At 41.1% G+C, this 144,179-nt stretch overlaps 3 protein-coding genes across 3 annotated transcripts; 1 reads left to right on the top strand and 2 right to left on the bottom strand.

Annotated features, from left to right (window-relative positions):
• Positions 1 to 8,584: 8,584 nt before the first annotated feature.
• Positions 8,585 to 42,311, top strand: LOC306948598 (uncharacterized protein C10orf67, mitochondrial; the record flags this gene model as incomplete). The annotated part of the gene is given in 15 exon segments (XM_079538242.1): positions 8,585 to 8,691; positions 9,549 to 9,669; positions 11,096 to 11,110; positions 11,114 to 11,239; positions 12,084 to 12,098; positions 12,102 to 12,158; positions 13,805 to 13,954; positions 20,885 to 21,029; positions 22,168 to 22,226; positions 25,636 to 25,701; positions 36,937 to 37,028; positions 37,121 to 37,180; positions 40,507 to 40,594; positions 41,469 to 41,549; positions 42,219 to 42,311. Coding segments are annotated over 15 exon segments (1,275 nt in total).
• Positions 42,312 to 56,625: 14,314 nt separating this feature from the next.
• On the bottom strand, positions 56,626 to 57,540 carry PTF1A (pancreas associated transcription factor 1a; the record flags this gene model as incomplete). Its single annotated transcript, XM_079538627.1, has 2 exons — positions 56,626 to 56,828; positions 56,916 to 57,540. The coding sequence occupies 2 exons, from the start codon at positions 57,538 to 57,540 to the stop codon at positions 56,626 to 56,628; spliced, it is 828 nt and encodes a 275-aa protein (XP_079394753.1).
• Positions 57,541 to 88,731: 31,191 nt separating this feature from the next.
• On the bottom strand, positions 88,732 to 137,880 carry ARMC3 (armadillo repeat containing 3; the record flags this gene model as incomplete). Its single annotated transcript, XM_079538675.1, has 17 exons — positions 88,732 to 88,941; positions 90,441 to 90,603; positions 93,503 to 93,697; positions 99,142 to 99,237; positions 100,267 to 100,367; positions 101,257 to 101,425; positions 105,332 to 105,468; positions 106,620 to 106,869; positions 119,477 to 119,582; positions 119,707 to 119,859; positions 124,977 to 125,160; positions 125,950 to 126,144; positions 127,415 to 127,590; positions 127,909 to 127,977; positions 129,041 to 129,166; positions 131,196 to 131,313; positions 137,833 to 137,880. 17 exons carry the CDS (start codon positions 137,878 to 137,880, stop codon positions 88,732 to 88,734), a joined length of 2,496 nt encoding a protein of 831 aa, XP_079394801.1.
• Positions 137,881 to 144,179: the final 6,299 nt, after the last annotated feature.

Below are 144,179 nucleotides of genomic sequence, written 5' to 3'. Positions count from 1 at the left end.
TTTGAATACTTAATGCCACAATTTTCTTTCTACTAGGATGTTACAGAAACTCCCAGTAATGACTGTTCTGTCCCTCCAAAACCACTGGTTATTTGGAACAGCAGTACAATAACGGATGGGCAGCTGTGTTATTCTGATTATTAGTATTATTAGTATTTGAGAAAAGAAAGAGATTCACTACGTATTCCCAGATTTCCATTGTGTTAGTACTTCAATGCTGTGCTTCAAGATATTTTGGAGGGGGAAAAAGGTTATTTATAGCTGAACAAAAATCCAAGGAGCATCCTGAAATGCACACTAACTACACTTGCAGCTTTTGGTACAGTTACCAGATCATTCTACAAACAGATATCAGTAACATCATTCCCATGTTTTCACTTAAAATATATGTAACCTTCTTAGTACTGTTAAAATACAATCAAAATCTGTTACTAGGTAACTGAGCAACATAACAAACAGTTCTACCATTGTATGAGAGTTAATTGCATATTGCTTTTAACATACTAATTACCTCCCATGTGAAGGAAATAGAAAGAAAAGTTCACCTCAGCGTATTTTACCTGTGCTATTAAATACTGACAATGTAACATGGCTAACATTTTCTGTGACTGAGCATCTAGAGTTAGTCACACACATTTGGCCTGGGTGGAATCCAATATTTCTAGAAATCAACAACAAAAATCCCATTGTACCTCTGCAGCACAAGCATTTCATGGCTAGTTTTCAGCTTTCATTGTAGGAGTTGCCAACAGTCAGCACTTACCTGAAAGGTCATTCGGTAAATGTCTGACATCTGTTTGCAATAATAGTAATATCTTAACCCACACTTTGATCCAAGATCACTAGGTGAAGAAAAGGGTGGAAATAGAAAGGAATGATCAAGTCCTATGAATAAATTCTTGTGAATATTAAATTTCAGAGAAGAATTTGAATTTCCTTAATACAAGACCATCTGTAGAAGGAAGGAGCATGTTATGCTTTTGGTGCCTTTTGCTGCCAGGAGGTGCTTATTTGCTCTGAGTTGCATGTAGAGCAGCCACTGGGGAAAAACTGAACTTTGCTTTACAGCATATAAAAACTGTCTAAAACACAATGCACAGATGGATTGCTTCCATAAATTCCTGTTTTGCCATTTCTGTCACTTCTGCCTGCATACTCTGTCACGTGGGTATTAGAAGGCCTCGCAGAGCAAGCAGAACATACTATGGAGATGCCTTTCACTGTCTTCTGTAATGTTCCCAGGCTTCTGGTTCATTCAGTGTAGGCAAATGTAAACATTTTGCTAATGCAGAATAGATCTTAAAGCAATCCCTGTGGTAACAAAGCATAAGCATCTCTTGAGGTTAAAATTTCTCCTGACATAATCATTACCACTGGTTACACTGCACATTCCAGGAATGGTTTAGATTGTTTACAAGGCAAACCACAAGCATAGAAACAGCTGTGGAAAAACAGTGGCATTCAGTGACGTAAAAACTGGATGCCTAAGAGTGGAACTACTTCTAACTTTAACGAACAAATTAATTACATCAGCAGGATCATTTATTAGTGAAGAAGGAGAGAGAAGGTAGCTGAATAGCTGAAGTGACATATTGAATGACACTGAATAAGCATTTCCACAGCTTTTTATTTATGCTGATGTATCTGTACTTCAGCCAAAGACATTTTCTGTCTGAAGTATTTCATGAATTGATAGCTCTTTGTACATAATTGGATGATGGAATTATTTATTTTATTTTTTAAAATAATTTGAAGTAGTATACCAAGGGAAAAAAATAGAAAAATCAAAATATCTGTGTGTGTATAATGGATACATACCAAGGATCTTTCAATGCTAGGATGGAACATCATAGAATGGCATGGGCTGGATGGGCCCAAGGCTCATCAAGTTCCACCCCCCTGCCACAGGCAGGGCCACCAACCTCCAGATCTGGCACTAGACCATGCTGCCCAGGGCCCCATCCAACCTGTTCTTGAACACCTCCAGGGATGGAGCATCCACAGCCTCTCTGGGCAGCCTGTTCCAGCACCTCACCACTGTAAAGAACTTCACCCTGGCATCCAAAGAAATATTAGCTGGGGAAAAAAAAAAAAAAAAAAAAAAAAAAAAAAAACCAAAAAACCAACAACAAAAAACAAAGGGAAACTTTCATAAAGTTACCAAGTTATAACCTGAATAATTTACCCTTAGTTAAATGAACCTGTGTAGATATAATGGGCCAACAGCACTGACAGATTCTGCTGCTTCCACTCCCGGTCTTTTTTCCTACTCCATATGCCAGTTTGGTTTGTTGTTGTTTTTCTTTCGGTAATGATTTTATATTTTGCTCAACCCTTACTGTATTACTAACATAAAATGGAAAGTAAGCATATCAGCAGCTACTTTTGAGGTAAACATACACTGCATAAAACAAGAGATGTGTCTCAGACAGTTTTGACTCACAGCTTGTTGTTTCATTTCTGCAATACTCTCAGGTTAAAGTCATATCACTGTATGGGTGCACTGGGCATTAGAGATGTAACATACAGTATGACATCACATGGCAAGACTGGAAAAAGTGTTGCTGATGATAAATATAGACTTCCACTCACACCTCAGGGTCTTGGATTCACATCCCATTTGATAAGTGAGCCTCTAAATGTGAGCTGTGACGCAGGTCAAGTCTCTCGTTTCTACTCAGTGTGTAGATGGTATTTGTGGTGGTCATTGTGAATAGGGCCCAAAGATGATATCAGAATACAAAAAGGAATCATAAAAGTTATTTCCTCAGAGAAAAAACAATTGTAATAATGCAATAAGCAAGCTCTGTAATGCACACAACATTTAAAATGAGCTATTTTAATAAACCGTAAAGGATATAAAAGTGCTTGCAATACCCATATTTTGTTATCAGTTATAGGAAGTAAAATAGTTGCCTTCCCTCCCTTTCACGTTGGTTAATGATGATTTTAGCGTTAAGGAAAGTAGTTATTCTAGCTCATACCAAGAGCAGAACAGGGTTCTGACAAGAACAGTCTGTGAAGGAAGTAGAGGAAGTAGGTAATACAGAAATAACAGAAGCCGGACATCATTAATAGGTTACTCCTGATTAAAAAAAGCAAAACAAAACAAATAAAAAAAAAAAAAAAAAAAAACCACAAACCTTTAAGTATGAAATAACATTAAAAGAAAACGGTGCAGTACTACAGGACTGGTTACTCCCGAAGTAGAAGCATAACTTCAGTGAGGTACCAAGCAGCCAGTATTTCCACAGGTGGCCTTACACCAGAAGGCTTTGAGATTGAGACTAGTTCTAAGAACAGTCTCATCTGCCCTGTCCTCCAAAACCTTGCAATAGTCAGCTTTCCCTACCATTGGTAAGCAGCAAAAAGAGGTATCACTACTTCACACATGGGTGAGCTTAGCAGAAAACCACATTGCATAGCTCATGTTTTCAGAGTCGAGGAATAGCATCTAATTAAATAAAATACCTTTGTTATTCCACTGCTTGATCCATCCTGTGGGAAAGGACTGTGGTTACATGCAGTGTAACCAGCTCAACAAGTACTGTTCTAGCTCCAGTGGAATTTAGGGGAAGAACCTACCTCATCACAATACCAACCTGTTCTGTTTCCACCTACACAGCACAGAATTAACTGTTAAGGCAAGGTCAGATTGCAGCTATTTAACTCCACTATCTAACGAGAAAAAAATAACACAGGTGGAACCATTACAGAGGAGGGGTGACATCAATTCATCCTTATTAATGTCCTACTCTGTAAATAATTAAACCTTTCCTAATCTAGTTTGTTATGGCTAAATATACAAACACTATTATTTTTCTGATTCAGTGTTGCTTCAACATTATGAGATAATTTTAAAAGTGAATTATAGTGAATATTAGTGAATTTGTACCAGTAACTCCCAGCAAAATGGTATCTAAACTCAATTCAGTCATACTGAAAAGCGGTCATGTTTCTGATGCTTTGAGTGAATATCTGTAGGAATTTTGAAATGTTTTAGCAATATGATTTTCTGTACTTATTCAAATTGTTTGAAACATTAAAAATTGTTACAAAGAAGCACTCGTTAAGAGTTACATCATCCATACATGAAAATATAAGCAATCTTCTCGTGATTTCTATGCAAGCACAATTTTATAAAAATTAAACATTAATTACTTAGTAATTCAGAGTGAGAATCCCAACTGAGATTAACTTATGTAACAGATCTGGGCCTTTCTGCTGAACAGAAGGGATTGTGAATGTCCCTCTGAATTTGATACAAAATTACTAGAGGAAATTTAGTATGTCTAATCTTGTTGGGCCTCAATAAAATTTCTAGTACTGCTCAGCGTGAGACATTACTAAACCAATGAAAATGGGGATTAGAACAAGAATTGAAAGGTGGCTGTGGGACTCATTAAAGGAGAGAAAACTGCAGATAATTTAAAGGAATCATTATGCTGAAAGACATTTGGCAGTGGAGTTCTTTAAAGATCAGTCTTGGGACTGACTTTAATATTTTCATTAATTACCCTGCCATATGGTGTGCAGTTGACTTTCACTAGTGGCAATAGAGCTGAGCAGCATTTTTACAATAAAAATTTTTGAAATACCATATAGGAAACAGTCGGAGACTAGAAATCGAGCTGCTTCCAAGGGTAGATGAAAATCAGTTGCAAATGGAAGACATCCACTCAGTGACAGGTGAGTATTTCTGCTATTAGCAGAATATCAGCTGTGGGAAATCATCAGGAGCAGGGACCCAGATTGTGGAATTGTTGTAGCTTCACCACTATCACCTCATCTGGATATCTTACCTATTTCTGATCAATACTGCTGAAGGATGTTACATTTTGACTGCATCATGAGCAGAAGGGAATTAAAACGATTGAAGCACCAATGACAAGAGACTAACTGTTCTTGAATTGCTTTATCTGGCACAGGTTGAAAAGGGCCCTCCATAAATACCTGACAGATGAAATACTAGGGAGTGAGAAGAGCTGATGAAGCTAAAGGACATCACTAGCCAAAATGAAATGGATACAACTTGGCAATGAATAAATTTAGTCTTGACTCATAGCCTTAGCTTTCAGATATGACATAATTGCAAATACTTTTATGAAAGGATACTGGTAACAAAATATTTGCAGCAGTATGGGGAAATCAGGAGGGCCTGTGAATGCAAGGACCATTTTGGCTTAATAACAGTGTAGCAATAGTAAAGACTTTGATCTTAACGTGCAGCAAAATATCAGCCTGCTTCTTTGTTCTATTTGTGTTTTGTTGTGTTTTTTTTTTTTTTTTTTTCCCAAGGGATTTACAATCTGTCATCCTCTCCACCTGCAAATACATCTCTCTTCTGAAAGTGCTACTACTACTTTATTTTCCCCTCCCCCCAATTTTCTGAGGGATTAACATCATTAGTTTCAACAAAGAGCAACTGTCTTTTATATTTTGTTTGAAGTTCACTGGCCTTTGAAAGGAGCTATGTGCCTGAAGATCAGTTCACTTTTTCCAACACAGACAGAATAAAATGGACTTACTGTATTTTTCTCAGGTCAACAGTGCCTGTTATATTCAGGAAAAAGCAGGAAATGCACATGTTGTTAGAATTGTCGTACTTGTATTGCAGCCATCTCTACTTGTTTTTGTGTAATAAGGGACTAAGATAAATTTTGGATTGTAAGAGAAAATGTCAAGAACTGTTAGCACATAAGCCTGGTTACCTTGGAGACTCCATTAGAAATTATCTATTGATGACTGTCAGTCAAATGAGGCAGAATATGTAAAATTATCACAATTAGAATCTGAAGCAAAATCTGAGGTAGATCAAAGGGGAGAGATTTATTGTCTATTGCCAATTCCATTGTGTCATTGAATCTGGATACTTCCAAGCTGTACAGACAGACAGGCATACCATGTACAGACACAAAAGCTTTGCTGTTCCATTCTGACATAACAGACTCCTACCCTGTTTTAGTTAAGTAATAAGCAAGTACCTTGTTTTAAAAAGATGCTATGTGCTACTGTAAACATCAGCTCCTTAGAGGTCACGTTCATCTAAGCTTGGTGAGGTGCAGTTGCAGATGTAAAAGCCCCGTCTCCCATTTGTGAATCCACAGAAGGCCGTGAAACAACAGCTATCCTGGAGAGAGAACCAACTGTGTTTTGCTAAGTTAAAGACAATATTTTATTATGACATGAATGATACTATTTAAGATTTGTCAACAGCACCATTTCAAATGCATTTTCAGCAGCTTGTAACTAGGTTAAAATATCATAACATCTTTCAGGGAATTGGATTAACAAAACAAAACAAAACAAAAAAAACAAATAACTTGATTATTATCTTAAAAGATTCAATAGTTAGTCTTGTTCAGATTATACAGCAAAGACATTTCTAAATAAACAAGGTTATCATGACTGCAGTAATTATAGTGTGAAGCATCAAGCTACTAACATAAACACAGTAGTTAGAATAGTATGACCAGGTTGCAATCAATAATAAGAAAACAACCAAGTCAGGATGAAATACATCACCAAAAAAATGCTGGATTTTCTATGTTCACAAATAAACATGATCACTTGATCAGTTCCCTGACACTGCTCTTGCATGCATCCAAGCAATATATGGGATTGTGAAAAACAGCTTTCTTGACCTTTAATCTGATTCCTATAGATCAGAAAAACACTGATGTAATTTTTTGATAGTTTCTGTACATACATGCTATAGCCTATATTAATAAACTTTTTGCCTGCTTCCAATGGCAAATTATACTCCTTCGCCAAAGAAAATGCGCTCTTCTATACGTTATTCATGTTGGAAGGTTTCCCAAAAGTAACTCAAGTTTACAAATGGGCTTTGAAAGTCCAGTAACAATTTCTGCTTTTCACTCAATTACCTTCACCATTTTTGCTAAACTGAAAGAAAAAGCCTGAGAATACCAAAGTCAGAAGCATTAGTTTAAAGTACTACTCTGCATGCGGCATAACAATGACATCTCCCTTTTTATATTAACTCAGGTAACATTTCTGAAAGTAGTAAGTGATGACTTATTTTTGGTAGTATAGCTAACTTAGATTTCTTACCAATTACATTTCTTTGATATAGAGATGGCTTTGGTCTCACCTTCACCTTGAGCTTGAGAAAGAGAACAATTCTAAAAAATTTAAATTTAACTTGTTAGTTTGTATCCCTTTCCATATTTCTTGTTGATAAAATGAAATGCTGCCCAGAGCTTAAAATAAATAAATAGATAGATAAATAGATAAATAAATAAATAAAAGAGAATTTTAATTAAAAATTTATTTTTTACTTTCTGTAGTTAAAGGCAATTTTTTTCTATAAGCCAATGAATCCCATATGCTGAGGTTAGGAAGGTTTCACCCACACTAATGACTCCAAATACTAGAAATGATTTATTATTTAAACAATGCCTACAATAATTTCTGGTCCATAAAGTTTATATATCGCTGAACTTACATATGGTGTTAATCCTAGCAAAAACTAAAAGGGCTCATCCTGTTTAAAAATCCTTGTGGTTTCTGTTTATGTAGGAGGTTATTTTGCTCCTACATCTAGAGAGCAGAGTGGTATTAATGTTTGCTCTTCAACTCGTGCTTTCTACACGCAGCTTGAGTTTGAGCAAAGTTGAAGTGATTTTTAGTGTAAATGCTAAAATTATTGAGACCAGAACACTACAGTTCATATAGCACACTCAAATATTAATAACTACATTGTTTTTGCAGATGGCCCATACTCTGATGGACTTCTGTCAAGGGAGAATTATGAGAAAATCACAGTTGCTGTTGATCGTCTCACTGTTGTCTCAACCATTTCAACACTAAAATGTCAACGCCTACATTTGTTACTACAATGAAAGCAGACAGACCACTAATAACGTATATGCTCACATTTGACATGATCTTCTATCCTGCAGTCTGAAACGGCATGAAATTGCATTTTGTTCTTCTACCTCTGTCACACAGGCCACTATCCCTTATTTCCTCCACCTTTGGTTCATAGTCTTACGTAGTTCAAAGAGCCCGTTTGGGCTCCTCACCTCCACATTCACACAGGCTGGAGCAAGGAGGGCTGGGTCAAGCCAAAGGCCATGGAGGTGCTGAGAGAATTGCTGCACTTGGGTGCAGTGGTACATCGTCCAATCTCCTCTGAAACACACTCTGATGCCCCTGAGGCAGATGTGTTCCCTGGCCTGGCAATAACTTAAACGTTCAGGTTGAACACTAGGAAAAGGTTTTTCACCAGAGGGCGGTGGGCATGGAGCAGACTGCCCGGGGCAGCGGGCGCGGCCCCACGGCGGCACAGTTCAAGGAGCTTTTGGACACCACTCTCAGACATAGGGCTTGGATGTCGGGAGTTGCAGTCGATGATCGCTGTGGGTCAGGATAACCTATGAATTCCGTACGGGTGAAATAAAAGGCAGGGCTCCGAGCCTGAACCTGCCGAGCAGCCGGCTACAGTGACGCAACGCACAAACCGCCACCACAGCACGGCCATGCGGAGCCCCGCCACTACCGCCCGTCCCACCCCGCTCCAAGCGGCGCGGCGGGCAGGCGGGGCGGAGCGCTGGTTGCCATGGCTTCGGTGAGGCGGGGCGGCCCGCTGCGCTGGGCCCGCCTGCTGTCCCCGGCCACGCTGGAGGTGCTGGCGCTGCCCTGCGGCCTGCAGGAGCGCGAGCACCGGTGAGGCCTTCACCAGGCTGTGCTGGTTTCCCTTTGGGCCTCAGCTAGCTGCCCGTCCGGCCCGCTCAGGGCTGTTCCGTGCCTCTTGCCACTGCTCCCCGGCCCAGCAGGGATACGTTGCATCTGACAGCATCACTGCACGGCTGGGGCTCTCTGCAGGTTTCCTGCACAGAACCTGGGGAGATGAAAACAGCCCTTCGTGGCCAGTAGTATTCAACTGTACTTGGAATATTTTGGAATGCTCCTAAAGCAGAATACCTCCGAGGGCAGTTAAGATGTTAAGCTGGCTTGGATCACCTACCCCTGGGCAGGAGTTGTCTGACACCATCTGCTTGTGACAGAGAGGAATTCTGACAGCGCCAGCATTGCTCTGTTTTTAACAATGCATTGTTGTAGGCTTTTATTAAAAATTAATGGTAGGTGTTTTTAGAGTAAATTAGTAATATCAAATAATCAAATTTATCAGTGAAATAGAAAAACAAGCTCCTAACTAAATGCACTGTCCAGGATTCTTGGACGGATTTCTCTATCGAACACTGAAAATTGTCTGTTTGCTGTCAGAATGCATTCTGTTCTTTGGCACTTTCTTTTAGGTTCTTTAGTACAACGATTGAGTTGCTTACATTTTAATTGTTATTCAGTATTTTATTGAAAACATTTGCTGTTATGAAACAAACACAAAGAAGCTGCTGGTGTGTTTGTTACACTCTTAAGTTCCTGTCTTTAAAAAATGCAAGTGAAATGATTAAAAAATACTTACTTTATTCCTGAATATCCATTACTAATAAAGACTGATTAATCTGGTTAATGCAACTGCTGTTCTATTTAAGTTATCTATTCAAATTGATTTTTTACAGGCCTTGCATTTCAGATGATTTAAAAATAGGATATCACAGCAGAGATCATGCAACACAAACAGATATCAAAGAAATACCAGAATTAAATGAATTAGCAGTTGCTACACGAGCTTTAATCAAGGAAGATATCTGAGTCTTTTTCATGCTATAGAACAGATACTTTTTTCACTGTCACCTGTTTTATGTAATATTTGGGCAATCTATTTAGACATTTATTCTGTATTCATATACTCTATATATGATTTTTTTGTTTTCGAAATATACCAACACACAAATATTGATAGGTGAATTAGAGATTGGGTTACTCAGCTAACTGAATCAGAGAAGATTTCATCAAGATTACCATTGTTTAATTTTGAAAATGATAAATTCTAAAGTCTCAAACCCATCTGATCATAGCTAATAGTGTAGCAATAAATGTGGGCCTCATGTCAGTTATGAGCATAGCTAACGTGCCCTGCTGCTTCTGCTTAAATGAAATAGTGTAGTAGAAAAGCTTCTGCTTTGTGCAAATCATATACAAAGTTAGAAAAAAGATTCAGATGGCATTATCTGCACTTGCTTAGATAGATGTGTAATGTAAGCAGAGCCTTACTGAAATTAAATGCTTAGATTTTGGAGCGAAGATGCAGTCCATAACAAGGAAAAATAAAGCTTTCTCAATGTAAATGCCTTAACAGTTTGTGAAGATAGATGCCTCCAGGGACCTGTAGAGGGAGAACTGTTACATCAAAATGATATGTTGCTATCTGTCCCTTCACTGTGTTAAGAAATTACAAAAGAAAATGCTTCAGGATATGAAGTAATTACGTGTGCAGAAAGTTTAATTTCCTTGGAAAAACAAACAAACACTTATCATTCCAGATTATGAGTAATGTATAAACATATAGAAGAGCAAAAATTCAGTGTTTTTGGTATTGCTTTTAGAAGCAATATATATTTCTACCTTGTCCATCATAAAGATTTCTGAGTGTTTTCCTCATCAAAGTCAATGGAAAGCCAAATGTATTTCCTTTAACACTTCTTCTGTTACTTCTTGCTAAAATACAGTTATCTTTACTCTTTTGCAGTAAAAAACTTCGCAGGCTACTGGTTTAAGTTTTATGAACATGCTCTGACTACTTTCTAGGATTCCATTGTGATATCTGTATTGATAGACCTGTCTGGATCTCTTCTGCAGTATCTAATTACCATCTGGCAGAGACTTGAGTATTCAAAAAATAATTATTCCTGAGGAAGTTAAATATCTTTACTGCACAAATATTCTCTTCGGAACTGAACGTTTCTGAGGGGCATTTTTAATTTGGCAGCAAACACTGTAGATGTGGAACAGGGAGCTCCTGCCATTGTAGAGACACGTGCTCTTCTGAACTGACTGTTGTAGACCAAAGGAGATACCACAAGGTATAGAACTGCATTAGATGCTTGTATTTAGGTGAATAATCAGCATCAACAGCGTATTGAACAGAGTAGTTGCACCTTTTTTGCATGTGTGTGTGTGTCTAGTTTACTTTGTATATAAGTAATAACAGGATCTTTATTTTTAGCTCACCAATTCCCTCTAGAAAGATTTGTTCATCTACAAAAGCGCCATTCAAGCACAATATGAAGAAAAAATTGAAGAGCAAGAGTCAAATCTCTATAAATATGTAAATGGTAGACTGACAGACATTGAGACTTTTCATAAACAGATAAAGAGAAAAGATCTTGTTCAATTAAATGTCAATCTTCACTCGATGCCAGTTCTCATTTGTACATCATTGTTCTGTAGATCGATGTTTTATTTAATAAAAATAATTCACAGAAGTATTGAACATAAGATAAAGCAAAATATTAATATAATTTTTTAAAATGACTAAGTTGTCTTTTGTAAATTTGCAATTAATAAAACACGGATTACATTGTACTCTTCATATTAACAGCCATAGCTGTGAAGATGTCTTACATCCTAGAGCAGTTATTTCTAAAATATATATGTACATACACATCACTTACAGTTCTTTTCCATGTATTTCTTCGAAAATATATATTCACTGATCTTTAGATAGTAAACCACAGCTCACACCAGTATTAGTATTCCTATGCAACTAGCGAGCACTCACCACAAGGGAGAAACAAGATTCAACTTTCAGCCTTCAAGATGTCCAAGCTCCTGATGTGAACATATGAAAAGTTTAAAAAAATAAAAATAAATCAATGCATTAATTCCCATCTTAAACATCTGAGACAACTCTTTAAAAAGTGCTTGTCTTTAAGCGGTTTGGAATCTTCAGTTTCTAGATAAAGAGATACAGTTTCAATAATTAGCCAAAAGCTAAAAAGAGACTGAAGAATGAAAAAAAAAAAAAGAAAGAAAAAGATAAAAAAGGAACACAAATACAGTTTTCTCTTTCACAGGAGTTTCAATGGTATTTAATTTCCTTAAATTGAAAGGAAGGCACGGAAGGCAAGTTTTTTGTCTGTTTGTTTTTGTTATTTGTTTGCTTGCTTATTTTAGTGATTGCCTGCTTCCTTTTTTTGTACATTAAATTCCAGAAAGAAGTCCAAATTTGACAAAGTTACCAACAGCAGTTATGTGATGCACTGGCTGTTCTCAGAGGAAATATTAAGGTAGGTTTTAACCATTCACAAGGTTAAGGACTGTTGATTGGAGTAGTGATAGGTCATAAGTCAGTTCTGACAATACCTGGAGAAGGATGTGTTTGTATAATCTATGAAGACTAAGCATATAAGCCACATCAAGTAGAATGAAAATAGCACAAAAATGGTGGGGGGTTTTTTTGGTGTTTTTTTTTTTTTTTTTTTTTTTTTACAAGTCCTGTTTTCCCCCTCCTCTCATGTTGAGCTGTGCAGTTTTGCATACTTGAAAGTTGTTTTATAAGACAGAGGCTATGACTGGCTCTCTTCAGAAGCAGAGACATAGTAATCACATAATGCTGCTTGATTCAATCAGAAATTAATGTCTCAATAGATTTGGAAATTGAATTCCCAGGCTACGAGAGGAGGATGACCAATCATGTACACTCTTAATGACTTTATACTGTGCTCTAGGAACTGTGCCTTAAATTTTCGGAGTTCCAGATTTCAGAGTGTAACACAAATACTAAGAGTGATCCAATTTAGAAAGTTTGGAACTTAAATTTTGTCTTTCTTTCACCGTAAAAATAAGGTTACTAGCTGAATTGCAGATGAGTACATATGATCAGATCACTGCCACACAAGCCACGTAGAAAAACGCGAATGTCACTGTGTTTGAAAAGTTCTCTTTCCCAGCTCCTGTTCATGAATCCTTCTGTAGTAAAAATAAAATGCATATGTATTCCAAGGAGCTTTCAGTAAAATGTTCTCAGTAGGGAACTGCAGGTTTAGGTTCCCTTTATTTGACTTTCCCTTTGTAAGATCTTTTTACTTTTGGATTCTTTTAGTCCAGCTTCAGTAAACAGGTAGAGATTCACCCCATGCCAGATGAGCATAATTCAGTAGGTGGGATGCTCTGAGAAGAAACTGTAACACTCACTAAAGAGTCAAACAAATATGAATGGATTGCACTAGAGACAAATATTGCTGCTATTTATATTTTAAAGAAGCTAAGCAATATTTAGTCACCTAACCTTGAAAAATGACTTAAGGTACTCGTGAAGGAAGAGCTCACGCATACTGTTGAGCATAGTGTTTCCTAATGGTTACTGCGGGCTTTGCATCACAGTGGGCAGGCATTTCAGTATAATATGGGGCTGCACATTCTGTTTTTCTCTGAAAGGCTGATTTTACTGCATTGAAGCAAATCAATCATTGTAGATGCTTTTTTAAAAACCTTTACTGCAATTTAAACACCTTACTGATACAATCAAGATGCAAAAAATAGATGTCAGTAATCCAGAAGTTAACATTTCAGTAGTTTATCTTGCTACACTGTACTTACACTGCACTTTCTTATTTTGTTTCTTGTAAGAGTTTTAGATATGTTCTTTAAAAGTTTTTAAACATATAGAATATGCTTTTCCTTTTTTTCCCTTTCTTTGCCATGTTTGAATTTTCTATTACTATAGATTATGTATTAGATATAACACATTTCTTGATTAAGTATCTGAAATATCAGGTACAATAACATTTTATTTTTGGTACCAGAAACTCTGGAATGTGTACTATGATGTGCTCAAATTAAAAAAAATTGTAGCATTAAAAAAAAAAAAAAAAAAAAAGAGGGCTATGTGATTTATGCAAGAATGTCATTAAGTAATCTCATCTCCTAATAGAAGTATTACAACATAGATAGAGAAGATATAGAATGTTCATCAGGAAAACTTTTGAGGTTTTTACGTGACAAACTGTGTGAGAAAGAGTCCATAATTGAAGATCTGAAAAGAAAAATGCAGGAATATCAAGAAAATGAAAGGACTAAAGTGGTATGTTTTTCCAAAAAGATTATAAACTTGTTACTAAAACCTGGAAACCTTTAAACACTGAAAAATGTGGATGGAGATGGATCACTCCATGTGTGTCAGTCAAATGTGGATGTGGATGGGCAGAGAGAAACTCCCAAGGACAAGTGCAGAATCCTACACTTGGGGAGGAATAACTGCAAGCATCAGAACAGATTAGAGGCTGACCTGCTGGAGAGGAGCTCTGCAGAGAAGGATCTGGGTGTCCTGGTGGGCAAGAGGTTGGCTGTGAGCAGCAGTGTGCTCCTGTGCCCAAGCAGGTCAGTAGTATCCTGGGGTGCATTAAAAATAGAGTAGCCAGCGGGTCAAGGGACGTGATGCTCCCTCTCTACTCTGCCCTGGTGAGGTCGTGTCTGGAGTGCTGTATCCAGTTCTGGGCTCCTCAGTTCAAGAAAGGCAGGAACTTCTAGAGGGTACAGCAGAGGTCCACAGAGATGAGTGAACTGGAGCATCTCCCATAGGATGAACAGCTTTTCCATCTAGAGAAGAGAAAACTGAAGCAGGATCTTATCAATGCTTATAAATAAAGGGCAGAAGTCAAGTACGTGGCATCAGGGTTTTTCAGCAGTGCCCTGTGACCAAACAAGGGATAATGTGCACAAACTGGAACACAGGAAATTTCTTGTGTCCATATGAACACAAGAAAGAACTTCATTGTGAGGGTTACAGGGCAGTGGAACAAGCTACTCAAAGATGTTGTGGAGTCTCCTTCTCTGGAGATACTGAAAACCTTCCAGGATGACTTCGTGTGCAACCTGCTGCAGGGAGCCTGCTTTAGCAGTTTTGGACTTTGAACTCCAGAGATCCTTCCAAACCCGTACAGTTCTGTGATCTCTGGTTTCATTATTTTCCCAGTAAAGATAAAGATAGGAAAATATTAGAACACTTCTTGGGATATCTCTTGCTAAAGATAGGTATTTTGACTGAAGGAGTCTGAAGTAATCTATTTCACTCAATTCAATGTGATAGTGTAATCAGTGATAGTTTGATTATAGATACAGTGGGTTGTTGTTTGCTTTTTTTTTTCTGTTTTTAAAAAAATAAAATATTTTAAGATATTTTTGTAAATCCTGAAGAAAAAAAAAGCTTGTTTAAAAATGTAATACTTGAATAAAATATTGCTCTCAGCACTATTTTATTCCATTTCAGTTACAGAAAATTTCATCTCTATACTTACATTACTTCTCTTGTTTCTCTTTGTTCCTCCTGTCTCCATGTAACTTCTGAAATAAAATATTTTCTTGTTCAGAATTGTGTCATTGGTCATTTAAGTCAGCATTTCAGGTATCCTAATGAAGATTAAAATCCTTCATGTTTGATTTCTCTTAACTCCTGCAACAGCTCTCAGAGTTCAAGAACCACTCGGATATAACCATCCACAGACATGAGAAGTCCCTTTGACTAATTTTCCCTGCACAAATACAGACAGAAATAGTTAGTTTTAATGGTTAAGAACTGTCTTAATTATTCATTCTGTAGCCTTCAAATGGGACACTTAATTCAGTCACATATTTCTGTACACCATTTCCTTTTCCTTTCAGTAATATAAACACATCCTTCCCAAGTTAACAACTCTTGTCAGCAGCTTGCTGAAATGTGAGAAGTTTAAAGAGGCATTGCAGACTTCTCATGTACTTTAGACTGATAAGAAGCAGTCTCGGTTTCTAAAGAGTTTTTGGCTAAGTCTGGTGGTAGATTGCTTTTTGATCTCAGCTCCCTGGGCATCATTAAGATGTACAGTAGTAAGGAAATCTGAAAATGCTATCTTCTACTAGCAGCCACTTAAGTTAGACAGTATTACTCAGGAGTAATGGAGAAAGATGGAGTCTCAGATGTATCCTCTGAGGAACCTACATATCTCTCTGTTTGGAATTGACAGCTATGCAGTCTATTCTAGAACAGGATATTTAAGCTGCGTCATTAGCTCTTGTTAACAGAAGGAAGTGATAGTAATTCATTTTTGTAACAGTCTGTTAGCTACAACAGTCACCAGGAGTACATTCTATTTCTTCGTTGCATCATTTGGGTATCTTCTATTGCTTATTGGGCACCTTCTATTATTGGAAGTTTTGCAAGGCTTTAAAATAGATAACGAAGCAAAAAGAGGACTATAAATGTGTATAATCAATGAACATACAGATGTTATAATTACAAAATAAACAAGAGAGTTTGGCTAAGCAGGCTATTATACCAAAAAGAGAATAAATAGAGTGCTTACCCTTGTCCTAGGCTCATTACAAAACTCCAGAGGAGGGATCTCCAGAAGAGATCCTCCCCACCAGCAGTCAGCTCTTAAATGGGCCTTAGGAGAGGTGCAGCCAGGCTCCACCCTTCCGGCAGCACAGGAGAATTGCCTTCACCTGTGCTCCTGTGGCTGACTCAGTGAGATCAATCAGAGGTTCAGGCCGTGATCCAGCTGTTTCCATACAAAATGGTAATATGAATGTCAATATTATGAACAAAAAAATTCGTAACATATTGGGAGGAAAAAAAGCGGCTGTAATTGTGTGAACATACAAGTAGGTAAAAGTTGTAGAGTGGTTAATAACGTGAAAAAAACTCTGGGAGCAATTTTAAAAAAGATATGTTCTGTATAGGAGGAGGCAGAATCATATGCTTTTATCACAGAGTAACAGTTACTTTCTGATTCATCAACCACTACAAAGGATTCTGAATGTCTGCAGAGAACACACATTTGTAGACTTGGAAGCCAAGAGAGCTTAGATTTAGAAGCCCCCCAGAAACAGCTGACCAGTTTGTGGTAGGTGTTTTACATAATGGAAAACTTAGTGTGACTTTTCTTAATCAGCATCACAGATTACATAAAACCTATTTTCCAACAAAGCTGATTTTGCTATTTTGGAAGAATATACATTCAGTTGAGTGGTACCTGTGAACACAAGATCTTTGCAAGTTGTTTGATTTAGTAGCACTGCTTAAAAGATAGCGTGCTGCAGTAAGATATGTCCTGCCTTAAAATTTAGTGATGTGACCTTCCACTAAGTTGTGGAAAAAACTGTAAGTCTCTAGTTTCAGACCTCACAAAGAGGAAGGTAGACATAGATGAGGCCCTTTGCCTACCAGGAAAACTAGGAGGCATATTGGTGAAGTTTTCTCTTATAAGAAGTTCATTCTATGTTAGTAACACGGACTGTGGAGCTTGTAGGGTAAATATCTACAGTTCTATTTGTCACTCTGATAAGATGGGGTGCTGTGCAGCTCCTGACCTTTGTGTAATCTGTGAAAGAGATAAAATATTCTTCAGGCAAAGCCCTCATTACCCAGTGGAAGAACTCAAAAAATACATGGAAATGAGGAATTAACTCTATCTGTTCTCTGAGAATTCTGCTTTTATGCAAAAGGGAACATTCTCTGTTTTCCCCTGTCAAGGAATTTGCACTGAAATGCCTATTCTCATTCCAAAGTTATGCTATCTGAACTTCTTTTCTGTCTCTGACATGCCTTAAAGAATGAAAGGAGTTATCTGGGCCAGTAGTAATTTGTTAGTCCTATCCTTTCTGATGCCTCCATTTTGTTACATTTAAAAGACCTGCATAGATGACATAATAAAATTCAGTGTCCAGAGGATGAAAATACACAGGAAAATTATTGCCAGTTGAAGTATGTTATCAGAGGAGTGGTAGAATCTTGATCCCCTGAATGATCCTGGAGGACTGGAAGCCCTTTTAGAGTATACCCATTAGCTGAATTGAAGATAAGAGTGTAATAGCAGAGTGACTGCCTGAAAAGTAATGGCTTTGTGCAAGCAGTGGCTGTACTAGAACCTTCCACTTTCAACCTTGACATTTTAAACATGAAAATGAAACAATTATTGTTATAAATGTACTCTTGTTACGGATGTATGATTTTCCAACAATAAATGTAAATAAACACTGGAATGATCATTTCCCCTGCAACTCAAAACTGGTGTATTGTGGATGTTTGTCATGACGACTTGTACCATTGCACCCTCTTGTGGTGTAAATAATAGACTTTAAATGCCTAAAAAATAGCTTTGGAAGGAAAAGGGAGATGATAACTTAAATGACAGATTTTCTACAGTTACTTTGTTACCAAGGCAAGTTCATAAAAAACTAACAGCAGTTAAAAGTTAAAACTTAAAAAAGTTAAAAACTGCAGTTTATAATTTTATCTGAAATTTTATTTGAAATTTATTTTATCTGAAACATGCTCAAGTGTTGTCTTTTTTGGTATCATATGATAGCATCAGTAATTTTCGTTGTATATTTTTGCATTAAAAGGGCAAAAATCCTACCTGTTTTTCAAGTGTCCCTTTAGTTATCTTGTGTGCATATTAAATACTTTGAGATGCCAAAGGGAAATGTGAATTTCACAACTACATAATAAATAGCTGTATTCTCTCACTTTTACCTCAAGGCCATTTGCCTTTAATATTGTCATTATAGGTGGATAAATCTAATTTAAGTTTTTTTACTGACCAAAATTATGAATGCATATTTATTTAATATAATTAGAAATGCCTAATGCATGCAGGTAACAACCTGCATTGTATCACGTTAATAAAAGTGTAATTGGATTTATTTAGGCTTAGCATATACTTCTTTTTTTTTTTTTTAATCTTAAAGTATTAAAACTGTTAGAATGGAGATAATGAAATAGATAAGGTGAGAAATGCTGAAGTCTCTTGGCTAAGCCGTGTCATAATTGCCTTCCAGCCTCCAGCCCTTTTTTCTTACATCTTGAAAGTTCCCCAGTTTAAGCAAGCCAAACGCTACCGCTGTGGGCAGATGGTAGAGAGAACATTGCTACAAAACCTGCCACTCAAAGTGTAACAGATGACTGTAGCTACAGAAAATTGTCCCTTTGTTCGTTTTGCTAATGAGTGTCCTCATTGCAGCAGGAGCCTGAATAGTTAATGACGTGCAGTTCTGGTCCCTGGCAGGCGGTGGGGCTACAGCTAAAGGCTGCCTCGGTAATGTGCAAAGTCCAGGCGGAGAAAGTGTTGTATCCTTTCATGAAAGCACTAAAGGACTGCGGATACGCTTGTAGTTGTGGCACCGTTTAAAACTTATTCACGGGTTTCATTCAATCGTTTGGGCTTACTTTACGATAAACTCAAGGTTCTTCTGCGAGCATCGGCTGTTGCTCGAATACTGCCTGAAGAAAGGAACAAATGGACATCAGCCTATGAAGAGCTGTAACAGCTTCTTAGAAGCTCGGAGATCCGGAGTTGGTTTTGCAGTGGGCTGAGCTGACTACAGCCTGAGCAGAGTTAGTTAGCACTCCGATATTGCACGTGCTGTTCTCCTAGCGCTGCTGTTTCCTGAGCTTGATACAGCTTCTCAAAACAAGCATGCCATCTAGCAACTTTTTTGCTGCACAAGGATTGTTTAAGGTGAAATACTGTTGAAACATTTTTCACAACTTTATGAAGACACCTTGCGTTCTTAGAAGTAACGTGTTTGCTAAGAAAACTTGCTCTTTAAGTAAAATTTCTTTAGTAAATGATGGAGAAGCACAAGCTTGCATGAATTACTTTTCAGAATGCTTTGCATTTTATTTACACGATTTCTTATAAAATCAATGGAAACATTGTGGCCAAAACTTTATATAATACAGTGATAATCTGTTCTGATTAGTTTGAGATCAAAAATGTTTTTCTGAGGCAAAACAGAAAGTTCTGGGCTAAATGTTACCCCTAAGTACCTTACAGTTCAAGTTTCTGTCATTTGAAAACCTCAGGGTTTTATTTTCAAGTAATTTTTTTTTAAACAGAGTTCATATTTTTACCGAGCAGAGCAAACAGCATCCTAAATTTTCCTTAGTAAGCAAAGTAGCTGCTGTCTGAATCTTCTCTTTTGTGTTAATATTTTAAAGAGATCCAGGAGTTAGTTAATATTCCAGTATTACTATAAAGATCCGTGCCAGCTCTGAAAGCTTTTCTATAATTTTAAAAGAAATATGTGGCAGTAAAATCTAGACAGCCATAAGACAATATATTCAAATGTTTTCAATAGCTTTGAGACCAACAAGAAAAAAAGAGTAGCTGTCCCAATAAGCTACAGTTGCATAAGAAGTCTTTTCCATAATGGACGTGGCAAGATTTAAACAAAGGACACGCATAATAAAAATGTAAATGAGTTTGCTTTACTAAAACTATAACTTTAAAGTCTTTTGTTGTATGTTATCCTGGAACCTTCTTACAAGGTAATCACTGTTTGCATAGAGATTTAAACCGTAGTCTTCAATAGCATTAAACCCCTGCACGGTCTATGTGTGACAGGCATGCAAAGCCATGTTAATGTTCAGAATATGAATTGCCTCTGGGTGGCTCCGACACCAAGTAGCAAACCAACTGTGTTGATATCAGAAGGCCTGATGGACTCCATGCGGCTCCCAGCCTGAAAACTTCACCGCTTTGACATGTGATGTGCTCCTCATGACACTGGCAGCACTGTCACTGAGAAATGGCACAAAGGCAACAAGCCCCCCTCCTTAGCCATGCACTTTGCAACCCCCTGGTGTTGCCTGTCCGCAGCCTCTCCTGCCTGCCTAGTTACGGACAGCACTTCAGAAACACGGGGGGAAGTGTGGGTGGATAGGCCCCAGCTGCCTTCCTGGACTCAGCCTCCATAATAAATTGACCTGAATGATGAGGGCACACAAACAGTATGATATGCATTATTCCTGTCAATAAAATGTCCCCATGTGTTATAGTCTTTGTATATAATGTACTGCAGCCTTTCTTCTTGCAGGAACCTATTTAGAGCCTCAACTTTTTTCTATTCATATTATGACTCTGTAATAGAATTCAGAAATTATATGATACTGTGTTGTATAATATTATAGCAGTGCAGCATATTGAAACCCCCGATTCCTCACTTATAAATTCAAGGCACTGCAATCTTTTAGGTTGTCTTTGAAGGCGATGACCGTGGAAACAAAAAGCTTGAAAAAGAGAATGAAGAGTTCAAAGAAGAGGTTTTCAAACTACGCAACGAGATTGCTCGTCTTGAGAATTGTCTGCAACACTCTGAAAAAGAAAAGCATGCATTAGGTAAAACTTTAAGCTGCCGTGGTTCAAGATGCTCAGCTGAAATGTTGCTGAAGTAGGAATTAATTGTTACTGCACTTCAGAAGTATTGTAACTTCTTTCCGGGCTGTTGTCTTTTTTTGGTATTGAATGCTAATTTTGTGTGTATTTGTACAGAAAATCATACGCATTTATTCTAATTTTAATGCATATATTTACATATTTTTATTTTATGACAAAGGAATATTTGCTGTGGCTTTTGAGACTTGTAATGTTGCCTAGCAATGCAGTTGAGTTTATATTTTTGGCGGATAAGTGCTGTAAAGTTACTGAAGTAGAACAGCATTATAAATCAGTATTTTTGCTTTTAAATGACGATCTGCTATTTTATCTTCATTACATGAAATTCTCTCGGGGGTAGATTTTGAGCTTCTGCAAAATATCCAAGCATACATTTTGTTATCTGATTATGTACTTCAGTGTTTCTGAGGAAGTTTTCTAACAGAAATTGTTTCTTTGAAATAATCTATGCTTCCGATATTTTTGCTTTATTACAGTTCTTAAAAGGAGATTTAAAAAAAAAAAAAAAAAAAAAAAAAACCTACAGTGTGCAATCTTTACCAACTTGCTTCTTGTATATTTCCTTTATAAAATATTTAATGGAGAACTGGAAACTGTAGCAATAGATTAGAATTTGGCTGTTTAATTTTGTTATATCCATGTGGTTTAGACCCAGTATTGTCTTTAATAGTAGCAAGATGAATTTGACGTAGAAAATATTCCTGATTCCTGCTTATCATCTGATTCAATGGTGCTTCTTATCTTTTGGAAGTTTTGCATGAACAATGAAGAACCACCTGCTAAAACACTTTGTACTGGCTGTGACTAACAGCAAGGATGTCCATAAATAGTATTAATGAAAAGCTATGGGTTCTCAGTCACACTTGGCTCTTGAACTTACTTCTCAATCTCAATCTGACCAGCCGGCCAAACAGCAGGAAGAAGGCTGTGAATGTCAAGGGCAGTGATGAAGGTCACCGTTCTGCCAGGACTGCTCCACTGTGCATTCCACCAGGTTTATAGACTGACCTGAAGCAAACATTTTGCATACATTAATGGAGGCGTATAATTCCATGCTTTCTCTTTCTCCTCTTGTTTTCAGATAGGCAAGTTCAAAGAATGCAATTAAAAATGGAAAGTGATGAGCAAACTATTCAACAGGTATGGTAATTTTTACATTTGTTAGCTACACTCCTGGAGGACCATTAACAGGCTTGGACTGTTAGCAGTGTATAGACCAAACAATGCTAGGAAGCTGAAAAATAGTCTCAGACTTGAATAATGTTACATTATGTTTTATGGTAGTATAACTCATTGTAGAGTAATAGTGAGCTGGTGTTCCTTTAATGAGTATGGTTGCTTCTTGACCCATCATATTGTATAATTTTGTTGAAATACAGTGAAAGTTCTGAACCTCAGTATACTACATTAAAATGATGGACTACTTTAGTATAGAAAAAAATGCACTCAGTAAGATTTTGAAGGCAGGATAAGAGCAAATAGCAAGTTACATCCAACAAAAGCCTTTTTAGTCACCTACAATTTGTAAAATATTCCATTACCCATGGATAGACCTATAATTATTTGTGATTTATTATTTATGTGTTATCTGAGCAACACAGTAGCTAGGCAAGGCATGAAATACAACTTTCTAAAAAACGTTTCCAACGCTAATATCCGTTTGGTAACAAATGATAAAACATGGACAGGTCTCAGAGTTTACTTGTTATAACTTCTATATATCCTCCCAGTGCCTTTCTGTCTTGTGACAGTTCTCAAATGACTTTTTCTGCAAGGCATATATTTCTTCCTGAGATCTATTCATTTTTAATAGAAAACTTTAGAACAGTCACAATATATGAGTCTCTATAGAGAACATTCCTTCTGTGAAAAATTCCCAAGAGATTCTGTAGAAAACTCACTTACCTGTGGTAAATCTTAAGGGAAATAATGACATTTCTTTGTGCTTATTAAGGATTACAAAATTCTCACAGAACTTAATGTTAAAAACACAAATTGATGGTGAGCTAAGGCATTGGAATTCTAAAGTCATTCCTTTCATTGGCTTTCCTTGTGACCGTAGATGAATCTGCCTTCTATGACCAAGTTTCCCACTCTAAAATACAGAAACCTACTTATCCCTAAAGGACTATTGAAAGGTTATATTCATTAAAGTTTAAAAAAAGGATACTATGCATGAAATCTAAAATTGGAAATGGAGAACTAGTTGGTCAGCCTACTACACTGCATTGTCAAGGAAGGGATGCTTCTGTTAGTGTTTTGGCTGTTAAGGTCTGACAGTGTTCAGAAATCCCCCTCAGGTTTGAAATCTCACTATGCTGAAAGTGCCAGTCATCAGAACAGAGTTTTTTCTCCTCTAGCTTACTTTTTATTTTCCTTTTCTTCACTTCAGCTCAGTGCAATAGAGGCTTTTGTCTCACATGCTGTATTTTCCTGCAGATTCTCCCTCAGCTGGGAGATTTGAGCAGCAGTGTAGGAACTCTTCTACCTATCTCTCATGTGATTTCAAAGCACTACATTTGTGTAAATATGGATCACATGCTTTAGTCCCAAACTTCCTCCAATTCCACTATCCACACAGGTAGCCCTTCATGACTGCTGTACTTTCTGCCAAGTAGATAAGACTGGAGTGCTGTCAGAAGCCTTTGGAGAAGCCCTTCTCATTATAATTCTGATAACTGTAATTCTGTTCCCAAAAGAAAAAAAATACAATTCTAAAACATAAACTACATTATTGACGTTTCTGATTTTTTTTTCCCTCTTCTGCATATCCCACTGGAAGCTATTCTCTCGATAACCAGAATATGGTTAAATTCTTCTTACATTAGAAAGCCTTTATTTTTAATACGAGGAGTTTGACCAGAAGGCACGCACTGCTGCAGTGCTCAGCAGCTGGACTTCTCACTCCAGAAGTGGAGTTCACAAAACTGGTACAGAAGCCAGCCAGTTTCTTATACACACTACACAAGGAAAAGTCAAGGCTTAAAGATGAAATTCAAAGCACACTCTGTGTTGAAACAGTAAATGATGGTGAAACAGGCTCAGAGCACTGTATTTTACTTGGACTAATAAGAAAATATTGTTACATGTCTTGTGGTTAGGAATTGGAGTCTGACAGGATTCCCTGTGCCCAGACAGCCCAGCTGTGCCCAGCTGTGCCCCAGCTCTCCAGTCTCCTCTCAAAGCATCATGAGAGATGGCAAGCACTGACTTTCTCCCAAGGACTAGAGTGCCTGCCCAGCATTCTGCTAATTGGTGAACTCAAGGATGTTTGAGTAGATAGCTCTATATAGCAGTGATTTAACTGCTCATTTACACTGTGTTCTGATTGGAAAATATTCTCTTAAAACAAGAGCCATAATCTCTGGAGTACTGGCAGGGATACATGGAGAAAGGAATTTTCCCCTAAGTTTCTTCTTTGAATTATTACTGAGTATCTGTGTTTGGTTTTTATGTGTCCGTGTGCAGTGTGTGAGGTTGTCTGGTGTTTTTTTCTTGTAGTCTAATGTAAAATTCATAAATGATCCAGCAAGTCAGAACACAGCATTCCTCTTTCTCATGCAGTCACAGCTCTGCTATGTGGTGAAGCTCATGCGTGAGCATTCTGTATCTAGTCTCATGAATTTCATATTCTTTGAGTCCAATGGCACAGCTTGAACAGAACTGGTGGCTTATTCTCATCACAGAGTGGTAGTTAAGGCACTTTTCCATGACTTGGGATATTGTAATCAAGCCCCATAAAACTCCCAGAGGCACACAATGTGAGCTGCCCTGATTTGCGGCTGAGCATTCCAGCTTCTGGGTTATTGTGCTGAAGGGGAGCGTTTCTCCATTTTTATGAAAGAAAATGAATGACAGTGTTGTGTTCAACATTGTCTGGTTTTAATAATGTTCTAAATGCAAATTCAGTAAGCAACAAACTCTGTTCCTCATCACACTGGGAAATATAGATGTTTAACTTGCCGGTCCCAACTGACAGCAACTGTGACAGCTCCAATCCAGCAGAACTCAAGGACACTGCTGTACGGTGTAATGTTTAAGCATGTTTTGATTCTGAAACCGCTGGAGAATCCCTGAGAAATCCTTCTTTCACTCTTCTGTAGTCACATCTCTTTGTCATTGGTGAGACCCATGTATCATTTGCTGACAAATCTTATCTCACACAGATCTTTTAGAACTCTGCTGATTATTTGCAATCCTGCCATTTTTCTACAAGTGTGTACATGTCTACAAGCCACATTTCTGAGAGTTCAAATCAGTGAACTCTCTGTTTCTGATGTTTTTGTCATCTTCCTGCCTCCTGTGACATCACGCTCTGTTTTACTTACGTCGGAAGGCTTTTATGCATGTGACTCGCGGCACTATTAAATCCCAAAGGAAAGTGGCTAGCAGTAAATCAAGATCCCTATCTACTATCAGTACTAATAAAGAAATGTCTGTCCATGTGTTGTCTCTTGATAAGGGAACTGTCTCTAGAAATAATTTTTAGAGAATTATGCCTGTCTGGAATACAAAATCCAACACTAATCCTTGTGTGCTTGTATTTTAGTTAATTGAATTTCAAGAAGAGATGAAGGCAGAACTTGAAAACAGAAGATCATTATATAAAAATCTGGTAAGATATTTGTGTAAACATTTTCATGAACCATCATTTATTGCAAATATAATAAAATACACAAAACTTTTGCAATATCCCATAGATCGAATGTGGTTGTTTTTCAGGTCAGGAAGTTGCTTTACAGGTGAAAAAGCCATTGCAAAACTATGTTAGGGTTTTGTTTTTTGTGTGTGGTATTTTGAGAGGAATAGATACAAACAATGCTACTAGAAATGTTTAGAAGAAAAAAATACTAATATTTTGTTTTAGATGGGCTTGGAAAATGTTTAATAAATGTGACATTATTTGTAAGGTTTATGGCTGCTGTTAACAAATGTCGTAGGCAACGACAGAGAGTTTTGTCTTTAAATATTTTTGTATTCTGCATTAGTCTCATAAGAACACAGCCTTTTATTTTCTTTTTACATGATCCAGGAACTTTCCAGACGGCTGGTCCTTTATTTTGCCATTTGACTTTTTTTCCTAGCCTGATTTCGTACTGGCTTTCACACTGATCACCACTAGTATGTCTTTGTTACAGTAAACTGACTGGGTTTATTATAATAAAAAATAAAACACAGCTTGACTTGCGATCTAAATGTGCTGGAAGAGAATATGATACTGTTTAGAAGAGAAAAGGTTGTGAATAGAAAATCAGTACCACTTCAGTTATTTAAACATTTGCTTTTCTGCAGCTTGTCAAACTTTGTGCCAAGTCATAGCTGCTGTACTTTGTTTTGTTAATCTCAGCACCATGTGTCGTGGGCTTTATAGTGAGGGGCCAATCCTGCGCTCCTTCCTCAGTTTTCAGTTCCAGTGAGCCTGGGTGAGTATTGTAGGACTGCATTTTTTTAAACTAGAGGAAAACAAAACACAATGTTATAGAACAGGGCTTTCAAATCAGTTTACGAAGGTGAGTAGCCACCAAATAAATTCCCTGTTAAATTAATCCACATAAGAATCTTCGTAATGAAAACAATTTTCATTATGAAAACAAGATGCATGCACAATTCTCTTGAAATTAGGAAGTCATGAATGAAATAATTTAAAATCTGCCTTTCTAAATTTAGCCTGCAAAAGGGCAAGCTGCTCCTTAAAAAAAAAATTATCTTTTGGGATAGAAAAGCACAGTAGAGAATCCTGGTTGATGCTAGGAACTGCAGTCTGACCTGCGGATTTGTTAAATTGTATGTTTATCGGAAATGCTTAAACGCATTGCTGTTACACGGTAAAGCTGAGGAGTGATTTGGATTCCTAGTGTGTTTCTGAACTGATTTATAACACAAGAAGAGCTCAGACAGACTTCTGGATCTGAAATCATAACTGAGGTACCTGGAGGAATCATTTTCAGTTACAAATTGAATTGTGGTAGTCCTAGAAATCCCTGAGGAACCTCTAACACTAAAATCTAGGCAGTCAGGATTGATCTATTCTTTATATAAATTAAAAGACAAAACAAAACAGAGATTGAAGCTTTTAATAATTCAGGAGTAAAATAAAATAGTTTTTAAAATGAATAAATATTGATTCTCAGACATTCAATTCTATTTTCACCCCAGAGTTAGTTGCAATTTTCACCTAGAAAATATTTCATCTTACTGAAGGAACTGCGAAAACCTTCTAGTTCAGAAATGGCCCGAGTTCCAAACAAAGGAGTGCATGGCAACCCAAACTTCGCAAAGGATGTTGAGCAAGACTTGGTCTCATTCTTCCCTCTCCTCCCAATTCTCTTTGAAGTCAAGCACACAGTTACCAAATATCTAGGACACGCATTGTGAGGATGGCTCTAAGGTCTCATGGTATCCCAGCATAAACGTGTAATGTATGCACTGTGATGGCTTATAGACCGTACTGAAGATACCTTGACTACCCTGCAATACCTACTGTAATTTAGAATATAGCTTTTTGTGGCCTTTTCATTATATACCATCAAACAAATCATCAAGAAACATGAAAGAAATACAGCAGTAATACAGTAAGGCAGACAGGTTGGAGCAGTAAAGTGCACGGTTAAGTGGAACCCTGCCCTGTGGGAAACAGCAAGGAAGAAGTAGGCTCAGTGCAAACTTGCCCACTTTGCTCACTGAGACTTCTTCTTTGTACTCTGAGTGCATACAAATGTGGGAATGAAAGATGGACAAGCGAGAGAATAAAAACTCTCAGAACACATCGATCTCATGAGGAAGAGAAATGAGCGCTGAATGTCAAAAGTGCATTGTATGTAAGGTTGAAATGTAATGATCCTGAAAATATAAATCCTATGACATATGGTGGAATAAAGCATTGGCACTCCCAAAAGGTCTCTAAGTACTAACAAGTTTTTAAAGGATTGTCATGAAGATTATTATGTGAATTAATTACTGTATTACCATGCACTTCTGCATATTTTGACTTTATAACAATAAATGTTGGAAAGTGATGCAGAATGACTTATTCTAATAGTATAAATATTGGAAAATGTAATAGTTTAGATTAAACTACTTGACAGCATCAGTAAGGTACATAAACTTGAAACAATAGTAGGAGTCTAGAACAAATCCTAGGGGGAAAATGTTCGTTTAAATGTTTTTCCCTTTTTGCCTACTTCAATGATTCTTTCAATATTTGGAGAGGGATCATCATTTCTAAATAATATTTTCACTTTCCTGCCATGTGAGTAATACAGCCTCATAATCAGCATTGAGCAGTAACACAGAAATGATTGGCTTTGTCACAGCTCAGTGCCAGCCAAGGAGTTGCTGTTACTTTCTGATGCTGTGAACAGTTCCAGTTCATATCCAGTGAAGATTTCAAAGGAAAAGTGTTTTTCTAATTATCATGTCCTCTGTCTGTGAACTGAAAAATAATTTTCCCTTGTCATAGATCAAAATTCAAATACATATTTATACAACTTTATGTCAATAAAAAGCCCTTTGTCTCTTGAGTATACTATTTGTAAAATATTTCTTGTTTTCTCATTTTAATGAAAATCTTCAAGAAATTATAACAGGGAGTTAATATTAGACTTTTTCCAAAAGTCTGTGCCTATGATTTTATCTGTACTTCTCAGTAGTTCATTGTAGCAACAGAAGAAGAAGAGACACTGAAATAAAAATGCCAGTCGTCCTGGGTGGTGCACAAAAAGAAGTATACAAGTTGGTTTTTTTTAAGTAAAATGTAAGTCAATGTTATTAGCCAATATTTCAATGTTCTGCTTGTGTCATGCCTCTTTTTTAATCGTCTTAATCTAGTTTTTTCTTTTTACACTGGTTTCCCCATAAACCTGTATTTGTGTTTTAGTTGAGTAGAAGAATACTTTCCTTGCCCTGCACTAGTAGCACTCTACTCTCATTACAGCTTTTTTAGTCTCTTTTTCCATTGCTTCCAGATGGAGTCAAGTCACATTGCTCCTAGACTTTATCCTTATCTCACTAGCCCTTTGAATCTAGATGTTCCTCACTGTTCCTTGCTCTTTAATCTAAGCAAAAATGGCAGACCAGAGGGCATGATGTTTGACAACTGTGGTTAGCTGGTAAGCATAGTCGAAGGTTTGTCCACGAAAATGAAAATCTGTTCCATTTACAACAGAAGTATCTTATAGAACAAATCCATTTGTTATTATCTTACCTCATAAATAGCTGAAAATACTGAACCTATAGCACCAGGCTGCTAATCCAGCTTTTGTGCAGAAGTAGTGGTATTTTACCTAAAAATCAATGCTATGAAGCAGAAACAGAAAAGTAGGGTGTTGTTTGACATAATATCTTCATATTTCAAGACCAAAGCAGTACAAAGTGAGCTCTAAGTTCATGCCATAGTGCTTCAGTAGGCCAATAGTTTACTGTGCTGTACAGCACTGCAACTTCCTAAAAAGATGGTCTAGATATTGGATAACCTTTTATTTCTGAATTTGTTAAGCTGTGAATCAATTGTATCCACATGATGGAAACATTTCCTCTTCTTCATCAAGGTTAACAGTAGGATATGACCCTGAAGGGATTGTGAAAATAAAAAAGCAAAGATTACTGCGAAACAAGAAACATCACTGAGGTATAGAGAAGCCTGCAAATACAGAATTCATGGCTACCAAACTACAGTAAAAAAGGGTTTTAATACTTAGCGCAATTTTCAAAAGCCTGTAGCCATCTATCTCCTGAACACTGTCGTGGTCAAACAAGAGTACTGATTCCACAGCGTGGTTCACTCACTCTTTCATGAGAATCTTGTTTCATTTGAGAGTGCATGGGAGGAGATACCTGCAGCACAGGACTAAATGATTTTGTAAGAAAATTGCATGTCTTTGTATTCCGGTCAATATTGAGGGAGTTATCCTCCATGTATTATTCCCTTCTTTTCATGCTTAACAATCAAAAACATTTAACTGATTTACAGAGAGAGAGTAAGGGTGGTCTGTTTTACTTAAGTTGTCCTCCCCTCCCAAAGACAGGGAAGTCCTTTTAAGATTTATAAGTTCCAATAAGTCCTCCTCCTTACTTGCCAAATTTGGAATTCTTTAGATAGATGAATTTGTGTGAACAAGGTATAATCTTGAAATATTTCAATAGAATTTGAATGCTTTCCTTTGAAATTTACATTTTCCTCCTTGTGAGATTAGCCCTTTTGAACCTAAAGCCTAAGTCAGGTTATTTGAACTATTAAAGCCATCACTCTACCGTGAGCTTTATGATTGTGATCATAATCAAATAGGAATGTTATTTATCGTTTGTACCTACTGCTACCTACATGAAAAGCGAGAGTAGTTAAAGTGTTTGTATTTCTCTTTTGCTTTGAATTATATTGTAAATGTTTTAGAAAAATAATTGGCTGAAAAGTGCATTTGTATTTGAGGATGTTCTTTAACCTTTGTGGGATCTATTCATAGTATCAAAATAAACACAGAGAAGCACTGTAAGAAGAAAGGACTTTTGGATTATTTATTTTCCCTAAAGATTGAATTTAAATTTCATAATGCACTAATTTCAGTAGAGGACTGCTGATATCCCTCGTCTCAGTTTGAATAATAATAATTAAAAAAAAAAAAAAAAAAAGCCAGTGCTCAGAAGACAATATCTAAATTTTTCTAATCAGCCTGACATTTGAAGAGAATTTCCTTCAACAGTTTGACATATACCATTAATCAGAGTTACACTTGGAAATCTATGGCATGTGGTGAGAATAAGCCATATGCTGAGATAAATTGAACATCTTGGATGGTTGAAATACTTGTAATATTTGAAAGCAACATGTGATTGCCTTAAAACAAACAAACACACAAACAGGAAAGTATAGCATACTAGCAGTAATTATCTATCTGTTCAACTTCTTGTAGCTCAAAACACTGTAGCAGGAGGAGATTTTTGTCCACAGTCAAACAAAGATGGTTAGATACCACAAGGACTTTCTTGCTACAGAATTTCCCTGGTCTTGCACAGGTACGCATCCTAAAAAAGTAGGGGTTGAAAATTAGGTCTTCACCAGAAACTTGGCTGACGTAGCTGTGACGTTGAAAGATGGGGGCATAAGGAACACTAGGTAATAGTTACGATGTTTCCATACTCAAAAAGCCCTTGGTTAAAGTGTTTCTGCCAGTTTGGATTCCGAGCAGAGGGCTGTTAGAGTTGACAGTAAGCCTTGTCCACCGTTGGACTTCTCGGTTTGGAGAGTAGAGCTTTAAGCTCAAGGTAACATAGCCAGCTGCAGAGAAGGAAAGGTATAAAACTAAAAAGTTAAAAGAAAATTATATATTATATAAAGAAATAGCATTTAATGTGTATGTGTGAATCACTCTTCAGATCTCATCTCTTATCCCACAACAATTTGATTGAATAATAAGGTTGGTTTCTTCAGTATTTTATTGGCATAATTTTTGTTGTTACAAATGCTCTTTTCCTCTTGCTTCTTCTTGTAGTTCGTGAATTTTCCTGCTAGAACTGTGTAAAAAAAATACTGAGGAACTAAGGAGCACTGGATTAGTTTCACCTGTACAGTGTATCTCTGCAGCCCCGACTACTCCTCAGCGGCCATCCCAAAGGCCACTGTGTGAATGCCCAGGCCTAACCAGACATATTGCCCACGTAGGACAGTGTTTGTTAGAAAATATAGAGAGTTCTACATGGCCTCAGGTGTTTTCAAGATACAGTCTGTCGGTAATGAATAAAACACTAAATGATTCAGATGATTCTGATGTATAAGGTTATTAAATTTTTGAGTGTGGGTTGCAAGGAGCATGATAGTATATTCAATAAAGTAAAATTACTCTGCAATTACTACTAAGTACACATACAGTGTTAGCTGATATTTTGTTCAGCATTTGTACTGTAGCAGATCTGGTTGTACAATTTTGTTTTGTGGACAGAGCAAGTGGACACCTGCATTCACCTTAGAAATTTTTCTGTATCTAGGTAGGGATTTTATTTACATAAGAAAATCCATTTTGTTATAGATTAAGACACTGAAAATAATAGGATATCAGCTTATACTGCTTCTGTGGTAGCTGACTGCATAATGTACTACTGAGCAAAGAGGAGATGGATATAAGTCTACTAGGGGAAACAGTAGTTTGGAGATGGAAAAAGTACATTGTTCTACTACTTTCATCAAACGGATTTAAAGTATTTATATATATATATATATATATATTTCCATTTAGAGCAAATCATTCATGCTCACGAAACTTAATAATGAGAACAGTATAGGAGTTGAACAGAAAAAGTGTCTAAGTCTTGCCATAGTTCTCCTGAAATCTGTTTCACAGCTTCACTACTTTCAGTTCTATTTCTTAGTTCCATTTTATTCTCTAGCTTCCCTAAATTTGCCCCTTAACTTGAGGTATTTAATACAGACGAAATGGCTTTCTTTCTCTGTATTTTGAAAATTTTATACATACTCATTATTGCTGTAAAATCCTGTAATCATAGTTATTGGGGAAAAAAAATACTGGTGTTAAAAAAAAATCTGTGTTTTAGATTTCAAAATAGTACTGAGGTTCACTCAAGTTTTCTGAATTTTTTTGAGCTTAAGTAGACTAGGAGGAAGCTGTAGTACACCCTATAATCAGTAATTTCAGCCTAGATTTTTCTTAATTTCTCAAGTAGTTGTAATTTCAGAATTCATAAAAAAAAAAAGAGAGAGAGAAATTGTACTTCTGAAGCTCCTCAGTATAGAAGATTCCCAGTCAGGTCACTGTGTCTGATATAACACTCATCTGCATTATGTAGAAAGAGAAGTCTATACATCCACTGCATTTTCATCCATCTCTGGGCCTTCATGGCTGTTCAGCCCACAGTGATCACTTTTGGAAACCTTCAGGCAATTAGCAGTCTTCCCAAGGTGAATTTCTCTCTGTAACGTAATATTTTTTGTTCTAAGTAGGGTACACTGAATTTCACCTTTCACCTTCTAAGAAGAAAATGAGACTTGGAGGAAGGGGATATTCTATCAAACTAATGACTGCAAAGTGCTCTATCCCAGCTGTCTTTCTTCCTACTTAGCAAGTTGCAATTCCAGTATCTGAAAGCCAAGTCTATTTGAACAGTGGATGGAAAGCATAGTAGGCATGTAAAACTTAAGTTATTAGATTCTGGCTATGCTTCATTTTCTGGAAATTAATTTTTTATTACAGGCAGAAATACATGAAATGTCTTCCCTGTAATATGGTTCTTATAATCAACAAGTTAATATGCTACAGAAGAGCAGCACTTCCCTGCCAAAGTTAAATTTTTGAATCCTTTGATCAGATTCATATTTTGTTCTTCAGAAGACAGACTTTTTAAACAAAGTTTAGATTAATGTTCAGTTCTTTTAGATTGCCTGAGGTTCTGAGGTGTTATAACCCTGCTGAAACCATAGCTAATTAACCACTTCCACTGCTAAATACGTAATAGATTTTCATCTCTACTAACCCGTGACAGGTAAACACGATATATGTAACAAAGTTTGGTATTTCTGAAGACTATTTTGTTCAGTTGCAAACAACATGCCCTCACAACTCCTGTTACCTAAAAGCTTACACAAGTAGACAAATATATAGTTATGTGCTGCAAATACTTCATTAATGACACAGAGAAAGGATTTCCTGTAGAACAGATGGCCCTTGTAGTGTTAACCAAACTGCTCATCTAAACCAGCATTGTCTGGAACCTAATGCCCTCAGGCAAGGGTCCGACCCAGTTGTGGAGAGGCACCATGCAATGATGACAGATGGTCATGTGTTGAGGCAGTCCAAAGACCATGCATATGTACCATGGGTGGCTGTTGAAAGCTCAGGTTCTCAGTGGAGATTATTCAGGAGGCTTATGGATGGGGTGTCCTAATCTGAGCAACATTAATCTAACATGGGAACTTAAATCAGATGGAAAGAAGTAAGCAATAGTTTCTCAGCCCTTCAGCGGTGTTTCATTGGATAGATCAATAGGGGGCAGAAATTTGTTTCATTAGCTTCAATCTGCTTAAAGAGTGTATAACATTTAGTCAATCACTCTGCACTAGATTGAGAGACTGACAAAAATAAGCACCTAGAATGATACAATCCTAATTTTGAGAAGCAAAAATGAAAATGAACTAATATCTCAAATGATGGGAAAAGGCAAAAGACATTTACTGTTTATATCAATTTCATATTTAATTCTGAATAAAATCTTGATTTGCCTGTCTGAGGTTTTAAAACTGAAAGACAAGAAACATACCATAAATAGCAAAGATTTTTTGTTACTAAAAGTTTAAGATTTATTCTGTATTAAGAATGTGCTTCTGTGATCTGGAGATGCTCTTGAAATGGTACAGGAGTTTCACTTACCTCCAAAAGTTGATCTTTTGTCCAGTTTATGGTTGCTTTTGCAAAGATATTTGTTCTTCTTTTCAGACATGAAGTGCATCATTTTGAGAGATGTCCATGATGACAGATTCAAGAAGATCAGTTTTTTTTTTTATTTTCAGTAGAAACATTACAAACTTTAATCCCTACAGGAAATCCCTACAGGGATTAAAGTTAACTATTTTTTTAATCTTTTTTTTTTTTTTTCCCCTCCACATAGGCTCTTAAATGAAGAACAGGTACAAGTCTCATTTTCTTTTTGACTGCCATCCTGAACTAGAGTTCAGAACAGCTACTGCTTCCTCAGGGGACCATTCCAAGAGCTACGGATCTTCAAACTATGGAAAGCCTTTAAATGTGGTCTTTTCTACCCTAACCTGACCCAGCAGTCAGAGAGCAGATCAGTCAAGGTTGCACCCTATTAGCCTTCTATTTCAAGCATCTGTAATTCTTAAAAAGAATCAGCTGGAAATTAAAACCAAGGAGTTCTGAGCTGCTTTGCACCATTAAGCACATGGTTTGATATTTTGTGTGCAGTTATATTGGGCCTAATTCTGTTTTTACAGCTCTGCATTTACCTAGGTGTATTGTTATTGAAATCTGGAGTGTTATCAGTGAAAATCAGTGTTGGAAGATGAATTTGGTCATGCGATTTTTTTTTTTTTTTTTTAAGTCTTTTAATAATAATTGATAATTAGTATTTTGCAATTTGCAATTAATTTAATTTGATTTTTAATAGTCAGTAAAATGGCTTTTCTTTATTTAAAAGGCTTGGTACTGCCATGTATCTGCAATACTATCTATTCTTTAACTCTGATGTTTGCACCTCTGAACTAGCCACACAGCCACCAGCATGTGTATTTGAGAGAAAATAGAATGCATCTGCAGCTGAAAAAACAAAATGACTTGATGTGGAAAGGGTAAGGGTATAATACAAAACACTACTGACAGCTTGAAATCTCTGTTCAAACAGATGAGTGTATAAGGTACCAGATTCACGTCCAGTGTGCCTGTAGAGAATTGTGGAAATATAATAGGGATTGAATGTTTCTCTTGGAGGAGGAAATACATATTTAGATGAAGTGTGTGGAAGTAGGAAATGACTGAGGCTTCATATCTTTGTTGTTGGTTTTTTTTTCATTTGATTTTTTATTTTCCTCTGTGTAGTGTAGGCTATAATTTACAGTTGGAGAAAGTAATATGTATGGCATCTTGAGAGAACAGTGTATTTGAGGTGGGTTAGCATGTTACAGATTCCTGACATGTCATGCCCAATTAATGGCACTCTAATTTCATGAGGGATAAAAATATTATAGGATACTAAAGTTTTTCATGGCCAAGGTCAGATTTCAGCACTGCAAGTAGAAGAAAAAGAAATTGCAGTGACTAATCTGCCAATGGAAGGTGACACTGAAACAGTGCTGCCTGAGGAGAAAACAATTTCAAAGGGAACTTCTTATGGAAGAGAAATTGTAGAACCACTCAAGTTTGGAAAAAACCTTCAAGATCATCAAGTCCAACCCTAACATGACCTCTCAAGTCCCATGACCTTTAGTGCCATGCGCTCATGTCTATTAAATACCTCAAGGGATAGGGACTTCACCATTCCAATGTTTGATCACTCTTTCATTGAAAAGAATTCTTCCTAGTATCCAATCTAAGACTCCCATAGCACAACTTGAGACTTTTTCTTTGTGTCCTATTAGCTGTCACACAAGAGAAGAAGCCAACACTCTCCTTGCTGCAACCTCCTTTCAAGTTCTTGCAGAGAGCAAGGAGGTTTCTCCTATGCATGCTCCATCAGCACCTGCATATGTCCTTCCATCCAGTTTTCCATGCTGGGAAAAACAGCTTCCTTTTAAGTCTGTGCACCTGGCATTTCCTGCCCTTATACCTGGTGTGGGACTGATTAGTGGCAGGTCATCCACACAGAATCAAAGATCAGGAGGTATTCCTGGGCCCAAAGAATAGACACAATTGTGCAAATCAGGTCTAGATCTGAGTCAACTTTTTTTCCTAATTTCTTTACTGTGTACTTTCTACATACTGCTGGTTTTGTTTGGGGAAATTTACAGTTATCAGTCTCAAGTCCTCTTAAATTTAAGGCAATGGTAATTTTCCCACTGATAGCATTAAGATGAGGTTCAGACACATATGCAGCACTAAGGTGAGGTTCAGACACGTAAGACTAGGACAAATGCGTCTAATTGTCCACCGTGCTCCTTTTGTTACAATTGCCAAAACATTGCCTAACTGCCACCATTCTTAGAAACAAAGGAAAAGATGAACCGACTTTGAACTGCTGGCTTAGGCTGCATAATCTTTCAATTATTAGCAGAGTACTGGAAATATTTAATAGACCAAAATAGGAGAACTTGTCACAGGAATACCACTGCGTATGAGCAAAACCTGTATTTGTTTTTGCAAGATGATTAAGAAAATAATGTTTTACTTACTTTTAGATAACAAATGTAGCTGCTGAAAGTTCCCTGACTGCTGAAAATGGAAAACTGAAGAAATGTGAAGGTCAAGAGAGGCAAACCATAGCAAGGCAGTGGTCAATATTTCTAAGATGTGCTTTGAAGACACTTGAGAAGCCGCTACACAATTTTAACCACTTCTTTTTCTATTTTTTCCCCTCTGTAGAAAGAAAGCTAAGCAAAGTAATGCAATATGGAAAAAGAAATTTCAGATTGTACAAAACAGGTGTAGTATTATAATAACTTTGGTTGCATTGATAAAATACTAAAAATCAGACTTTGCAAATCAGTTCTTCAAGATAAAACCCTAGGGCTGCTCTGATTCTTGTGTGTGCTCCATAGGCAGCACAGATCAGATGGCATTAGGTTTAGCTCCCTCTGCACTATGCAGTCCTCTGCTGCTATCTCTAGAAACCTTGAATTTTCAAACACTCATATAACTTTAGTCTGCATCTTAGAATGAGCAACATACATATTTGGTGTCATGCTGTAAAAACACCATTCTCGTAGGCCATGATATCTCCAAGATAGCTTTTAGGTAGAAAGCATCAGATCAAGAATATCTAAAAATCCATATACAGTAGAATATAGAATCACAGAATCATTAAGATTGGAAAAGATCATCTAGTCCAACCCCAACCCACCCCCACCATGCCCACTAACCATGTCCCTCCGCTCCACACCTACATGGTTCTTCAACACCTCCAGGGACCAACTGTTTTCTGAGAATTTCTAGAGAGTTTCAAATCCAGTTGGGCTGGAACCATATTTTAGAAAGACGAACTCCCCTCCAACTGCACACTCTACTGTACTTCAGATGGTTATTTTACTTTTTATCTCCCCAACATCTCTCAACGGTGTGAGAATGGTGTAATTCCCATCCTACAAATGGTGAACTGTAATGAAAGTACATCCACTGCACAGCAAACACTTTGTGCTTATACAGTTTGATACAATATCCCTAAGGTCAATGGAGAGCTTCTTGTTAAGTTTGTTATTCATTGAGATTGGCCTCAAGTTATCCTCTCATCTGAAAATTGTGGGAATATATTATGTTGATACAGTGATAACATAATGACAGTCTTATCGGTGTTCTTAGCAATCATGCAAGACTCAGTAGAAAAATAAAATTATATTATTGTTATCTACTCAGCTCTATCTTAATGAGTATTTACTGTGTTACCTGAATGGGCAGGGACTGGAGCGTTTTTTAACAGAGAACATTAGAATTAGTTGCTGAAGAAAGAGATTAATTTCTAATTTTATATGCAGCAAAGAACTCTCACATCATGGAAACAGATTAATTTAGATAAAAAGGCAATTAATGATAAGATACAAATAGCCCATAGGAAGGGAAATCATTATCTCTTGCTTCTTTTTTCTTCCTGACAGTGTATTAAAGGACTGTGCAATTTATTTTTACAATGCAGTAGGATTACCTGGTCAGCATATTTACCTTGAATTTTAGGGTGTACATTGCTATAAATTATTATTCTATTATGTGCATAGTTTAAAATTTAAACTATAAAATATATGAGCCCCCTTGTGATCAGAAAAGCTTCAGTGTGTTTATGAATATCATCAAAGACTTCAGCCTGGTGGATGAAATGCCTGAAAAATATCTAGAGAGCATTGAATGCTGGTTGCTCCAGAAGTAATGCCTCCTGTTTATTTCCAGTGAAATGACAACTGATACAAAGAGCCCAATAATAGTATCTGATAGAGCAAATTCACACCTACAAAATATTCTTTTTCAGCACAGACACCACCACTGGCTATGCGTTTCCTCCAGCAAAGAACAAGAGCCTGCATTCTATGTTTGTAAAAATCTGCATGAGTGGAGATGGCCCTCTGTCACTGTCTCCACTATTGAATCACACCACCCACCACCTCACTGTGCTCACATTCACTGTTTGGTCTCCAGAAGCATTCAACAAGCATCAATGAATATCAGTGGGTGTCATTTTATCCATATGGAGCAATTCAGTTACACTCCTTTACTTCCTATGCTATATAATCAAAGAATATTAGGCTGTTATAATTACAAAATAAGCAAGAGAGTTAGGCAAAGTAGACTATGATAACGAAAGAGAATAAATGTAAGGCTTACCCTCATGCTGGGCTCACCCACAAAACACCAGTAAAGGCAATCTCCAGTAAAGATCCTTCCCTACTGGTAGCCAGCTCTTAAATAGGTCTAGGAGGAGCCAGGCTCCACCCCTTCCGGCAGCACAGGAGAATTGCCTTCACCTGTGCTCCTCTGGCTGACTCATGGCTCGCCTCAGGTGATCAATCAGAGGTTCAGGCCGTGACTCAGCAGTTCCCACACATATGCTCTCGCATGTCATATGTCAGTCAGACTGCCCCTCTGATGCCATCCCTCACACAGCAGCAAAATGTACCAGAATATTGGCAGGAAGGTTCAAGCCCTACTGCCGTACCACCAACACCTGCCTCTGACAGCGTGGCCAACACAATAAAACAGGAAGCATTGTTTTTGGAGGAGCTTTCATGTGTCTGATTGCTCCTTCTAATGACAGTTCTCTTTCATTTTTCATAAAAATTAAATCCATTTAAGTGTTCCTTTACTCCTTTCTTAATTTGCTATTTGCCGCTAAAAGATCTGTGAAGTTCTTATCTTGTAACCACACACAAACAGGGCACAGAAATCAAACTTTATCATCTCTGCCCACTCAAGTATAACAGCTGTGACAGGTGCTAGTTAATGTGAAATGGTTTTTATAATTTTTTTTTGTTTTGTTTTGCTTTGTTTTTTTGGTTTTTTTTATACAGACTTTTTTTTTTACTTTAAAATCTTTGTGTCAAAGACTTGAGTCACATCAAGCCATGTTGTCTTCTAGTATTACTTAACTGCAACTGAGCTCTGGTTATTTTGTGGCACAAGAGACTATTTAAATGCCAGTTATCAAACTTTCATGGCAAATACAGGAAAAATAATCCAAACCATCCAAACTATTACCCTTACTTAAGAAAAAAACTTACCACCTGGAACAATTTTCATCTTATTTTTTTCCCTTTGCTTACCTTATTTTAGAAGTTCAGTTTCAGTATTGTAATACCTTTCTTTGTTCAGAAAGAGGAAAAAAAAACTTACAGCTGTTCAAATTACCTCATGAGCTGGACCTTGAGAAATTAGGTAGCAATTTTCAATGATTAGATAAAGTATCAGCACTCAGAGGTTAAAGATACAGTAAATTTACAGACAGAAAAATGACAGTATTTAGAATTCCAGTTCTGTTTCTATTCCTCACAGATTTTTCCACTGCATAGGATCTGTTACTTTACTCATGTATTTAATATACTATACTTAATATAGTATATTAATGGCATTTTAATGTCTATGGATTACTGAATTCTTACTGGTTACTGCTCTACTTTTGCTGATCAATAGTGTTTACCTAAGTATTTCCCCTGTAAAAGATATGAAAAGTAAATTTTCTCTAACTGGCAATTTTAAACTTTAATGTTATGTATGGTGCTGTTCAGAATGGCGGCATAATATAAGTTCATTCAATATGAGAATTTTTTCAGTCTGCATGCAATTAAGGATGAGATGTTTCTTAGACAAACACTGCAACGCCAGTTTCTAGCATTTAGATATACATTTGCTGGTGAAACAGTAAGCAGAGACGCAGCAACTGGACTGTTATTTTAACTGTTATGTTTTTATTGGAAGTCATGCTGAGCTTTCTAAGGTAACAAGTCATAGAAGCCAGCCTATAGCATAAAGTCAAACAAATTTGATAGCGAAAATTGTGAAATGGTAAATCCAACAAAGGCAGATTGTCAAGGCCGGATATGCTCAGCTGCACACAGCACAATCTTGTGTACGTAGTATGTGTACAAATATCACACATGTTAGAGCCTTAATGATAGCTTTTGCAGACTCCAGATTTGAACTGAAACTACAGACTTCCCCTTGCTTCACCTGACAGAAAGTAGAGGGATTAGGAACTATAAGACTTAGTGTATTTCTTGCTCTGAGGGCTACTCACATTGTATGTCTTAACACAGCAGGGAGTGCAGCCCCTAAAAACTATCCATCTTCCTCCTATGCAAGTGTGTACAAACGTCAAGAGTGGCATTTTGACCTTTTTTCTGGATAAGTTTAGTAGGGTGAAGTATGTCCTAGATTAAGATACAGGACTTGCACATATTTGTTACTTCAGTTACTTCCACTGATTTTTTTCCTGATAAAGGAAGTATATCAGATATATTCATACATATACAGGATATTAATATATCAACTTTAGTCTCAAATATATTCAACTCTTCTTGTAAAAAATGGACAATTCAGGAACAGATAAGTTAAAACATTTCCCTCTGATTTATAAAGGATTATGCATTGCAAATCCATATTCAATAAGTGTCAAAAAAATGTTGCATCCTTTTCAAAATCTTTTATTAATGTTGATTTCTTGCTTATCAGCTCATATGCTTGAACAACACTGTCTTAAAATGTGTTTAATATATGTCTGGTCTGTCATTTACAGATGGTTTGCCCTATTTGTATTGAAAATGACATAAAAGGCACAAACAGATTCAAAGATGGCTCACATTTACCTTCAACTTTGGTAAGCGTTTTTCAGAACATAAAAGCTCAGATATGCTCAGCAGTAAATAGGGGTAGCATTTCTTACAGTTTTGTGAAGCATAAGACTGTGACATATCCAGGAATCAACATTCATCATTTTCATAATGGACAGTTGTTTCAGTGAAAGAATTTCTCAGTGTGAGACAATGATTTGTTGCTGAGACAGAGATATTTTTCTTTACAACATGAATTGTGATTATTTAAATGCATTTCATGATTGAAATATTTTACATATTCATATCTTCCAAATGTTGGTTGCCACGTGCATGCAGTAACGAACATTTGGGTAAAGCAATCCACATTCAGTTTTAAAGCTAATGTAACTTGAAATAATAAATAGATGTTTGTGGCTGCAACTGTAACTACCTGACTATGAACCAAAATAGTATTTCTCTGTGAGTAACAAGACTGATATAAGCTTGATTCATCTAGTACTAAAATTAATGGGAAGACCAGAGTGAGAAATGAAATGGCATTCTAAAGTTCTGAATAGCATGGTTGCCTAAAACAATAACATTTCATTTTGTCTTTTAAGCCTAATGCCTCAAGCTCAGTGAATGGATTGTCAGACTCTTTCAGGGGAGGGATCCAAGGTATAGCAGACTAATAGCTTCTCATGATCTTCAACAAGAAAATATTTCTCATCTAGCCCCCATTATATTCCCAGTCTACTGGAAAGCAGAAAGGAGACGCAGGTGAATTTCCTAGGCTTCTAAACACACCAAAAATGGCCAGTGTTTGAAGATGGTGAGTTTGAAATCTTTGATGCAACGTAGCCTATTCTGCAATTTAAGCATTTGTTTCTAACTCTTTAGTATATACTTGAACATAATCGTATTTCTCCAGATACATTTTCCTGCAAACCTTCAATGTACACAGAGCTTTTGGGGTCTCCTTCTTTGGAGATACTCAAAACGTGCCTGGATGCTTTCCTGTGCAATTTACTCTAGGGAATCTGTGTTAGATGGGGTGTTGGAGTAGATGATCTCCAGAGGTCCCTTCCAGCATAGTTCTGTGTGACTGTGAATAGTCCTCTCTTCCCACGAGAAAAGAGATGAACGCAATGCCATTTCAATGCTGAATTCTAATATCACCACTAAACTGTATTTGAAGAACATTATGAGATATTTACCTTTTCTTTTAGCATCTATCAAAAATACACTACAACAACAAAGATGCATGAGTATAATACTAAACCCTCTTCTTTTCAGTATCTCTACTATTAAATAATTTTTAAAATGTAATTGCAATTAAACACAATATTGTTCACTCTATCTCTTAGGAATGTTAGTTTATGGTTTATTTAAAAAGCAGGATTGTTCTGAGGGCTTTTTGTTTATTTGATATGTGGTATAACAATTTATTTACCAACACCTTATGGTTCCTTCTCTGGCAAGATGCTTAGTATCAATACCAATATGCGAATAGCAGTGTTTAATTCAAGTGGCTGTGCTTATGTCTAGAACAAACTACACATATCTAAATGATTTGTTGTAATTTTCATATGTATTTCTGACTATGTAAATATAGAGAATTGCTACCTTTTCTACATTTTTACCTGTAAATGTGTGAACATCATTTAAACATTTCCCCTTGGTTTAGTTATACACTCCGGCATACAAGTTTTTACTTTGAACATTGCTGTACTCCTTGTATTCTGTTTATGTAGCTCTTCTTCAGCTATTCTGATTCCATACGTACAAACTGTTTTTATTTTGGGATGAGTTAGAGGTATCACAAGTGTGGAGATCATTCTGATAGCCTTGATCCCTTGGACAGTCCTAATTCTGGAAACATTTAGTTGCCTCTACTGTTTTGCAATTAGCATTGGCTGTGTTGTGATCAGTAAATAACAGTGATAAGGGCAACCACGAAGAATATATTGTATGTCACAGTATTTTGTGAACAATCAGATTTTTCCTTCTTCCTGTTGGCTGTTTGCTGAAACTATGTAAAGAAAGCTAAGTTAGCCTGTATGTTTTTGGAGCATTAACTCAGTGTCAGTTCCTCCACATGTGGAAGTCTACATTCAAAAGGACTCAGATCTATTACATTCTTGCTGGAGATGACTGCCCAGTATACAAGTGGAGGATTCTTTGGGATTTGAGGCAAAAAGTTCTTTAATAGCAAATTTACACTTATCTCAAAAACACAAATATCTTATTCAAGACACAAGAACAGAGGACTTGCAGGAATCCTCTAATATATATATTTTAAGCAAGTAGGGGTGTTTTGGATGTTTGAGTGTTTATGGCTCTTCTAGTTCCACATGAGAGACTGTGCATTCTTGATAAACAGATGAAAGTACAATAACTTTAGAGTCTGGATGCTTCAGACAATGACATTAATACTAGTTACCTTTACTCTTCAAAGTCTATCTAACAAATGCATAACCCTTTTAAATACCTACCAAGCAGGAACTTGTCCAGACAGGCACTGTTATTAGCAGCTCTTGGTAATTGCCAGCGTTTTATGAGTTTGAACCAAATGTTTTATCATTCAAAATAAGAGCACCCTTATTATGCAAGTCTCTTCATAAATCACAGATAAAACACATTACATAGAACTATGTGAACTATATGAAGCTGTATTTGTTATATTCAACAGATGATACTAAGTACAATTAAACAGTTATGCAGTTAAACAATATACAAATAAATAGACTCGAAATTCAGGTTATAAACTATTGTCTGTTTTTCTATTTTGTTTTTGTTATTGTTATTTTGTTCTTGTTTTGTTTTGTTTTGTTTTTAACTAAGGACTAAGATTAAAAACATTGCTGTGCTGTACTGCTTTTTCATACTGTTCATTGATTGCTGGTAGAAGAAGCCACACAGTAATTCAGTTTGATTCTTTCAGCACAAGAAGAGTGCAATCTTCTAGCAGTTTTGCCTACACAAAGTCCTTCTCTTAGTAGATCTCCCAAACAGATCTGTGCAAATACAGGCAGTTTGGATGTTTCTTTTGCGGCAAACTCTATCTATTGTCTGTCACTTTGCCCGAGAAGAATTGCTGCTAGCATTTTAACAAGTGTCGATCTTTGCGAAGAAGAAACACGCGAGAAATTGAACCCGCGTCCCAGAGCGTTGCCAGCGCCCCTGGCCCGCAACTACCTGAGGCCGTTCCCTTCCCCCGCGCCGCGCTTCAGCACCACCGACAGCTCCACGCCCGCACACGGCCGCGCACCGGCGGCCCCGCCGTAGAAGCGCTGGCTGGGCGCAGCACCGGCCCCGGGGGTGGCTTCCAGATCAGCCGTGGAAGCCATGGCCTTGCTGTCCTTCCTTTCCAGCCGTCAGCCCGCCTCTCAACCCTGATGATTGCCTGTTATCAGAGACCTGTCTGCGCACAGCCAGGGGATAGTATCTCTGATGTAGTTTTGTCGGAAGGTAGAATGGCATTCCGCAAAGATTGCGTGAGTTCTAGCCAGTGGGAAGTTATTAAATGATTTTAGCTACCTTTTGTTGTTGTTGTTGTTTTAAAAGTACGTGATAAACATGAATTTAAGTGTGTGACAGGACTGCTTAAATGTCCTTCTTAGGCCTGTACCTCACTTATTTCTTGGCTATTCCTCTTAAAGGCATGTGCTTGAACAACTCCCTTGGTGCGAGCAACTGGGTCTTTCACAGACAGCAGTGGCACCCGTGAAGAATGCAGACTGCTCTTGAATAGCTTTCCACTACCAACCTCCTGGTATGCACGTGAATATTTTGGAAATGCTTATGCTTTTTTTTTTTTTTTTTTTTTTTCCTCCCAAAACTTAGAGATGATACAACTTAATTCTTGCAGAAGTTTAAAACAACATTATTCAAGTGAATAAATGACTTTTTAAAGTTTGGTACCATTCATCTAGCTGTGCACTTCAGCCTACTCATGCATAAGTGCCCTCTACTATGGATTGGGTGGGTTGGATACTGTGGGTTGGATCTGAGCTTTTGTCTAGTTTTTGTTTTAATCTCTATTTAATGTACAAGCACAGATGAAAGAATACTGGCAATGTATATATTTAAGTATTAACAAGATGTGCATATAACTCCAATGCATTAGGGCATAAAACATTAGAAGTCCACACCTAAAGGCACTTCTTAACAACTTAAACCTGCTCAGAACCCAGGATCCTTCGGAGTGTTTTAATGAACTGAATGAGCCCCAGTGAGGTCAGTCATCCCTTTAGAGGATGACCCAAAAACGTAGCTATAGAGTCATCCCATCCAGGCCCTCTGCATTGCAGCTGGACTGATAATTAGTGTTGGTGCTTTGTGTAAGAAACTCAAAATACCTATAAACCATCGTTCAATTAAACTGTTTACTAAATATGCCATTAAGAACGGGTGATAACTACAGATCAGCCTTCGGGAATGACAAAAGGAAGTGCACAACACTGGAAGGCAAAGTTTTGCCAGTGTTTACTCCCATTACTCTTGTTTGAAGATGATAAAACTGAACACCTACAAACATCTATGCTTTCCATTGTACAGCGTCCACTGCTGTTGCTTTTTATGTACTCAGGGAGATTTTTCTCACAGTCTGGTGTTTGCATCTATTGACTTTGTAATCTGTAGACAGACTCTTAATGAGCAGAAAAGACAAGAACCACGGAGATAAACCCTTAGAATAACAGTGAGCCTTTACAGCTTGTCAGCAAGAGAAAGCTCAAACATAAATATCTGGTTTACAGAAGTAACACAACTTATTTTGATAGATTACATTGTTTCTGTTTCAAATTACTCTGTCAAAAGGGGAAGAAAAGGTTAAGAGGTCATATTTTTTAAAATGCTTGAAAGGGCTCTTTCAAGGGTTTGGTTGGTTTTTGGTGTTTTTTCCACAAATACCAACCCTATGTTTAATCAATTATTTGTGGTGGTGCATAAGCTCTACTTCGCCTGCCTGTCAAAGGTGCTGATTTTGTTAAATTCAGTTCTAGAAGCCCCCTCAAATGGGCAGGAACAGGATCTGAAGACCCCAGAGGTGGGCTGCAGATAGGAGGCATTATTCCATGGTTTTCCTGTTGAGCGAGGTTTTCTTTGATGTTTTGAGTCCCTTTTCGAGAGTAGGGGACTTGTAAGCAGAAGGGAGTCAAAGTTTGTTTTTGTTGTTGTTGGAAAAAGCTTTAAACAACGAGTATCCATCCCGACAAGAGGTAATCGATGACATCATATTCACACAGTTTAACACACGTCCAAAGAACAGAAAAGATCCTCCTGGCCGCGCGGGGCTGAATCAGCTGTCTTGGCCATCAGCGCAGCATCCCCCGCGTGCCCGCACACCGCAGGCAAACCCCTCTGCTGCTCCCACACCTGGAGCCGGTGCACGGCAAACAGCGGGGCGGCTGCGGCCGGGGCCCGACGGGGACGGGGTGAAGGCGCTGCGCGGGTCCCGGCGCCGCCGATGCGCGGTGCGCGGTGCGGGCGGAGCGCGGGCACGGCCCTGCCCCGGGCGCTCGGTTCACCGGCAGCCGGGAGCCGGAATAAATCACAAAGGCACGTTTAACGTTAGTGACTCTTTAAATGGAATTTTTCATTCAAACTTTGTCATTAAAATAGAAAGGCCTTTTGGCCGTGACCATACGAGCATAATAAATCGTATATGTTTGCGATACTGAATGAATCTCGCCCATATGCTGCGCTGCAAGGCTACATGAATGAAGCATTTACCAAATCAGGCCCACCACATTAAACAGAAAAACAATCTTTATTCATGGTAACTTATCAGTTACAATTAATCAACCTCGACAATAGAAATTCTGATGTGTTCAAGCAACTTGAAAGCAATAGGTCATCTCCAGGGCAGCCATGTTGTGTCTTTGTGCCTATGGCTTCGAACAAAGCAACATCTCCGATAAATGTACATCCCCACACACATGTGTGCGCCTCCGTGGATAAATATCTCGGCACGCCGAGGGCCGCGGCATACGCGCACGGCTGCGCGGAGAGTGTTTATCTTTTTGTCATACAAAAAGTAATTGTTTTCTAGTATTTTTTGAGCTCCGCAAGTTTAAACAAAAGCAAAGAAATTTCCATTGGATGACCATCCTTTCAGTTTCTCTGCTGCTATGTGAATAGCATTGTGCAAACCATTCCAACGGTATTGAAAAGGGGTAACCATTGGTTTGATTTGGTTACACGGTTTCGTAAAGAGCTCCCTCCCACTGCCTTAGGGTCTGTGAAAGGTCCGTGACCTGTTTAGAACTGCCGAGGGAAATGTCATGTCGCCCCTCCCAAATGGGAGTATCTGCATTCATTTGATCAGTATAAAAAATGATTGGGGATGGCGAGATCAGGGCTTTTGAATCGCAATTTATAGCAGTTTACAAAAATGCACATTGTTGGAAAAGAAAACATGGAAGTGTTGCTTTCTAAATTGCATTACCTGTGAAATGTCATTAGTCTTTTTAGGATATCGCGTCCTATTTTTTATGATCTCGGAGAGAGATTAAACGCACAAGTTCGGTGTTCGCCCGGGATAGGAGCGCACACGGCGCTACCGGCGCTGCGCAGCGACTTTCGCCGTCACGGAACGTCCCCGGTTCTGCACCGGGCTCCGCCCGCGGGTCCGCTCCCACCGCGTCGCGGGACCGAATCGCTTCCCGAGAGCCCTCCGCCCCCGGGGGCGTCCGGCCGTACGCGGGGCTCAGCCCCCACCTCCCGCCGAGCGGAGCGCTCCGACCGCCGCCTCCCCGCCCGGCCTCGGAGTCCCTGAGCGCTGAGTTTGTTATCCTCCCGATTGCCCTCGCAGCCCCACACCTCGCAAAAACCAAACGCGGGGGAACTTGGACGCTTCGTTTAAACCATCCGCCCTTGAACGCGTCAGCTCTCTCACGCGGAGGTGGCCGTCGGGGGGTCCCTGCTTTCCAGTTCCCTGCCTCTGCCGGGCGGTACCGAGGGGGTCCGACGTGGAAACGGGAGCGGGGGTGAGCGGCGGGACGGGGCAGATGGGGCCCCGGCAGCACCCTCCTCCCTCCATTCAACGTAGGGTCCTCAGGAGCGGCGGGACTCCCCCTCCTGCTCTCGGGGTGCCTGGCCTCGGCTGGTCCTCCTGGGGCCCCCTCCCGGGCCTTTGCTCTTCGGGAGCCAAATGTTGCTCGCCGAAAGAGGAGCCTCACCGAGAGCGGCCCCCTTCCCCCTCCAGAGCCTCCAGACCCGGACGTGTCATCCCTGACACCGGGAAAAAATTTGGAGATGCCTCCGCTCCGGTAGTTTTTGGGTCCCGTAGCGGTCGCCCACGGCCGAAGCGCTTCAACGGGGCGGATAAATTATCGGAGGAGTCAAAGCCTTGAAGGGCTTAATTGGGAAACGCGGCCCCGGTTCCAACCAACGTCCGTACAATTGCACACTGCGGTCCACCATTATTCGAGCTTCATCTACTATGCACTATATACCACCGCCTCCAAAGGATTGTTGCCCTAGAAACTTGTTTTAAATCTCCAGCTATATATCAACACCTCGTTTTAGCAGTCCTTGGCTGAATTACAGTTACACAGTTTGGCGCTTCTTTCAAATTTCCTCCCATCACTTTGGCCAAAGAAAGGAATTTTTCTCCTTTAGAAATGAATTGGCTTAATTAGTAAGTAGATTAATGGCAATTGCTGGTGAGTTGGTTTCCAGCAGAGTTTCACCAGAGAGGGTTAATCGGAGTCAGGTCTGGAATCTTTCCCAGAACTGGCTGCCAGCCATTTCCGTCAACCAATCAGCCCCTAAACAAACGCCATCCGCCGAAATGGGGCTTCTTTCTGACTGTCACCCGCCGGAGCCGCTGCCCCGAGCGGACCTCGCGGAGGTTCCGAGCGGAGCGCCCTGCGCAGGGACCGCCGACCGCGGCCGCTTCCCCGGACGCTCGGGAGGAAGCGAGGGAAGGCGCGCTGTGCGCACGGGCATCCAGCGAGCGCATAACCCTCGCTCGGCACCCTCCTTGCTTTTCCGTCCTGAGATTTTCCCCTCTGAGGAGCTGCGAATTCGAGGCAGAACCCATTAGTAACAGCTCGGCGCGGTTCGCAGCGCTTTCCCAAAGCCCAGCGAACTCAGACAGGGGCGGGCGAGAAAACCGCCGCCGCGGACTTTGACATCTTTTTCAGCCTTTCCGCCGATCTTTTTCTATACTGATAAAATGCATTCATACTTCGGCTCGCAGCTGCATTAGTCTTGAAAAAAAAAAAAAAAAAAAAAAAATCCCCGCTGAGAAATGCATATAATAGGAAAAACAGATCCGTTGGACAGCGGCGTAATTAATGCCAGAAGGGCCGAGGCCGGTTTCATAGCTTGTCTTTTGAGGATATCGAGACGAGACCTGGTGAAAAATGACGCATGCTTTAACATTTCAGAGAGCTGGCAACGGGCAGCTCCCCCCGCGCCCCCTCCTCCTTTTTTAACTTTATGCCTCGGAACAAAGGGGTCGGCAGAACTAGCTAGGTTGTAATGAGTCCTGTGTCCTTCGCACATTGAGTGCATCATGGAAACATATTGTATCGAAATAGTTCGGAGGAGAATACTGGGGATGAAAGAGAAAGGGTGCTTTGATCAGCTCCCTGGGGTCCTGAGTGCGCGCAGACCGACTGCAAGGCCGCATTCAGCTCCAGCGAGACACACTTACAACGCCATTCAAAGAAATTTGCATATCTGTAATTTATCACATTGGTCCCGAACATTTTTGCAAGGTAAATAAAAGTTGGCTGAATAAAAAATATCAATCATCACGGAGCGGAGCAAGCGGGCGAGAGAGGAGGGCCGAGAGTTTATTCAGCCCCGCTCCGATTGGAAAACTTTGGCGGAACGCGGAGCTAAGCGGCCGCAGAGCGCTATGCGCGGGGCGATGCGCAGCTCTGCGCAACCTTCCCTGCCCAGAGCCGCCCCCCCCCCCCCACCTCCCCCGTGACCCCGCGCCCGCACTCCCCGCCCCTCGAGCCGTGCCACCGAGCCCCTCGCGGAGCCATTCGGCACAGACAGGGGAAAGAACGGGAAAAGGGAGGCGAGAGTGTAAAAACCAACTCCGGGGAGCCCCCCCGAGGGCCCCGCGCCGGCCATTGTTCGGCAGCGAAACCGCCACCGGGATCTTCAACTTGACCTTGGAGAGGGCTCCGCTCCTTCTCCTCATCAGTCACCCGGCGCGCTGACAGCGACGCATTCGCGGCATTGTCGCAGCGGGGCACGGGCAGAGCCGTCGGGGCCGGGCCGGGACTCGGAGCCGCGGCTGCCGAGCGGCCGTCCCTCCTCAGTGCTCTGTGCCGGGCGGTGGCGGGCAGCAAAAGACGTGGCAAGTCGCCTTCGTGGTTAATTGCGGAGCAGGCTCGTCTCCGTGCCTCCGAGGACAGCTCGGGGCAGCCTACCGAGGTGCTACAGACACCGCGGAGCCTCCCGGCCCAGCCGCCCGCCCCGTCGGGGAGCGCCTGTCGCTACCCGCCTGCTGCCACCCGGCCTTGCCCCGTGTCTCCGTGCTCCCCCACTCCACCACGTTCTTTTTCACCCAAACTCTGCCGGCCTCGGCCTGGCACCTGCAGGGCTGCCCGAGAAGCGCTGAGCACCGACGGACGGCCTCACTGCCCTCCTCCGGGACGCGAGGCATCCCCTGGGGCTGTCGGGGGAACACCGCCGTACGTCGGGAAGCCCCGAGGTCGGGCGGCAGATTTCCCTCGTCCGTGGCTCCGACCGGGGCTGGAGAGCGACAAATGCAGCGCCGAGTGGCCGTTCTCGGTCCCTGCGGGTTCAGGAGACGAGGAGGGAGACGGTGGGGGAGCCCACTGACGCGTCCGAAGAGGACATTTCCCAACACCACCTCCGTCCGCCGGGCGCGGAGTTCCTCCACCCGGAGCTCGCATCCGCCCGGCGCGCACCGGGGAGGCACGGGGCTCGGGATCCCCGTCGGGGCGCGAGGTGGCGGCGGCGTGAGCCCGCCTGTGCGATCTCGGGGCGCTGCCTCGCCGTGGGGGCAGGGAGGCTCCGCCCGTCGGGGCTGCAGGTTCGAGTCGCGCCACTCCGCCTGGGGTTGGCGGTGCGGCGGGGGCCGGAGTTCTTGTCCGGGGATACACGGAGGGTCAGAGCGTAGCCTGGCTGAGAGTCTGGAGGTGCTCCGAGCTCCGGCACTGCCGCGAGGGGGGCCTCTCCCGAGCCGTGAGCGACGTGGCCGGGCCTCCCCGGGCCTCTCCAAGCCGCTCGGCATAACGAGTTGCGCCGAGCAGGTGCACGGGAAAGCCTCGGGGCTGGGGTCGCAGGGGAGGCGGGCGACGGCGGGGGCCGCGGGGGCCGCTGTGGAGCGGGCGCTCCCGCGGGGCCCCCCGGGGCGCGGCTCCGCGCCGCTCCGATAGCCGCCGCGCCGGTCGCCGCCGCGCCGAGCGCCGCCACCGGAGCCCGCGCCGCCACCCCAGGGGCCGCCCGGGGGGAGCCCCGCTCCGCTCGGCGGTGCCGCCGCCAGACGGGGCCCCGCGGCGCGGCTCCGCGGCCCCTCGCCGGGAACAGTTCGGGGCCGCCCTCGGCGGAGCCGCCGCTCCCGGACGACGCCGCCCTCGCCCCCGAGGCCGCCCCGCAACCGGGCCCCCTCTTGGAGACCTCCATGCGCAACGCGGAGCGGCGGGCGAGAAAGCCCCGCCACCGCCGCCCGCAGCCGCCCGCGGGAGCCCCGACGGCGGCGGGGCGGCGGCGTGGGCCGCGGCCGGGAGCCGCCCCCGGCGCGGGGCCGCCCCGCCGGGCTCCTCCCGGGCTCGGGTGCGGCGCGGGGAGCGGCGGGGAGCGGAGGGGCGCACGCGCGCCCGCGCGGGGTCCGGTCCCGCGGCGGGGCGGCACGGGGCGCGGGCGCGGGGCGGCTCGGGGCGCGGGCGGGCGCGGGGCGGCGCGAAGCAGCGCGGGGGCGGCTCGGGGCCCTCGGGGCCCTCCGGGGCGGCCCCCGCGAACGGCGGGAGCGGCGCGCTCGGCCCCGCCGGGCGGTCTCCGGCGAGGCTCGCGGCGGCCGGGAGCGCTTCATTTACAGCCGGAGCCATTCATCCCCCCGCCCCTTTGTTCGGCCTGAAAGTAATGCCGTGAATTAAAAGAAATGACAATATTTCGTATCTGCTTGAAAGTCCACGAGAAGGGCCCTTGAGCTTGGCAAAAATCAGGCGAATCATTCATCGTGCCACCCCGCACCTGTGGGCTTGGCATTGAAAACCCCGCGGACCTATTCCTATTAAACTTAATTATTCCCCAAAGGCGCACAATGGTTGAAATGGAGCAGGTTGGAGTCTGTTTATTGGTCGTAAATGTTTTTCTGAAGATCTTCTGAATCTCATTGTTAGCTCGTTGTTTGAGGCTGCCCTCTTTCTTTCAGACTAGAGTAGCCTTGGACTTTTCAATTTTCAATCGTAACATCTGCTTAATCGTACGGATCAAAATATGGAGACACAAAACATATGTAATGGTTGATTTGTTAAATCCTGGTAATGAGTTATTAACAAGGGAAAACAATGGGGCAGGATGGTGAGAGCCTTATGGTAACAGAGTCACTTTATGTAACGCCTGACGTTTCCCTTCTTGATAAATGGAACTAAGGTCTGAGCGCCAGGTGATAGCAAGAAAATCAATGTCTTTAGGGGCCAGCCCCGAGACTTTTTTTCTATGTGAAAAATTAGGAGACGTAAAATTTAATTGGCCGATCGGGGGAGAGCAGTGGTCTTAAGTTTAATTGCCAGTGGGCTCAGCGAGGGAGACAAAACAAGGTTTGGGCCTGTTTGTTTGCTCGCGTCCCAGCCCCGAGTCCAAGTGTATCATTGAAAATGTGTTTTATTATAACACATGTCATGCTTTACAGTTCCCATATTGTGTAAAGACAATGGTTAATGGTACATTAAAGACAAGCAAACCATGCCAACACGTCTTGGACACATTGTAAGGGCCTCTCTCTTTGCTCGCTTTAGGCAGCTGCAGTCCAGGACCCAGAAGCACAAAAAGAACAAGTTTGAAATACCAGGTGCATCCGAGAGAACCACGACAGGGATTGATATGTTATAGCCCAGGACATGAACCTAGCAATAAAGATATCATTGCGATTGTTTGCGGCTTCCACGCCATGTAAAGCCGGAGGCGCCGGCGCAGGCTGCTTGCTGGCAGCGAGGCTCGGCCTCCCCGGAGTCCCCCGGCGCCCTCCGCCAGAGCCGAGCACCTGTTGGCAGCCCCCGGCCCCTCCGTGGGAATCGCCTCCCGCCCGCGCTTCCAGGTCTCGGCGGCGCGGAGCGCTCTCGGGGCGTTCCCACCGGCTGCGGCACGCCTTTGGAAAGAGGGAGATTTACCCGGGGACACTCAACTGGTGTTTGTCAGACCTCGCAGCTGGCACTCGGTGCCCGCGAGGGGTGCGTGAATGCGAGCGGCGCCGCGGCCGGGCCGGGCGGCTCCGTGCGGGGCGCGGGCGGGCAGCTGCGGGCCTGGGAACCGCGCCGGGGGCCGCGTTCACGGTGCCCCGACGGCCCCGCGCCGCGCACTGCGGGAGGAGCCACGCCGCCCCGCCCCGCCTCGGGGTGCCGGGCCGGGCCCGTCGGTGCCCCGCATTCCGCTGCCGCCCGCGGGCTTTATGTTTCCTAGCGGACCCTTCGGGACGGGCCGTGCACCGGGGCTTCGGAAGCTCGGACGCCGGGCTCGCGAGGCAGCGCGGGTCCGCACGCCGGGCTCCCACCTGGGAAGCGGGGCTCTCGCAAGCGTCTCCCCCCATCCCGTCCGACCGGGCTCGGGATTCTGCCCTCTCTACATCCCCGAGGCTGCCCTCTCTCCCCCCGGAACGGACCCCCTCGGGGCGCCGTCGGGGCAGCGCGGCTGAGGACGGGTGGGCGGGCGCCGTTGGTGCACTGCAGGACTCCCCTCTTGGGTACGACGGGCATTTATCGGCCGGGGGGGACGATAGCCGGCGCTGCCCCCCGTCGCGGCCGCTGGAAAAAAAGGGGCAGGCGGGCGGTGGGAGCTGAATGGCCGTCACTCGCGGCTGCCCCACGCTGCCCCGCGCCACGTCGCATTGCCCACTCGCAAAAGCCCAGCGCTGCCCCGAGGTCGTGTGCGGGAGCGACCCGGGTCCGCCTGCTCCCTCCGGGCCGGGGACCCTCACGGGCCCTTCGGCCGCCCCTTCTGCTGCGGGTCTCTGTCGCAGAAGCGCGGCGCTCGGGTGAATGGATGCTGAGGAAGTCAAAAGAAGCTGTCAGTCTCTTTGAAGGTCGCGTTTAAAGGGACTTGGCAAGTCGGGACGGGAGAGTGACAAGATAGAGACCCTGGTGTTCTCCCCGCGAGGGCCGGCTCTTCCGCTTCATCTGCACCATACTAAAGGATGTGTTGAAGCATTGAATCACAAAAAAAGTGGCACGCCGAAGAAAAGGTGCCCCATAACAATGATTGTAGTGTTTTAATGGTGGGGTACCGCATCGCCACAGCCAATTGAGATGGACGGGGCCGTGCACAGAAGGAAGCGGTACGACACTTCCATAACTTATAATTAAGGCGAAGTCCGACTACCATTTGACTTTCTAATGAGTGTAATGAGATTACATGCCTGATGGAAGCATTTGTGCCAAAGCGACTTTCTGTGTTTAATGAGGTCCTAATACAGGACAAGATCGAGTTATAGGTCGGCGCTTTTCTCGCTCAAAGAGCCCCGTTTAAGTTCAACGCCGCCGGTGCCGCCTCCCTCCCTCCCTCCTTCCCTCCCTCTGCCGCAGGACCGTGCGAGGCTCGCGGCATTGGGGGATCCGGGGAAAACGAGCAAGGAGATAAGCAAGAGCCTTCCCCGGGCCGCGTTAGTGTGGGTAAGTAGCTCCCCTAATTGCTATTGGAATAGATCCATGCCATCCGCGCTAGGGAACTAAATGTGTCTAACTAGGTTAATGCAATTAGCATGCATACAACATATTGCTCCCACTTTGCGGCTGCTTTGAAAAAAAAAAAAAAAAAAAAAAAAAAAAGACAGCGAGAGATGCCCTCTATATGATGATGAGTAATAATTACACCTCGGCTCACCAGGTCCATTCCCATCCGCCTGTCCCTCCCCGGGACAGCGCTACTCCGGCCTGGGCCGGGCATCTGGGGCTCCCGGGGGCCGTCGGGGCCGCGCCGTCGGGGCAGATCCGCGGGTGCCACGGGAAAAACAGCACCTGCGGCGCTGGGCCGAGCCCCCTCCCCACCCCGGGCCACGGTGGGTCGCCCCCCTCCTCTCCCTCGGCCCTCGTCGGTGGCATTCGCTGCCCCCACCCCCACTCCCCCCCGTCCCCGTCCCCGGGCAGGTGCAGGGCCCGGGCCCCCGACCGCCCCCCGGCACGCTGCGTTGCAGCAACCAGAGCTTCTCTGCCACCGGTTGCCCGCCAACTTTCCCTCCCGCCCCCCCCCCCCACCCTCCCCCGCCTCGTTTCTGCGGTGTCCCCGAGGCGAGGGGAGCGAGGGCCGCTCCGCAGGTGCGGCAGTGTTCTGTCCCCTTCCCCGGCACTTTTGGGAAGAGCTTTGTCCGCCTGGAGGCGGGAGGGGGAACGAGAGCCTATCCCCGTGGCCGGGAATGAGGCCGCGGGGGGGCGAACCTCTCAGGGGGGGATATTGCGGGACCAGGGGACGTTCTGCTGGAAACCACGAAGGCTTTGAAAGGACGGGACCTCCTGGAGACAGACAAAGACATTACTTGGAAACACTTCAGGAGGGGACGTCAGGAGGGGTGGAGAGAAAATAGAAAGTGCCCCCCCTGCCGCCCTCCGGCACTATAAGGGCGGCCCCGGGCGACAGCAGAGCCGGAGCGCTCCCCACAGCCACGCTGCTCAGAAGGTGTGCCCCGGGTTTATTATTCACAGACACAGGAAGAGTCCGCGTGCGGCAATAAATTATTTTCATAGGTTCCGGCATTTTTTTTTTTTTCCAAACAAACAAACAAAAAAAGGTGCTGGTGGGATAAACCTATCTTGCATATCTTTAAAAAATCACGATAAATTATATAAATTATACATTCAGAACGGACAATTCTACCTCATTACGTCTACTCCGTAATAAATAGATAAATAAAGTTGATTGCCTTAGAGTCTGAGTCTTAAGTTACACTTGGGGTGGAAGTCTGTCCGTGCAGCACGGGGGTAGAGGAGCGCAGCCTCACGGCACGAAGCCGAGAGGGGGTTCGTTCTCGATGTCGCTGAGCGAGGGTTTGGCGTTCGCCTTCCGCGGGTCCTCGGGGGTCCACACCTTGGCCGTCCGGATGACGTTTTGCTCCTTGAGCTGCTTCTCGTCGGTCCACGACAGCGAGTGGCCGGCCAGCGGGGGGAGGCCGTAGTCGGGGTCGCTAGGGGAGGGAGATCCTGGCCGAGGGGGAGAGAGACAGGAGGTTACGGCGGGGCCGCCCCGACGGGGCCGCGACGGGGCGGGCGGCGGCGGGGGCCACTTACTTGTGCCGCGGTGGCAGATGATGATTTTCTTGGGCTGGCTGGGGCCGTCCCCGCCGGCACTGCGCAGCGGCAGGTCGGAGCGCACCAGCTCGCTGAGGAAGTTGATGTAGCCGATGGCGAGCCGCAGCGTGTCCACCTTGGAGAGCCGCTTTTCGTAGGGCAGCGTGGGGATGTGCGAGCGCAGCCCCTCGAAGGCGTCGTTGATGGACTGCATCCGCCGGCGCTCCCGCACGTTGGCCGCCTGCCGCAGCTGCTGCAGCTCCGCCTCGGAGCGCTCCCGCCGCCGCCGCTTGGCCGAGCCCAGCGCCCGGAGCCGCCCCCCCGGCGACAGCAGCCCCGCGCCCGCCGCCCCGCAGCACTCGTAGGCGAAGGCGGGAGAGGCGGGCGACGGCGGGAAGGCGGCGGCCGCCGGCTCGCAGCAATAGCCGCCGTCGGGGTCCCCGCCGTCGCGGTAGTACTCGTGCAGCTGCCGGCCGAGGAAGTCCACGTCGGGCTCCGGCAGCCCGTCGGCGCCCAGCGCCTCCCGCGAGGGCGGCTCGGGGAAGAAGTCCTCCTCGTCGAAGTAGGGCGGCGAGGAGAAGGAGTCCAGCCCCGCGGGGAAGTGCTCCAGCAGCACCGTGTCCATGTCGCCGCCGCGAGGCGGGGGGGGCGGCCCTGCCGGGACGCGCCTCCGCCCGCTCCCGCCGGCCCCGCTCGCGGCCGCCCCGGCCCCCGCCCCTCCCCGCCCCTGGCGGAACGGCGGCGCGCTGGGAGGCCGGGCCCGGTGCCGCCGCTCTCCGGGGAGGAGGCCGGAGCCGGCTGGCGCGGCGGGCCGGCACGCGAGGAGTCTTATAACGACATCCCCGGGCGCGTGCCAGTGACCGCCGCCGCCAGCCAATCGGCGCCCGCAGGGGGAGCCGCCGCCCCAACCCCCGCCCCGCCGGGGGAGTGCGAGTGGGGCGGGGGAGGTGGGGGAGCATCTCGGGGATGCCGTCGGGCGAGGGGCGGGTGGAGAGGGAGCCCCCTGCCCCGCCGGCCTCGGGCAGCGCACGGTCCACTGGGGGCGGGATGCGCGCCGTCGAAGGCTCCGCGCCGCCCGCGGTTCACTTACGTCGGGCGCGCGGTCCCGGTCCCTCTCCCGAGCGTGCGGAGGACGGAGGCTGCCCCGGGCTGCGGCACCGCGGGGTTTAGCCGCTGCCGGCAGAGCCGTGGGCAGAGCGGCGCTTTCCGGGAGGAGTTGGCCGCGTAGCGTTCGGTCGCACCGCGGCGGCCGCCACGGCCCCGTCGGTGGGTGGCACACGGCGCCGTGCCGCGTTTTTCCTTTCCCCGCAGCCGTCCCGTTTGGCTGAGGCCCGGTTAATAATTCCCTAACGGACTCTCACTGATGAAAGCGTTCACAATTCTCACTGCGGGGAAATGGATTACACATCAGATTAGGGAAGGATTATCTCCGTCATTAGCGCTGCGATATTTTGCCGGCAAAGGCTGTCGAGGTTTTATCGAGCGTGGCTTCGTACGGTGCAGGCAGAGATCAAACCGGAGGGGGAAGCGAACCCCTATATCAGCGGAGCGAGCCGGGGCCGCTCCGAAAAGTAACAAATGACCGCAACTTCAAAGCGGCTGACAGCGCCGTGATAACGGCGGGGACGTGTGAGTCCCAGGGGGAACAAAGAGCCTCGCACAGCCCTTCTCCGAACGCCTTCGGACTGCGTTGAGGACAGGGCGAGAGGGAGGGAACCTCCGCGCGAGGCCGCGGACGCGCCCACGAGTGGCCGCAGCCACCGGCACGGCGAGAGGGGGACACTTGGAAAAAGCCCCGTTCCCCGTCCGCCGCCCCGCCCGGCGTCGGAGCGAGCGCTCCCTGACAGCCGGAGCCGCTCTTTCCTCCCGATGGGAAAAGTTTTCCCGTGTGCCCCACGTGCAACGCATCCCCGCTGCGTGTGAAGGAGTCGTGCCTGGAGACACGGGTGCACGTCTCCTGCACGGAACGCTCGGACAGTGCCACCCTTACCCGGAGACAAACCACTGCTCAGGAGACTTCAAGAGACTTTCCCGAATTGCCGGCGCTGTTTCTTTTCCCCCCGTGCCCAGGGGGCAGCACCCACGAGTGACAATCCTCTGCTCTGCCACGCTCCCCCAGGAGGCGATGGAGAATTTCGGAACCGGCGGTGATCAGCACGACTGCCGTGTGCTGCCCGCACGTCGGGTGCAGCTCCATAGGCGTTGGGGACCTTTTGTGGGTCTCTCGCAGCATCACGATGCTGGAAGGACAGAGGGGGTATTTTGGGAACCCGCAGAGCTATTGGGAACGAGATTTCCCGAGCTCGGGACTCCAGGGCTGCCAGCGGAAGGTTTTCAGAGACCGACTGCAGGTAAGCGAGGACAAACTGCTGGTGGCTTCCTGATGGGGAGGGACGACAGCTCAGCTCAGGCACCCCGCTCAGGGACATCGCCTGAACGCAGCCGTGCCCGTGGGGCAGAGCTTTGTAACGCTACTGTTCCGCTCTGCGCATTTGCGCATGGAAAAGGAACGCGCATCTCCCTTAGGGATGCCTGACGCAAGCGTTGCCCAAGACTTCACGAAAAGGAAACTTGTGACAAGATGGAGGCGGTCGCAGTACCGTGGCCAAGCACCTGGGCAAGCACCGCCTGTGTCGCAAACGCCCGTCGGGGATCGCCCTGACATCCGCCGGCGTGAGGGAGTGACAATCCCGGCAGCACCTCCAGCGGGGAAGTGCCTGAGTAGCACCCAATGAGCATCATTCCTATTCCCCGAGGGCAGGAACTAGAGGGGGGCACCAAGGGCCACACTTCCTCCCCTTCGAAGACAGTGAGACAAATCCAGCCCCAGTAGAGTGGAGGGAAGAAGCTCTACAACCCCTCCCCCTCCCCCCCCTCGTTGCCAACTCTAGTCTAAACCTAACCCAACCCCAACCCAACCTTAACTAAGCCCCAAGCCAACCCTAATCCAATCCTAACCCAACCTGAACTGAGCCCTAGCCCAACCTTAAGCGAGCCCTAACTCAACCCTAATCATGCTCGAGGATGCTGCACGCTCCTGAGACTCCCCACTGTGTGTACCACGTACTCCCCATTTTGTGCATTCTGTGCCGAACTGCTCAAAGATGGAAGCAGGGACACGTGTTAGCACTGAGGGGGAGTTAAGGGAGAATGGGCAAAGTCTTGTCAAGAAGAACCAAGGTCCACGTCCCATATGCTGTCTTTCACTCCAAAGTCTTCTGAAGCATTTTCAAATGCATGTGACGTTCAGAATAATGAAACCTCTTATTTAGAGATGAGATGCTTCAGGTGCCCTAAGAGGTGTCTGTGGGATTATCCATAGATTATCCACAAAGAGCATAAACTCCAGCTCTTACTCCTAGGTTACCTGCATGTTTTGTCTAACTCATGGTGCTAAGCCAGTGCCATGAAACCACATACACAAGGAGACAAGCTGCGGGAGTTCCCCCTTCCCTTGTGTCAAATTTTCTTCTGCAAATCTCCATCTCCACCCCGCCAGTCTCTGTTTAACCAGAGGTCTGGAGGCCACAGAGACACAATGGGGCAAATAGAGAGTGTGAAGTTTTTTTTTTCTTTTCCATCAGATTACAAAACTCACCGGCTCCTGCTGCGATTCCTTCATGTGTTGGGCCCTTTCAGAGATACAGTGTTTGATGCAGAAAGGAAGAGGGAGTCTTTTAAAAACTGGTCTAAAGTTGGCCCAACATCTGCACGAATGATATTTTAGCAGGAAAAGATTAAAAGCAAACGGACAACATGACAGCCCTATTGGAACCCCTGATTTCAAACGGCGCTTCAGCTGATGTAAAATAGCATCTCCTCTGTTTTGTTTACAATCAACAAGTGGTGACTGAAGCCAAGTGCAACGCAGCTGTGGGGAGCTGCCCGCTCCCTGTCCGCACCTCCTGCACCGTTCCTGTCCCGAAGCGGGGGACCCCCGGCCCCGCTCGGGGCTGTCTCAGGGCATCCCACGCGGCCACCAGCTCTGCGCAGGGAGCTCGGCCCGGCCCCGTCACCACGTGGGGGCCATAAATAAGCCGGGGAGAGCTTCTCCCCCCGCCCTCGGCATCGCTCGTGGGGCGAGCGTGGCGCCGTGGGGAGGGGGGGAGGCACCTGCAGCCGGGGTCGGGCTCCCCTCGGCGCCGGTACCTGGGCGCCTGGCTGGTAATGCAGCGTAAAGAGCCTCCTTTCAGGCTTTTTCAAGGCGAGATCGCGGAGGTCACCGTGTCTACAAACCCCCCTCTGTCGGCCGCGCGGCCCGGGGTGCCAGCACGGCAAGCTGGAGAGCAGCGCAGCCCATGGGAATCCCAACACTTGTGCCGGCGGCGGGCGGCGGGTGGGGGGCGGGGGGCGGAGGGAGGGCTCCCCCGGCCCGCCTTTCTCCCCCGCTCTCCCGCCCCGAGGAGCCGCTGAATATAACAAATGAGCTGCAATCGATCTGCGGGCACGGGGGAAAATCAAATTATATGGTGCGGCTGGGCGGCCGAGGCCGGCGAGGTGCGGGCGGGCGGACGGGCGAGGCTCGCTCCTCGCCGGCTGCCGGCTTTGCCCCGACCGGAGCGGGACCGGCGCCTGCCCCGGGCTCGGCGGAGGGGAGGCCGCGCTCGGAGCGCGCTCCCTTGCCGGGCTGGTGGCGGCCGCGAGCGCTCCGCAGAACCCGCAGCGCGCGGCCCGGCCCGACGCCTCTCCCCCGCCCCGCAGCGCCCCGTCGAGCGACGGCCGGCCGGAGGGCACCGCGCCCGAAGCCGCGCCTCCGCCGCCGGCCGGGCAGCACCTGCCCGCATCCTGAATGGAGAGGCTTCCAGCGGCGAGCTCGTACCTGCGCCCCATTCTCGGCTCCCAGACGTGCGCGTCGGCACCGCGCCGGCCGTTCCGCTTGGGAAAAGCCTCGCGCGAGGCCGGCGTTTGTCTGCGGCAAAGCTGCCGTCCATGGGAATCTCGCCACTTGTGCCGGCCGCAGCCGGGAGGGGGCTGTGCTTCCTTTACAAAAAGAGACACAATTAAGCAAAATGCTCAATGAACATTATAAATGATGTGCAATCGCCTCGCAGATTGCTTAGCAAATCAAATTATATGGTTGCTCACGGGTGATTTCCATGCGCTTTAAAACGCAAACAGGTACTTTCTGATTTTTTTTTTCCTCTTTTTTTTTAGACCAAAAAAAAAAAAAAAAAAAAAAAAAGCTTTAAACATTGCGGAGAAATGCCACACGCTGAAAGGCGACTGTGTGAATATTCACGTTCTCCTTTGTTCCCTCCTGAATTTCACAATAGCCCGGGGAGGGCACGTCCACTGCGCTCTTGTAAATTTACCAATCCTTGACTAAAACCGCCAGGCACCTGCTTGGCAGAGCACAAAGCTGCCTACGTTTCAACCATCAACAATTTACTGTTTCATCACCTCCTAAATTGCCCTGACAATAGCGGGGTGCAACGCTAATACCATTTAAATCAGGGGAGCCGGCCGAGCCCCGGGCCGACGAGCAGCTTGCGGCCGTGTGCGGGAGCGGCTCAGGTGTGAGCGCCGCCACAGCACCTCCCGGCGGCCCCGGAGGCCGAGGCGGCCCCGAGCCGCAGGTAGCGGCGGCAGGGAGCCCGCTCCCCCCGAGGGCTCGTGCTCAAGGCCACCGGAGGAAAGCAGAACTTAACAAGCACGGTGTGATAAGAAGTCCCGGTTGCCAGTACACACAAGCACTCGTGGGGTGAGGGAATGGTCCGGAATGAAGTTTTGCCTCTCGTCGCTCCTTTGTGGTCAGAGAATCCCTCTGTTTCCTAATTCCCTCCTTTATTTCTTCCTTCTGGGGTATGACTGTTTGTTCTTGTGCAAGAGCGGGTGCCCATTAAAGATCTCTCTCTTCATGGGATTTTCCCTTAGGTTTATATACAGTTTCCACATTCCTTCCTGGCTCTCTTTTTGCCAGCACATGCAACTGAAACTCAATGTCAGACAGGTCCAAATCACCTTTCCCTGACCTTTTCTCAACAAGAATTAATCTTCTGGGACAACCAGAACTGTGACTGCACACTTTCATCCAGGAGAGTCCTCGTGGCTCCTTGGAGAGTATCGTCAGCCCTCACCCTTCTGCCAAAAGCCCTCAAGTCATACTGTTACGGTGATTTTTACTCTTTCCATGGCCATGTTCCTTCAGTGGCTTGTAACCACTTGGTCATTAACTAGTGACCAAGGTCCTTCTTCTTCTCTATCTGGCAAGGACTACTGAGACCACAGCACAGTACGTGCTCTTACAATACTCCTTGATTGCATGGCCTCTTCACACTGGACTTAATTCCTTCTTTCTCATTCTACTACTTCCACTTGTAGGCTTCCCCCTGATGATCTTTCAAGCCTCCCCGGTGCCAAGATGCCTTTCTTGCTCTGTGACTTTGTCAGATGTTGTTACAAGATTCCTTCTTCTGTTATAAAACTCTTCACAAAAATTTCCCATTGGCTCTGTATGAAGAAGGAGGCACCTGTGACTGTCCTGGGCCATGGCACAGGTCCATCCAGTTCCTTCACTCACCTGTGACAGTGGAAGGAGCCCAGTGATTTCTTTTGCCAGACACTGTTCCTGTGAGTCTAAGAGCTAACAGTTTTCTCTGTCTTTTCTATGAACTTGTCTAATAGCTTTTAGAACCCAAGCAGTGAGTCATTTTATTAAAATTTATAGATACTCTTCATTAGAGCTGAGTTTTGAGCGAAAGATTCCTGTTTTGAAGGCGCAAGACTTAGAGGTGCAGGTAGAACCACACAGCTCAAAGCACCTGTGGGCCCACGCTCCCACGAATCTCTCTTCAGCTACTGTCTAAACCCACCAGTGTCTCTCCTGAGAAAGCATGCTGCATGGCTGCTGTGTTGCTGCAATAAGACACGAAAGCTATTCCAATGACTTTTAGCTCTGAAGACCTGAGCTGCTTTGGTTGTTCAGTTCCAAGAAAGGATACCCAGAGGAAATCCTTCAGTCTGCATTTGCAGGTGCAGTCAGGGTGTTCTCCAGCCCAGAGATGTCTTATAGCACCTGTTGGCTTCTTGCTGAGCTCACTGGCTTGCTCCTGCACTCTTTGTTGATCGCCTGACTCTCGCCATACTCAGAGCCTTGAGGCTGGGTGCCCAGCACCTACAATTCAGGCATTGCAAAACCACATCTCTGCATCTTTTAGCCCTGAGGCGTTTATCTTTGTGGCCAATTATTAACTAAGTCAGGGACATGAAAAAACATCTGCACAAGGAGATGCTGCACTTTCTTTGGAAACGGTCCACACATGCATTGCATTGCTCTGTTTTACCTATCCTGGTACCTCTTCTCCTACTCTCACCTTCTGGTAGGCATGGGAGAATACTGTTCATTCCACTCTCTAAGCACCTTTCTCAGAATGAGAATTTTTACCATGTCATCTACCAAAGATCACTTCCTGAGGCTACACAAACCCATTTAGCTTCAGTGTGTACTTTTAAAACACCTTTATATTGCTGTTGTCCACTATTTCCCTGCAGCTTTTCTTCAAATGTAATGTCCAAAACTGGACACTGTACTCAAGCTAAGCCTCAACAGTGCCAAGTAGAGCAGAATAATTACCTCAGTGTTTTACCCAAGACACTGCTGCTAATATGTCGCCAAACAACATTTGCTTTTCTGTACAAGCTTTAACTTGCAAGTGGTTCACAATAGCCAGTCGATCCATTCCTGTAGCACTGCTGCCTAATCAGTTATTTCCCATTTCACACACCGTGCATTTGAACTGTCTTTTGTCCTAAAAGTGCATTTTGTACTTGTCTTTATCACAGTGAAGCTTATTGATTTCAGACAAGCTCTCCAATCTGTGAAGATCAATTTGAGTCCTGATCCTGTTCTCTGAATCAGCCTCTCCCGGTCTGTCCCAGCCAGTGCTTGCAGGAACTGTTTTATGTTCCCCCTTTCCCAGTAGACAATTTACTGTTGAAAACATTGAGACTGCAGCAGATGCATGCAGGACCCAATTGGCATGTCCAGCTTTGGCATCAGTGCTTCCACATGATTCAAACATTATGTTCTCATTCTAATCCCTATTTCATTTTGATCTCATTACACAGTTTTGTTTATAAGAGCAAGTAATTTGACACTAACAAAGTCAACATCAAACATCAAACAAAGTCAAGACATCCATCCCACTGTGCACTTGGCTAGCCAGTCCTTCAAATAAGGACCCTGAATTAATTTGAAGTGATATGTTCCTGATTAATCCATTTCGATATGTGCTACTGCCTTCTTATCACTTATGTGCTTACACATTGATTAATAATTGACTCTCATTATCATGGTTATGCTGATAGTTTTATACTTCCCAGGATCCTCTCCTTTGCTCTTTTTTTGTGCATGTAAACACATGGTTCTGGCATCAATGTCCTGTGACCTCAAGAAAGTGACTTAGAGAGTGAGTCATTATTGCCAATAACAGCCACTCAAAAGCTGGATATGAGCTAGAAGATTGATTCAGTTCTTTGCACACAGGAACACGACATCAAATTAAGTACTAAACAGCAGCCAAGATATTTCCTGGAGTTTGCTGATATGACACAAGACCCGGCTTTCTCCAAGTTCAGTTGGAGACTATGAGATCACTGATGATGGGACAGAACATCTGTGTTGAAGTGACTGAACCCCTGAATATAAGTTTTTCATAAATAGTTGAGAGGAAAATAATGGTTGCAACAAACCACCTTCAGGAGGGAACTTCCTTAAGATGAAGTCAATTGGCCTTTGGAGACTCCATTTCCTTTTCACAGGCAACAGAAGGAACAAAAAAAAAATTAGCTTCAGGTTAGAGATCTCATATTTAGGAAGCTACATGTTTTAAAGGGCACTGTGACACTTAAAGATTCAAATACCTCCTCAAAGTATCTAAGTGTAGTATTTAAGTGCCTAGCACCTAGAGTGGTCCGTGTTTATTTTCTCTGATTTTCAATTCTACTCAAGATATCTAAGGTAGGAAGATTAGTCCAAAGCATCCTGAAATCTGGAATAGCCTCTTTATATGCTTATAGCCCTTTAACAATTACCAAGAGAATCTGCACTGATTAAACCTTAGTTTTGAGGTTTCTGTTCATCGAGAGGAATTCAAGGTTTTATAACTCAGGCCTATCTATTAAGTGCAGAAAACAGACTTTTGACCACATGAAAGCTTGCAAGATCTGTAGCAGCAGAGCCACATATACTCAAGACACAAGGCTTTGATATATCCATTAGTATAGAATGCAGAGATGAAAGATCATCTGTGCTGCCCACAGCCCAAGATGTAGTGTGACCTTCCCCCAGATCTACAGTGTAAGTATCTACACTAATGTCACGACACAGCTAATGCCAACAGCAAAGGCAGTAAATTAGAAAAAAAAAAAAAAGCACATCACAGATCAAATTGGATGACAAAAGCCTCATTTTTGTTATTGAAATGCTCAAGGTCTCTTCTGGATATCTTCAGTCCCAAGGGTTCATGAGAACTGTTACTCATGGGTTTTAGCTCTGTGCATGTACTCATCTCACGTGCAAGATCTCTATCATCAGTTATGGCTAAACAAACAAGTGTTTCTGCCTTTATTTGCAAGCTGTCAAAAATCTGCAGGAATAATTCCATTGCCAGTTGCACACAGGCTGTTTGATTTAATCCATGCCTTCATCAGCTTCCACATCAATACAGCCCACAAGGAGTTATCAGATCCAAATGAGCTGCTACAGTTTCCCACCCTAGCATGAGGACGGAACCCGAATTACCCTAGGCCACCTGTCCCTGCTCACCACTGCAATGTACAGTAGAGGGATTTAGCCCTTATTTATAATCTTTTGTCTGAAGCGTTGTTGTTTGGGTGGGGCTGCACCTGTTCCTGGGCAGTGGGAATCCCTTAATTAACGCAGTGGGGCTGGGCAGTGAGAGCTGGCCCTGTGGGCTGGCACACAAAGGCTTAGGGGAACGCGTGTGAATTCACTGCCCTCTGTATGCCATGCCAACATTCATTTCAAATCCTCTGCAGGTCCTTACAGCTCAGCTCCTGCATTCCCAGGACATCTGCCTGGGAACCACACAGTGGATTTTCCTTTCCTTAGAATGTAGAGATGCTGCCTCCCTATATTTTAGATTCTGTGAGGTTTCAATTCTTTAGGAATAGCTGTTGAGGGACAAGAATACATTTAGGATGCATTGTTGGCTATGGCACCACCAGTTCTTTCCTGCCACCAAAACCAAATTGAGTTTATGTGGTGAACATACCTTCACACCTGCTTTGAAGTGTCATGTTAATAAATACAGCCTAAGCCATAAAAATCACCCAGGTTGTTCATGTTTTGAATGCTCACAGTGGGTGCAACCCAAATTTCTTCCATCATCTATCCCAGTTACTTACCAAATTTCATATCCATGTCACCTCATTTTGGCGAGTGCCTGATTCCCTTGCCTGTCACAGAATCATAGAGTTGTTGGAGTGGGAAGGGACCTTTTAAAGGCCATCTAGTCCAACTCTCCTGCAGCGAACAAGGACGCCTACAGCTAGATCAGGGCGCTCAGGGCCCCATCCAGCCTGACAGTGAAATGTCCCCAGGGATGGGGCATCCACCACCTCTCTGGGCTGCCTGCTCCAGTGCCCAGAGTTGCCATCTCCTTTCGCAAGCTATGCTGCTCCCTCAAGTTCTGCCTTTCTGCATTTCAAGTCAAATGTTTTTGTCTATCACCAAAATACCAGCAGAGAGCTGGCAGCTTTCCACCATTCCTGCCTGGAGGCCAATGCCACAGAGACTTCTGGAGACAGGAAAATGAACTGCAAATAAATCTGCCAGACCTTTCAGTTCTGGGCTGAAGTGTGTTCTGTAGGCGTGCTTGTTGGCAGTGTCTGAGGGAACACACCAGCGGTCAGCAAAACACCACAGCACAACGGAGAGAGGTTTAAAACAGCTTCTGGCTTCACACCAGCTCCTCCAGAGATGGCAGCCAAACCGACAGGCCGGTTTTGCCGCGGAACTCCACGAAGCCCTGAGGATCCCCCTCACGCTACAGGCGCTGTGTGCGCAGCAGCCTCGCGCTCCACCGCCAGTTTGCCGGCAAAACCCGACGCCGCACTGCAGGCCCGGCCGCGCCTCGGCTCGCTGCCGCCATCTTGTGACGCCGCGCGGAACGGCAGCGGTCCGGCATGGCGCTGCGCTCCGCCGTCCGGCGCTGCGGCGCCTCAGCGCCTCAGCCTAGGGCCTAGCTCTGCCTGTCCAGATTCGTAATGTCACAAAAGCTCCCTGCAAGTGGCTGACGTTTGCACTCTTGCCCTGGCAAATGGAAAAAGGGCAGCAGCCCCTCTCCTCCCTTCCTCCAAATGGCACCACCCATCCTGGGCAGCGTGGGGACTTCCAACCGTTCTTCAAAAGTGTCCTAAGCCACAGGGCTGAAAGCCAGCTGTAGGGAGCTTGTGTGGCAAACGAGAGGTTCAGATGTAAGGCTGATAGCAATTACATTGCCACCTGCTATTGCTTTAATCTGCATCCTGGATTTCTAATTGTAAGGGGGCTGCTGGCACATGAATGCACGAGGACTGTCTTAAAAGGCAAAGTGTTAGGATGCATCCCTGCCATCATGAGTGGGGCTGTCCCAGGTTGTAGTTTTAGCCTCTACTCTGAATTTTGGCCTCAGTTTTCATCAGTTTGCCCTCAACTTTCTAGGATTTCTATGCTCCGTACATAGTTCCATACGTGATTTCATTTATTCCTTTATTTTGAAAATGTAGGTGATTTTATTTTAGGTTTGGGCAGCTCTTTCCCGTTTGGCTTCCTGACAGCCTTCTGCTGTCAAGTGGCCTGCATTCATCTGCGTTGTGTCTGATTTTCAGCAGATCCCCCTCCGAGGCCTATTTCTCCTGGCTGTTACCCAGGTGAGCAGTCCTACTGCAGTCAGCGTGATAATAGCTCCCAGTAATTGGTACTTCCACAGGTTTGTGGGGTCAGGGCTTGCTTCTTCCCCTGCTTTGGTTGGTTCCAATTTGCTTTCGAGTCACGCTTCATCAGAAAAAGAGAATGCCAAGAATTTTGAAAGGTTTGCTATCCAGTTCCACAAAGGGATATGTTTGGGAGAAACGTGTTGATTCTATTTGAGAGATACACAAAATAGACTATGATTTGCATAAGGAGCTACTGAGAGAGGGGAACTGAATGAGGGGCTGAGGGAAGGCTTTGCATTGACTTCAAAGAGCATTGGATCAGATCCATGCCGAGCATCTGCAACTTCCTTTGATGCAACAGCAAACTGTAGATAACAAGCCTCCCCTCTCAATACATGACCTACCTAAAGCACTGTGTGGAGAAAGACTTGGAGAGAGAAAGTAGGTCTGTATAATCTATTTGTGAGGAGCAGCTTTTTCTAGATGATCTCGGGTTGTAGCAGGAAAGCAAACACGCCTCAGACGTCACTGCAGAGCAGCCATCTGAGCTGCTCTGTGTTCTAAAATAAAATTACCAGATTATTCTGGAATATAAAAGTAAAGTTTTAAAAACAGTATTTGCAGGTAATCCTGAGAAGTCACCATCCACCCTTCTCCAAAACCATCCATGCATCCACGTACCTCCACAGAGCAGTATCCCCAAACATCCCATGTTGTTTTTCTTAAGAAGAATACCACCTCCATTCCCACTTACTCCCTACACCACACCTCACTCCACAAGGTCTTCGTGCTGTGGTGCATGTCAACCCCATAATCATGTCTGCAGCACCCCAACACCCACAAGCTGCTGACCCTCCACAGTCCCAATAAATGGTCTCATTTGTCCTTCTCCAGTCAGTAGGACAGCTTGATAGCAGATGGGCCTTTGCAGCCACCACTGTGGTTGCTGCAGGCTGGGAAGTCATCACAAGCAGAGCTGAACCCCTCTGCTCAGCTGTAGTTATCAGTGGGGAGGTGGTCAGTGACTTGTTAAATACCACTGCATGGGCAGAGTGGAGAAGTTTTGTTATGCCTTTTTGGTGTGATTTGTTCGCTGTCTGTTCTAGGCAATGTTTTCTTATTGGCACTTTCTGCCTGTTCTTGAGGCAGGTGAAGTGTGAGAAGGTGAAATCTTGCAGAAAAGAAGATAAATTGAAACAAGGGTGATAGGGTAATAGGGTAATAGAACAGAGCCAAAATAATGAGTCATCATAGGAATTTCTACAGCCCTTTTCAACAGTGGGTGTCAAACAAACAAATTGCAGGAGCTAAAAAAGTTAAGCCTCTTAGCAACTCTAGGAAGTCAGAAGTACACGCAGTTTCTTTCACCTACTGCCTAACTGCTGTCCCCCCTGAATAAGGACACAGAAGCTGTTCACTGCTCAAGGCAACAACGCCTAGCAATTCAGGGTGTGAGAGGCTAACTCAAACTGTAAGACAAGGCAGCATTTAGAGTCTAGAGTTGGCCAGGCCACTGCCTTACAAAAAGAGCCATGGATCTTTAACACCAAGTGGCCAGGCCTCAGTTTGACGTCTTAGCTGATAAAACAGGAAAGGTGAAAGCAGGGGCAGAACCAATCTTTTAACAGCTGGCTATAGGAGAAGACAAATTTGTAAACTGAAAGAGGGACAAAGAAAAAACATTTACCCCCTGCTTTTAATAGAGATTCATTCATAAACGTAAAGTGAAGGCTACAAGGTCACTGAAAGTTACATGTGATCAGTTTTTGGAAAATGCCCTTCTTACAGCCCAAGCCCAGAGGCAAGCGGCTATTTGGACTATTGCCAAGGGGAAGTGTCATGGAGCCCCTTTTTTCCTTCTCTGGGGGCCTAAGGAAACTCCAGCTAGACATTGTACATGACAAGGTTTAATGACCTTTGTTCATAATGGACCTAAGCATGAATACCCAAGTGCATTCAGGAGAGGCCCAGGACTAAGAGGTAATGTAAAGCCTAAAATAGGGAGTGAAGATTTTCTGGATTGGGATTAGGGTCATTCCTGGGGCAGTGGATGTGTGAGGGTTCATTTTGCACCTGGTATTCTGATTAACAGTGTGGTCAATCAAGCAGGAACACCTGCTTCTAGCTTGCTCCAATCCTAGCCCTTCACAAAGCTTTGTCCTTCAGCAATCCAAGAAAATGTGAAGGTATCTCATAGCTCTGTCAAAAATCTCCCCAAGAGACTGTCACATCAGGAAGGATTGATCTCAGCACCCCATTCCTGAGAGCTCACTCTGTAGCTGCCAACACTCTTACTGGCCATCTCGTCATCCGTGAGTTCTGACTCCTTGAAATGAAACCACTAATTCTCATGATCTCTTTTGGACTCTAATGCCTTCCTTTGTGCTATGTTTGACCCTTCCCTAACAAGTACTGGTCATGAGCCAGCAATGTGCCCTAACAGCTCAGACAGCCAACTGTGCCCTGGGCACAGGCTGCATCAAATGAAGCATGGTCAGCAGGTCAGCGAGGTGATCCTGCTCCTCTACTCTGCACTGTGAGATCTCGCCTGCAGTACTGTGTCCAGATATGGAGTCCTCTGTACAGGAGAGACATGGAGCTGTTGGAGCACATCCAGAGAATGGCCACAAAAATGATCCCAGGGAAGGAACACCTCCCTGCAAGGACAGGCTGAGAGAGCTGGGGCTGTGCAGCCTGGAGAAGGCTCTGGGGAGAGCTGATGATGGCCTGTCAGTATCTACAGGGGGGCTGTAAGAAAGAAGAGGACAGACTCTTTAGCAGGATCTGTGATGGTAGGACAAGGGGAAATGGTTTCAAACTAAACCAAGGGAGATTTTAGATTGGGTATAAGGAAGAAGTTTTTAACAATAAGGGTGGTGTGGCACTGGCACAGGTTGCCCAGAGAGGTGGTGGATGGCCCATCCCTGGAGACACTCAAGGTCAGGCTGGATGGAGCTCTGAGCACCTGATCCAGTGTAGGTGTCCCTGTTCATTGCAGGGGAGTTGGACCAGATGACACTTAAAGGTCTCTACGAATTCAAACAATTCTATGATTCTTAGATTCTATGAATTGTGCAAAATATCTTCTGTTCCTTCTTCCTATTATGAATGTCCTGATCTGCCTTTTGGTCTTTCAGAAATAACATTTGAGCCCAGCTCTGACCCATGTTTCTATATTTCAGTGGTGCCTCAGGACAGCAGAGTCTTGGTCTCCAGAACTGAGCAGGATACTCAAGCATCACTGGGGAATTGTACCTTTTTCCCCAGTTTCTGTAGCAGCTTCTCTGTAAATGACATTTTTTCAGGAAATTGCTTTGTAATCGCTGACAAACTGTGTGTGCAGAGAAGAGGATCTGAAGCAGCACATCTGATACCTGCTCCACCAGCCCCTCTGCAACCTGCAAGCCAGGTCCCCACAGCCACCCACAGTGCCTGCAAGTAGCTGCTGACTCAGGTGTGAGCGCTTGGCTGTGTGTTTGGTCATCTCTGGCACTAAGGGCTGTGGACTGAGGGATGGAGGCTAAGGCAGATCCAACGTAGGATAAGGGTGAGTTCAGTCAACAAAGACAGATTTGGGAGGATATTACAAAGAGATTTCTAGAGAGGAGAGAGGAAGGATACCACAGAGCTAAAGGGAGGCGGGGGGAGAGAAAGAGAGAAGACAGCAAAATGAATGATAATAATGAGCATGAATTTCTCTTTCTTCTGCCCTGTGGCAAACTGCCAATCCCTTCCACATACATTCCTCAGCGCTACTAAAGCCAGTCCCCATGGACACACCTGCCTTGAGACAAATTCTTTCAGTCTTGACAAAATCTGGCCACTTCTTCAATAAGGGCTTTGCTTTTAAGCTATTTTGCCTTTGTGAATTTTGGCAGCAGCTCACACTTGGAGAGCCTTTGAGAATCCTTTCTGTAATTAGATTGCCCTGCCCTGCCCCGGGGGACTGTGGGCGAGTCACTTCCCACAGCTGTCCCTCAGCTTCCTATTCTGTGACGTGTGGCTTATCACTGCCTCAAAGGCTGGGGCTAGGCATTATTTATGCATAAAGAGCTGTGAAATCCGTGAGGTGATGGGGTACTGAGCAGTACATGGCATGCTATGGGTGTAGTGTTTCCACAGCTCATGACATGGGTAAGGCAGGAAGTGGGAAAGGCACAGGAGTACGGCTGTAAAACACTTGGCTTCCCAGTGCAAAAACTCATTAAGTGAGTGGAGAAAGAGGCAGTTCAGTTGTGTGCTGGCAGGATTTGTTTCTTCTACTGATGTTGAAGACGAGGAAATACAACATGAGGACTAGCTAAGCCCTCACCATCTTGCTCAAAAGCAAGACGTCTTCCTTCTCCAGTTCTAACCACAATCAGACTAGGTTGTCAACAAGCTTGAAGGAAAATCCAAATGGTTTGCAGCATGTTGCCACAGGACAGAGCATCAGTGCAGTTCTGTGGATACATGGATAACATAATGGATGTTTCTGGTGAAAAGAGGGTGAAGCTGCTAGTAACACAAGAGTAATCTGCTCCTTCTCTCCTTGTCTCTCTTTGAGCTCACAAAGAAAGCCACGCTGCCTCTGAAAGGCAATACTGAAAATACTGTTTTCAATCTGCTTCATACCATTTCTATCTAAAGCTGGCTTGGAACATAAAGTACATCATTATAAAGCACATCTTCTTGGTACATAAAATACATAAAGTACATAAAATACATTTTGGGCTGCATGCAAATACACATTACAGCTAGAGCTCCAGCCACCTTATTCCTAACCAAATCTGTATCACCTCTGCTCTGAAAAAGACGTCAAGTGTTGCTCTTTATATGCCAACATTGCCCTATTTGGCTTAGCTGTGTAGTTTTGATACCACAGTTAGAAAAATATGTACTAAATTATACCTCCTCTCTTTCAATAATTCATCCTCTCCAAACAATTAAGTGCCAAAAAAGTTTTAGAAAAATAATGTCTGAAAATCTGGACACCATTAGAAGTTGCACAGTCTAATTCTGGCTTGGCTGCAGTCTTCAGCAAGTCAGTGAAGTTATTCTCATTGAGTCTTCCCTCAGCAAAACTGAGAATAATTACTTACTTGTAGAGATGCTGCAAGGATTAAGGAAGGTCTGAGATTGTTTATTTAAGGAGTTAAAATCTCTTGAGAATCATATAGAAAAATAAATTAGGGTTTGTTAAAAGGTTATTTAAAAACACAATGGGAGAAAAAGTATCATCATTGAAACTAATTAATGAAGTAGTAATGTTGAAAGACTTCTCGCATGTAAAGGATGGAACATTGATTTACAGTTGCCTGGCAGATTATATTCAGCTCAGAGAAGCAAATGTTCTTTATTTGCTATCATGGAACGAATTCATGAAGATGCACAAGGGAATTCTTCTAGCCTATGATGGTCTTTTAGTGTTTCGTAACACCTTGGGCCTTTAGCTGGGTCTGTCATGCTGGGATTGGTACTGTATGCACAGAAAATAATCCCATTTCCATCCCAAAGATCTCAGGATCAGAGGTCTTGAATGTCCAGCATCACACGGGGATTGAGACCATCAATGTCAACAGCTCTGTTTATAGGCAAAAAACTAGATTGTATAAATGCATCTTTGTAGGAGACATGCTCAAATACAAGATGATTTTATAAAGGAGTACTGAACAGTACCGCATTTGATCCAGATAATTTTTTGCAAGTGATAATTTAGCAAAAAGAGGGATGAAGAAAGCCATGTCTTACACCCCCAATGCTACACGAGGTCACTGTGCAACCACTTCCAATCAGTGATGCAGCACAGAATGAGAGGCAGATTGCCAAAACAAACAAACAAGCAAACAAACAAAACCACCAAAACATCCCAACCCAAACAAACAAAACATCTGGAGAGCTAATTCAAGAAATTTGTACTCTTACCTCCCTTACCTACCATCTCAATTTTTCACATTTATTCGTGCGGTTGCATTTTAGTAGAAAGGATGACCACGCTTACAAAGAAAGATCATTTTCCCTATTCATCTACTGGCATATACACATGGGTACCTGCAGGCATCTAAACACGTTGTGAGGTAGAGTGAAGTGTTCAGGGTGGGATATAGAATGTCTCTCAGTACAGCTCCTTTAAACCACAGGGCAGAGCCACTCTGAAAGGTGGTGTGCCCTCACTCTAATTTTACAAATATAGTGAGAGCCAAACCTTCTTCTACTTCTGTAATTTGAATAAAAAGAAAAAAGTTGCTTAGCTCACTGATTTCTCTGGGCCAACAGAGTTATGCTTTACATTGCTGCTAGGTGATATACCAATACACTGTAGGCCAGGTGCTCTCTGTGAAGGAATGGGACTGTGCATGTATTTACATACCTGTAATTAACACTGCACAAACCAAACCCAAGCCTTACAGGACTTTCTCAGGAGTAAAGAGGCTCCAGCAGCTGCTTACCTCCAGCACCAGTTGTGCACTATGATGTTTACAGGTGTAAGTGCTCTCTTGCTCAGGCAAGCTTCCCAGCCAATACTGATGTGACAGTTCACTACAGGTGGTCTCTGCTGGCTGCGTACATTCAAGGTGGTAAACTGAGTCAATTTGCACTCCAGTGTTTGTGGGCATGTGGTTTCTTTGCTCCGTTGTCTATTTTGTTGGTATGGTGTTCACCTTCAGAAGGTGTCAGCGGGATCTGGTGTCCCTGAGCACGGGTAGGAAGTGTTTATTTTGCCAGTTCTCATCCCACCTATGTTGATCTATGCTGATCTTCACAAAGACTGTGCATGCGTTAAGGAAAACTTAAGAGAAGTTTAAAACCACTGTCATTACCCTGCAGTAATCCCACCCAGATAAGTGAGACTCTGTGTTAACACATGACAGGATGCATGTGCAGCTATGAGGAACACTTCAGCTTGATATCCCAGCCAAAATCTCAGTACTCAGGCAGGTGTTGCCTGATTTGCCAGCACCTGGCTGCATGCAGAAGCCCAGCCACCTCTGATGGCAATGCAGCCATTGCTAGCTGTGGCACTGTGCCACAGCAGTAGCTGCAGCTCTTCTTGCTGCTTCACACCTTCCAGGGCTCTGGTGCAGCTCTGTTTTAGGCCGGCTATGATAATCACCGTGCCTGCTTGATGTTTGTAAAAGAGTTATGAAATTGCTTAGAAAGCACAGGGAGAATGAGGAAAAATGCAGAGCTCCAAAGACACAAGATTAAGAGGAAAGGTAAATTCAGTGCACTAGAGCTTTCTAAAGACATTAAACACTTTTAAGACTACACCAGCACGCAGAAGTCTAAGTGAACGCACCCTTTTTATTACTGAGGCAGCAGAGCCAGGGAGAATGGAAACAGCCTGTTATAGGTGAAGCCAAATGAGATGTTGCCTAGTAACTCTCAGCAGGGAGGCATTTAAGCCCAGCCAGTTTCATGAAGCTGATGTTCTGACTTAGAGATTATTTTTGCTGAAAAAAAATCTGAAAGCAGGAAAGCTCAATTTAACAAACATGATTTATTTTCCTGTTACTGCAAACCACAGTGACAATGCTTGGAGGAATACAAAGTATTTACAAACTTGTACAAGGAGGAACAGGCCGGGCATGTTTTCAACAAAAGGGTCACATTACTCAATATGTATTTTAATGTTGTTGCTTTGGTTCTGTTTCTTTTTTCTTTTCCCTAAACACAGAAAACTTCACATTCATTTATATTTTCAGATTCTGAAACACACAAGTGATAATAGAAGTCTGATAATACTACGCAGATCGTTACATTATTATAGTATTATTTTTATAAGAGGAAGTTCCTGGAGCAAATCCTACTTCAGCTCTGCTACTGGACACAGAATGCAAGTCACTGATTTAAAAGAAGAAAGACTCCATGTTTCCACAAGTTCCATTTCCTGAAAGAGTTTTAGTTAGGCTCTTCTTCAGGGCTCTGCCTTTATGGTTCACAGAAAGGACTGCTTTGGCTAAAGGTCTCTTGCATCATGGGAAAATAAACCCCAAACTGGTTATTGCTGCAAACATGAACTACATTGTAGTAACTGACTATAGAGAGCGCCTCTGATGTTCACAGATGATACCTAATGCTTCTAGAAGGGGTTACAAGGCCACTGGAGGAGAGCAACAGAATAAAAAGTAACCTTAATTAACAGCTGGTTAGGCAAGTAGATCAGTCCCCTGAAGATGCAATTCCTTGAACTCAATTGCATACTTTCACACCTTAACAAGTAATAAACAGCAGAGATTTAGGGCTGTGGTGGCAAGTTCTTTATGAAAGCCCCTGGTGTTACAGCAGGTCACAATGCATGTATGGGTCATGGGCTGTGGAAAGGTGAAGGTGTGTAGGCAGGAGCACCCACACAGTCTCTAATTGCTGAGGCAGGTTGGGCCCAGCTGCTGCATGATGTCCAGCTTTGTACTGTGCTTCAAGAAAAAGGATCGATTGAAAGGAGAGAAAACAGGGCAGCAGAAGGATCAGCCTCTGCAAAACACCACATAAAGTAGAAGGATTGAAGGGGTTGGCCCTTTCTAGTCTAGCAGGGAGATGACTGAGGGAATAAAGACGGTGTCCGAGAAGGGCAGCTGCTATGAAATGAGAGAACAATGTTTGCAGGGCAAACAGCAAAAAGCTTGCACTGCTGCAAGAGAACCCAGCCTTTTCCCCAGGGCCTAACCAGCGGTTGAAAGACCTAAGCAATCCACCTCATCACATCATGAGGATGTGGATTTTAAGAACGTCTTAAGCAAATATTTGGTTGGACTGCATTAGGAAGCACTGACTCTGTAATGGGATGAATGGTTGGACTAAATCCCTTCCAGCAGCTCACCTGAGGTTCTCTGAATAAATTTTCTGAGTTCCAGCCTTCAGCTCTGTTTGAACAGCTACACTCTCACCAGTCTCATCATTTTCTCCAGTCAAAACCAACCGTATGCTCTTCATACTTAGAACTCTACTCATGTACATATTTTATATCAGGAAGGGGGACAGAATGTTTCCAACAGTGCCACCGTTCTCTGCGTTCAGGTGGATTCACTCCTTGTCACAAAGAAGACAACCTGTGTTCCTGTAGATCTCAGCACATTGTCTGGTCATATCCCAGTATTGGTATTGCTTTAATGTCTGCCACAAGTACCATATGTCTTAGAAAACAATAGCCATCCACTCCCATAATTGTACTTATTTTCTGAACTACAGTGGAAACCAGACTTTCTTGTTGATTAAGAACAGAGATGCCACAAAATCATCTGCTTTTGATAAGAGCTCTAGCTTCTTTCCTCATCATGTACTAATATTAACAATATTTGGCACTGTCAAAGTTTTCTCACTGGCACTGAACTGTGTTGGAATCTCTTTTCCAAAGGGAATTCTCAACCAACCCACAGCAGGAGCTTTTGCCATTTCTGTTTCACTGACAGTTTGGTACGTTACAAAGCTTGAAAGTAGTTTTTGGGTTTTTTTTCTTCCAGTAACTAAATACATTTGTAGCTGAACTGCACCTGTGAAGCTGCAGCTCAAAGCCTGGCACAACAGAGCACAACCTCTGAGAGCAGAGTTTATGATGAGAAACAAAATGTGACACAAAACCAAAGTGAGTATGGAGAGCGGCTGTGCTGGCCCACCAAGCCAGCTCTGTGGGGAATGGTGGCTTTTGCGTACAGACAGCAGTGTGCCACTGCCCAGCTGGTAATTAAAACAGGGTCTTGCTCAAAGCTTAACCCACCGATGGGAAAATCCTGTCAGCACAAGATTTGCTTTGCCAACTGAGAAAAAGCACTACAGATTGTCCCCTTGTGGGTGCCTCCTGTTAATGTGCAGGATTACCAACCCTGCTCAGCTGCATATTAAAACCTAAAGCATATCGTAAATAGGATCAGAAAATATTTTGGGGGTTTGGGTGGCAGAAATGTGAAAATCCCATCAATTTAAAGATACTGATAGCGGTAAGTGAATTGCAAGCAAAGAGTTATTCTTCCCTTCTCCCTGCTGTAAGATGACGTAGAGACAGAAATGAAGAGTCCACACACCATTACGAGAAATGCGTGCAGAAGCACAGCCGGCCCCTCCAGATCGCCCATCTCAGCCTCCCGTCTTCCAAAAGCAATGCTCCTACTGGCACCTAGTGGTGGACGGAGACGTCAGCGGGAGCCTTGATGTGAGAGGAGGTTATTACATCACTCGTGTACGATTTAAAGCAATAGTGAAAAGAAACACGCGTATTTTGGTGGGGTCCTAATAGAGTGGAGACAAGTCTTAGAATCTTCTCTAAAAGAGCCTTTTAGAGAGACGCGATGAACAAGCTGGCCAACAAGCTTAACAAATGCAACCCAGAGAACAGCATTACAGCTTCAGTGTGCATTTTGTAATTACCGGATGTGGCTTTCTTGGAGCAGTGTAACTATGGAGATAAAAGAGGATTTGCAAACAGAGGTGACCAAGGGCTGGTTTCTGTGGGCGCTCCTGTGCAGGCTGTTACACTGATCTGTGAAGACACATGAGAAATATCCCGCTCCCTGCCCCTCTCCATGAAACCAGGGAGAAATAGAACACGGAGCAGGCTGCACTGAGCAAACATGCTCTGCACATTCTCGTCCTTGTGTCCAACCTATTTCTTTCAGCCAAAGCGGTCTCTCTGCTCTTCAAAATCCCTCAGACCCTGTGCCTGCTGGGCACAGGTTTCCAAATGGTAACCTGGCAGAACTGAAACACCCACATGCCCTGAATTTCCCTGGTGCATACTTGCGTAATTCTCCTTTTACATTCAAAAGGAATTCTTCATTTGCTGACACAAGGACCCTTCTGCTGATTCAGACATAGGGAAGACACACCAGGCTTCCTCTGAAACCCTGCAAAGCCCAGGAAGCTCTTTCTGCTGTAACTCTGTGTGTTTTGTCCAACCCTGGCTGACTTCATCCCTTACTTGTCACTCACACTACCTGGCTCCATTGTAGGTGTTTTCCTCTGCTAACGGATCGATCTTCAGAGCTGTTGAACCAGTCTGCATGGAAACGGTCTCTGTGTGGTTTTATGAACGGTAACATCCCTCAGATTCCTTAATAGAAACATTTTAGTACCCCAAAATATTGCTGTTCAAGATCATATTTGCCCTTTGAAGTATTTCTCCACTTAATTTATGGATAAATGGACTTTCCCTAAACATATGCATTAGATTAGCCTTCAACACACCATTCCTCCAGCACATGTCATTTACTTTGATCCCTATTTCAGTCATCCTGGATGGAATCCAGATAATTCTAAAAAGCACTTTTTGCTGTATGAATCTCAGCTGTAGGTTTATGGCTCAGGGAAGGCTTGAGATTTCATTAAAGCACTGCAATTTGCTATCTCTACTAGACTAGAGGTTTTTTGCATGTATTTCTAACTCTTTCAGATGAAAATTTGGTAGCAGAAGGTGATAAATTAAGGTATAAATACATACAAACCCATATATAGTTGGAAGGAGAGTAGGAAGCGCTTCATGTTTACCTGTAGCTAATGATCTAATGCATTTCAAAAAGAAAGGACATTTTTAATGCACTTTGAATGAATCTCTTATCAAATACCATTTTCCCCTGATTGTTGGTGTCCTTTGCAACCTAATGCATTCATGGGAAAAAAAATATTTTCCGGCCACTTTGCACACTTAACCATTTTCAATTTCCTTAAAAGGCCTTTCTTTCCTTTTTCCTTAAATCCCCTATATCAGCCTGCAAGATTTTGCATTATTTCATGCTTTAGACAAAGTAGCTGTATCTTCTGAGAGCAGGATGCTGCAAAAAGCAGCATGGCTGTTGAGTTACAGTGGTGGATGGTTATTAGTTTAGCGGCAGAAGCAATTCCCCTCAGTGGGAATTTGTTTGTATAGCAACAACAAACTATCTACAGTTATCAGCCTCTAATTTTAACATTATTTCTCTTATATATATATGTATTTTTATATTTTTATATTTTTTAGCTTTATTTTTAATACAGCCACTGCTTGTTTCCCCCCATTACTATCCACATATCTTACCCCTCAGCTTTCCATCTGATATTCTGATGTATGATGCATCCTTTAAAGAAGTCACAAAAGAATCACCAAAAAAAGGGCATATCGGCCATATTTCACTAACATCTTAGCTGGAAAGGTACAAAGGTTGTTTTCTGGATCAAAAATGAGGAACTGTCCTTTCTGGTTCAGTTACAGAGAACAGAACACCATCTGCACGTCCTACACTGAAGCACTCTATTTCCTTTTACTCAGACTTTAATGAAGTTGCAAAGTATACAGTATTGTGAAGAGCACAGAGGTTAATGGCACAGTCATTCGCAGGCAGGTTTTTAAAAGTAAATGCAACTAAAAAGGCAAAAATAGTGGAAATTAATTTAGGGAGCAAGGAGGAGGGGCTGCAAGGTCTCAAGATCTGGTACAAGGAGGGCAGCAATGACAACAGCGAGAGCTGTGCTGAGGCAGAGGAAAGGCCTGAGCACAAGGAGATGGCAATGGGGAACACAAAACCAGAGGGAGCATGCAGCGATACCCAGCACAGACACATGGGTTTTGTGGCAGTCTGTAACTCGGGGACCTCTTAAATGGAGAACTATTGTAAGCCAGAGAGAGCAGCGAGTGCAGCAGGAGAAAAATGCAGATCCTGGTGCAGTAACTGCTGGCTGCTGGAGACTTTCAGCAGTGGGGAAAAGGCACAGCATGCAGCTGTGGCACCCTGGAAATCTCACCAGTAGCACTCCAGCACCAAGGGACTGCTCCTCTCTGCTAACTCAGCTTTCCATTCATCCCATGAGTAGACACAGCTCCTCCTGGCACAGTCAGGATGTGGCCAGGATGCTGAGAGACCAAGGGGATGTTACCTGGGCAGGGTGCACTGCACACATGGCAGTGTGTTCCTGGTTCCACGTTCTTCAGATAGATCCCAGGAGAAAAAAGATAAGTCAATAGTGTAGGTCTTTAAAGATCAATCACCATTCTGATCAAGCATGTAGGAATCAGACTGAAAACATGCAAAAATCCATAAAACAAGGGCTTCCCAGTGGGGCTTTGAATAATAATTATTAGCAACCTTAAAGAAATGAAGGAGGGATGCCTTTGGATTAATAGAGAAGACTTTTCCCTGCCCCAGAAACTTGGAGACCAGTCAGACATAAACCACCCAGATTTCAGTGCTGGAGTCACCACCTCCGAGGAACTCACAGAATGCTCGGGATTCCAAGCACCAAACCCCTGGTACAGGGCTCCACAAAGTGTCCTTATATTAAAATTTTTCAACAATAATTTTAGTTTGCCTGCAGTAGAGTAGAATGAGGTTCCTGAAGACTGAGAATGATGGCACTACTGAGTACAAGAATCAAATTACATCCATGACAAGTGTAACATGAGCACATGCAATATACAAACAGAACCATAAAGAATCCTAAGTCAGTCCTCAGAGAGGATAAAAAACATGGACAGAGTTAAGAAAAACTCTGAAAGCAAATAAAATCACGCTGTGAACAAAAAGATCAGCATTGTGACCAGCAGCTATTGAGCTACTGTACTACTCAAAACAGTTCTGTTTGAACACACTCTGGTCCGGAGTGGGGCATCCAAAGCAGTGAGCTGGGCAGGTGTCAGTCACCTCTCACTGCTGTCAGATTACAACTGAATTTGTGCTGCAGTCAGAAGATGTAGTGTGCACACTAATTGGTGCCAGGGAAAAAAATCCTGTCAAGACGTTTGTTTGGTGGCTGTTATGGATTGGTTTTACAGAGAGCAAGGCCAGGGTCTGCATGCAGAAACGCTCATGCTTTTTCTCTCTTAAATGCACATTACAAGCATTGCTCTTTGCTATATTGATCAAGTAATTTTGAAGGTGGTGTGCTATCTGCATCTCTCTGCCACTGGCCCCCAACCCCCAACAGGCAGGTCAGTGCAGCTCTGCCTTAGGTACCAGGAAATGAAGAAGAGTAAGAGAAAGTGATTAGTCTTGAAACGTATGCGTTTTAATGTAATTGACATTGATTTAACCGCTGGTAGAATTTTTGAAGACAAAATTCAATAAAAAATGGACTGTCGATATCTTTCTTACTGCTGTCTGTTGCTGATTCTACTGCAAAATGCAACAATTTGGAGGCAGTAAGAAATGAAACAAGGCAGATCTGTTGCTGTGCCCTCTTCCTCATGCTCTGCGTGGCATTGCAGCACTTGGGCTGTGCAAGCAGGGCAGCAGTGGGAGCAGAAGGTACCATGCTCATCAGCCCTGGCATCACCATCCTCTTTACTGCCCAGAATGTTGCAAGCTGCTTGTTGATCACTGTGAGCACAAAGGCAGGACATGCAGATCCAGCTAATGCCAACATCTTCATTTCACATTTGAGATCTTGCAGTCAGAGCTGTGTCACCCTCTGCAGCACACATCACTGCAAGGCCCATCACTGTGGGACACATTGCTGCAGGACCCATTGCTGCAGGGCCCATCGCTGCACCCCCCTGGCCCTGCACTCCACTGGCTGCCAGCCCTGCTCTCTGGGCAGAGCATAGGTGAGAGGAGGCAGCAGAACAGCAGCTCCTCGGCTGCCGCCAGCCTCTTCCCCACCCAGTGCCCAACCTGCCACCCCCCAACCACTTCACAAGTCCTTCCCAAGCAGAAAGCAGCCCCCAAATGGAGACATTTTGTTTTTCTGATTTTTTTTTTTAAATAAAAAATCATTGTGCTGTCATGCCAGTAATACGGCCTCCCCTGGTTACGGCACACACCGTGCTTTGTAGCTAGGCAGAGAACAGGCCTGCACTTCCCCTGCAGACTGCTATAAAAGCCAATTAAGTTGTTACTTAATTTTCCTCATTTTTTTTTTTTTTTTTCCCCATTACACACAAGGGGAAGCAGCTGAAAGTCTCCCCTAGCAACAGTATGTAAAATTTAAAGTAAATTATCCCCAGTGATTCAGCTGGCTTACTGCTACAAATGCCTTCTGACTGTGGTGCATGGACACACTGAGCTGAGGAATGGGTCCCTCCTAGAAAGCTCAGTGTCTACTTAAGGGGGTGCACAGAGTGCTTATGTTCATCATAGCTCTGATTACATCCCAGCCCAGCTCTGCCTCAGCTACCAGCTGAGACAAGTGGATTGTCACCATCCAGCCAGGCAGGGAGCTCTGAGGTGCAGAAATCACACAAATATCCTTCTGCAAACCCAAATCCATGCTTATGCAGTTTTTGTTCATAGAATCATACAAGCATGAAAGTTGAAAAAGACCTTTAAGATCATCTTGTCCAACTGTCTACCTACCACCACCCTGCCCACTAGACCGTATCCCTCTTAATACTACATCTACCCTTTTTTTTGAACACCTCCAGGGATGGTAACTCCACCACCTCTGTGGGCAGCCCATTCCAGTGCTTCACCACTCTTTCAGAGAAGATTTTCCTAATGCCCAACCTGAAACACCACTGGTAAACTTGAGTCCGTTCCCACTCATCCTTCTTGAGCCGCATGGCCAGAATAACACATTCTCTACAGCCATGTGTGTGTTTTCTCACCCCTTGTAGCTCAGGCAGTAAAAAACCATGCTGCTTCTCCTTCCACCCAGTGCCCAAAGCCTGAACGAAACATCAAGTAATTATTTGGCAACTGCTGCAGCAGCAGCTTCCTGTAGGTTATCTTAATGGATTTATCGCCCTGAACTAAACCCTGACCATCTGCTCTACTCTCTAATTACAAATGCAGAAAGAACTAATTCACGACTGCATCATAAAAAAGTGAAATAGAAATGATTGAGGAGCAGGGTAAGCTCTGCTCCTCCCTCCAGTGGGTTGTGTTCCCCAACAACAGCTCTCCTCTTCACAAGTGAGTGGCAACTCCTGAGGAACGGGGCTCACCAGAACAGGTTTCATTCCCTCTCATTCATTTGGTTGTATTGTTAAATCTGGGATTCACATAAACACTGTTACAAACCTTTCCTTCTCTCTCAGATGATCCCCAAAACATGTACTTGTAATGCATTTTCTAATCAGGAGAAGCACAAAATGAAGCTGATGAAAAATACCTTAAAACTCTTCATTTCCTCCAATTCACAGTGAAACCCCTTCACTCACTGAAGACACGTGGAGCCAGTGCCTGGCTTTGTGCTGTTCACTCATCTCCACCTTAGTGCTGCTGGCTTGCGAGAGCAGGGGCTGAGCGCCCGTTGCCACTGCCCAGGAACCAATCTACTGAGAAGGACCAATTCATAGCACATAGGTCAGGTCAGGAAGATGGGAGTATCTCAAAATGAGTTGCTTGGCCCTGGGCTTTGGAAAACTTTTTTTCCAGCTATCTAGAAACAGACTGTGATTTCCTCAAGTGCATTTATTATTTGAGAAGTAAGAACTGTGTCAGAGAGCGGAGCAGTATGAGAAGTTGATTCACAGATAGAATGACAGAATCATAGAACCATCAGGGCTGGAAAAAACCACTGAGATCACCTAGTCCAACCCCACCCCACTCTCACCACACCCACGTCCCTCAGGGCCACATCTGCACAGTTCCTCCAGGGACAGTGACTCCACCACCTCCCTGGGCAGCCTGTGCCAATGCACCACCACTCTTACTGAGAAGGAACTTCTCCTACCATCAAACCTGAACCCCACTTGGTGCAACTTCAGGCCATTCCCTCTCATCCTATTGCTGTTACCTGGGAGAAGAGGCTGTATGACAGCAGCAATCTACCATGGATAAATTGTGTCTGAAGAGAGCCTATTTATCACAAAACATGCTAGTTTCTCAACTTTAGATATTAGATGTCATTAACAAAATCTCTTGTATCTTGGGACACAGAGCAGAAACTCCACCTGTATCCTTTCTAATTTGTTCCCTAACACCAATTAAAATTAATGACATTTTGAAAATCCTTTTGACTCTGGAATATCCTTTTGACAGTCGGCCTTTAAGGACTCTTCTTTCAAGCTCTGTCACTAAAAGCTTCCTGTGCAGAGAAGCTGAATTAAAAAGGAATTTAATACACTCCATTGCTATTACACTTTTTTTTTTTTTTTTTTTTCCCCACCAAATCCTTATACCCTTTTATAACTAGAAAGAGCTGCTCATTTGTTGAAGGACATAGGTTAACACAAAAAACTAATATCAGAAACAATGAGATAGTTTAGGACCATCTCATGGAGACAGCACGAGAAGAACAAAGCAGCATAGACAGGGCCTGCAGGCCGGGAGCTCCCTGGTGCCCCACTGCTCAGCCCATTGCAGCAGGGTGTGGGCTTCCCAGAGCAGCTCCTGCTCCACAGGAAGGCTGCACTGTGCTCTGGAGCAAGCCTGCGTGATGCTAGCACCTTGAAGGGGAGCATGTTGCATGCTATGGAATCCATAAAGGGATTTGTTGTATTCGGCAGTTTTCTGCAGCAGTCACAAGGGAGTGATGGGGAGCAGTAGGCAGATTTTGGAAGACTAGAAAATGCTGCACAACCAAACAGCGCTGCACTTTTTAGGAGAGCCTTTTACTAAAGAGTTGTGAGCTTTTTGTCTCATAGCCTAAAACAGGCCTTTGGCTGTGGCTGCCCAGCCTGAGGAGGTCAGACCTTCCAGCCTGCCATTTGCCTTCAATAAATGTCCCTGGGCATTTATTCAGCTTCAAGCAGGAGCTGTCTTTGGTTCTGCTTTGCGCACAGTTTCCATAGATGGCATCTCAGCATGTCAGTGAAACATCAATGAGCTGGAAGAGCAGGCTGGTTAATTAGCATGCAAATAGGCTCCCTCCTTAATGAGAAAGAAGCTTTTACTAGCTCACTGAGCCCCCAACACATGAGTTCCTGCTATGTCCTACAAATAACATTTTTATAGGTCAAAGACACACATGAGCGCATTTTTGCCCCCACATTGCTGGCATTGCTGCACATACACCCACCACCTGTATCTGAAGTGTGAATCCTGCCTGGTAACACTGGACAAGGAAGGCCAGGTAAAATCATCCCAATATAACCGATATCTTTCAGTGTCAGAGGTAGCATTTTTATAATAGAAAAATAATTAGCTCATTAAGAGGTCTAAGGAGCTTTTCATTTATCAGCAAAGTCCTGCTCTAATGGCCATACTGGTAAAGAGCAGGAAACAATCACACCCCACAGCCATAGAGCAGTCCAGCAAAGCCCATGGAAAGGTGCTGGAGCAGAGCCCTGTGATCCTCCCCTGGGTGACATCTGCGTGAGGCACAGCCCCTGAACTGCAAACTGCTCTGAAAATGTAGAAATGTATTTGTGCCATGTCTTAACCTTTGCTTTATCGATCATTACTGGAGATAGGCTACCTGGGCAGACAGACTCTTGCCATCCTTCATTCTTCTGCTTTGCTGTGATGGCATATACAACGGTTTCTATGCATGCTGTTTTGGGGCTTTGCATCGTCTGGGGAATTTTTTGCTTATTTTCAAGTTTTCTGAAGAAAATAGGTACTGCATGAATTGTGGGGGGGGTGAAACGGCTCTTGTAAAAACCACCACGAGAGCTATGAATATGAGTATTAATGCACTTTTCTATTTTAACCAAGTTGGCACGTTAGCCAGTAAAAGCCTATTGCCTCTGCACAGCCTCCATTTTGACACTGTGTTGATACCAAGTTGGATTTTTGGAGAAGGGAGTCACGAAATAGAAGAGGTTCAGATTCATGCAGAGGACCTGTTGATGAATTAGTACATCATCATCCCAAATCCATATTCACTAACAAAAGATTTGTTTGTTTTTGCCTGAAGCCAGGTTATACACACACACACACACACACACACACACATATATATATAAGGTTTTGAAAGTTCCTGTTGGATCTGAAAAGAAACATTTGTTTTGCTCCATAAGTTCTGGATCCTTCTCAGGGTCCAGAGTTAAATAGTTACTGATGTTTACTGGGGAAAGTGTTCAGTTTCTACAATGCAAGGGAGCACAGAGTTTGAAGGAGTGACATGCTAGAAGCCTTCCGCTGTTGCTGTTGTTTAGTAAAATCAGAAAATATATGAAATGCATTAATTCCATGAATTAGACAGCAGTTGTCCCTTGCTGGAAAAGATAAAACAAGTGGAAATTAACCTGGATGCTCAACTACTGATCAGAGACCAAGGGCGACAGAGGGGAAGCATGGAAACATTGGTATGCTGCTGCCAGCAATCTGTACTGCCTCTGCATATACTTTGGGGAAAATAGAAGAATCCTTCTCTGTAGCCACGTGTTGCTACAGAAGCACCCCTCAGAAATGTCTCTGAGCCAGCAAGCTGATCTAAAAAGACTGAAATAATCCACTTAGAATCCTGTTTGCCATAAGTCTCTATACATGCAGAACAAGCAGACAGAAGTATGCAGGTCAAGGCATTAGGTCCTCCCCTATCAAAATCTCACTGACAGCACCACTATCTTCAGTCTGCTGCTTTGCTGGTTCACATTCATTAGAAAGGTAGAAATCACAGAATCACATAATCCTTAGACTTAGAAATTAAAGGGAGATTGCAAGCACTAATTTATAAATCATCTCTCTTCTCTGTGGCAGGACAAACTATTTACTTTTACATAGAGTATATTATCCATAATTATAGCAAGTTCCAAGAAATATAAATGGAATGTTTTCCCCAGAAGCAAAGTACACTGTTGAAGAACCACAAGAAAAAAAAAATGTAGTTTGGAAATAATTTAAATCTATATAATAAGCACAATATATCAAATATTCTTGATCTTTTAAATTTTAATTTTAATCTTAACGTAGTACCAGCACTAACAGCCTCCACTCCCTCCCTAATTTCTAAGAACTGAGGCTGGCTATGTAAAATATGATTAATTCCATGTTTAGAACAACATACCAAATGCAGATATCTAAGGTAAATTCTCAGAAAATGAAGAGTGTCTTTCAGCAAACGTCTGTAGAAATGTATGCATTTCCTTTGGACTGCAACCCCCTTTTGTTTCATAGATTACAGCATATAATCATCTTAAAATGCTTATTTTTGAGAAATTTGGGTGCGATTAAATATATTTGTACTGATCAGCCTCTACACTTTCTTGTTTCATCAGAAAGCCCGGTACAAACATCAGATCTACAATATACTCTTGAGGAGGAAGCAGAAGCCCAGTTACTCCTTGAGGAGAGTCATCAACCAATTTAACTTCATTCCAACCTCTGTTATACTCGCCACGAACTAAACTACAGCCAATTCCAAGTCTGTCTGCTATCACCTAAAAGAGAAAGAAAAGGTGTTAATCATTTAGTACAACTGGCTTGTGTGATAGCGAGTGATGCTTAAAAAGAGCTTTCTTGGTACAGACTGTGTAAATATCTGTGGTGTTTCCAAACTGCAAATATTTACTGTTGGTTGTGCTTAGACAGACTGCTTATAGATGCTGTTTCTACTACATTCTATGCACTGCATAAAAACTATTCATTTTTACTCTTCTCAGACAGCAACATATTCATGCATCAGCCTGTCTTTCAGATCTCAAATGAAGAACAGAATCCACACTGCACCGAAAGGTATTCTTTTTCCTGGAAGACTCTGTTCTGCACAATATTCTGAAGAACCATTAACACAAGTAATGATATGTGTACCTTGCATATTTTGTATGCACTGTAAGTGTAGAAAGGTAACATTTTTATCAGTGTTAAATTTAAGGTCGCTGCTTCACTCCAAAGCATGCTCTTTGCTCTTCAGCACCTTCTGTGAAATGAAACATGAGGTGAACTAGATAGAACACCTCCATGGCCTCAGCTCTAGGTTGTCCCCAGCAGTGCTGCAAGGGCTTCCAGATACAAAAAAACTCACTTTCTCAGAATGCATCTGCTGTGAAGAAATAAAATTCTGAAAGATTTTTACTTTTACACACAAAGATATTCCAGACTGAGATTGCGGAGGCTTTAAGAGAGAGGATTTGTCCCTACAAATTTGTACCTACAAATGTTTCTTTGGAAACATAATGGTGAGAGGACAGTGGATGGTAAGAGAACTTCAGTACTGCTTCAGCACAATTAATTCCTTCTCTCATACCTCCACAATGCATGTCAGGAACTTTCTCTCCCCATGAATGTCATATATTTTGCATTGTACTCTTTCTCCCTCTATACTATTTCGTAGGTCCTCCCCACTTAGTGTCTAAGCCCTTCTTCTCTTTTTCTTTTCATCCAAGGAGAAGAGGCCAGCTACCCAATAGCCAAGGAAAAAGGAGAGCATGGATAAACAGGCTGACATGAAGACAGAGGAAGAAACAAAGCTTTCTAGTCTATGCAACTGGAACATAAAAGCTGTTATGCATTGTCACAGAATACTGGACAGATAATGAATAGAAATGGTCCCAGCATATTTACATTTGCAGCATCCAAAAATCCCCCAGGAAACTGCATAATTCAATATTTTACAGTTTACAGAAAATATAAAATGTTTCGACTACCAAACAAATATCTTGACTTTTTGCCATTTATCAAGTGTTCTGCTGATATCACTTAAGACAATTTAATGAGAAAAAGAATGTCTACAAAAAGAAGCAATGCTGGCTTTCGTTCACTGGGAAATCAATTTTGCCAGTAAAATATGTATACACTTCTGTAGACTTAGACATATACACAAGATATTACATTAATATAAATATTAGATTACTTTAGATTACACTGATGCAAGCATACTCTAGTTTTAATATCCGTTTAGCAAAAATAACATTATGTTATAAAGTAAATGTTAACATACCTTGAAAAGTAAAGCCCTGTGGTAAAATGTTCCTTTTTTAACTTTCCCAATAGGCACAATGTTGGATTTCAGTTCAAATTTTATTTCACTTATGTGTAGCTCCCAGCTGAAATCGTGTAGTTTGTCTCTTTCAATTGCACCACCCATTTTGTCTGCAACAAACCTGTTCCAATGCATACCACGATCAATTAAACCTACAATGCCTCTTGAATTTATCATAAAATAGAAGGTACAGAAGCAATAAGAGAATGATATATATAACTCTAACACTGTTGCTCTGAATGCTGTAATTGTTTTACTTAGTAGCCTTTTTTTTTTTTTAAATAATATTATCTACTGTTAAACATAACTGTAAACATAAATATCACAGACCAAAGACAAAGCTGCCAGCGGTGATTCTGGAGAGGTCTAGTGTGAGCACCAAATACGCAGAGAACATCCTCATCAAAACTGAAATCAGTGAGTAAATAGTTCAGAAACTAATGTTCATCTCTGCAGATAACAGATTATTTGAGCAATGTAGTGCAACCCCCAGCCCTGGCATTTGTTTGAAATTTTAATTAAAGCATGAGAATATGTGACAAAAATAATCATAGACAACATTCACAACATGGAAAGTAACTACACCCAGAAAGGGTACCTCAATCTCTACATGTGTTTTCTTATGCCAAAGCCAACATTTGGGCAGGAGGTTATCTTTATCCTTAAAAATAAATAAATAAATAAATAGTTTAAATAAAGAAAGAAAATCAGAACCCACAAGCTATGCAAACACTGCCAAGAGAATGCCTTCTGGGTGACTGTGCACAAACAGGATCCAACTCTGATTTGTACATCCCCACCTCCTCTCACACACATCTTCACCTCCCCTCTGCCACAGCTCCTCTATGCACAGAGCTTTGTTCCTCTTGGAGTCCTCAGATGAAAGCATGGGTATTATTGAGGGCTGTAACTCTGAACAAGGTGCTGCAGAGCTGACATGACAGTCACTACCTCAGACCAGGAGCAAACTTTTGCATCACTGCCTCCTTAGTAAACCTATGCAAACAGGTTTTAGTCTCACATGCATGCAGAACAATTCAAGGGGTCTTATTTCTCAAAATCCAGGGTCTAGGGAGGTGCTGGTAGCAGCAGCACAGGAGTTATTGCAGAGCAGACTGGATGTAGTACTGTGAAGCTAGAAATTACAGCGTGAGCCTGAAGAAGCAAAGGGGTCCAAAATAATCTCTTGTGCTGCTCTTGCCTACAGCCAGCTCTCAGTAAAGGGAGTGAAGGCCCCTCAGCCTACATGCACACCACTCCTGCATGTGCACAAAGGTGTGCTGCACTTGTTTAAAAGGAGGCAGCCAGTACCATGGTGCATTCCCTAACCCATGCCAGTTTCCTCCCAGCAAAGACAGTATGGATGTGCCTGGGCTCCTGCAGCTGCCTCCTTCTTCCCTGATAATTCAGCACATGCTACCCAGACACACACAGAAAACGCAGCATATGAATACAAATCCCTGCAGAAAACATTCTACTTCAGTTCTTGATAATCGTTTCACCAGCTTGTGTATTTGCAGATATTTCATCTGTATGTCTGAAGAGCGGATTTGAAGGAGTATTTTATGAGTTCCACCTTGAGAAAGACGGTGTAGTTTACACACAGCTAGATAGTTAAGAATGAATACTCGTCTTGTCTAATTTTGCAATCAACAGAGAAGACAGTCCTCATATCGTAGTGGACCGCTTGGTTAAAAATGAGGTTAGTAGAAAGAAAAAAACAAATTTTGAGAGACTCAGTGGGATCTGACGCCAAACTCTCCAGGAAACTGCTAAGATAGTAAAGGTTAAACTAAGGAGAAGATGAAAGAAACCACACTGCTTGGAGATGACAGTGATTGGTGCCTAGGCTGAGCGGCCAGCACTACTAATGAATCACACATTGATAACAAGTGTGTGTACACACATCATTGCAATGTTCTGGCACTATTAAATCATCAGGATGTTAATTATAGTAGCACCTGAAAACTCCTTTTAAAACTGTTCTGTGCTTTTGGTATAGAAAACAAAATACAAGAGAGTTCTTACCCCAAAGTATTTTTAAACTTACAGAGCAAGAAGGATCCTAAGACAAGGAACAGACATAAGTTACAACAGTCTCAACCGTTGTGCAGTTTTTTCTTCACTGATAATGCTTGGTTAATTACAGACTTTTTTTCTGCAATGGTTACATCCCACTAACTGGGTGCATGCATAGACAGCAGCAACTGCACAAAGTTCTACATACAGGGAATTAAAAGGGCACCTCCTGGGAATCTGGACCCCCTCTTGCAGAACACAAAATTTTTGCATTTGGGTCAGTTTTTTTTTAAACCCTCATCCAAAACCCACTGGAGTCAACAGAATGTTCACAGCAATTTGGGGCTGTGAGTAAATAATGGCAAGTAATGCTTCTTTCTAGTTGTTTGCTTTAAAATCCAGGGGGAAAAAAACATTAGTTTCTCTCCTAATGTTTGATTGCTGTTCAACAACCTTCAGGGCATTATCACAGCCAAGATGACAAGTAAGAATAAGGGTCATCTGCATTATCACAAAATATGTGCAGTGTGAAGAGGAATGAGAGGGGATATATTTCATGAAACAAGCTCTCTAATAAAAGGAAATTCTCAGAATTAAAATATTTTAAATACTTTAAAGACAGTCTTCATTGTGCATTCATTTGGAGAACAAACAGGAAAGTTTACAGTAAAATGCTGGAAATCCTGACTTATCAGAAATGCTCAATGGAAAGGCTCACTACAGATGTATAGATGTCAAAAACCTGAAGCTGCCAACATGAGTATTTTCAGAATGAGAAAATTATACCCCTTTGTTGCAAATGATACTTTAATTACTTTAAACTAATTATAATAAAATAATAAGAAAGAAACAAAATAAATACCAGGCCAAAGCTGTTTTTTGATTCCAATTATGGGTGGGAAAAAGAACAAACTTGAAAAAGTTGTCCTGTGAAAAGAAAACTGTTATTTTACCAAATCAACTTTGTTGCATTATTTATAGAAATATAATTAGGTACTCACTGTGCAAGAGCCACAACCTGTTCCCGAGTAGTGGTGAGTGGCAGAATTGTTTTAGAAGCATCATTAATATAATTCATTAACATGAAGTCGGGTGGTGGTTGCCACTGGACATCTTCCAGATTTACTTCATCCTGGACTTCAGACATAATCTCAACTTCTTTCATTTTTTCTTCTTCTTTCTTCCCTTTCCCTTTTCTTACATAGAAAAAAAATACATTAGAGTACTGTTACTTCTAAGGTCCAAATCCTGAACAGGTCCCATAACCAACTAGCAGAAGACTAAATGAAATGCTTGCTTTGCTCAGATAAAACACTGTGCATTTCACAAGTTTCGTAGGAACTACAAAAATCAGCACCTCATGGGGGCTATTATTAAGGTCCATAGAATCAGATATTTTAGGATTTTTTATTTGTGGGAATGCATAGAACTTGTGTTTTATAAGCATTATGTCTTTTTTCAGCATGCATCTTGAGTAATTCTACAGGGAAATATGACAAAATTCCTTTCATTTCTTTTTTTTTTTTTTTTTTTTTTTTAAATCCATAATACTGCCATCATTCTTGGAAGAAAAAGAAAAGAAACAAAGGGCCACAAGAGAGTGTGCTTCAGGGTACAATATAATTACTGTATGCTCTTCAAATTATTCTTAAAATTTTTACAATGAATGGCACCCTTAAGACTTAAGAAGGCATTGTACAAAGCAGAAAGGCATTTACCATTATCAGCAGTCTAATTCAAGCAATTTGCCTTCAGAATATTTTTGAACTTTTACCTATTAAGATTTATCATATTCACAAAAAGTCCTTTTCATAGGTTTCAAAAAAGTACATTTTTTAGAAGGACAACCAATTAAGATTTAATCTTCAAAATATAGAAAATTCACCACTGTCTTAAATAAACTGTTCCTAATTACACTTGCACTCCAAAAAAGCAGGCAAACTGTTTTTGTTACCTATTTTGACCCTATAGCCAGGGGTCCTTATAATGGTAGAACAAACAACTACTACTCAATTTATGCACTTAGGTATTATGCTTAAAAATAACTCGTTAAAGGGAACAATATCAGAACGGACTCTCACCTGTCCAGTATCTGATTTACCAGCTTTTCAAAATAACAGACATCTATAGACAGCATATTTCTTGCTCTTTGACTGTTTTTTTCCCTGCTCCTCCCCTTTATCCTCTTAAAACATTCTCTTCCCAATGGGAAGTGTGCCAAGTGATTGTGCTACAAGAGGAACACAATCTTTTTTACTCAAATGATGGTTGGATCGCTTTTATTCTCCTTCATCCCAATTTTTCAGGAAGAAAAAACTCAATAGAAGGGTGCCCACCCTTCTCTCACTGGTTTGTTTTCTTGCTGCTTATTTCCTGGAGGTACGACTCCATTCTGCTCCTTGGTGAAGTGGCTGTTTTAACGTCTTCTACATCTGTCTCTGTGCTGTCCAACAGTCCATTATATGTGCCCAAAAATTTGTCTCGTAAAGAACTGCATCTTACAGCTGAAGGCTGTAAAATGAACAGTGACCGTTGCAGTAGGCTTCTACTAACCTTTTCATATCCTTTCTTTTTATCCCCATTTTGTTATGAGAATTATGACATCAGAGGAAAAAAAAAAACAACACTCCTATTTCTGAAAATTGCCTTACTGCTCATGATGAAGTTGTTCAGAGAGAAAGTGGTGAGGTGCTGGCACAGGCTGCCCAGGGGTGTGGATGCCCCATCCCTGAAGGTGTTCAATTCCAGGTTGGATGGGGCCTTGGACAATCTGCTCTAATGCCAGATCTGGAGGTTGGCAGCCCTGCCTGCGGCAGGGGGGCTGGAACCTGATGATCCTCAGGGCCCCTCCCAGCCCAAGCCATTCTATGATTCTATGACATGCTACAAATGCAAAGCAGTACTGCAGAGGAGAATTAATCATGGTAAATAGTTTTCAAGCTGCTAGGATTCCTGTTTTGCAAGTTCAGTACAAATATCCTGTAGAACACCAGAGAGCCAGCATGAGGAAGACAGCAGCCAATGCACTATACTGCCACCAAAGAACAGCAATTCCTCCTTTTTTGTCTTCTTTTGTGCACAATAAAATCTCTTGCCTGTCTTTCAAAAAGAAGTAAATATGAGCATTGGAAAGTATATTCTTTGAATGCTCTGTAAGTATACAGCATGGAAGAGATACACGTTTATCAGTCTATGTTAAAGTTAACATTTTAGTTCAGTCACTGTATATATCAGATATGCAACTGTTTGATCAAAAATGTTGCTATCTGCCTATGCAAATACATGTCAAACTATCAGCGAGGCACTTTCTCTACATCTAATTCAAACACTTTCAGCAGACAATATAATTCTCCTTTCTCTTAGCTTTCAACTACAGTTTATATAAACCAGTATCACTTTTCAAAAACAGTGGTTTTAAACTGTGTTCAGTGGTACTTTGCAAAATAATGTTGAACAGAAACGTATGATCAAAGGGAAAAAATATGTAGAAAAAAGTATAAGCATGTTTAAGACTTGGAGTCAGCCACTGACCTCCAAGTAACTTCCATATATCTCACAAATTAATAGTAATAATGATGTATGAATTATGGATTCAAAATGAATGACAATGAGGTTATAAATCATGCAACTTGATTATGACATTCAAAAGCAATTATTTTATACTTGAAGAAAGAAGTCTCTGTATCCATGCAAGTTTACTATGGGGAAATTGAGCCAGGCATTTGTTTTTTCCTAAATTAAAATTTCTGCTTTCCACAAGAGTTAAGATTGCTAACAATGCAGTTATTTATTTACTGTGTAATTGATACAAATTATATTGGTCACTTCACAAGTAATGCCTCCTGTATATTTCCATGGAAACTGCAACAGATACGAAGAGCACAGTAACACTATTTGATAGAGAAAATTCTCAGCTATAGAACACTATTTTTCAGTATAGTCACCACCACTAGCTATGCATTTTCACCAGCAATGAACAAGAGCCTGCATGCTGTGCTCACAGAAGTCTGCATCGCTGCCCACAACATGGTTTGTCTCTCATGTCACTGTCACCACTGCTGAAATGCATCACCCACTACTCACTGGGCTCACATTTATGTTCTGGTCTCCAGAAACATTCAGCAAGCATCAGTGAACATCAATGGGTGCAATTTTTTCCACTTAGAGGAATTCAATTCCACACCTGTGCTTCACATATCCTTTCAAGTGAGACACCATTTTGTCAAACTGCCCCTCTGCTGTCATCTGGAATAGGATATTGGCGAGAAGGTTCAGCCTCTACTGCCATACCACCAACATTCGCTTCTGACACTGTGGGCCAACACTACAAAATAGGAGGCATTATGTCTGGAGCAGCCCTTGTACATTAAAAAGCAACTACCTAAGGGTGCCCTCACAGAAATAAACACACTATCTTGTCAGAACAGGTCTCTAAGCTCTGCACTTTAAGACTGTGCAAAATAATCCCAGTCTCTAGAGCCTCTCCAGAAATGACACAAATGCCCACAAGTACAGAGCAATTATTATTGGCTTTGTACTCCCCCATCACTTCTGCTCCCTTTAAGTAAACTGTCATAAACATGGGATGGACATCAGGAGGACCATTCAAATCAGCAGATGTTACAGTAGGCCTGGTAAGAGACTAAAGATGCTTCCTTTGCATCCCAATACAAGAACCTTGCACAACATCCAGGTGGCAAATTCTTTTTTCTTTTGTCTTCTTTTTCCTTTTCTTTTCTCTGTCTTAGCAAACAGTTGTTATCTCAAACCATGAGTTCTTTTTTGTTTCCAATCTCTCCCTTTCTCTTGACTGGGAGGAAGTGAGCAAACAGCTGTGTGGTGCTGAGCTGCTACTAGGTTAAACCACAACAAACTCATTTCAGGTATTTAATATGAAATGATTTAAACTGAATTCCAGAAGTACATACAGAATTACTAGCCAAATTGTAACTCAGTAACTTTTGGCTAGCTTAATCCTGCAATTTGGTTTGAAGTCAGAACTGCAACACTTGACCATCAGCAGCTATTATCTATCAAAAATTTGCATTTCATTTCTAAATGAATATAATTCAGAATGTAACACCTTAAAGCTTTTTCTCTACTGCGGGTTATGCAGACCAAAAGACCTTCTTCCATATAGCTCCCGTTTTTCCTCCACTGGAGATACCATTAAGCTATTGAGATCACAAAGCAAGTTCCAATTTTCCCTTGTCTTTCTTTACAGCACATTTAATCTCCCAGGCACATACAAACTCATACAAGCACAGAAATACACAGCAGTACAAGAAATCAGCAATTACCTCTATCAATAAATGGTCTGTATAAATACTAGCATATCACAGTTCACGGATGAACTCCAAGCTGAAAATTGCAACCGTGGTGCCCTTGTTCCTATGGCAGACATTCGCCTTTTTGCAACCCTGAAACTATTAGTATTCTGTAATACTATCAGTGATGAGAATTCACAGCCCTTAGAAGTGGCTAAGGACCTCTATACTACAAAACTAGATAAATTTGGAAGTCAGGACCGAGACCCACAGAAACCAACATAATAAATGGTTGTACTCCTAAGTTAGCAAACATAAAATCTGAGTACAGTTATAGGCTGTGTTGCGTTCCTATCAAGAATTAGACACCATCACACCATCCCCCAGATTGCAAGGAGGTCCATTCGGACTGGCTTTGCAGTCCTGAGCATTCCCCTGGAACTAGAGATGTACTCCTGCCTTCTCTAGAAGGCACCCCTGCAGCAGTGACTGTGCAGCTGCTCAGTTCAGGTGAACTGAACTGAAGGTGAGTCAGTTCAGCTGGAAGACTATGGTTCACTTTTCCACAGTAACAAAATTTAATTAAAATACTTAATTTATAAGTCATTAAGACAAGGACAGAAAAAATGCCTTCACAGACAGAGCTTTCTACTTTATCTGTTTTGCCTTTCTAGGGAAGCTAGTGAAACTGCAACAAACCAGAATAAGACTGCTAATCCCCAAGCATCAAGCAGGGTCAGGCTCAAATACTTTTTCTATAGAAGAAGAGAATGAATTTTCCACAATGAGATTAGAGATTTGTATCTATTTGGTAGAAAACGACCTGCTCACTAGATCAGACCCACAAAAAGGACTAGTAAGACTGTACCTGATGTACTGTATGGATCAGAGGGAGCTCTCCAGAGCGAGGCATTTTTAGGCTTATTGCTGTCAAAATTGAGATAGTACTGAACACACTCTTCACTGCTTTCAGTCACTTGTAGAATTTCACTGGAAGAAATTTACTCTATGAAAAAGGATGGATGTAAGCAGTAGAGGGACTTCTCACTCATAGGTGTAGCTTTTTTATTGAGAAAGAACTACCCTAATTTCCCTGTTGCTTAATTGTCAAGTTAGAAAATTATTGCATTTCACTGCCTCCTAGGGATACTGAAAGGAAAAACAGCCTGAGAGATGTTCAAATACAGTATGGGGAGGACTAATAACTACTTAGATAGACAAATGAAGATTACTGCTATTAGGTTGTGAAAGAAAGACCCTGAAAACCTACTTAAAATTGTATTTGAGCTATCGTACTCTGTTAGGAAACTGTGTATTACTATTTTCAAGCACAATAGCAGAACACTGATAACTAGTAAATTTTAATACCATACCTTACTTTTTCTCTACTACTTTTTCTTGAAGTAAAAGGTGACAAAGTAGTCTGTTCATAAGATAAATGCTGTGGCTTTTCCTCTACTGCAAGGACACTGCAAAGAAGATAGTATTTGCATGTTAAATTATGAAAATAGAGCTTTGAATTTAAAGGACATTAAATATATTAATAAGAAATATATAAGAGGAAGAAATAATAGAAATAAACACAATACTGATTCAGAGATCAAATATAAAGCACAGGATACCAATGATGGACAAGTAACTGAGTAGTAGGATTGAAACTAAGGTGCAAAGGCAATAAGCTGTATGAAAGTCAAAGAAAGAAAACCCAATAGTTAAAAGACAAGCATGGAGATCAACAAAGAGCACAAAAGGTTAATTTGTCACAGATATTCTCAGACATCTTTATGGTGTCGTATACAAGCTTAAAAGGGAAGCTTCTGATACTGTAAACCAAATATGTGATGTGTTGACAGAGAAGAAGATTTTGGATTTGCAAAATACTGGTAGAGGATTCTTTGATCTGTGGGACTGTTTATACAAAATGACTCCCAGTTAAACAAGGCCAATACCAACTTCCTGCATTCAAATCTAAGATTTGTTAGGCTGGTTTCAGCTTAAACAGAGAAGGAATTGACATTGATTCTCTATCAAGCCCAAAAGCCTTGTGCTGCTTCCTGGGACGCTGTGCTTAAAATTCCATGCATTTGTCTGCACACAAAGATAATCAAATCATAGGTTTAATTGTTGCGTGTTGATGTTCTGTTTTGATGGCATAATTATTACAGCAGATGACAAGCTCTGTTATAGCTATTAATAAAATGAGTGTTCCACCATGAGAAACCAAAGGGTGCTCAGTGAACGAGTCTTCTTCACTAAGTTTTCTAACAGAAAACAGAGCAAATCAAGTGAATAAATGTTTTCTGTCTGAAGGGAAAAAATAGTGATTTTACAAATTTTTCTTTTATGAAATACAAATCTCTTGCCTTGTAGGACATGTAGCACTCCGTTGAAATTGAAATAGATCTCTCACAGTACAAACTACGTAGTACTTTCATATTGGAAACAGTGGAATGGATGGAAAAATGAATTATTGAAATAAATATTACTACATTACTCACTCTTCTTGCGGCTTAGCATTAATGAAGATTATGGCCCGACGGTCAGCAAGCTCTTGCATACTCAGTTCCTCCAAAGACAGAAGTTTTACACCAGGTTTTATCTACAAGAAAATTACAGCAAAAGATTCAGTGCTGTTCTCAGTTAGAAGTGAAGACAAAAAATAGTTTAAGAGCCATATAACATTTCTCATCTTCAACAGAAGACTTACATGAGAACTTATAAGAATCATTCTAAATATACAAAAACAGTATTCACCCTATTTGCATTTTCCTTCTTCAATTTTCTTAGAAAATATCATTTGTAAATAATCTAGCTTGTGATTATTGTTACTGTGTCATTCTAAAATCTAGGATAAGGTAACATTCCTGACTTTGAAGACACTGCAATTTAGGAAGGAATTTTCAAAAGTAAGAAAAAGCTTTAAAGGCATGCATTTCACTGATCTCTCAGTAAGAATAATATTTTTAATTTATTTGGGCATTTTGTAAAGAACTTCCCTAATTTAAACTGAAAATACTAACTTGTGATACATAGTGGAGCCAGTCTTCATACATCAGCAGTGCTTTGTGAGAGAAAAGGTCATGACCAAGGTGAAAATATGAACCCTTCTTTATGTAAAAATAAACGAAAAGTCCATAGGTCATTCAGAGTCAGATTGCTATCAAATATACTGCAGTGAAAGATACCAGAAGAACTAACTTCTGAGAAAGTCCCTGGTAAGGAATAGGAGCTCAGCAGATTACACAGGATTGTAAGGAGATTGGGAAGAAGACTGTAACTAGGGGATAGCATAAAGATGATAAGATTTCACCATAAAGAAAGATAAACAAAAGAAATTATTATAAAACCCGGGAGACAGCATAACAAGAAAACAAGCAAAGTTATTTTAGGTAGCCAGATGCTGGCTTCCGTTACAGTCTTCTTTCTTTTTTTCAAAATGAAGAAGAAAATTTTACTGTTTCTAAGAAAAGTAATTTAAAGTAGCTTACCTTCCCATAATCATAGAATCCATCAGTAATGACATTACTTGATGATAAATATCCCATTTGGCTGTACTTCTGGGAAAGATTGTTATCAAGTAGCCTTTCCAGAGCAGCTTCACTAAAGTTATTTCTGCGCCCTGTTGACTGATTAATTTCTTCTAGGATGTCTAGCGCACTGTTAGACAAAACACAATGGCTAATTCATCATTAGGTACCCATTCATTGTTATTACATATTTTTCAGAATTACCAAGACATGGACTTAATTCTAAGAGCTAGCCTAATGCTGTTTAGACCAGCAAGGAGCTTGCTGTGCTACGATCAAGTCTTTTTCTAGAGGAGAAAAAATGCCTTGCAGTGCTCAAAAGCAAAACCAAATTCTTTTCAGCAGTTAAACTGTTACATAAAAAAATGCTAACAGGGTGCCACAACCTTTCATGAGAAAGATGCTGGGTACTACAGAGAACTGGAGAAAAGAAGAATGTCAAAGCCAAGTAAAAGAAGTTCTGTTCAGAGCTGACTGCAGCATATAGTTCAGGAATCCCTCTCCATCTTGTAACAACTGTAGCAATTGGCAGACTCCAGCTCCCAGTCACGCAAGGTGTGAATCCTGGTTTAGGGCTGCTCCTGTGCTTGTGAAAGAAACTGACAGAGATGAGCTGAGCTCAGCTTAGCACGGAAACATAAGCAGTTGTGGAAGCAGAACCAGGCTGGCAATACTTCTGCAGCATGGAAGCAGAAACAAATGATCATGGGTATACTGGAGGGCAGAGATTTATTCCTTGGCACTGAAATCCACATACTGATAGCTTCTAGCCTGTGAAACTTAGGAAAAACTTATTAGGAAGAGAAAGAAAGTTGAATCAGGAGAAACACAGTTCAGTTTTGAAACTGTTTAGGAATTAAAAAAAACATATCAGGAAAAAAAAAGAGGAAGATGTATTCATGTGTCAAATTTGTATGTGTATGTCAGTATACACGCAGAAATTCTTCATATTCTAAGGAATAAATTTTATATATTTTTTATATATTTGTATATATAAAATGGACTCCACAGTTGGCCGGTCCATTTCTCTCTCTGAGCTACAGAAGGTGTCTCAGCTCTGCACACATACAAGATAGACTTCTGAAAGTGTGTCAGATGAAATCCAGATAACAAGCTTTGCAGACAAGGCAAGTGACAACCATCTCTTTTATAAGAGAGCACTGGGAGAAAACAACCACCATTCACACTATTTGTCATAAAGCAAATCTCAACAAGATCAGGCAATCAGAATGTAAGATAACAAAGGGATTTCCCCAGGGAAAATTGAGTCTAGTGAGTATAGCAATGTCTAAAACATGGCATTAGAGGCATAATGGCCTCACATGAAGGAAGGACAAGCCAAAAAGGGAGAAAGTGCAGAAGCACTAACAATACTGTGACTACCTGAAAACCCAGAAATGGAAACATGAAGACTTCCAACAGGGAAGAAAAAGTAAGGAACAAAACCAAAAAGCCTACAGGCAAATCGAGATATAACCATTCAGGGACCCAAAACTAAAATAAATGTTTCATATACTACAAATCAAAGAGAAAAATGTAAGTTTATGACTCAGTGTGGGAAGAAAACTCATAACAGATGGCATAGAAAAGACCGAAGCATCTGCTGCCTTTCTTGCTTCAGTTTTGATAAAATGGTTGCAAACAGATGCCTAACAGCAATTTTAATAAGAAGGTGGAAGCAGTAGGCATAACACTAAAGCTTCAGAGGACAAAGGTGGCAATGCCTGAGACTTACCTCATACCGCGTTTTGAAATGGCAAAAGCAACTTTTAAAGTATTTGTAATTATCTTTGAAAATCTGAGGAGACCAGGTGAGGAGCCAGAAGAGTGAGAAGGGCATAGATAGTATCTAGATTTAAAAAGAATGAGCAAGGAAATGGTGGAGATCATTCAGCCAAATTTAAGTGTCTGAAGAATATTATATCAGAATACTAAACAATCGATTTGGAAGCATGCAAGAGACAAGGCGGCTTGTAATAGCCATTACGTATGGTTATAAACAAATCACTTAAGGCCAATTTAATTCTTTCTGTGATAGGGTAACTGACTTAATGTATAGGCACAAGGAGTAGATGTGAGATACGTCTTGACTTTAAGATATGTTGCGACTTCAATAAATCTTTTCAAACATTCCTATTTGAATAGTCACAAGCAAGTCAGAGAAATACGATCTATATGAAAATAACATGAAGTAGTGCCTGATTGGTTGAAAAACTATTCTTAGTGTATTATTATCAATAATATGCTGTCAAACTAGAAGGACGTATAGAGTCCTACTCTGATGCAACCAGAAAGAAGATATTAAATAAGAACAGTGCTATATGCAAGATATGGAAAATAATTACTGAGATTTAGTTGATGGTGGTATGACCTCAGCTGAAATACCTCATCCAGGCTGGAAGATAACACTTCAAAACAGCGTAAATAACTGAAATTTAGAGTGTGACAGAACGATATCAGACTTCAAAACAAAAAGCAGTTCAATGCTTTTGCTTTGTCATGAAAAGGAAATAGAGAAATTTACATGGAGCATGAGAAATTGCACACACTCATTGAATTATTAAGGTTGGAAGAGACCTCTAAGATCAGCTTGTCCAATTGTCCACCTAACACCAATGTTGTTCATTACGTTCCTTAGTACCACATCTACACAGTTCTTGAACACCTTCAGGAATGATGACCTCACCACCTCCACAGGCAGCCCATTCCAGTGTCTGACCACTTTTTATGAGAAGTTTTTCTTAGTATCCATCCTGAACCTCCCCTGACACAATTTAAGGCCATTCTCTCTTGTCCTTGGCTATTACCTGGGACAAGTGGCAGACCCCCAGCTCGCCCACTCCCTCCTTTCAGGCAGTTATAGAGAGTGATACGGTCTCCTCTGAGCCTTCTCTTCTCCGGACTGAACAATCCCATTTCCCTCAGCCACCCCTCATGAGACGTATGCTCCAGACCCCTCACCCTTCTCTGGACACGCTCCAGGGCCTCGATGTCTTTCTTGTAGTGAGGGGTGCAAAACTGAACACAGTATTCAAGATGCAGCCTCATTAGAGCTGAGTATAGGGGGACAATTATCTCCCTGCTCCTGCTGGCAATGCTATTTCTGATACAAAATTCAGTTAATTTAAAAAATAAAATGCTATCAAAAGGTATTATTAAATTCCACTGAAATTAGGACAAGATATAATTGGACAGAACTGCTGTAAGGGATATTTAAAACTAAAAATCTTTCTAATTATAAAGATATCTCAGCACCAGAAGAAGTTACCTCAGAAGCTGTCAAACCCTTTCAGAAAGAGTACTTACAATCACACTGGACAAGCTGAAAATATATCACTATAACTGATTCAGTCACAGTAGGCAGACAGCACTACATCTGAGGTCTCCTCCAGATCTATTTTTGAGGTCTGACTGCACAATTCCCTCACATATGGGCCGCAAGCATCTGTGCAGCAGCCAGAGAAATGTCCAGCAGAGGGAGCAGGGCAATTACATATATTTCACTTTAACAATAAGAGTCACCTCATATACGAGTCTTGTGACTTATAGCTAAAACAGCTTTTCTAATTCAAATAGTAATATATGGAACTTGGAGTTTTCAAGAAGGAATATGACAGATTCTCTTTAAAATGACAGTTCAGTCCATCTTCTCTTTAACAAAAATTAGCCCTTGTGTAATAAAGTACAGTTCACTGTATGCTGAACCTAGCCTGAAATCTGAACTTCGGTTTCAAGTTTATGGGGCATTTGTAGCCCCCATTTTTTACTAATCTAAGTACATCTTCAATAGAAAGCCTAATTTGATTAAAGAAACAATAAACATATTTATAATTCCTGACAGTTCTTTCTTCAGGCTTGCAGTTTTTCTTCTGTAAAATCAGGACAATTTCAGCTGTACCACTGGCAATACAAAAATAGTTTGTTTACCAAAAAGCACAGCTTAATTTTGTCCTTCTGTTATTAATACAGAAAGATCAAGTTTAATAGTTATCTCATTAAAAATCTCCCTCTGCTCCTTGATATTATTTCTACTCACCCTAGCCTGCACAGTTCGACAGCAGTTAGTTCATCGCTTGCACAGACCATGACAGCCCAACAGGCATTTCTTCTGACTTCTTTGTCCTTCGAATGTAGTAGCTCAACAAGTGGTCCCAATCCACCTGCATTTCTTAACTATAAGAACACGAAGACACGGATGCTGACATATTTCACCTACTTCATTCCAGAAAGAACAACATATTAAATTCTCCATCCAAAGCTCGATTCAAGACTTGTAGACAAGCAATGCTGGGCTGGCAGAAAGGCCATTTGTGGTAGTTCTCTGCTTCTGAGCTGCTCTGAGCTGAAGTGAGGTTCAAAAGTGGCACACATCCTTTCTGACTCTCCTTTTCAGTTATAAGATTACAAAGTAGAAATTGAAGATGAAGAGACGATGCAGCCCAGGACTGCCATGGAGAGTTATACACCTTTTTCTGCTTTCTGTTGCTTCCTAGCAACTAATTTACATCACAATCTATTTGAATTTGTATAGTACTATATGTATGGCAATCTTATTAACATTCCATTCTCTCATGTGCTAGTATCTTTCCTATAAATGCTGGAAAAAATATTGCTCATTTGGATTTCTGAAGATAAAGACATTTTTAAGGACACTGAAAGAGGTGGATGGATTACCCATTCCCCTGATTCATGATTTAAGTAACAGCTTTGACCCTTGAGAGATCTCCAGCTTATGATCTACGAATGCACAGAGCACCATCCCTATTTAGGAAAAGAATATGACCATTGATAAACAGGGAAAAGTTCAACTAGCTGGATGATACCCATGGAGGAACTAATTACATTTTGAGTTCTGTTTGAATTGCATTTATTCTGTGCACATTCAGTATCTCAAATCAAAATTAGGCACTGCCATTCAGGCCCTGAAAGTGGGCAGTATTAAACACTGAGGGGAGCGATGAGAACTTATCATCTTCAAAATACAGCTGTCAGTTGCAGCTGAAAGAAACTTTAATGCTTAATACTCATAAACATAGGGATTAAGATACAGTCCTGGCTGAAACTCATTAAAGCTACAGAAAAGCTGCGTAGGATGAATTTGTGCAAGCAAACGCAACAGTAAAAATAAAAATTGAGGAAAACCTTTTCCAAGTCTTCATAACAAACAGAGGTGAACTCAGCTGAATGAGTAACCATACAAAATTAATTACGATCTAGAAACCAACTTTTAGAGCAGACAAACAAAATACAGGGATCCTCAGTAAGTGTAACAAAAAGGATTCAGAATTCTTACAAACAATCCCGATCTTGGGGAAGACTTTTACCTCACTTCTTGCGTTAGCATCACAACCAAAGGCAGCCACAGTGAGTGCTGCCCTGCTTTGCACCCGGCTGCTGGCAGAACGTAGCGGCTCTGTGAGCACACTCATCACGCCGTGGCTCTGAATACATAAGCGCAAAGGCTCTTGCATGGCCATATTTGTTAGCACTGCAGCAGCATTAGCAACGGCTCCATGTCTCTCGGTGTTTAAGGTCTTCACTAAAGGCTCAATTCCTTCAGCTTCTGCAACAGCGCTAAGAAAATGAAGAAAAAAATCTTAGTTATTTTTATCACATTTGTTTCCACTTACTGTGTTATATTTACCAACAAAATTAGTCTTGCATTTCAAGAATGTAAAATGTTGTTCACCTGAAATAATTTGAAAGGCCGACGTTTATGCTCTAAATCACAGTGTGAAATAGAAACTAAAAGTTCAATCGTGAAAGTCCTTCTTCTGATGCCTTACCTAGATCTGACTCAGAGAGTGAAGCACCGCTCAAAAGTCACAACTTAAGAAAGTAAACCAAGCCACAAATTCCTGGATTCTTCAACTTATTAGGACACTGATTCTTTCAGAAGTGTCTGGTTTTATTATGTTGGTCCACGACGTCAGAGGTGGATGTTGGTGGTGTGGCACCAGAAGCAGAAGCACTTTCCCACCAATATTCTGTTACATTTTGTTGCCATGGGACAGGTGGAGCAGAGAGGCAGTCTGACAGAATGATGTCTGACATGGAAGTGCAAATGAAGCAAAGGTGTGGAATTCCTCCATGAGGAAAAAATGGCATGCACTGACATATATTGATGCTTGCTGAACATTTATGGAGACCAACCAGTGGTTATGAGCACAGTGAGGCAACAATGAGTCACCTCCACTGGTGCAGATTTTAAAAGCATGGCATGCAGGCTCTTGTTCATGGCTGGTGAAATGCATAGCTAATGGTGGTGACCATATTGAAAAAATAATGTTTTGTAGCTGAGAATTTGCCCTATCAAATAGTGTTATCGTGCTCTTTGTATCTGCTGTAGTTTCCACGGAAACAAATAGGAGGCACTACTTTCAGAGCAACTTATATGCATCCCAGGACAATTCCTCCTCACTCAGTGTGGCCCACACAAGCCAGAAGGCTGGACACTCATGTACTAGTACCAAGTTTCATGGTTCCACATCACCAGCCAATGAGTAGCAAACAAGCATTCTCCTTGCTCCCATATGTGCAGCCTGTGCCTGAAGGCTGCTGCTGTGGCCAAGTTCTAAGTTAGACCAGCAAAATAGCTCATTTGCAAAAAACAAACAAACAAACAAACAAACTGGGGGGCAAATACTGGGACACTTTTGAGGATCCCTTCATAGAGCTAGGTGAGAGAACAGCTACGCACTGGTGAGGAAGCAGTAAATTAAGGCAGAAGACAGCAGAAGATGTGGGCAGCTGTACTATTGGAGGCCACATCTGGAGGATCTAAATCTGATGCACTGCAAAACTAACTTCTACTTGACAACAGAACTCAGAACTAAGTCACAGCAGAAGGAACTGGCCTATAAGCACTTCACCTTAACTCTGCTATTCTGCTGCTGGCATTCACCTGAACCGTGCTTCCTTTTCCCCCTCTCCCCCCCACAAATCAACTTCATACCTAATACGTGGGATATAGAATATGTTTGAAAGCAGCTGATGATGTCTCTCCTAAATGACAGTAAGCTCTAGACTACAATTGATGCAGACCCTAGAAAAGAGAGGTTGGTTTTAGCTTAGAGGAAACTACTGTGCTCTAACAAATCCGTATCTCAAATGCTGGATAGGCGCATGCTTGGAGTTACCACCTCATTATGTATTCCTTGGCTTCTTTGCCAGAGGCAAAAGAGACTACTGATACAAATATAGTTTATATTCTTCAAACACCATAAGATATTCCATAATTTAAGATTCTTGTTAACCTTCTTGCCAAGGTTTTTCTTTCTACTAAAGAACAGACTCATTTTGCCCAGGGAGGTTGTGGATGCCCCGTCCTTGGACGTGTTCAAGGCCAGGTTGGACGGGGTCCTGGGCAACCTGATCTAAATGTGTATGTTTGGTGGCCCTGCTAGGCAGGGGGGTTGGAACTACATGATCCTTGAGGTCCCTTCCAACCCGGGTGATTCTGTGATTCTGTGATTCTGTGATTTTTTTGTCTGCATTGTCTTACATCTGTATTATCTTAGTTCATTTCAGTGGTAATTTTTCTAATGTCACTATAAAACAGCACACCATAAAAACTGAATTGTCTTCCCACTGGGTTTGTACATAAAATTTGATCAAATGATTTCAGGCATATGCCCAATGTATTGTCTGCCCTTAGTAATTTTATATTGGGCTCATCTGTTTGTTAAACAAAAGTTGGTAATGTTGTTAGCAAAGGAAATGCACAGGTGGCAATTTGAATTTTCCATGCAACTGCTTTTTTATATTATCTCTTTAGTACTCTTTCTATCAAAAAGACAATGAAGCCTCCCTGTACAGGCATACCTGAGCACTTTCACAACAAAAAAATCACACAGACTTCATAAGTTTTACTAACTTTCTGGCAGCACATTAACAGGAGAAAGTGGGATGTGAAAATTCTACATTCACTGGAATGGCTTCTTACCAAAAATCTAATTCACCTTTTGGTAAATTTTACAAAGTAAACACAAGCTTAAAATTACTGCATAAACTAGAGGGAGTTACACTAGCAAAGGCTGTCAAATTGTTGATAAAACACAAAAATCTGAGGAATGATGATGGTCACTCATTTCTGCAAAGTATACAAAGCAAACACAAGGCAAACCCTGCTATATAATCACATTACACGGTGACACATGCATCAATGATTTAATGTACCTACCAGCAAAGTGTGGGAGAGACTCACCACACACGTGCACAGCAAGGCATGTCTGTAAGCTATCAGATTTACAGCATTGCACAGTATATACATGTACTTTATCCAGAAACTAAACAAATGGTTTTTCCTGCATAGTGGATGCATGCAAATTCCGGTGCTTCCAGGATGCATGAGACAGAGCTACTGCTAATGGATTGCATCCCTGCATCTCACAGGTGTAATGCATCCAGCATTTCACCAAAGGGCAGACTTACTACTCCTATGCTACACCCCAGAGCATGCGGATTCTCCGGTAGGAAATCTTAATAAAAACACAGTCCCTACTGACTGACTGAGAGAACAGAGCCAGGTAGTCAACTGCATTATAAGCAGATTTGCTACAATCTGCATAAGGCACAGAAGTACACAGGTACTTAACAAAAGAGCAAGGTGCAGCTCCTCGTGCTTTCAGAGCTGACCTCAGAGCTACACAGCACAGCCAATTTTCTCAAGTGCCACTCAACTTCAAAAAGGTTGAGAATCACCGATTTAGACAATCATACATATTTATTTCAATCCTGCATTCTACTTCCACACAGATTCATTCTGAATCATCATTTTATGACAGTAGTTTAATCAAGGAGCACAACAGATCACACAGCAACAAGAATTCACAGAAATGACAACAGCAGGTAATGAGATTTGAAAGTAACCTTTGGGGATAAGATTTTAAGAGGGGCTGGAACACGTTGGAAGCACTGTGACCTACTAAAGGATGTCTGCAGCAGAGGTATGAGGGAGGAACAGAAAACCCAAAGTTCTACTCACTCCTATCCCACAGCCCTCTGCAAAATACAAAAAGGCCACAAAGCTCCAGGTGCTAAAGAGACAGCAGTGTCTGACCTCAACAGGGAACTGAAAGGATGAATATAAATAAGTTCTTAAGATTGCAAAATACTACAACATCAAGACTTAAGTATGGAATAAATTCTCTTCCATCTTGGGCAAAGATATGCACTGTGTAGTTTTTTATTACAAGGAAACAGAAGTGAGAGAGCAAGAAGCTTTTACCAGCACTGCCTTAGCCTAACGTAGATCAATGCTATCCTCTCCCTGCCTCCAGAACTCAAAATTTCTGTTTCAGACACATCCTTCTGAAATGACGCACTTCCATCAGTGCTCGCAGTATAAGACTTCATCCTGAAGGGAAGATGTAAGTCTTGGTTTAGCTTGGGAGGAAAAAAAAAAGTGGGGGGAAGGTAAACTTTATGTGAAAAAAATTATATGGATCCTCAGGAGAGGTGAGAGAAAAGAAAATAAGACAGTGACAAGGCGAAAAAAAAAAGAGGATGTTGCATTTAACATGACGACATTTCTTCAAAAAGTAAAAGCTGACTATCTGAATCCCAAACACAAAGAACTCAAATTGGAGTTAAAATAATTAAAATGTTATGATACAGAATTACATGGCTGTGATCATTAGGGTATAAATTAACAGGGTTAGGCATCTACCTTAACACAGCACAATAGGATTACAGTTGAATTGTTTCAAATGCCTACGTTCAATAGCAGCTAAAATATTTTTCATACACGTCAATGGAAAAGCAAGCATTAAACGTTCAGATATTAAATATTTAACTTACGGGATTAATTTTAAATATACCTTGTAGCAAGATATTTATTTGAAAATTCTCTGAAACACCACTGAGAACTCAAAGAATAAAAGCTAAGAGCCTGGGGAAAACAAAAGTTTTGTTCACTGTCTTTTACTGCACAAATTAAATTCAAAGCAGACAATAAAATTGTTACCAAAACTGTCACAATACAAGCTATTTTTAAACAGTTAAGATGGGGATGCATATGATTTTCATTTAACTAAATACGTCATTGTTTTAATTGTCAGGGGTGCCATAGGAAAGCTCAGAAACTGGTAGAGAGCGTTGTGTAAGCAATCATCAGTAAAAATCTGACTAAACATCCAGATTGTTGTTTTTTCAGGAGGGCAGATTCTCTGGGGCAAGAGCCACGGCTTTGTTGGCATCGCATCAAGCATAATAGCTCTGCTCCCCGCCCAAGCCTCCCAGCCACGGCAAGAAAGAGAACGGATTATTGACTCTCGGTGCGTACGGACAGATCCAGCTAGCTTTTCCCCCTGAAGAGAAGGTTCAGCATAATGGAGAGAGCAACTGTCCGTGTTGAATTGCTGACAGAAACCACGGAGTCCGCCCCCCAAGCCGCTAAACTGAGCCACCTCACATGGAGAGACGGAGCGGAAGAGCTGTGGTGCAGCTTCACACCACTGTTTGCTCTGGATTTGCTCTGGTTTAATTAACACTTGGGAGATTGACAGTTCATAAAAACGATGATGTTTGTTTCTGTTCCTTTTACTACTACTGAAAGTAAATAGGTTTGTATTAAAATTTACTGCTGATTCTTTTCTATGCTGTTTAATTCTCCCTTTTTTGACTGAAGAAAAATCTTTTTTTTATTTCCTTAGTAAAAAAAAAAAAAATTTCCATCTCACAAAGGCCACTGGACTCCTCATGGACTTCATTTTCCAAAATGAATTTGCAACTGCGTGTTTAATTTCTGTGCAAAATTACTGTGATTGTGTGTGAGGTGCTTAGCTAGCCATTTATGCATGTGCATATCTCATTTTCATACATAATTGCATGTAAATTACGCATAAGAATTATGCATCTAATTACACACACTTTTTAAAATCAACTCTATCTGTGTTAAATCGCGTGACTTCTTCACACAAGGTGTTTTTGATCCAGCTCTATTACATAATTTCTGAGTGGAAAGCAACCTCAGAGACTGAGAAAGAACATCACAACCAGAAGTTGAAAAAACCTCAAGAAATACATTCCTTTTTGTCCCTTAAGTCTATTAGTTTGATAATTCTCTATTTACCTTGTTATGTAATCATGTTTGGTAAACATCTTCTCCATTTAGCAAAATGTTCACTTTGCAGTTTAATTATTTTCAAAACCAACTGACTGTTTTATATAGTCACTCTTATTTTATTTAACGACTACCATTACTTCTGTTTTCTTCACTATACAAAAGTAAACTAACATCAGTAAATTTATTACAGGTAAGAATCTAGCACACGGGAAGCTGATCTACGGTGTGGGAGCTCTTTGTAGTGCAGTAGAAGTATTGATTACATCAACAATATTCATTTTTCATTTCAGGAACAGAATCTTCCATTCCTATTTTTTAATGACAAGTACCTTGTTAAAACATCAACCAACCCAAAACTCAATAAACGTCATGGTCTGGAAGCAATCAAACCTTACACTGTCTGGGTTAGAAGTCTGTGATATCTGACTCTCATTGGGAAATATACTCATGTTTTCCGATGTCTGTCACCGAATTTTCCTGACAAAGATCTCACTACTAGAACCGCGATATACCAAATTTGAATTTGAAATATTGCAGGATAATGAAATATCTGTTCCTGATCACTGAGCCTTTCAATTACAGTCTTATTTGCTATCTCTATAAAGAAGTTCTGACACTTCCACTGTTAGAAGAACGGATGAAATTCAGCAATATCCCTTGAAAACCTCACATAGCTTCAGCTCAGATAAGTTCATGAAACAGACAATATCCCCTCTCTCTTTTTTCTAATACAAAAAGCAGCACATGGAAAAATCAATAACAGTACAAGTGTTGAGAGTCTGGAATCCACATTGTCACAAAAGCAAAACAACACAGAACATTCAGGAATTGCCAGAGCAGCTTCATGGAGGTGTAATGAAAGCAAAGAAAGAGGCAGAGCAGAATCCCCATACCAACTGCTTGGAACACAGTGTCTGAGCTGCCAGCAGCTTCTCACCATCTTCGAAAGCACCAGATGAGGAGAACGACAAAACTGTTTCTACAAATAGTACTCGGATTGGGAAACTTGAGCTCTCTGTCCCTTCTGGTTAAATCTCTTCTGGACAACAGCTAACTTATCTCAAATGGCAGCAATCTGTTTTGCCCTGCTAACGGTTCAAGCACTCAGGATGACTCAAAGCAGAGAAACTTACATCATTTTCCTCTTTCTTAAAATTTAAATCTCCAAGTACACATACAGTACTATGTTAACATAAATTACCTAGACTGCAAGTCTAAAGGTTTTAAGTTACTTGTGAAAGCTTAATTTTACTCTCTCGTGCATACGGCAGCCTCTAATCAGATAATAAAGCACAGTTGGTGCACAGCTTAAATTCACAGCAGCACAGAAGTTTGCATAATCAGACCTGCTCTTTTCTTATATACACTTAAAATAATTTCAAACTAGACTAAAATATTTAATTATACGAGTTAACTTATGTTCAATTAGATTCATAACAAGTAAATAGCAAAGAAAATATATACGTAAAAGTATCAATGGATTTGTCAGAAATTTACTCCAACTCTCTACCTCCTTTAATTCATAGGAAGTACAATTCATCTCAGTGAGTACCACTGAATGTGACTGCAGAGACACTTCAGAGGACTCTTGCATCCTCATGAGACTTAGGATACAGTACATGAAATTTGTGTTAGACATGAATACTTTACACTGGACTCTGATTTCAATTTAACTCCTGATAGCAACACAGTTAAAATAAAATGACAACTAGTAAAATACTTTTCTTCCACAGGGGGAAAAAAAAAAAAAAAAAGAGTTGGGCAAAATGCAGCTAATAGTGTCTGGGTCTGTAGATTCGATATCCACACATTCACAAGTCTAAGGAAGAACAGCAGGTGGTTGTATGAAACATTTTGCACCTATCAGTGGAAGATAATTTAGGGTACAGTCCATGAGCTGTGTACCAGTCAAATGATGTGATAAATAATGACGCTAAAGTCATAGTGCAAACTCATTTCTGCATGACATCACAGTATTAGGCTTTGATTCAGCTTTTTTGACAAGAAAGAAATCTACCATAAAAAATGTTGAAGTTTTCAATCAAAACAATATGTAACTTGTACAGAAAAGCTTGTACAGGTAATAACCATCCTGTCTTTTCTGTTCAGAAAGTCCCCATCACACTACAGATATACAGAAAGAGAACGTCGAAACAGGAATTAATTCATGGCATGAGTTAGCTGGTTGTATTTGTACAGAGCTCAGCAGAACAGGCACTAATGTGAAAAATAGAAACACAAAATCACAAAACTCTCCTTTTCACGGCTGAGCTGTATCTCAAAAATATAATTTTGTCACTAGGGGTCAGTGTTAAAACATATTACCGTTATTCAATACAGCTAGTGGAATTCCATTGTTGATTTCCTCCTTCCAAACTTATGTTAAACAATGAAAATACAAAAGCTGTACTGCGCATTATTACCCGCATCTGTTTTTAAATTTAGGATTCATATACTACGATTATTTTCATATTGATTCTCAGAAATTAACACACGCATTCATGTAAATATATTATCTCAGGGAATTCTGGCTCTTCAATTTTCATCTGTTTATGGGAATTAGGTTCCACTGACAGTCTTGAAAGAGAAAATTTATGACTCTTTTCCATTTGCTAATAGGACAGATTGCTATCTAATGATATTAATACCTAATGGCAATAATCATTACTTCTTAATGATAATAACAAGATCTGAAACATAAAAAAATTGGAGAGTCTTTCAATCTGTTCCTTGACAGCCAAACTCTTCTAAAAAAATAATAAAACCTCCTGTGGACAATGAAAATCTCTTCTTAAGAAGATGAGAGACTCTCACTACAGGTGAGCACTATCCACACAGAGGACTAAGGACATATTTTGAATCATGAGATCAGAACATGAGTTACAGTTGGAATAGATGCAACATTGGTTTAAGTCAAAGGAGAAACACATTTTCTCCTCACTGGGCACTGCCTATAAGCCATGATTTCCCAGCCTAGCTTCCTGTTCTCAATCTACTCACAAATCACGGAAATCTTCACGCATATCACAAAGCACATATCCAGATTCTGTAATAATACCTACAGCTGCCTATGTGAACATAGTTTTCTTGATATAAATAGGTCCAGAGATTCCTCTGAAGAATTAAAGAATTAGAAAATCAGGTAACATCAAGCTTTGCTGATTTACTACCTTGAGTCCGGATAGGATGCTAAGAAATGTGTGGCATGATACAAATTATAAACCCCAGGAGAAACATTTTGCCAGATTGTCAGTCCAAAGGGTACCACAATTTCCTGCAGTTTTTAGTACAGACAAAGAAAATCCATACTTTCCTTTCTTCCCCCAGACCAAACTAACTGAATGCTATAAATTTTGCACTTAAAATAAACAATTTTAGACAAAATTATGGAGGCTGTTAGTTAGTTAGTACAAAGCAGCAAATTTCAGAGTAGATGTTTTCCTTTAGCGGTAATTCTAGCAGATAACCAGCATTCTGACAGCGCCAGATTTATGAAGGCAGCTATTAGAAATGGCATTTGTGCTAAGACAATACTGAAGGAAATGGCCGGTCAAGTTAACTAATAGCTAACTGGTACATTCGATACCTTATTTCTATTTGTTACTTCTAACGGATATCAGATTTACATTTAACGTGATTAGCTTACCATAAATACGTAAAGAGTAAAAATAATCGGTTATACTTCAAACAGGAAAATGTCGGCAGAAGAGAAACTAAAACGTTTGCTCTGAAGGCAGGGTTTGTGTAACACAGAATGACTCGTGTTTCTGTCCAATAGATGGCACTGCTGTTTCTTCATTTGTACGTGATTCTTCAATCTGAGCATAATGAACATCATTGAAGTGACTGTACCTACATTTCCTGATGCCTGGACATATCAGAAAAGGACAGATTTCATGGATTCTATAAAATGGCATTCAGCCATCCATATAACTGTATATGGCTTTCAACAAATGCAAGTTAGTGTACTGGATTTCAAAATTTTAAATGGATGCAAATAGTTGAACATAATTTTTTTTCTCCCCAGAAGCAGGGAAACAGAAACCAATTCTGGCATATATCACAAGTGTGGTCTTGGAGCAATGCACACAGTAACAATCCCAGGCCTTTTTTCTTTTTCTTTTTTTTTTTTTTTATATACCATATGCTAGAATAAATACATGAGATTCTAAACTGCAGAATACTTCAAATCTTTGAAATTTTATTTGCCAAGTGTTTTCTGTTTCACAAAGACCTTATAATCAATATACAGAACAACTAAAATTCCATCCTACTTTATGATAAAATTCTAAAAAAAATTATAATCTGAGGATATCAGTTTTTGAATTAATGAGGCATTTGACTATTTTTTTTTTTAATGTGCTACTGAAGCATGACACATCAGCTATGCAGCAAAAGGTTGAACGATGGAATACATTAGAAGTTACAGTAATTTTTATGTATTCTAGTGGAGATCATCCTGAAAATCCATGTTCTCCAGTAAAATTGTTAGTATTGGACTCTTCTGCTCTAGACCTTTTGTTAAAATACTGTGTGGGCTGGTGTCATTGATCAGTTTATTTATTTTTGCCAAATAACAGTTGCTTGGGGACTGACATAAAATGACAACATAGTCTCTGTCCCATACATTGTGAACAGGTGTTCTAATTACAAAAGCTCTACCATATCTGACACCTTTATTAGCTGTCTCAGTTGAGACAGAAAGGATTGATTGGGCAGGAGTGCAGAACTAGCCTTTCATTGCTATGGGGAAGCACCTAGAGGTCAAGGTTAATACATATTAGTGGGGAGCAGTATTGCCCATTGCCTATGCTGCTCTTCTGTTATTAATCAATGGAAGACTATCCTAATAAGACAGCTATTGTTGGAGCCTCAAGTACACATATTGTTTTAACTTGTATTTTCTCCCATATTATAAGGAAAGTAACTTTTCTTCATCAAATATTCCTAAAAACAACGATTCTCCAGAAAAAAAAGTGTTTTGTCTACTATTTGCATTCTCTTAATATATATTGTACACGATGAATGGGCGAGGTACACATCCTTCAATCAACGTAACACAGTCATAAAAATAAATACAGCAGAACACAAGTATGTATGTTCAACAAGAACAAATTTTGTGATCTGGCTGGATAGTAGATAGTGAAAACACATTTATAGTAAATAGTTTTCTCTTCTGCTGCAGCCATTTTCTTGTGCTTTCCCTGCAAAGTCTTCCTGATACTACTAGCTTTATGATTGAATGTTCTTTGAGGGTTTTTAACAAGAATCTAATACATAGCCAATAAAAGAGCACTAGTCTCATTAGTCCAATTTGGGACCTGAATATTGTCAACATAATTATACACCAAGGTCACATCATTTAAAAGTATATCAGCATCTTCATTATATATACACTTATTTTCAGTGATTTACAAGATAGACACACAAAATATTCTGGAATGAATAATATGAGTACGGTAACCCAATCTGCAATGCATTTTTTCCAAACTACTTTTTTTTCCTCAGTTATGTGAATGTAGAATAAGTATGGGCCAGGCAGTTGGTCAGTGAGCTGGAACTACACCAATTCCTGTCAGCTGAGAGTTCAATTCTATATATTCATTTGTAGATCCCGGTCGCACTTGGAGCCATCTATGACTTATTAATGGTTTTGATTTAGAAAAGAAGCTTTGAAGTAATTATATAGTCACATGGCATTCATCCAATATACATATTTAATGTAAATTATTGCTTCCTGATTTCCACAGAAGACCTGTGATTAGATTATCTGGTGCTTCCATATTGTAGTTGGAGCTGGATAGCAAGGAGAGAGAAGTATATGTAAGCCACCTTTACAATTTCCTGACTGCCCAGTAGGAAAAAAAAACAGCCTCAATTATAATTCAGAGGAACAGAGACAGCTACTTCCCTGTCTGAATTCTCAGAGAATTGTTCTAGCAGTTGAGCTAAACAATGTCATTACTATCTCCCTGGCAAAAGACATTGACCAAGTTGGCAAAAGCTGTTATACCAACTCAAAACTCTCCAGAGATTCCTTTTTCACAATGTGAAACCTCAAAGGGTTGCACTACGAAAAACAGCTGTAGCAGAGCTGAGAGCCTGACCCCTGGACTCCAGTACCGTGCTCTTTTTATGTGTGTATGACTCCCCCTGACACCAAGTGAAGTCATGCACATGAGGAGAGCAGAAAATCAGACAAAAAAAATCTACTATGTGAATCTGAAAACAGAATATTATTCCCTTGTGTCAAATTACAACTTCATCTGGCAACATTAAGTGAATACTGGTGACTATTAGAGCTGAATCAATAAATTGAAACAAATAATTTATTTGGTGCATTATTTTACTTTTTCACTTCAAAGAATGGTTGTGAATGGATTACAACTTCCTTGAGTATATTTCAGGAAACTTTTAAGGAATTTTATTTTATGGTTTGTTGGTTACATGTGATTGCTCATATATGTCAGACTGCTCTGTTTCTTTTCCTTGAACAGAAATTTTAATAGAGTTGGGATAACAGAACTCTGCAACTGACAGTAGAATTTAGTTGGTACAATTATGTTGGAACTTACAGTCAACTAACCAACCGCCGTTCATTACTTTAGATACTGACAGTACACTTCTTCTAGAGAATGCACTATGAGCATTCCTTATAACTTGGGAAGCAATAGAAAAGAGAATGACAGTGCCAATATTAGAATATCTGAGTGTCAACTGTCACAAACTGCTTGAGCAATCACATTTTAAAAGATAACTTACTGAGAGTGAATTTTGAAAAAAAATACCCCACATTAAATTTCTTAGGTTATGAGGCATATTTTTGTCATATGCTCTTTCCAAAACATGACCTATACCTCTGCTTTCATTCTATCTGCTTCATACCTCTCTGTGATAGAGCAAACATTAGCAAGGATAGCATAACATTTGTAAACCTGATGAGAACCAACCAATTCCAGATGACTCATGAGCACCACAGAAGGCCTTACAGGCTAATTCAAGAGTCCTGCTTTGTAGGATAAGGACAAGATGAGACATTCATTAAAAATCCAAACATTATCATTTGCATTCAGGTTAGTGTTTTAAATAATGATTTGGTTGCTGCAGACTCACCTTGCATTACTAGGACTGGCTGTTGTCAAATTGGCTAATGCTATGACTGCAGCTTCTTTTACCTCTTCATCATCACTGCTTAGCAACTGCACTAGCTGGGGAATCCCTTTAAAATAAACAATTGTATATATGAACATTTAAGTAAACCATGACAATCCAACAAGATCATCTACAAAATTACGTTCCTTACAGAAGGAAAACCACAGATTCTCGTTTCCCACCTTACTTACCCTGGAGTCCAAACGCACGTTTGCTAGCCAAATTCTCACACATGGCAGAAATAGCTTGGGAAGCAGCAACTTTAACTCCATCATCATCAATTTCCAAAAGATTTATGAGACAGTTCTCAACATTTTCCTCACTTAAGATTTTTCTATTTTCAGCTTTAAACAAAAAAAGAACAATAGTATTAGCCTGCATTCATTTTACCAATCAGTGAGAGGACAGGAATTTGATTTCATACACTTCTTCCTATAAAACACTTGCTTTTGATATCATGGAAATGAGAACATTTTGCTAACAGACACACTAGCAATTAAGAAATGTGCGCAAAGGACATGATCCAAAACCCATTAGACTTCAGTGAATTCTGAATGAAGTCCAAGAGATGTCTATTAAATACAGCTTTAAACACACACAGCCTACATAACAGAAAGCAAACTTTGATAGCTGTAAGTTCCATGCAATGCTACAGGTTTGATTAATAGAGATTTTTTCCATTCAGTAGATTTACTTTAGTTAATGTTGACAAAGATCAAACGTATCCACAGGAGTCTGACAAGCATGCTAAAAGCCTCATTCATTCCAGAATGGATTAGATCAAAAGTCTGGAGGAAAGGTCCAAACATTCTCTTCTGGGTATTTGTTAGAAAATGCCCTGAGTTAAAACTTTCTTACATGAGCATTGAACAGCATATAAATCCTACAGTTACAAGGGTCAGTAAACATTTAACCATACACATAATCTGAAGTAGATAATTACATTCCTGAAGTAATAGTTAAATGGTAAAATTTTAAAATGTATCAAAGAAATTCAGGAGCCATGAAGTCCATATGCACATTTGGAAACTGCACTCATACCTGCTAACTTTTTAAGGGATCAATGTCTCTGTATGGCCTGCTGTCTAATGAAAATTTAGAAGGAAAAACAAACAGAGAAAAAACAAAGAAAAACAGTGAAAGTATTCTTTTAAATAAAACTAAGTCTATGGTGAATGGATGCTAACAAAGCTAAGTCCACAAGCCCAAAGGAAAAACAATGTGATTAAAAACTTGCTTGTGAAAAAATTGGCTCAATGTATGTACTTCAAAAGGCTGTTTTTTCCTCTCTAGCTCAATTTTAACTGCTTTCAGAATCATCAGAGATATTTAATTGAAGTCACGAAGTAAAACATGCAACAGACAAAACTGAGAGAATTTCAAGCATTTGCAGAACTCTGGCCACAACCCTGATGTGTATCAGCAAGCTCTCAAGAGAGGACCTTAATTGGGATTACAGACCATTCTGACAAGTAATCAAGTATGCTGCTGGCCTGTTGCTTGCCAAAGTAGTCCATAATCCCTAATAATGACCTCTAGAGGTTCTTCACGCCTCAGTAATTTGGTTCTTGTACAATGAGTTACTTAGTACTATACTGATTTTTTACAATTATTCTTGTTTTTAAAAAATACTATGGTAATGGGAAACACTGTAACACTTTAAAGATAATTTGTCTATATGATACGAAAATAATTCATTTGAATGGATGAAAACAATGGCTTAAAGTATTTTAAGCAGAATACAGAACTTTTCAAGGATGTAGACAAACAGATTTTGAAACTACTGTAAGAATTATGCACCTATATTTAGCTAGCTAGCTAAATAGATGAAAATTATTAAGATTTTAAGACTCAGGTGCCAATTCTACTTCAGAATATTTTATACTGACCTTCTCTCTGTTTGGACACTTTGTTCCCTTTGGTTTTTACAACAGAAAGAATATAGAGCTAAATAGCACCCTGTTTTTAAGCATTTCTCACGTTCAATGCCAACATTTACAGTGATGAATCACTTGATCCCTAAGTCATTTGAATGCATTTATTTAATGCTAAGTAAAATAGTTAGGCACATCCAACCAAAAGAGCCTGGAGTACTAACACTTCTGTCCAGCATTTCATGAATTGACTCCATTATAAGCTAACTTGTTTTTAAGTGTATTTTCCTGTTTCATACTGTGAAGTCGTGATCAAAGAGTCCCACTGACTATCCATTCATCTCACACTGTCAATATTGGAATTAGCTATATCAATTTCAAATGGAAAAAGTTAACATTAGCTATTACAATGAACTCCCACTGACCTTGAGTTGAGAAAATAAATAATAATTAAAAAAAATTAAAATTAATTAAAAAAATAATAAATAATTGTAAAAAAAAAAATGAAAACTCATATTATAAAACATCATATGTTAATTGGGCTACAGAACACATTTAATAAGCTCCCTTCAGAAAGAATTGCATTTAGATATATGTCAAGAACTTGGAGAGCTTCAAACCAATAGTTTGTCAGAGTGAAGCTAAACTTCAGTGATCACAGTCACCAGTTTCTCCATGTACACTCCACAGCATTTTGCTATTGTGGTGTGTCAGATGAAAGTCAGGCACTCCTTAATCAACAATCCAAACAACCTGCTTACAGACATTCAGCAATTGACAGCATTAAACTATATTTTGCAAGGTGACTGCATTATTTGCTGGGCAAGGAAGGAATCACAATAAAATTTACCACTATAAATCTCAGTATGCAAAGTAGAACTGTTGATAGGTTAACACATTTTAAATTTAAGATAACATTGCAGAACAAAACTAATTTTCAGTGTCAAAGGGATAATCATGTACAGAAATGTGATCAATTTAGACTCAAACAGAGTAGCATCTTGAAGATACTACTTAGGATTGAACATAGTGTTTGTAGCATGTAGGATATTCTGATAGAGAGAATAACTCCAAAGTGATTAAGCCTGTCTTACAACATCAAGAACAGCAACCAAAAGTTACAGGAATCCTTTCTAAATGGCTGATAGGCACACAAAACAAAACTGTTTGCTATGATCACATCAGGAAAAAACAAATCATTTCAAAAACAGACACTACTGTATGCACAGCCAATAAGATTTTTAAAAACGTCATGCACTATCCTAGAAGTACAGTTTTTCATTTCATGAAGATCAGTCTTTTCCCTCAAGTATGCAAGAAATACTCATAAAATGCAATCAATTATCAAACTTAAAAAAAATGGGGGCTTCTCTATAGCTACTGTTAGCATAATGAAAAAGCCATATAAGAACTTAAGAGTTCCGTTTTACCATATTGGATTTACAATGAATCAAGTATTAGCACAGTAAAAATTAGAGCTGCTGTTTAGACTGGCCTTTTGGTTTATTTACAACCATGATCCAAACAGGAAAAAAAGAAAAAAAAAGAAAAAACCCACCATCTGCATATTGGGATAAATATTTGCTTTCTTTTTGCTTTTACGGTATTATTTAGATAGCCTCAGCGCATCACTTTTCTTTCCGCTGGAAGGCTGACTTTAAACCTCAAAAGCTCAAGGTATTTGAACTAAATTCAATATTTCTGGAGGTCATGCTGAACAGCAACTGGATTGTGTTCATACCGCACCGCTACATGTTGTCCTTTATCTAACTGGTTGTCACCAAAACTCTGCAGCTTGGAAGAAAATATTTTAAATCTTCTGATCTATTTTCCCAGCTTGCTCCATCCATACCAACTGTCATAGGCTGAAGAAGAGAGCAAACCTTTATAATGAAACCACGCTGACTCCATTTGTAAAGATGTATGACAAGAAGATGCATCTTTGCTGACGGTAACATTCAATGATATAAGATCATATGCCACACTGCAATATATTATGTGTACTTCTTGCCACCGCACTTTAAAAATGTGTTCAGACATGCTTCTACTAACAGCTGCTAAAATATTAGGCCACAAAAACTGAAAAAGGAGTGAAAGAGGGAGAAGGCTATGCTTATTTGAAAATAAATATGGAAAAGGATGAAGATGCGATAGAAAGTAGTAGGAGCAAATGTAAATCTGCTTAGCATACTACTTACAAGACTGTCACAGGACTATAAAAATGATACTGACAGTCCTAAGTAGCATAATAAAATAACAATGCTGGAAAAATACACAAAGAAAACACTGGCATAAGAAGATTCCTTCCTATCTTTGATATCTAAACATTAAAGAAAATAATTTTTTGTGATTTGCAAAGCTTCCAGCAGATAAAGATAAAAGCATACTGAAACACAATACTAGGAAAGGTAGATTCTACTCTTTTAATATATAATTTACAATCCACATAATTACAAATATTCAGCAAGTCAAACTAAGGAAGGTGAGAAAAGAATTGGAAAGAGAAGATGAAGAAGAAAGGAGGTCTGAACTGTAAAAAGGAGAGATAATTTTAGCTGTGTATTAAATCAGATATTTGTAAAATACTCATAAATTAAAACCATAACTTAATGAAATGACAGAAATATAAATATTCAACTTCTGCAGTCATTGTTACTGTTACAAAAATCCCTTGATAAAATTTACAGAAGATAGAAGTATATTTCTTACACTGCATTTTCTTACATAGCAGTACTAGGCATAAATTTCAACTCAGAAACCAATGTAAGGAAGGAATTTCAAAAGCAGATTTATTTAAAAAGAATCACTGTGGGCAAAAAAGTGATGAGTGTGTACTACCTAATTCAGGATTCCTTGGTGAATTATAGAAAAGTCTATAAAAAAAACATAGGATGAGTAATTATAAAAAGATTGCAATTAAACCATTTAACTCTGCTGAAAATATTAATCTGCAAGCCATTCAAAATGTTTTTTTTCATGTCCTCATTAAAGGAATGTGTACTTGAAATTGAATCATGGAATTATGGAAAAGTTCCTTAAAATCACAAATACCCATCAACATCATGCCCACTAAACTGAGTCCCTAACATCCAGAGACAGTGACTCCATTTTCCTGGACAGCCTGTTCCAATGCATTACCATTATTTTCTGAGATTTTTTTTTCCTAATATCCAATATCTCGATATCCTAAAATCCAATTGCCTGACGTTTAGATGAGCAGTTGCATACGAGGGGAACTGAGCTTACAGCTACATCTTAATTGATATCAATGAGAAGTCAGGTCAATAGAGGTGCTTTAAGATGTAAGTTACCTGGTATCACTGAACAAAAGACGAAAGCCATACTTTCAGATCTACATATTTTTTCATATTTTCCTGTTTGAAGACAGCATTTTGCAAGGACACATTACATTTAAAAATAAGTTAATCTTAAAATAAGTTAATCTTTAAATGTATACATATATATCTGAACATTACCCAATGTTCTTGCAAAAGTACTGTCCTCAACCAGGGAAGATCACCTTATTCTGGATAAAAATTTACTTTATAAACAAATCACATACATAATTTTTTTTAAAAGTCACATACAATCACAAGCTGCTTTGGCAATTGCCTTCGCTGCATTCTTCTGAATATCAGGAACAGTAGAGACTCCAACAAATGAAAGTAGCTTTTTAAGGCCTCCTGTCTGCCGAATCAATTGCATAGTATGCACATCTTCAAGACAATTTCCCAGCACAGCAAGAGCTTCCACATGTAGATCATTGAATTCCTAGTGAGGAAAAAAGCCCAGACAAACATCCTTAAAACCACAATTAAAATATCTCTGGCTTTTAACTTTGGAGGATAATTGTCATAACTTTCTCTTGGACTGTTTGCTTATAGTACAAATTATATCTTTTCATTTTTGTATCTTTTGTACACACACTTTCTTTGACGTGCTTTAGGATGCAGCTTATTAAAAACTCTAAAAAAAACCCAAAATGCTTCTCATTTATACCTAAGTGGGTTAGGCAAATATTCAGAAAGGATCTGACATCTTAGAATTTAAAAAGCTTCACAAATTTCTCTATGCATTATATTTCTCCTGGTGACTGACATGTGAAGTCAAGAAGCACTATAGTGAGTGTCATAATAACATAAACAATGGCATTTCCAAGGAAGGAAATTATATTTAAAGGTATGGATATCATAGGAAAGTCAGCAAACAAAGTCAGTATTCAAACTGCAAACCACTCCAGAGTTCGCATCTAATAAAGATTTTAGAGAAAACATCATATGAAAAAGTATATGGCAAATCTGTCTGATATTTACAACCATTTGAGAAAGGACAGCAAACATAAAAGAGTATCATAAATAAGGCAATAAAACAAACACAAACATTTTTTTTTAATCCCTTTGTTTTTTATAGCAAGCTGGGCATCCTTGCTTATTTTGTTTCCAAGTAAGGAGCTATTTCTTCTGTTATCTTTCTTCCATAACATGAACAATATTTCTCATTAGTCACACAAACATTAGCAGCAAAGGAACAAAAAAAACTTGTGTGGCAAGTAAACTATACATTGGTTTCCAGTATCTTCAGAAGACAATCTAATCCTTGATTTTCTCCCAGTATTATCCTTGTTTCTCTGTCTTTGCTAATTACTTTCAAGGTTTTAAGGGCTAGCAACTGAATAACAGGATATTCAGATTTCAGTAGATCCAGCAACGGTGGAATTACATTCAGTTCACAAACAGCAGCACGGCTCTGAAAATCCTGTAGTAAAATATTCAACAAGGAATGTTAGCAATAGAGAATAAATCAGTACAGTAGTTCCTGAATTTACAGAAAGAACACCAAAAATCTAATTTCAAAAATAGAAAAAGGAGTCAATACTTAAGAACCTGCATTTCTAAAGACTTCTTTTTGTCCAAGAACCAAATTTAGTACAATCTCCCCCACATTACATTAAAATCCACATTTTTTGTGCTACTGAGGTATACATTACAATATTTAGCTCTAGCTAAAGAAGCCAGTTTACTCTTGGTTTTGCCATGTTTATCTCAACATACTTATTTTTTAAGAAAGTTTTAAAAACTTAGTTTCATAATTTTTATTTATTTCAATGAGAGGAAAAATACTTTTCCCCACTATGCTGTGGTTGCCTGGTTACATCTTTTCCTTCAATAATTATAAAACAATGATTAAAATTTTTGAATTTAAACAATATATATACTGCCTAATAAAAAGGAAGTAGTAGATTATATTAAAATAGAAAAAATATAAATAAATTACAATTTGCTTTTAAATAGCTCACTGCACATGTGCAGCATGCAATTATCCTTATCAATATAAGCAAGCACCAGGTGCAGTTATCCAGATATACCCTGCAACAAAGACAGCGAGATAGTAAAAATGTGATTCTGAATAGACATGCTCTGATGCCCCAAAAGAGATAGAGTTATAAACGGAATCCATTATTGAATTGATTCGCTTAAGCTTTGCAGGAGAACTGACATACAAATGCACCATTCTTTTGCTAAGCAGCATATGGATGACATTAGTGCTGAATGTGAAAGTAGCCAATAACGAATCTATCCCTCTAGTATGGAAAGTAGCTGTTGACAGCATCCACCTATCATCAGAAAGATGTTCACAAGCGTAACTATGGACTTACTGGCCAAAACAAGGCATAATGAAATCACTAATACAGTTCTAGAATTATTCCAACCTTTTAGATAGACTGGTTATAACTCTCATTACCAAGACTACTATTTTCCAAATAAGAAAACAAATACATATTTAATTGAAAACATCTGAATCTGATTCTGATCTCACATTGCTGTACAGCATGCATAATTGCATTAAGTTGGACATAAGTATGGTCAAATCAGCAATATTCACAGTTCACGCGACAACTGAAGTTTTCATACCCACTGATGAGAGTAAAGGAACCAAATATTTTAAAATTGCTGACCCCACAGGGAAATGCTCATCTGCCTCTGTAATTTTTTATTTTTTTTTTTCCTAAATCAATAAACTTTACCTGTACCAGGAGATAAATACATTCAACTGAATTCTTCGTAACATCAGGGTCAGGACTACTTAGTAGACTTATAAGTGGTTCTAATCCACCTTGCTCAAATATTTGTACTTTAGTAGTATATTCAACAGCCATATGTGCCAGACACAGAGTAGCAAATTCATGAATAACCACATCTTCTATAAGAAAAAAAAAAATTTTGTTCAAGTTTATTCAGCACAGTACATGGTCACAAATCTGTGGTTTAAGATATAGTAAAAAAAAATAAACAAATGTTAGCTGTTAATTGCACCTCAATTCTCCATAAACATGTTGCTCTATCTGTACAGCATAAAACATTACCCAATGAATAACTGATCTTTGCCTATAAAAGCGATCATCTATTTAATATGTATTATGGCAAATCATAAGAGAAGAATTTTATTAAACTGCTTGGTCAAATAGCAATAGCAAATGCTTTTTGAGAGTATTTTTGCACAAGGAATACTGGAAGTTACCTTCTGGAACCAGGTGTGACAGAAGTGAACTTGTGACATCCAGTTCCCTCAGTAACTTCTTGACATCATCTACAATGAAATAAATTTGTGAGGTCTTTTATCTGGCAAGCAAGTAAAAAAACCAGATTTTGCTCCAAGGGAAATGTACTTAAGGTTACTCCACGAGAGACAAAAAGACCTGATTGAGACTGACATGTAACCAAAGTTAAACAAAGAAAACGGGCCCAGAAAACACACATGAGATTTTAAAGTACCACATGACATTCTTTGTTATCTTGTAGATGAAAAGTTCCTCAATATTTCCCACTGAAAACACTTGCACCTAGGAGGTTCTTGCTATACATCACATAGTTTTAGTTGTCAAGTTATACGTGAATAGATAAAATATTTTTGCTTACAGTAATCAAACTAAAAACAATCCATCCTTTATTTAATTTTCAAACCATCACTACCTGTTTTTCTGCGTAAGGTCCAATGCAACATTAGATTGTGGTTAATACATCTAATAATGGTACTGCTACACTAGATACGCAAATTTGCCATAACTGAAATGTTTGAGAGATGTCTGAGATAGTTCCACTTCAGTAGCTCAGATACAGATAATGAACACCTACAGCAGCACTGACCCTCCAAAGAAGTTGGGCAAATATGCATATCAGTGCTTCGAAGTTCAGGATTTCTTTTTGCTGATACCTGAGTTAGATGTTATGAATCTAACGCATTTTCTCTCCTACTGTTGCAGCTATACCAATGTCTTCAGTAAACGCAGCATTTTCTGTATGTGATAAATAGCATTTTATCCCTCATTTCCAACTTTTGTAAAAGTTCAGAACGTGTCATATCCACATTAGCTGGGTATCATAAGTAGTCAGGCATTCTCAGATAGGCAGAATTCCAATAGTAAACTCTTCCAGTTTCATCCTGGCAAAGCAAAAATAATGACTGGAGGAAAATACACTTATCTTTCAATTTATTTTTTTCTGAAATCTCTTCTTTTGAGTTTTTTTATCAGTAACTCTTTTGAGTTATTGATATAGGAATTTTTTTTATTTAACATTTATTTATTTTATATGAGCCACCTACTGCTGTAACAGCTACAACCATATACATGGAAAAATACAGAGACTCTTACGATTAGAAGCCATGATACCAAATACCATCATGGCATTTCTGCGTACTATTGGATCTTCATGTGAGATGAGTTTATACAAACGTTCCACTGCTCCAAGACCAAGAAGTGCCACTTTGTTTTCATCACCTGAAGAGTAAATAGGTTAAAAGTTATGTTTAAAAAAAAAAAAAAAAGCAACAAGCTCATAGTTCTAACGTAACAAAGTATAACACTATTTCAGTGACCTAAAATATAATAGATAGAACATAAATTTGTCAGAATACATCAATAATACCATCAAAAAGATCTTAAGATCTTAAAGTATCAAACAAAATATATCAAACACACACTTTAAAAACGTAGTTCATGGATCTGATGTCACATTGATCTCCTTCTTGGATCATAACAGTAAAACAGAATCTCTGTCTCCAACAGAACAAAAGTAACTTTTAGGTCTCAATATTACTGTGAAAAGTTTGAAAACACGTATCAGGACTCACTCCCTTCTGAAAAAAGCCTTACACAAGGACTCTCCACTTCTATCAGGAACTGCATTTAAGTCAAGCTCCTGCTCTTCATTTCATACATGTATCCACTGATACATGTATGACCTTGACCACAGATGTGACTGCTTGGCTTGACCTCAAACCTGCCTCATCACACTACAGACTGCTCGGTGATCACTGGACCATTGACTGACTGGTTACCACTGTGGGATGTGTTCTCACTGTACTCATGGGACTGCACCCATTTTGGAGGCCATGAGCCCTTGTGTGCTCTGCTGTCACTGACTCCTGCTTTCCTTTGCCTTACAGAGCAACCTGCCCTTGCTGCTATGTAGCAGCAGAGACTATTTTTACTAGTTTTGGCAACACTTGCTGTTAAATGAATTTACAGATAATCCAAAATGACTGCCTTGAAAGTTAGATGCTTCGCTGGCATGGTAACTGGACAGATAACATATTACTACACAACAGATCACTGGGGAAACGGTGATCCCATACATCTCTGGAGAGAAATAAGGAAGAACCTGTTCCTACTGTGCCAAGTGATGGGGAAGGATATAGGTTGGCTTTTCATCATCACATTATCAAGGACCATTAATCTGTTCAATCTCTTTTCGGATGCCTTTCACAAGCTACACCAGTTACAACAGAATTTGTCTCAATCTGGATACTTAATATAAAGGTGATAAAATAAAAAGTGATAATAAAAAGTGAAAAAAAAAATATTTTAAGAAACATTAAAGAAAGAAAAAGCATTCAGAAGCCAGAAGTTTCAGTACTGAAATTGACTATTCAAATCAAACTCTTCTTAATATGTGTAATGGATAGTCTAACATCATCACACACTTTGGATTTCTAATTCAATGCATAGGAACAGTTCTCTAGGATTAATTCCTATTTTTAAAGCAAAGGATGCTTCTGTCTGTTGGCCACCCACACATTTACTAGCGACTACCATAGCAGTACAACAGATAGCTTTCTATTTGGTGAAGTACAGGAGAATTATGTTGTTGTGAACTTCATTTTAGTTTCCTATTTTTTTGCCTTCCAAATTTACTTTCCTGAAGCAACTACCATGATTTGAATCACTAACTTCCACTTGAGATTTCTACCAACAGAAGTAGTTTCAGATATCCAGTAGACAGATATTGTTTCATATGATTACAGCCTTCTGTTCCTTGCTCACTCAAAGAAAAAAAGAAAAAGAAGCGCACATGCAAAAGTGAATTAAAAAAAAAAAAGAAAAAATCCAAGATCAACTTGTATTCTCACTTCCTTTTATAATTTATTTTAAAATGAACTAAGGGGGAAGCTGCCTATCTTTTTTGTGTTACTGTGGACAGCAGGGAGAGAGCCAGCAAGAGTTTAGGGTATGCAGTTTATAGCTATTTCCCTCCCTTTCAGAATATGCATCTCATTGAGATACAAGAACTTTCAAACAACCATTTCTCTGAGAATATAAATTTCTACAATAAAATGTTAGAAACCTCCATACAAACCATAGGGCTTCTTTTTTACTGCAAATACAGGAGTGACAGATATTTCTGAGGAAAAAACAAAACAACACTTTGACAGAGGTTGAAAACGTTAGTGTGAGGAAACCGAAAAGTTCTGAACTGCTGGCAAAACATGAGTAAGGCAGAAGAAAGCTTACTGCGATGAGGACTGACCTTTTGATGCAAATTTATATATAGCATCACATGCTTTGGCCAAAACTTCCTCTTCTGGAGAATCAAGCATTAGTACAACTGTTGCCGCTGCTTTGCTTTCAATCAGTAAAGGCTCAAACTAGGAAAAAAACAAAAAAAGGAAGAATAGCAGTGAGCTGCAGTAGACTTCCACATTTCATCAATAAATGGAGAATTTTAACTTTCAGTAACAATTTGAAATGCTTTTGAAAAATAACTAAGAATAATTGACTTAATACAATCATCTCGTTTCGTGTCGTATGAAGATTCGGGGAAAACCCTGACAGTTCCCTGTATATCTTTTTGAAGGAAAAAGACTACATAGTTCTGTTACACCTAAAAGAACATCCTACAGCTTCCAAATCAAATATGGGGAGGTGTAAGATTTGGTTACTCTGTGGCACTACTACTTAGTGGGAGTAATTAGAAATAAATAAATTAAAATGACTCTTCCTGTGCCTTCATCAACTCATTTCACTTGCTGAACACTAGCTTACCACAATCTTGCACACAATGAAGCATTTCCATGATAATCCCTGATGAGCTTTAGGTTGGTTCTAAGGTACAAGTCTTTTACAGTCAGGGTGGTGAGGCACTGGAACAGGTTGCCCAGGATGGTGGTGGAAGCCCCATCTCTGGAGACACTAAAGACCAGAATGAACCAGGCTCTGAGCACCCAATCTAACTCTGGATGTCCCTGTTGACTGCAGAAGAGTTAGATTAGATGAGACTTTTAAAGGTCCCTTCCAACTCTAAGGATTCTACGATTCTATGAAGATCCATGCTTCCCTAATAGCAAAACGGTTACCTGGCTAATGTGCTTAACTGCTCTCCCTAACCCCAAGCAGGTCTTGGAAATACGCAGATCTGTCCCTCTTCATGCTTGTTGTGACAAGGTGAAGGCACGGGACAAGTTGAGGAAGTCATTAACTAAACTCAGATGAACACATGCTACCTCTCCAGTACAAGAAGAGGAAAACTGAGTGCACACATATCTAGACTGAACTTTTGCTTTTAGATTTTTCATTAGCAGAAAACATTAGGACTATATCTAAACTCTTACTGCTTTATCAGGGTGGGTAAGCTCTGCCAGCAAATTGGTACTGACATGGATATAGTTAAACATATAGAGCAGAACCTTTTTCAATTAAAAAAAAAAAAAAAAAACTACTAAGAAGCCAAATAGGTCATACCTTTTTGATGCTAAATTCATGTCTGTTCAGCTTAGCTGAATACATATTACTTCTCTATGACCAACAAAGATATATTGTCAATATTTCTTACATATGTACAGGATATAAGCTTCTTGGGGCAGTTTTTTATTCTAGCAAGAGAATTTTTTTTTCCCAGCTACAATTTTCTATTCCCTTCCAGCTGCTCCACAAGGGTACACATCTGGTACGGCACTTCAAGGGCTGATGCTATGAGAAGGGTATTCACAAAGCAGTCTGCCACAGAGCAGAATCCTTGCCACACCTTGCGTGCCCTTTTTCCTTTGCACTGATGAAGATGCTCTCTAACTCTATTGGTTGTAGGGTTTGGTTATTCTTATATAAAGTAAAAATATAAATAATAAAAATAAGTTACCATACATTTTCTATATCACAGTTCAAAATGGATTCCTAATAGCTCTCCCAGGCAATTGCAGACAATTTAATTACATTAAGCTCTGAATGAAAAGTGATATATAAAGAGGCAAAGTTAAATCCAACCCTGCAGAAACTTCACTGGCAACAGCAGGGCCATGTCTGGCCAAACACTTGGTGATAGTATGAAACTTTAATTTTTATTAAAGGATGATACTCTTTCAGGGAAACATAAATTAAACTTAAAGATTGATCTCAGATAAAGGTTAATAAGAAATGAAATATGAAGTAAGAGTTTTAAATCTCAGTTATTTATTTACATTGATCTAATAATAAAAATATTACTATGTTGTCCCATTTTCTTTGCCTCCCATGTTACAGGTAATTGTATAAACTACAATTCATTGATAAGTCCTAGACATTAATTGCAGGTTGGCATATAGGCAGAATCGAACTTGTCTTACATCTATACATTTGTATAGGTATTAGATTCATTCCTACTCTCTGAAAAATGTGACAGCACCTTCTTATTAGACTCATTTTTGGGCCTTTTGAAAGATTTTTTTCACTTTTGAAAGATGCATCTCTTCTTATTCTATTGTTTAATCATGCTATTTTTCTAAAATATCCTTTAAAAGCTGTTTTTGAACGAAATGAACCGGTGTTCCATCATCCATTAGTAAAAGAGATGTGCTTTTTTTCCATCTTTAAACAGAATCTCCTGAGTTTCAGTTTGTACCTATTGCCTTTCACCCTTCTAGAAAGCGCCACTGAGAAGAGTGTGGCTGAGTTCTTTGTTCCCTTCCATCAGCTGTTCACACACATTGACAAGGCCCCTCAGAGCCTTCTCTCGAGACTGAACAGTTGTAGCTCCCAGCCTCTCCTCAGAAGACAAACGTTTCAAGCCCTTCAGCATCTTTGTGGCCCTTCATCAGATTTGTTGCAGTGAGTCCACGTGACTGCTGTACTGGATGAACGCCAAACTGGACATGGCACTCCAGATTTGATCTCACCAAAGTTGAGTAAAAGATAGCAGTCATGTCCCACAAGTTGCCAAGCCAACGTTGTCTACTGCACCCTACAGTGTTACTGGCCTTCTTTGCCACAAGTGTACATTACTAGTGCGTGGTCAACTTACTGCCTACCAAGTGCTTTTCTGCAAAGCTGCTTTGCAGCTGGTCATCACCCAGTCTGTACAGATTACTACTTTGCACCTGCTTTTAATGAACTTACTGAAATTCTTGTTTTCTCTATTCCTCTGATTTCTTGAGGACCTTTTGAATGGCAGCACAACCAATCGGTGCATCAGTCACTCCCAGCAATTTCATATTGTCTGTAAACTTGCCGCAAATGCACTCTGTCCTGTCACTCAAGTCACTAATGAAGAGGTTAACCTCTGGGGCACAACAGGAGCGACTGGCCTCCAGCTGGGCTTCACGTTGCTGATCACAACCCTCAGAGTTCAGCAGCTCAGCCAGTTTTTAATTCACATCACTGTCTGTTTATCTTGTCCACGCTTCATCAGTTTGTCTATGGGGATGTTATGAAAGATAGTGTTGAAAGCCTTAGTAAAGTCAAGTCAAATTAATATTTAGGTATTGATTCCTCAAAAGGTGTTCCCATCCAGAGCTGACAGTACCACTTCTGTTCCTTCATACTTCGATTTTTAACATCAGTGTCACAAGTGAAGCTATTTTCAAAAATCCACAGATAGCTACATCTTTCTTTTATCTCAGTATTTTCTCTAGTGGCAACCTTAGGCTTTCTACTAACACAAGTGCCCTAACTGATGAACAAATAACAGTGTTGACTAGAACAAACTTAAAACACTATCTACATAGGTTGCTCTGAAAGTAATACTTCCTACTTATTTTCATGGAAACTACATCAGATATAAAGAGCACAATAGCACTACTTGATAAAGAAAGTTTTCAGCTACAAAACATTATTTTTCAACACAGACACCACCATTAGCTATGTATGATCACCAGCAATAAACAAGAGTCTGCATGCTGTGCTTGTAAAACTCTTCATGGTCGCCCAGAACATGGCTTGTCTTTCATATCACTGCCACCACTGCTGAAATACAGCAGCCTCCTACTCACCGTGCTAACATTCACTCTTGGGTCTCCATAAATCTTCAGCAAGCGTCAATGAATGCCAATGGGTGCAATTTTCTGCACATGGAGGAATTCAATTCCACACCTTTGCTTCATCCACACTACCACATCAGATGCCATTTTGTCAGACTGTCCCTCTGCTGCCATCTGTCACATGGCAACAAAACATAACAGGATACTGGTAGGAAGACTCAACCTCTACTTCCATACCACCAACATCCACCTCTGACACTGTGGGCCAACATCACAAAATAGGAGGCACTACTTTTGGAGCAGCCTTTGGTTGTGAAAAGTTCTTACTGACCTATGCCAAAGCTAACACATTTTTTCTGCTTAAAATATCATCTGAGGTCACCCATAGCGAGAAGGACATCCAAATGATTGTTTTTCTTGGAGAAACCCAGCCCCCAAAACAGATAATAGCAAAAAGCAATATACAAAGATGGAGAAAAAAGTGTTCTCAGGAGTACTCTCTGAAGCAGCTAAGCACTGGCTAGGCTAGGAGATGTATTTTCTACCTATTCCTAGAAATCTATAAAGATTAGCTATCATCTGCAGTACCACGTATTCTCAGAGAATTACGCAATGCCCTCTTACATAAACCTGTCCATATTTTCTCAAGGCTTCTTTTCTCAGATGTAACATTTCCATAAGCAGTTTATCAATCAGAAAATAATAGCCAATATATCAGGTGATTTGTCTGCATCTCATTTCCTGCCAGGTGAAATTTAAAGGTTTGAAATTTGATTTGACATGATTGGTGTCAACAATACTCTCACAGCTAGAAGATTTTCCTGGCTGATAGTAAAAACTAATGAAGGATCTATATTCATATTTAATACTGTTTTGCTATACAACATTCAGTTGTTTTCTCCTGATAGTACTGCTGGAAGAGAAATGCTAGCCTGAAGTACAATAAGAGTAAGTATCTAAGCCAGAAACCACAGATGCCATCTGGAGTTCACTCTTTAACGCGCTTTCCTTTTCAGTGGTTTTATTAACCTTTTTTGTAAGTTTACTTTTTTTTTTTTTCCCAATTGTTTACTATCTTTCCTAACATTATTCACAGTTGACTGCACTGGTAGAAGGCTGCACCAGTCTTTTCTTCAGAAACTCTAAACGGTGGCTTCCGAATACAGGAGCTAAGGTCCTGTTTCTAATTGATTTTCTAGATGATTACTAGTCTCTTTCTACTATTTTTGAAGGGGGTAGCATATCTGTAGGCCCTACATCCATTATTATGCCTTTTCACTTTTTTATTAGACTGAAAAGATATTCAGTTTAATTATTCTAGTCTGCTTTAATTAGCCTTAGATATATGTATCTTCTTTTGTCTCCTTGTTTTTTGGGTTAGTGTTAGGCCAATTTAACACCTCAGGTTACAGTTTTACCTCAAGTCTCCATTCATAAGCGTTTACAATTGATTGGAGCTTATGAACTACATTTGTAATATTAAGCTTTCCACAGAATAGTTGTGTGTATAATCAATAAATGCATAGATGTTATAATTATGAATCATACCAGAGAGTTTGGCTAAGCAGGTTATTACACAAAACAGAATAGGTAGAATGCTTACCCATATCCTGGGCTCACTGCAAAACTCCAGAGGAGGAATCTCCAGAAGAGCTCCTTCCTCACTGGCAGTCAGCTCTTAAATGGGCCTTAGGAGAGGTGCAGCCAGGCTCCACCCTTCCGGCAGCACAGGAGAATTGCCTTCACCTGTGCTCCCATGGCTGACTCAGCGCTCGCCTCAGGTGATCAATCAGAGGTTCAGGCCGTGATCCAGCAGTTCCCATACGTTGTGTAAGATCAGACTAAACCTCAGTGACATCATGGCTTTGAACATTTGAATTCAACCATAATGGCTACTTCTACTGTCTTGGTCAAATTATTTCTGTTGAACTAGCACTGACACCATGACGTCATTTTTGCTGATCAACTTTGCTATGACATTTGAAAAACCTTTTCCAATTCCTTTACTCTCAGAAAGCCCTTTTTTTTGTTGTTGTTTAAAAACAAACAAAGCCAAACCACACATATTGAGCTTTGCCTTTAATTTTGTGCTCTTTCTGGGAATATTCGATAAAACAATTCTTCATTAACTAATTCAGTACCTGGTGCTGAATTTGTGTTTTGTTTGTTCAGTGTTTCAGTCTTACTTCTTTCTGAATAAACCAGTAAGATTTATAAAACTTCTATATTTTAAATTTCTACCTCTTTTTGGGTCTCCCTGTACCTCGCAGCGTCAGAGAATCCCTCAGAAAGTGTTCATTAGCTAGTGTCAGATCTTTAATCTCCAGTTTTTTGGGGAAAAAGGTAGTCATATACCATCATTATTCCATATTTGGCTTCAAATCTAAGTACTTCTTACTGTGCCAATTTTCAATGATACAAAAAAGCAAAACCCTGAACTACTCCTCGAGATCATATATCTTTGCAAGAGATGCAGAATATATACTACATATATTCAAAGTATCTGTAAAACTCTTGTATTAAGTTAAAAAAAAAACAAAACACAAACAACCCTGCTTATTTATATAGGCTTTTAACTCTTTCATCCTTGGGAATGGTTCCACAGTTCAAAAGAGAAGCACATTTCAGGTCTCTCCCACCTTCTTTTGATTTTTACAAATGGAAAACTAATACTGCTCCTCAAATAAAAAGAAGCCTGGATTGTTTCATATATTACTACTTGCAAAGCCTGCCAAAGACAACAATCCCCTCAAAGAACTACACATCAGTTAGTTTGGTTTGTATGCTGTCCAAGAAAAGCAGAAACAGAATTATCTTTAAAAGACGTATTTAGAATAATGTGGGCAAGCTAAGAGAGTAAGGAACTACGTAAGGATGGTAGAGCTGGGCCTATAATTGTGCAATGTTTATTTTATAGCATGCTGTAGTTTATATACTTACCACATCCTTGGGTGGAGGCTCTACTTCCTTCCTCACTTTTTTACCCATTCTAAAAACAAAAACACAAAAATGAAAAATAAAACAGACAAACTCTCACCTGCTTCACAAATCAGTTTACCAGTGCTTTAGGAAAACTTTAAGACTGACCTTCGCATTCATTTGCCCCATCTAATCAACTGGAACAATTCATTGACACCGTAATTTCTGTACAGAAAGCCATGCCTTCAAACAGTAACGTTTCATTTGTGCAACACAACAAACTTTCTAACGCTTGAACACATTTGCTAAAAGGTATCTATCAAAAAAACACCTAGCTAAAAGGAAAGATGCAAGACGTCCCAGGCTCAAGCTGTCATGTGGCACAGATAAACAAGACGTGCACTTTTGTAAGTCAGTGTTGACTGCATCTGTAAATCACACAAGAACAGGCTATTTCCCTATGTTTGCCTATACATTATATGCTGGCCAACATTCTATACAGCTGTAGAATGAACAGATGGGTTCTACCTTGAAAAAGGATTTCAAATTCAATTCAAATTTTCTGTCCATATTTAACAGAGGACAAAAATCAGGTCTGTGGGCACAAAGGAACAGTTTTGCATGGTATAATTTTCACTGATTTTAATACAACTTTTTTTAAAAAAATATTACACCAGGTTGTCTTCTGCTTTTTTTGTACTAGCACACATGCAAGTGAACCTAGAAGACCTTCTCAGCTGCAACTAATAGTAGCTTCTGAAGCATATGGATGTAATAACCCCATGTGGACCTAATTTCACGTGGCTTGCAAAATTTCATCTGAGAGCCTTCCAGTTAAGCTGCAGGCAAAAAGTAAAGCACAAAGTGACCCTCTAGCACTAACATTGCAGAGAACATAGCCCAAGTTATGCCAAACTTAGGTTTGTTTTAACACCATGTAAAAACAAAACGTGCACTCTTAATATCCCTTAAAAACAACTCGGTAGTTCTCAAGGGGAAAGCACACTATCACCTGTAGCCAGTCCTAGCCTGACAGCTTCTTGCAGTGCAACAAGAGATAATCATCTAGCACAACAAGATCTGTAGCTTGGCTGATTACAAAAGTCAGGGCTACAGTTTATTGTGGTTCTTGAAACTTTGGAGCTCTTGAATCCTCTGGACTTTTTCAGGTGCTGGTCCTCTACTGGCCTCCCCAACAAACTACAGCACAGCAGTAATGAATCCAGCTGAGAAGCACATCCTAAACGCGGATCTGAAGTTTAGAACTTTGTAGGCAGGTCCCTAATTGTAGCCTTGATTGGAAGACTCATAAAACCGGAGATTTTTCAGTTCCAATCTCCTTTCCACTCATGCACATATACAAGTACGAACGCACAGACACAGAACAATTCAGTGTTTCAAAATTGCAGTTTTGGCTAGGGACCAATTAACATATAAGAGAAAGTGTTGTGCAACTAATGTTCACAGATTCAAATACTGTACATATTCTAACACTGTGAATGACCAAAGCTCTTAGCAGCATTTCTTCATGCTTTATAAGCGCATCCAACTTCCAAAGATATTTTCAAGGAATTTGCGTGTTGCTCCCCATGCTCAGAAGCATTTGGTTCCTCAGTAATACTGAAAAGGGCATATCACATGCAGCAACAAGCACGGGGAACTGGATAATTACCATGGATTATGCCTTTCAGTCTATTTCTCTACTGCAGTTCTGTGCTGGATTTCAATGTACTCTGCCAACAACTGTAGTTGAGCTTGGTCCCCATAAAGCTCTTTGTATCTGCCTATAGAGAGACAACAACTGCTATGAGGCAACAGTATTCTAGAATATATTAAACACTAGAAAGGCATCTTCTGTATTGAATACACATACTTAAAGGTTATGGTCCATAAGTCAACTTCTCTCTATAACTGCGTATAGAATGCATATCATTCACTCAGTTTATTATTCTAAAGATTTTTAAATCAGACAAAATTTTTAGTGGGATTTGTATTTTTAATGCAATTAAATGTTGGGTTTATGTTACCTGAAAACGCTTTAAAACCTAAAACTCTATTTACAACTGATTAAATGCAGTTAATTAAATCTTTAGGACAAAACAAATAATATTCTTATTTGAGTAGTGTTCTGTACTTTGTGTTTGTTACTAGGAGTGTAGTTTTTCCATATGTCTTGAGATGAAAGGGTTGATTGTTTAAATCATATAGAGCTAGAGGTAATAAAGGACTTTGACTAAACAGGTGTAGGCAGTGCACATCTGAGCAGTCTATGGAGCTATCATTCAGTGCCACTTCCCGTCCTTCACCTGGAATGTACTGATTTCAGTGCCAGATAAACAGCCATGTTTTTCTCTGCTCCCAGCCCTCCTCAGTGCAGCAATACGATCAGATGCTGTCTCCCAGCCATTAAGGCAGACATGAGGTCTAACTACATCTTCTTTCCAAAATGACAGTCCCCAAAACTCTCCCACTGTTCACTCCGAATTTCAGAAGGGCCCCCAGCTTTTTTGTAGGACCAGAACTAAATTAGGCATCAGTACTTAAGCTAGTCGCTCTCCTTAATAATGGATGGAGATCTAGCCTGTACATCCAACAGCCGTTAAGGCAGATCATCCTAAGGTCAGTGTCTAAAATTGGTCAGGTGAATCACACCTTCAAAAATGACCGTTGTTTCCTCTGACCAAAAATGAAACCTAGAGTTGCTAGCTCGTATATTGACATTTATGCTGCTGACAATTCAAATGAATGAGATAAATATTTCACCCTGTTTTTCCACATGAATCCACATGCCAAGCCAGGTCTGGTTGATGCTATCACAGTAGACTGTGCACGAGCAGAACTAGGCACGTGATATAACACAGCTGCCTTGTATTATTGAACGTGGCTGAAGGAACAGTTTCTGGTAACATCACTGTCACTAGAACATTTGACCCATGAGTGGTAAATGATTCAAAGGAAGGTCATGAACGTGGACTTTTTAGTTCAAAAGTTGAACCCTCAAACCTTCTGGCTGTTGCATGATGACCCAGCACTTCAAACAAAATAAGGAAAAGTTACTTCATTTTTCATAAGATTTCTTGCAGAAGCCCAGTAGAGCAGATTTTAAGCATCAGATCTTCAGATAATGATGACCATTATTCCTGTGCTTACTTCCTTTCATTGGTTTACTCTAGGAACTCCCCTGCTAGTGTGAATTGCTTCCTACACCACAAACCTAAGGTAGCCACCTATTTCTAGTCACTATACTAAGATAAATAAATTAGGCTTCCAAGACATTAAGCATTGCTGCTTTTAACTACAGGTAACTGCTTTATTGGATTACAGAATCACAGAAACACCAAGGTTGAAAAAGACCTACTAGACCATCCAGTCCAACCATCCACTAGTCACCAATAGTCCTCACCAACCATGTCCCTCTACACAACGTCCAAACATTCCTTGAACGCCTCCAGGGTCGGTGACTCCACCACCTCCCCGGGCAGCCCATCCCAGTGCCTGACCACTCTTTCAGAGAAGCAGCATTACCCAACGTGATTAGCCAAGTTCTTTGACAATTGACTTTTCTAAAAAGAATAAATAAAAAACAAAACACCACAAAACAAAAAAACACCACAGAAACAATACAACAGGAGTATCACTGGACTCTCAACTTGTTTTCCATCAATACACTTGTTCACTAGGGAGGTGTTGGGCTACTTTAATTACCAGATTATGGATTATATGGATAGTATAAATAAAAAAGGTAAAGCAATTAACAAAAGATTTATTTTATAACATAGATCACACTTTGAAATATGAGAAAAATCTTACGGTGGTTGTACTGGTCAAAATATTAAAATCCTATAAATGCTTCCCTTAGTGCATGGGGTACATATTGACACTGTCACAGTCCTGCTGCATACAAGTAGAGGTCATATTATTTTGTGATTTTTAAGTCAAACAAAGCATTTACAAAACATTACATGATCCATTTGCATCTTCTGCCATCTAAAATCTTAAATAACTGACACAACAACCGAAGACCTGACACACACCAAATGCTAGGAAGATATGAGATGTACAAGACTAAGTTCAAGACAGCTGTGGAACCAATCTCTTTCGTCAAGGAAGCAAGGGCTTTTTTCCCTTCTGAAAGCAACTACTCCCATGGAAAAGCAGAGCAAAGAAGGATTTAAGAATAGTTTCCAATTAGTTACTTATTACGTGATCCACTTTGGGATTTGACAGACTCACGCTCTAAGTCTGAAGCTGCATTACTACTATCTGTGCACGGTCATAGAAACACAGCATGGCCAAGATCCGCAGGCCCTCTGTGTCCATCTGGCCCAAAACCCTGCTGGAGCAGGGCCATCCAGAGCAGAATGTGGCTTGTGTCCAGCCAAGTCCTGAGGAGGAGAACCCACAGCCTCTATGAGCAGCCCATGCCAGTGCTCTGCCACCCACACAGCACAGAAGTACTTCCTGATGTAAACAGAACACCTTTTATTCCAGTTTGTGTTTGCTGCCTCTTGTTCTGGCTTTGGGCACCACTAAAAAGAGCCTAAATACGACTTGTTTGCACCCTCCCTTTTGGTATTTATAGACAATGATGAGATCTTCCCCGGCTTTTCAACACTTGCTTTTTTTCCAAATCATAGAAGCTTTAACATCTCCCTTTAGGAGGTAGAACAGAATGTCTAGCTTTGCACTCCTGCAAGTACTATCACATCTCCTTCTTCCTATTTATCCTATTCCTCCCAGCCAGAGGAAAGAAAAAGAACTAAGGAAAGATACCAGGCCTGTCAGACTCCAACAAAACTACCTGTTTTTGTGCTGTCCAAGAACCACACTTGCTGTTTTCTAAAGCTTAACTGCTTGGTGTCCGGTCAGAGGCGCCCTAAGGAGTATAAGGAGTATTTCCCTCCTGTTGTGACTCTAAGCTGAAGAGACACAATGTATTATCAATTTGTACAATGCAAGAGACAGTGCATGAATGTGCATAAAATGAAGTAACAGGAATTAACAAACATGATAGCAAATCACAAAGCAACTGACAGGACTCAGAATAAAATACACTGGTAAGAAGTTTTCCACGGTAGATCAGTCTGCTACTTCCAGATACATATCTGATAAACGCGTGAAATCAATCCCAAAAGTCAGTTTTTCTCCATCTGTTATGGGTTTTTATTTCCCCACGGTAAAATGTTCAGACAACAAGTTGGTATGCTCTTTCTACCAATAGTACCTATTTTTAGTGACCACCTAAATGTTTAAACCTCTGCTCTTCATTCTGTGGCACACTGTGGCGCCGGTCCGATTGTCAAGTGTACTTCATAAGCAACTACTCCTCAGGCTTAAAAAATATGCAAACAGGATAAATGTGTTACTCAATTCAATACAACATTCCCACATTCTTGTAGTACAAATTTAGTCACAAGATGCCCTGCCTTGATCCTCTCTACTTTCTTTTATGGTTCCCTGTACATTCTGATTTATCACCTTTCTAAGCTGTCTTAATTATTTTTTCCATATAGCTTTTCCAGACGTATTTGTTTCTTGTCCCAGAGCCCCTCTGTGACTGTTAAATCTTTCCTTCTCAGATATGATTAACCTAATCTGGAATACCACAATCAATTCTAGAACACTACTGATTTATTACAGTGACATTACGCCTTTTTTGAGGATTAATTATTACCCAATTTCTTCAGTGAAGATTTTCACTAAGCTATCCACATATGGTAAACAGGTCATTCCCTCAACAGATTATAGTTAATTCAGGTTTACTACTGAAAAGTGCATTGTTCCAAATATTCCTGCCTGTGCAAATTACATCCCATGTATCAACAACTAATTTCATCTGCTGCAGTTTTATCCACTCACCTAACTGCAGAACAGCTCTCAGACATTTCCAGCAATCATCTTAATTAACAGAAACTATCTTATCTCAGTAGAAAATTTTGATTTCTCCATGTTATTGCTCATTTCCAAATTATAACGAACATATTAAGTAATATCAAACCTGGGGTCTATCCTTGGAGAATCCAAGCTGTGACAACTCCTATGAAGGAGATTTTTAGAAATTATGTGTGTGATTTTAAATGTCTCGCTGAGACTCAGTGAAATCCCTCATCCCCTGAGAAACTGTCTAAGAAAAATTGACTTAATCTAAAAAAAAAAAAAAAAAAAAAGAGATAGAGGAGAAAGAGAGAGGTTACCATTTTCTGAACAGTGATACTTGGATATTTCTCATACAGAAGTCAAAGAGGTCTGCCTTAGGAAGAAACATATCTTAAAAATAAGTAAAAATTAAATACACTCAAGATTTTAAGCAGCTGTACCAATGCACGTCTCAAAATGAATGTTTCCCTCTATCAGTTTCATAGGGACAT

Source organism: Tetrao urogallus (assembly GCF_951394365.1).
Source record: "Tetrao urogallus genome assembly, chromosome: 7".
Taxonomy (NCBI): Eukaryota; Metazoa; Chordata; class Aves; order Galliformes; family Phasianidae; genus Tetrao; species Tetrao urogallus.
The sequence above is the reverse complement of the archived record's forward strand: the minus strand, read 5'-3'. Positions and strand labels throughout refer to the sequence as shown.